Genomic DNA, 125,969 nt, shown 5'->3' on the forward strand with positions numbered 1-125,969 from the left:
CTGCCATCACTCACAGGTAAAGGAACCCACAACAGTCTGGGCAGGTCAAGGAAGCAGCACCCGAATATGCATCCTAAAACAGGATGTGGGGTGGGCCGGACTGCAACTGGAAGGGGGAGGACTGGGCAGGGCCGAGCAAACCTTAACTCACAAGAAAGAATAGAAATCAGGCTGGAGCACAGGTCATGCCGAGTAGGCCCTTGCACCTACTGATCTGCATGAGCCAGGGACGCTAAGCCGCAGCATATAAGGCAGGGGCCAGGACAGGTAAGCGGCTCTGCCAAGCTGAGAGCAACTACTGGCCTGCACGTGATCGAAGGCTGGGAATAGGCCAGGTTGGGGAGCTAAGGGGACACCCTAGCTGGATTAAGGTTCCCACCAAGGAGCACATGGGCTGCAATAGGGGCTGCATTCTGATCAGGATGTGGTTGTAGTCTCCCTTGGCACAAGTGTGGACTGAGACTGGACGCACCAAGCCAGGCCAGACTCCAACACCTTCTGGTGTTCTGGAGGACCAGGATACAAGCGTGACAGACTAGGTCTCAGCCCTTACTGAACCATGTGTGAGCTGTATGGGGGTATGGAAGAGCCGTGGCTGGGTTGAAACATCCAACAGTAAGAACCAGATTGGGTTGAAGGCCAGTCAGGAAAAGCCACTGTTCCTGCTAGGACAGGAGGTGAACTGAGTAGGGCTGGCCCATGGACCCCTGGTATGCGCAAAATCAGGCATTGGGAAAGGTTTTGATGGAGGAGCCTGGGCAACTCCTCTGGCAGGACACAGACCTGGCAGGTAAGCGCAAGAATCACGTTAGGAAACAACCCAGAACACGCTATGGAAATTATCCCACTGGCATACATTTGGCATGGGTTGGGAGCAGACCAGGCTGAACCAGTTCACATCACCCGGTGGTGAATTCGAGCCCCAGAATAGAGTGTGGGTTGACCAGTGTACATTAAGGAATGCCAAGATGAGATGAGCTGTGCCAGATGTTGCAGCGTCCAAACAGCACATGTGAAAACCGGGGGAAGGAGGCAAAGCCAGGAGGGGGAATGTGGGCTCCCCTGCTGGATAACCACTCCCATTGGAAAGCGTGAGTCGGGATGGGGGCAGACCAGACTAAGGGCTGTTACACCTGTGGGCCTCATGTGAGCTAAATAAGGGAAGGGCCAGGGTGGGCTGACTGTTCCGACTAGTGCAAGCAAAAATTAGAGTGGATGAAGGATGGTTGGGCTTAGCCGCAGCATCAGCTAGCAGAGGCTGGCACTGGGAGCTAATTCTGTCAAGTCAAATGCCAGAACCACCTGGAGAGTGCATAATCCGGGAGTGGGAGTGGTCTAGTAGGGAGATAGTGGGCACCTCCCTCGGGGTTACCACTGTCACTGGACAGCACGAAAACCAGGACAGGGGCATGGGTGGCTAGACAGAAGGGCACCTGCCAGTAGGTGTGTGGGCTGGATAGTAGGTTGGTTGGGTTGAACTAGGCTTCAATGCCCATTGACATGTACAAGAGCTAAATGGGATGTGGGACAGACTGAACAACCCTGCGGTACATACTGGCAAGCATGGGAACCAGGGTAGGGGGCAGGCCTGGTGGGGGTTATGGGGAGTCACCCAAACTAGGCTGCAGTTCCCACTGGTTTGTGTGAGGACCGAGTATGAAGTGGGTAGGATCGAGCTGGACTACAACACCCATTGGTTCACAAGGAAGACAGGGCTGGAAACAGAACTGACCCAACAATAGCAACGATCAGCATGTACATAAGCTGATTGGCACGACGGACAGTGTCAGACCATGTACTAGCAAACTCACGCAAGAATCAGGCCTGGGATCATCTCAGATGAAGTTTCTTTGGAGATCCCTCCAACTAAGCTGCTGATCTTAGAACCCCAACCATGAAGAGACTGTCAGCCAGTGGACTCTGAATAGGTTTCATTGTGATTGGAACTGCGAGACTGGCAGCAATCCAGAACTGTTGAACTATCAAAACTGCTTGAGCAGGACCCTCAGAGCACGCCTCACACTGGGGATCTGGGACGGGTAGGAGGCTGGGTGGGGCTTTTCCCTTTGTTTCTCCCCTGACCCCAGATACAGAAAAAAATAATATTAGCGTAGAAACAATGTTATTACCTACTTTCATCCTGTAGCCCCTGACCCTTTGTACCCTAATCAACTAAGTAAGATTATTAAAAAAAAATTTTAAAAAACCACAAAACCTATTTTCTTATGCAATACTTTCAAAGGAAGAGCAATTAAGGATTGTATATTTGATTTGAAAAGAATTATTTCCTTTAGAAGATGGATAAAGCACTCTATTAGAAAGAATTTGTGGGGTTCCCACCATGGTATAATTAGCTAAGCCTCTACCACAGTGTTGGTATCGCAGATGGGTGTTCGCCCGTATCCTGGCTGCTCTATTTCCCATTCAGGTCCCTGCTTGAGGCCCGAGTAAGCAGCAGTGAACCAACATGGGAAACTCCTGGCTCTTGGCTTCAGATCAGCTTAGCTCTGGCCGTTGCAGCTACTTAGGGAGTGAGCCAGCAGACAAAAGATCTTTCTCTGTGTATCTACTTCTCTAAAATATGACTTTCCAATAAAAAATAAATCTTTAGAAAGAAAAAATAATCAAAATTTCTATTACCTATTATAAAGTCTTGCAGAAATCTAAAGTTATAACCATAGTAGATATTGTTCCATTGACTATAAAAACAGAATTCAAGATAATTCCTTAAAACACACTGGTTAGGCCAAAGTGAAAACTTACCATGTACTTCAAAGTTCTGAGGTTCCCCCTCCCTAAAATAAATTTTCAAAAACATTCAGATGATTAAAAGTAGAAAAACAAAACTTTATTAGATGAAAACTTTTAAAAGTTCCAGTATGAAGTAACCAAACTGACAACCTACAAATATCTTTCAGTCATTTGCATTTCAAGCAAAATATTCTCTTCAGAAAAGTGACCATTTTATAATATATATCCCCTTCTGTAGGTTAGGTGTGTCTGAGTGAATAAATGGATATAAAATTCAAGAGAAAACAATGAAAATATTTTTAAAATAAAAATCTGAACCCTCTTCTTGAGGTGTATTGCGATATGGTTACCAACATATTCAGCACCTTGTCATCACCAAGTTACTGATCTGAGTCCTCGAACAAGACCCTGAAATAAAAGAACACACACTAGTCACTTGTGAGTCACAAGTTGACAAGAAAACCTAACAGCAGCTAGAGAGGAGTTCAAATGTATGAGAGCCACAATTTGAGACACTTAGCACTTCAAACAGCTCACTACCTATCTGTTTTGTTTAAAAAAAAAAAAAAAAAAAAAGCTCAGATTCTGGGTAAAGGACAGTGTCCCATGAGTGACCTTCTGCATTCCTAACGTATCCTCAATGCACCTGTCACATAGGACTCCATAGTGAAGGACTAGTCAAGTCGCAAAAGATCTGGCTTCACAGATTACACTGGGAATAGAGACAATAGGTATCACTTGCTCTTAATCTCTAAAACAAAAGATAATTTTAGACAAAGCTTTCAACACCCATGATTTCTGTCAATCTCAAGTCTAGAATATCTGAATCAATGAAATAAGTTATACACTTGCACAGATAGGGGAAAAAAAACATGAATTTCTTGAGTGTTTTCTCTTTTGCCCCTCCATCAAAATTCCTGAGAAAATTCATCAGGAAACAAATGAGGCAGAGAGATACTGAAAGAGGCAAAAGAACTACTAGGTTCAGTAATTTTAAATGAGCTTTAAATGTGAGCAAAAACTAGAACTCCAAAGTCCCCGTTTATTTAACAATAGATGGAGACTTAAAGCTTGATCTTAGGAATAAAATTCTCTTTAGCAAATATCTAAGGATCAAGTTATTAGAAATCACTTCAAGCTTCTCAGTATGCAGTTTTATGCTGTTAAGATCACTTTGATTTGTTTGCAGAGCAGTTATAATTTTGTTGGATTTTGTGAAAATGTCTGTCTGGATTAATCCTATATTCTTAACTTTAATAGGATAATAATCTGTGCTTCTCGGGTGATGTGTCTGAAATCGCCCATCACAGTCAAATACAAGATTATATACTGGAGATCTAACTATAAGCTTATGGTTTGTACCACAACATCTGTTTCTATGTCATGTAAACGTGATAAAGTCTTCTACTTTCACACAGTCCTGGCCAGTACGTGTACAACACCAGCTGTCAGTGTCCAGCAAACTCAGTCATTCCCATCGTAATCACTGTAGCCCTGGTAGCCACTGTTCCGTCTCTCATGGATGCTCGACATCTTTTTCCATGTCAACGAGTCCTGCTGGAAACCGGCACTGAAGGATCGACCCAGACGCCCATGGTGCTTCTTGGAGATGTTGTCTTCACTCTCAGATTTGGCAATTCCCTGGGCATGTGCTGGAGCTTGTGATTCTTGTCTTATGTTTCCAAACGGAAAGTTCCAAAGACCAAACCTTTGCCAGTTAAGTCTCTGAAATGCTATGATGCAATGCAGATTTCCCCCAACCTAAAAAAAAAGTTGCATGAAGAACAAAAGGAAAATTATACCAATTTCTAGGATTCTGTGGATTGTCTTCAGCTGCCTGAAAACAGTGCTTTTCTTTTCAGGCGTCAGTAGGAGCACATCATCTTGCATCTTTCCTCCCAGCTGACTTCTCAAATGTAACATTGCCAAAAGAAGCCAAAACATCTCCCCAAACTTCGCTCTCTACCACTCACTCTCAGTATACCCCGTAACCTTCCCAGGTGCCCAGTTCAAGCACTTACATCATCGTCTTCCTCTGTTACCTCTTCTTCATTTACACTTAACAGGATTATAGCAACAGAACATCTAAGTTTAAAGCACATGTCCACCTTCCTGTCGAGAGCAATTCCACACAGCCTTCTCTGTACACATGGCTTTGCCCGACAGCCAGTTAATTCCATTCAAGCTGGGCTGCTGCTATCACTTGATATAACTCCTTTGGGTTTTACGCATACCTTAGGGACAGGCATTTGACCCAGTAGTTAATATGCCCACATCTCAACTGGAGTGGCTGAGGTCAATTCCTGACTGAGACTTCTGACTGTAGCTTCCTGCTAATGCAGCTCTGGGAGAGAGCAATGGCGGAGCAGATATCTGGATCCGTTACCCACGTGTGAGACTCCGAGTGTCTGGTTTTTGCTTCTGCCCCAACTATGGTGGGATTTGTGAGCATGCAGATGGGGGCATTCTCTCATGTTTCTTCTTCCTTTCCTCCTACTCTCCCTATCTCTCTGTCTCTCCAATTTTTGAAAAAGGATTCCCCTGTATCCTTAAAACAATTTCATGGGACCAGTGTTAAGATACAGTGGGTTAAATCACTGCTAACAATACCAGTATCCCCAATCAGAGTGCTGGTTCTTCCAGCTGCTCTTCTTATAACCCAATTCTCTAATAATGCTCCTGAGAAAGCAGTGGAAGGAAAAATGGCCCAAGTGTCTGGACCCCTGCCACCCACATTGGAGACCTGATTTGTCCTGGCCCAACTTCAGCCAACAGTGAAGCCATTTTGAGAATTAACTTTCTGCTTCCCTCCCTTCCTGCTTCCCTCCCTCTTCGTTCTGTCACTGCTTTTTCAAATTAACAAATAAATTAATTAAACTTTTATAAAATATTCACTTCTCTAAAATAATCTGTGTTTAATTTCTGCTAAAAGTGCTGAATTAAGTACTACATTTTGGATAATAGGAAAATGTCTCAAAATCTAATGATGCTCTTCTTACCTTCTTTGTTTTTCGATACTGCAGCCCTCTCTCTAGGTGCCGGATATCTAAGTATTCTGGATTTTGAGTGTTTAGATCAGTAACAATATCAGCCCATCTATAGATTAAGAAGAAATGATAAAATGCAATTTTCTTCAAATACAAAGTGTTTCTCTATCACATGAACCAACTGCTGCCTTCTTATCATGGCAATAATTGGCAGCAATTCTCTTTATCAGCATGTTCTATCTACTAATCTTCAATAACGTCTTGATTTAGGACAGTTATGTTTATCAAAATATTACCAACTTTCTCACTTTAAAGCTGGTTACTTTCCTGTAAAACATATCAACATACTAGATGACATCTTTCAAAGAATATGCCACAACTTCTTTATAGACCACACTTTCAAAATAATTAAACACAAATACAACTTCATTAACAGAGAGCAGAACCGTGCAGAAAATGCAAGAATTTAACAATTACTGAAATTAATAAAACATATTTAGTAAAGATACAGGAGTCGGTGGCAGGTTTTTGGTCCAGCAGCTAGGCTACCCTTTGGGATGCTGACATCCAATAGTATAATGCCAGGCTTTGAACCCCAGCTCTGCTTTCAATCTAGCTCCCTGCAAACACATAGAATAGGAGTCAGCGGCTGCCACTTCAACACCCATGTGGAAGACTTGGATTCACTTCCATTATCCTGCCTTCAGCCTGCCCTAGCCCCAGATCTTGTTGGCATTTGTGGAGGGAACTAGTGAACAGAATATATTTCTCTCTGTCACTCTGCTTTCCCAATTAATTCTGTATTTTTAAAAAGATGCATGAATCAAGGTTAATATGGAAGTATCAACTATATATTTGTGTAGAACAGGCAGACAAGTGGAAAATGAAATATTTTTAAAATAGATTTGCATTAAAAAACACTTTGGAAAAGCCTTAAGAAACATGTAAGACTCAATAAAAAAGTGTTGCTGAAATACAGCTCCCAGTAGAAATACAGTACACGTACACAGACTGGAAGATCTTGTATCATTCTGATGTTAGTTCTCCCAAAAAGAAACAATCAGCTCTATCTTAACCCCACTCTCAGAAGGTGTTTTATCAGAAATGGACAATTTCTGAAATGTTTACAGAAAAGTACAATTTGTAGAAGGGCAAAAACCAACCCGAAACAGGAGGAAAACTCAAGAGGACTCATCCTCCTCCTTCTGAGAGTGCGATATTGGCGAGAGGGAAGAGAAGTGGCTCAGCAGACCAGAGACCAGACAACGCACACAAGGGTACTTCAAAAGTTCATGGAAAACAGGAATTAAAACATAAGCTTATTTGATTAAAAAATTCAAAATCCAGGCACAGTTTTTCACAATAGTCTTTCTTGCAAGAATTTTTTAATATCTCCTCATGTATAATCAATCAGTTTTCAGCAGAGACACAAGAGAAATCAAATTAGAAAAGTTTCTGTAAATAAGTGGGGATGTACAAACACAGAGGAGAATCAAATGGGCCTTTACCTCACACCTCACACAGAAATGAACTGAAATGAAGCACAAATAATCAAAACACCAAAGATACAACTTTGAGGTTGTCTTTCATTTCCTGTATGAACCTATTGGCTTTCTCTAGATTTGTCTCCAACTGCTTGATGAGCTGCTGCCTTTCATTCTGATTGTCTTCCAATTCTGATATTCTGTCCTCTGCTGTGTTCATTCTGTTGGTTAGGCTTTCAATTTTGTGCTCTATATCGAGGATTCCCTTTTTGACTTGGTTTATTTCTGCAGTGATATGGTTTTCAAATACCTTGGACTCTTCCCAACGCTTCTCACTGTCTCTGATGAATTTCATCACTAGTTTCTTAAAGTCCTTCTCTGGTATTTCCTCTATATCTTCATCTTGCATCTCAGATATTGAGATTAGTTTTTGGTTGTATTGGGAGGGAGTGCTTGATCTTTCTTCTGGGTCATTGCTTTTTCTGATACTTCTCCTCATTGTGTTTTGCCTCCTGTTGTTTTGGGATTTTAGCGTCTGACTTTTTTGTCCACAGCCGTTGCCCTCAGTCCCCTGAAGCGCCTCCCCACTCCTCAGTAGCTCCAAGAGAGTGCAGAGGGAACCGCAGCGGGGCCGTGGACTGGGGCTCAGAAGTCCCCACACCAGCTCTGAACAGTGGAGCGGCTGCTACAGCATCCACTGGCTCTTACCACTGGGCGTAGCCTGAGCTTCAGAGGCCGGACAACACTCAGCACAACCCCACGACCTGGGCAAAAGAGCAAGCCAGAAGGGGCGCGGCTCCCCACAGCCCTGCGCCCCCCAGGACTCTGCTTCCACGGTTGAGAGAGTGCAATTGAGAAAGTAGCCTCTCTCAGGCAGAATCCCCTGCTGGGCCCAGCGTGAGAGGCCAACCAGAGCCGACTCAGCTGAATCGGCGAGACTGGTTCTTCCAGCTGGAGGCCTGCCCAGAAGAGTCTGCTTGTGGTAGCTGGAGGCGCCGCCCCTCTCAGCAGAGCAGCACCTGAGAGGGAATTCCGGAGCAGCACTCCCAAGCGGGAATTCCGGACAGCAGTCTGGTGCTGAGGCCCGTGGAACTCTCCAACACACCCCGGGGCCGGGGATCCCAAGGCTCGAGCAGCAGAGGCCCACACGGAGGAGGAAGTCCTCAGTGGGGCAACGCCCCCGAGACGGTAGAGAAAGCCAAGCTGCGCAAGTCTCCTGCGCTGCACCACTCGGGGCGTAGGAGCCTTACGCCCCGGCTCCCACACAAGTTGGAGTGTTCAGTTCTCGCACAGCCTCAGACGGGGAGAATTCCGGGGGAGAGGGGGCACTGAGCAGGGTCAGTCTCAGTATGGTTCTCTCAGGGAGCGAAAAGCCCGAAAATTTTTTCTTTTTCGCCCCTGGGGTACTCCACCTCTCTGGGTTCCTGTGCGTCCCGGAGTCACAGGTGCCCACTCCACAACAAAGCTGCTAAGCCAGGTGCCTCTAGGGGCCCGTGTTGCTTAGAGCGCCAAGCAGTCTCACAGCTTTGGTTGCTGAAAGTTCCGCCAGGAGGGGAGCGGTCGCTGCTGCTGGTAGGGGCCTTCGCAAAAGGCAACCCGTCCTGCTGTCTCCAGCCGCCCTGGGTCCTCTGGGCTTCCAGCTGATGCGCCCCTTTCCCGGGATGACTCACCATGTTTTAACCGGGTCTTTGTGTTTCCTGCGTTCCTTCTCTGGATTTCTTCCGAGTTATGTGTTTCTTCCTGGATGCTTGATGTCCAGGGAGCTTCTGGCACTCCTTCCTGTGGTTCTTTGGTCCGCAGATCTCTCTCCAGCCGCACCCTGTCTCACTTTCAGCGCTTCCCTTTCTATGCCTGTCCTCTCAGGTCGGCCATTTTTTCTGTCTCCCAAAGATACAACTTTAAAGCTTCTAGAAGGAAACACCTTTGAGCTTCTGATATGGGCAAAAATTTCTTAAAGAGACACAAAATACCACTAAACACAAGAACAAAATAAATGAAAGTGACAAAATTAATAATTTCTCTTTATCAGAAGGGTAAGTCCACTTTGGAGAACTTTCTCACCATTTCTTAAAAACACATCTACCCTGTGAATTAGCAATTCCAGTCCTGTGTAGCTACCAGGAAGAAAAAGAACATTCACCCTGTAAAAGGCCCATACAACAAAATTCAAAATATCCATATGACTGAAAAGTATTTTTCCATATAAAGGAATGACATTTTGAGACAAGAAATAAGACGGATGAGCCCTGAAAACACTATTCTAACAGAAAGAAGTCAGGCATTAAATGCTACATACTACATGAATCATTTATGTGAAATGTCCAGAATAGGCAAACGCATACAGGCAGAAAACAGACGGCAGTGGCTGCAGGGCAATGGGAAGCGACTGCTGATGGGTATATGGTTTCTCTTGGGAGAATGAAAATGTTCTAGATTAATGCTGATTAGCACATAATTCTAAGACTAAGCTAACACACAATGAATTGTACATTTTGTAAAGGTTGAAGTTTATGGTTTACAAGCTACATTTCAATAAAACAGACATCCATTTTTTAAAGAACTGCATGTTAATATTCCCAAAAGCTTCATTCACAATAAATTAAAAACTCAAAGCAATGCAAATACATACCAACCAGCAAAGACAGCAAACTGTGGTATGCCCATACACAGAACACTACTCAGAAATAACCAGACACCCTCCACAAAATGAACAATACTACTTCAGTCAATAAGCAAGCACAAAATAATATTGTGTAATTTTTTATGATTTTAAGAGCAGGCACAGGAAATCTATGGTCATAGAAATAAAAAACAGAGCTTTCATAGTAATTAAAATGAGGGTAATATGGCAATAAAAAGACATTATGCCTAAAATTCATCTACTTATATAATTACAACCGATACATTTTTAAGAAGAAGTAAACATACTTTTTACAATGAATGGCAGGATGTTTTCTACTTGACTCTCCAATTAAAATCCAGTACTCCACTTCTTGTGATGAGAGAGGACCCCTGCTAAATACAACAAGTATCACAATGAGCTTCATGGGCCATTCACTCCCTTTAGTTCGCTGCTTTAATTGTACATTAATAAAAGATATTCAAAGTTTGTATCTTTAGTACATGGAGAAATCTCCACAGAGCTTCCAGTCTACAGGAATCCATCCTATTCAAATGACCAACCCAAGTTCTCCCAGTCCAACCTCCAGCTCTCCCTTGAAGAGGGGCATCCGTCTCCCACTTACTATCTCAATGGGTGAGAAGACCACAGCTGCCAATACCTTACTCAAGGGGCTCTTCAAAAATATCATGGAGAACACATGTTTGGAAAAGCTGTACAGGAACTAAAAAATTAACCTTTCAATTCCATTCTTTCATGAACTTTCTGAGGCAACTCAATGTTCATGGCTTCCATTTCACCACATCTTAACTAGAGCTCTTTCACCTTTGCTTGCAATTACTTTAGCATTAACTCAGCCCACCATGAAGAAAACTTGCTAAGGAGGGGAAAAAATAAAGATTAAAACTCAGCCACCCTCCCGTTTTCAGGGACTATTTACTCGAAACAAATAATAGTTTACTTGCATGTAAACATATCCAATTAGTAAAATAGAAACTCTGGGTTGGAAAGAAGCAAATATAACCATGAGTATAATATTGTTCCAGACATTAGAAATAAGAACTGGCTCTGAGCTTCCTTGCAATCAGGGCACAGGGAGGACCCCACTAAGTTTCACATCTCCAGCTCTAACAAAATATTCCTTGATGACATTCTTCTTAGCACTACTCCTGGGCAGCATAGGATGAAGACACTGAGACAAACATGGAAAGTCTCCTGCAAGTCTCTCCTAATAAGGGGATTGCTCTTATAACCACTGGCAGCAAAATTAACTAAATGCAGCTCTGTGAAACAATCAGCTATAATATTAGAAGAATACCCTTAAAGTAGGGAAAATACATCAGAAAGCCTCCCAACTTCTTAGAGACTTAGGCTACTCCTTAACATTTCTGCAAACACTTTCTACAACACTTCTTCCTCGTGAACAATCCAGACAGCGTATGTCAATGCTTACCTGAATGCTTTGCTAGGTTTAACAGGAGTTGCTTCGAAGCCAATTGGACAAAAATAGTGATTCTGGCAATGATAAATGTAAGCTAGAGATTCATCCTTCAACCCATGCATTAACTTTGACAAGGCCCCTGCAGCTGGAAAAACAGAACTCAGGTGGGCGTTCATGAAGCACTGTCCAAACGTCACACCAATGACTTTCTTCTTTTAAAGATTTACTTATCATTTTTTTTTAATTTTTATTGGAAAATCAGGTATATAGAGAGGAGGAGAGAGAGAGAGGAAGATCTTCCATCCACTGACTCACTCCCAAAGTGGCTGCAACGACTGGAGCTGAGCCAATCCAAAGCTAGGAGCCAGGAGCTTGTTAAGGGTCTCATGTAGGTGCAGGGTCCCAAGGCTTTGGGCCATCCTCTACTGCTTTCCCCTCCCACAAGCAGGGAGCAAATGGGAAGCGGGGCTGCTGGGATCAGAACTGGTGTCCATATGGGATCCCAACAAGTGCAAGGTGAGGACTTTAGCCGCTAGGCTACCGTGCCAGGCTCCACAAATGACTTTCTAAGGACAGAAAAGCCATTACTCAGAGCACACTGATAGTGCAAAAGAAATAAAAAGCTACTGATAGACACAAAAAATATTAAGGAGCTTATTTTCAGTTTTATACTTTGGACTGAAATTCTAAATCAATAACAAGTTAAAGAATTGAAGTATAGCTTTCTTTATGAAACCTTATACACATATTTGTCTAGGAAGTGTAATTATTCCACAAATCTAGTGCCTAATGTATGCAAAATGACTTCAACTTTTCTGGTTGTGTACACCTGTCATTAAAATTTTTTGAATAAGCACGCTCAGTTTAAGAACATGTGTTTACAAACTCTACACATTCCTCATGTACTAATATGTCCCTATAAAATACACACAAAAGTAGGAACCTTAATTAGAAACAGTCTAATAGGAATGTAATACACACATTCCAACTTAAAGAACGCTTTTTATGTGACAGTAACATGTTCCCAAAATGCATACTTTCCCACACAGACATTTTAATCTACACAGAAGTTACACACACTAGAGGGCCAGTTTTCCCAAGCCAAGCAAAGTACTAACATTGCTATACAGACAGGTGACAGCACCACCACCTGTTACGGCTGCTCCTCCTCCTCCAGTTCCTGTAACTATCATCACTTCCAATACAGAAAGCATTACTATTAGAAGCAAGTTTTTTTTTTTTTTTTTTTTTTAAGATTTATTCATTTTATTACAGCCAGATATATACAGAGGAGAGACAGAGAGGAAGATCTTCCGTCCGATGATTCACTCCCCAAGTGAGCCGCAACGGGCCGATGCGCGCCGATCCGAAGCCGGGAACCTGGAACCTCTTCCGGGTCTCCCACGCGGGTGCAGTGTCCCAAAGCATTGGGCCGTCCTCAACTGCTTTCCCAGGCCACAAGCAGGGAGCTGGATGGGAAGTGGAGCTGCCGGGATTAGAACCGGCGCCCATATGGGATCCCGGGGCTTTCAAGGTGAGGACTTTAGCCGCTAGGCCACACCGCCGGGCTAGAAGCAAGTTTTTTACCAGCACTCAATCCTGAAGTCACTAACTTCAGTTTCATTAATTTGTGTCTCCTGGAAGAAACTAAATTATTCATTAAGAAGTAGCCCACTAAGATGGGAAATCCTAAAAATAGCAGATAAAAGCTTACAAGTCAGTTTCCACAATCGATCCACTCTGGCGACTTAAGTCCTTGAAGACCACAGAGAGCAGCAGGTCAATAGCTACAGCAGAGAACAGGAACCGCGGCAAGCATCCCCATAACATCCTATTCCTTCCCCACCACGCACACACAGCTTTTCATGCCTGGGGAGCTAGTGACACATCTGGCTTAAATTCTTTCTCCAGATTTCACCCAGGCCTTCTGCACAGATCTGTATGCATATGCAATCGCCAGAGCATCCTTATTCAGCAAGAGAGCCTTTGCTACTAAAATCTCTATTCAAGCTGGTCCGAGTGCAGTGGTGCTTACAACTAAAATCTCTATCTCATACTGACACATAATATGTTAGTCCTTGGGCAGTTTTTGGTTGACTTCCTCTCACAAGCGAAAAACTGACACCTCTAACCAATGAAGACACATGGGAACCAAAACTCAGAAAAGAGTCCAAATTTCACCTCCACGGCTGAACTGCCTGTAGACAGGTAGCAGAGTAGGGAGCGATATGTCACCAGCACCACCCATAGATCAATAGGCTGTTCAGGACGGTCTCTATGAACAACAAGCGGAACCCTCACATCATGAATATGAAATGCTAGATAAGACAGGGTATACCAAATGGTTGCAAACCATAGTACAAGAGCAATTTTGAGGTATCCAGGGGTGTTGGGACTCCAGGATGCTTCAGAGAGGGAACAGGGTGTGAGTGAGATGGCTGACCAGTGGGCAGAAGGCAAGAAAACTCCAGGGAGGAAGGAGATGAGCTGCCCTAGAGATCCATGTCCTTATTTATAGAGAAAACAATCATGAGAACTGCAGACGTCCAAAGGGAAAATGAGGAAGTGAAGAAGACTGGGAAGTTGCATGTCTAAAACCATCCCCAAGGCAAAGAAAGGAAGACGGGGAGAGAGAGGGTGGACACGCTTCCCTGTCCTCCAGTTGAAAATGACTGGACGTCCTGGGTCATTTAAACAGGTAACAATGTTAGCAGGAATCAGTGCCACACTCCCGGGATTACTTATGGAGACTGTAAATAATAACATCAAATCATTCCACTTAAGCAAATCACAAAGAACATGGGAAGTCATCAGCTTATAGTACTAGGAAACAGAATAAAGTTCAGATCTTCAAAAGCATCTAGAAATAAAAACATTTAATATAATTTTGCTATTGAGAAGTTGGACCAACCATTTGATTAAAAATCTTTTAAAATTTCGGGCCCGGCAGCGTGGCCTAGCGACTAAAGTCCTTGCCTTGAAAGCCCCGGGATCCCATATGGGCGCCAGTTCTAATCCCGGCAGCTCCACTTCCCATCCAGCTCCCTGCTTGTGGCCTGGGAAAGCAGTCAAGGACGGCCCAAAGCTTTGGGACCCTGCACCCACGTGGGAGACCCGGAAGAGGTTCCAGGTCCCGGCATCAGATCGGTGAGTACCGGCCCGTTGCAGCTCACTTGGGGAGTGAAACATCAGATGGAAGATCTTCCTCTCTGTCTCTCCTCTCTGTATATCCGGCTTTCCAATAACAACAAAATCTTCAAAAAAAAAATCTTTTAAAATTTCAGAATGGTATTCTTTGAATCAACTATCCCTAGAGCCCTTTTGAAATTTTATTAGAGTCCATCAATTAAAAAAAAAACTGTCCTACTTTGTGAGTTTGATTAAGTATATAAAGCTGATATTTACTTTATATGCATTGATCTCCCCTGATCACTTCTGTACCCCAACCATGTATTAAGACCCATTCCCACAGATCAGTCAAGGAAAGACTCTGACATGAGCATTTAAAAACACTGAAAGAGATCAGGAACACATCACACCCAGAAATCTCAAAAACCACCAACTTAAAGACTTCAAGAGATAGAAAGAGGATGCCACACACTAAAGAGACGGAGGGAGGGGTTGGTACATAAGTGGGCAGGATGTGTCTGGGAAGGTGGGGATGGAGAGAACAGGTAGGGGCCTGAGAGGAAATCAGCTAAAGGAAGAGCAACAGGAGTATTTTTGTTCCTTGATAGGAGAAAGAGCAAAGCAAGAACATCAGCTTGTGGGATGGAGAAAAGCAAAACTTCTGTCTTACAAATTTCCTAATCCAAGGTCAGCATTGTAGAGTAGCCGAAGAAGCTGCTGCCTACAGTACTGGCATCTCATATGGGTGCTGGCTAGAGTACTGGCTGCTCCACTTCCAATCCAGTTCCCTGTTAACATGCCCTGAGAAAGCAGCAGAGAATGGCCTTGGGCCATGCACCCATATGGGAGACGTGGAAGAAGCTCCTGGCTCTTGGTTTCAGCCTGGCCCAGCTCTAGTCATTTCAGCCAGTTGGAAAGTGAATCAGCTCTGTGTCTCTCCTTCTCTCTGTGTGTTAAGTCTGCCCTTCAAATAAATAACTATACCTTAAAAAACACAATGGAAGAAATTTTCTAACTCTAATCTTCAGAATCCTCCTGCCTCCCTTCTTCAACTCTAGCAGCCATTAAATCAAATTCCTAGTGAGCACCTGCAGTTCAGACATTGTGAGGTCTAAGTGAGCATGAAGTCATGTCTGCTCCTCAAAGAAGGTAGCTCAATTTTCTGGAACAAGGTAAAGAACCACCCAGCAAAAGAATGAACGTTCTTCCAGAGGAACACAGAGGTGCTGTAACTATCCAAACAAGGGAGGAATTTATTCCTGCCCCCCAAGCAGGAAAACTCCCTCCTCACACTTGAGTCTGACATAGACAAGAGAACATGCATCCACCACAGTAACAAGCATCCCCATTCCATCAGCAGGCCCCAAGAAAACCTGGACTCTATAGTTCAAGGTGACCAAGCACCAAAGGAGTCACCTGGGAGAAGCACTGTGGAGCTAGCATCTGCCCCAGCGCAGACCGTAACTTAAACCTGACTTCACCTTCCTCCATATCAGCCAGTTGTCCTTACGAATGGATGTGAGTCACAACCCAGTGAACAGCTCACATCCTCTTCATGGTGAACTCCCCTTAAAAAGCAATTGCAGTGCCTGGGCCAAAGTAACGCTGTAGCAAGCTAACCCTGAACCTGTGGTACTGGCATCCCATATGAGCACTGGTTTGAGTCTTGGCTGCTCCAGTTGTAATCCAGCTCCCTGTTTTGGGCCTGGGAAAGCAGCATAGGATGGGTCAAGTCTCTGGGGCCCAACCCCCAATGGGAGACCCAGAAGAAACTTGGAATCTGATCAAGTTCCTCATTTCCCCAACCCTTGAAGCCAAAGCTTGTGCCCTGACTTTAACAGGAAGCCTGGTAGGCCCGTTTGGAAAGAATCATTGCAACCTTGATGGGTAGTAATTTAGTAATTTTTATCCCAGCAATATTCTGCCCACTGATCTCCTACCTTTGCTTTTTGGCCATGACTGCTTTAGAACTGAGTTTGATCTTTTATATCTGCTGCCCTCTTTTCAGAAGTATTGAATAAAATTCTCCCTTACCATTTCTGACAAATATTGGCATATTTTTTCTCTAGAAAAGTATTATAATATTCTGATTCATAAAGTGAAAAGGTTAAAAAATGTACATAGCAAAAATTAGTTAATTAGCATATAAATAAAATAATCCTTAGGATCAACTCCATTAATATCCCCGTTATAACCAGGGTTATTTTATAACAGAACTGTATCACAGCTTATTATGCTGTCATTATACATTGTCATGCAGATCTAACATCAAATATGCTCAAATCCTTATATTACCTTTTAGGAAGAACTGAAAATTCCATACTGTTTCATCAAAAAGGCCTTTTTGGTATACATCTCACACACATACAAATACATACATAGCATGAACCCAGACAATGCAATGTTAGTGTTTATGACTGGTGTTGAAGTTTGAAAACTTCTACATGCAAAGGTCAGAACAGGCAAAAATATTAAACTGCATATTGAAAAGTTTCCGACAGATTATCATTGTGATTTCCTCCTTGGATAAAAAAATATGAAAGGAAAAAGACTGAGTTGAGGGTTTCTTCCCATGAATCAAAATAAGCAGTCCCTGAGATGGACTGTGTGTGTGTGTGTGTGTGTGTGTGTGTGTGTGTGTGTGTAAGAATTGTCTATTAAGGGCCTGGCGTCATGGCCTAGCAGCTAAAGTCCTCGCCTTGAACGCCCCGGGATCCCATATGGGTGCCGGTTCTAATCCCGGCAGCTCCACTTCCCATCCAGCTCCCTGCTTGTGGCCTGGGAAAGCAGTCGAGGACGGCCCAAGGACTTGGGACCCTGCAACAGCGTGGGAGACCCAGAAGATGTTCCAGGTTCCCAGCTTCGGATCAGCGCAGCACCGGCCGTTGCAGCTCACTTGGGGAGTGAATCATCGGAAGGAAGATCTTCCTCTCTATCTCTCCTCTCTGTATATCTGCCTTTCCAATAAAAATAAATAAATCTTTAAAAAAAAAAAAAGAATTGTCTATTAATGATGCTTACCCGTTTCTCCAGCAGTTTTGTTCTTCCCATGAGGCTTATACAGAACGTACGAACATCCTTTTACATGGAAATGGTCATTAATTTGTCTAAACCACCTGAAAATAAAGTTAGAGGATTTGTCCACAGAAACTGCTCTTTAGCAGAGGTGGCATTATTCAGGCTAGGTCATGACACTGAGGGTTACACTGCTGCCTTTGACACCAACATCTTAGTTGCCATTCCAGTTCAATCCTGGCTGCTCCACTAGCTTCCTGCTGGAAAGTGGCAGCTCATGACACAAGTACCTGGGCTCCTGCATCTACCTGGCAGACCTGGATGACATTTCCTACCCCTGCTCTTAGAGGGAAAGCCTGGCCTCTGTAACTGTGGCCAATCTCGCTATACACACACAATCTGTCTCTCCCTCTCTGTAACTCTGCCCTTCAAATAAACAATTTTTAAATGGCATTATATTAATTCTAGAAAAAATCAAGCACATCCTGAGCCTGGCATTTCCAATAGGTGGATGGACAGTTCCGCGTCGACATGCATCTACAGCAGTATTATCACACAGAACTAGGAGCCAAATCTTCATACCTCATAAGTGTTGTGTTTCCAGTGAAAGGACCAAACCTAATATCTTCAAATGGAGGCTGAAAGCCCAAAATATGCAGAGCATCTTCTTGGGTAATAGGAGGAAGACTACAAAAAAGTTTAAAAATTGCTTTTCATTTAATAATTGAAGTCATATGTAAACATGACCTATTTCAATACTAATGTCCTATTTGCAAACAAGTTCAGTAATATTTTTAAAGTTTATTTAAAATAATAGATACATATACTTTACGCTAAAATGCTTACAATAAAATGCAGTGTTTTTCCCTTAATTTATGGAAATATCTATTCTTAAAAATCCTCTACTATAGAAAAAGCAACACCAGATTACTTATGAAGTTGGATTTAAGGGATATTGATCAATTGTCATACTTACTTTCCAGCTCCCATTGTGCTATATAAGAAATTCCAACAAGAAATTAATGAAGAGATACCACAAGAAGTTTTATATTGTGGTCGGCTTATACAATACCTGAGAAACAAAAGACGGCTTTCATTATTTGAATAAATATAAAACATGCTCTACATAAATATATAACTCATGGAAACCAGAAATATTAAATAAAAACTTTGATTGTCTCAATATATAATCATTCACTTAAAATATGCCTGATACAGTTTGTAAGTGTAGGAATTTCCTCCCTTTCCTTCCTCGCTCTCCTTTCCTAACTCCCATCCCACTTTCCCCCCATATTATTACAGCAGCCTAGTCCACTGACAACAGTTACAGGTCCAACATTCTGCTACCCACATGTACATGGCACTGTAGGCATAGATAAAGGCGGAAATCTAGCATCACACTGCTGAGGTATGTTTAACTGTTTCAGTGAGAGTCCTCCTTTACTCAGGAGCAAAAAAGCAAGGTATCTTCACTTCCAGGTATGCTAGCCCCATTATACAATTTGTCTATAGAGTGTATCTATGAATATATATTTATCCTGTATTTTGCAAGAATGTTGCCTTACATCAGAGAGAACATATGATATTTGTCCTTTTGGCTTATTTCACAAAACATAATGGTATCTATTTGGGACTATATTATAGCAAATGATAGAATTTCATTCTTTTTAATGGCTGAGTGATATTCCATGAAGTAGATATACCATGGTTTCTTTATCCATTCCTCTTTCAACAGGAATCCGGGCTGTTTCCACGTCTATGCCATTGTGGGTTGTGCTACTATAGATACAAGGTTACCGATCACTTTCTCATATGCAGATTTTACTTCCTTTGTATATATTCCCATAAGTGGGATAGCTGGGTCATATGGTAGATCAATTTTCAATCCTCTTTGCACTCTCTATACTTTCATAGTAGCTGAATTAGCTTTCACTCCCACCAACTGTGAAGGAAGGTACCTCTTTTCCCACACCCATGCCAGCAGGTGTTATTAGTAGATTTCTTTTATTTGTATTTTCCTAATAGCTAGGGAATCTGAGAATTTTTTCATGTCTATTAGCCATGTGAATCTGTTTTTTCTGAAAAATGCCTGCTCAGTTCCTTTGCCCATTTCTTCACTGTTATTCGTTCTGTCATTGGGTTTCTAAAGGTCTTTGTAAATTCTGAATACTAGTCCCCTATTTATTGCTTAGTGCACAAAGAATTTCTCCCATTCTGTTGGAAAAGAAAGATTATTCAGTTTGAAGGAAGACACAGTTTGGTTTTCAAATGATCTTGCGCCATCTACGTTCTATTAAAAATGTTAATAAGTCAACATAAATGAGGAGAAGCAAGAACTACCAACACTAAGCCCAACATTAGTGTTGTCTGAAAAAATCACACACAGGAAACCACAAAAATTATATGTAGTTCATATATAATTATATACACAATGTACATGTTTACATAATGTATGCACTGATCTATACACAAATCAATGGTAATCCAGAATCTACACACCATTAAGACTTAGAGACACAAAAAATAATAGTGACCACTAAACATAATACACTAAGTCTTCCTAAACAGTTAAGTCCTAATCTCAGGCACTTGTGAATGTGACCCTATGTGGATATAGGGTCGTTACACTCACTTAAGGTGAGGTGCTCCTGGAGCATGGTTACTGTCCTCCTAAGAAGAGAAAATGAGACATACAAGGAGAACCCAGCATGGAGACATGGACATGTGAGAGGAAACCAGAAAGCTACTAGAGTGGTAAGGCTGGAAACCCAGCGATACCAAAGGCCGCTGGCGAGGCACCAGGAGCCAGGCACGGGACAGACTCTTCCAACAAGTATCAGCAGAAGCATAACCCTGCCAACATCTTGATTTCAGATTCTGGCTTCCAGAACTGTGAAATAATAATTTCTATTGTTCCGAGCCATTTTAAGCCACACAATTCGTTGTACTCTTCTACAGCTATATTCTAAGAATCTAACACAATAAATACCCAGGAAAATCTACAAACTAGTTTTGCATGCATCAGAAAAAAACCCACAACATGAATAATGCAACTTACATTTATTTTCAAGACTTTAAATAAACTCTTCTTATAAAAACAATACTAGTCTTACACACTATTTGGTTTATATAGCCCTCATATTTCATACCCAATACCCATATTTCATACCCAATGTTTATATATTCATGACTCTAATGAAAATTCTCTTCTATAACCAAACTTCCTATAAACAGACTTCAAGGTGACCTGGTTACTTTTCTTTCCATTTCTGTACTTTTCAGTTTCTCAGTTAGATTGGTTGGTTTACATTCCTTGTGGAGAGGTTAGGGCTCAGATGCTTTAGTCCTGGAATTACTAGAAGATTGCAAAGTCTGCTGCCTCCCACATTTGAATAACAATGTGAATATAAAATCCCTGGGTGACTGCTCCTCTCCTTGGGAAATGTAATCCACTGTAGCCTGGCAGCTGTGGCTACCATTGTGAGAGCTGACACTGAGACCACAGGAAATTACCTTTGTGTAAATTGTTCATGTGCCTGGACTCCCATGACAACTTGTGCTGGAAGTTTGGTAACTCAACCAGAAAATACAACTTTTCTTGCCTGAAATAGGACTTCCCCTTTCTATGCAGACTCCAGCCTTTATTTGAGGAAAATATCTTTCAGTCACCACTTTCTCTTTAACTTGTTCTGATCTCTTCAAAAACACCACTTGGTCGTATCTGGATGCTCTGTCACCCATGTTCTTCCACCCTGTTTTCATAGCCTCATGCTTTCCCACTGGGACTCCGTGTGATTTCCTTGCACCTGCCCACCATAGAACAATTTTGTTTCTTATCTTTTGTGTTGTTACTTTGCTTTGTGTGATTGTTATCTCTGTGTTGTTTTTCATTTTTCTCCTTCATCTCCTTTTAAAGAGTCGGCCAAGTATTTTTCCTGTTGCTGTCATAAAATTTCTTTTAACTCAGTTTTGGAAATCACATAAATCATGTTTTGAAATAAAGAGCTTTACCTGGACTATAACCTTACTTCCTTGAGTTAAGTCAGCTGAGGTTAAGCGTCTGTCATGATCTTGTTGTGGCTGTTTGGTTTTTATATACAAGCCTCAAACCATTTTCTTGAATTGAGTTGAGAATTACCAACAGCAGTTCCGACAGGAGCACTGAATGCACAGGCTGCAAGGGTCTGATGTCCAACTTCAGCTTGGCTGTCGCCACATCATCAAACCTGTCCTATCCTCCCTTCGTTTTGTTCTTTCATTTTGGTTTAAAGAACACTTACATTTACCATCTTAACCATTTTTAAGTGCACAGTTCAGTATCAAAGTATTAACTACACTCGCATCACTGTTCAAGAGATCACCTGTAACATTGTACTCACCAGACAATTCCCCATATCCCCAATAACTGGCACCCTCCACGCTACTTTCTTTTTCTATGACTGGCTTTCATATAAGTGGAAATATGTTATATAAATATTGTTGTGTCTAGCTTACTGCACTTAAACAGTACCTTCATGGTTCATCCATGTGTTAGTATATGACAGGATGTCCTTCCTTTGGAAGTCTAAAAACATTTCACTGCACTGTGTCCTTCCATTCCAACCCTAATCTGGCTAGGACTGCAGTGGTGAGCTTCCCCTCGGCGCATTCCTGCCTTCTCTTTCTTTCCAGAAGCTTCCTCAGCCTCACAGGCAAGAGTCAACTCTTCGTATCTACAGGCTCCCCAACCAGGAATTCAAGCAAAAGTGGGTCCAAGATACGGTGGGGCGGGCGCGAGGTGCTTCAGCCCTGAACAAGCACAGACTTTTTTCTTGACACTATTCCCCAAGCAACAACTATTATAGAACACTTAGCTATTATGAGAAACAAAGGAAATTTTTAAATATACAAGATGATACACATACTTAGGCACAAATACGATGCCATTTTAGAAGGACGTGACCATCATGAATTTTACCACAGAAGGTTGTGGACGCAATACCTCCAACAGATATCAAAGGACAATGGTGTGTATATTTGTGGTTAAGTCTAAACTCTAAGTGTGGATTACAAGTAAAAAATGGACAATCTTTCTTCAAAGAATTTGAAACTAAAAATGTTTTTCTAGTCTTTCTTGTTTTCGTTTTTTAATTTTTATTTTGAATCTTTGAGTTTTAATCTACAATTTCATACAGTCTTGTTTTGGCAAAATAATTGGCAAACATATAGAACATTCTAAAAATTAAAAACAGACATAACATTACCATCGTCTGAGGTCTAACACTTTCCTCTCCTTAATATCTTCAAGAGGAGAATGCTGAACACACTCCCTCTGATGTCTGCCCTTCTTATCCGAAGTTTTTTTCTTAGAAATTTGTTTCTTTGCATTGCCTGGCATACAAGAATATAAAATAAGCAGAAGTTTAAAAAAAAGTAAGCTACCATAACAAAGAGTAATTATACACCAAAATTAAAAAGTAACTGGTGTTAGTTATAAATATGATATTTACAAAAAATATTACAGTGATACACATCTATTCAAGGACAGTTCCCTACTGAAAGAGAGAAAATAAATTAACTCAAGCACTACTTCAACTATTGGACTTTTGTCTTTCAATTCCAAAACAGAATAAATCTCAACATTCTTACCAACGTTTAGAAAATCAAATTACAAACAATGAAATGTTCATTTATACCCTTTGCAAAAAAATGAAACCTTTTTATGCTACAATAAAATCATGTTAACGCAACTCAATTTAAAAAGTAAAAGCAGGGTAGCTAATAAAATATTGATGTGATATTTAAAAACATCTCCAGGCCTGCAGAGATCACAAAATGGATCAGGAATGACGCACATGTGTACACCATTAACACTTCAGCCTCAGGAAGGAGAAAAGTATCTGTGCGTCTGGATGTAAACATGTATGCAACACACAAACACATCCTGACATACACACATGTGTACACATACTGAAGACAAAGAATGGTGGTTACCAGTAGAGGAAGGCAAGAACTGAAAACTACACAAAGGGATGGCGCATAAGGATTCCTTCTTAATATTAATTAATCAATTAACTTGAAAGGCAGAGAGACAAAAGAAAAAAAAAAGAAATCTTTCATTTGCTAGTGACTCCAACTGCCCACTAGAGCCACAGCTGGGCCACGCCACGCAGAAGCCAGGAGCCTGGAATTGAATCCGTGTCTCCCCCAAGGGTGGCAGGGCCCCAAGTGTTTGACCCATCATCTGTAGCCTTCTGGAGCACATACTAGAAGGAAAGAAGGAAGCTGGAATTGGGTTTGCAGCTGAGACTCAAACCCAGACATTCCAATATAGGATACAAGGAACAAAGGTGCTGTTGACCCATTGTGAACACTGCTGTGCCACTCGCTCCCCCTGAAGGAAAAACTGACACTGATTTTGTGGTTTTAGTTTCTGAACTAAAGAATACACAAAAGAATACACAAAGGCTGGTTTGTGGTGTGCGAGTCAAGGTGCTACTGGAGACTCCTGCATCCTTCAGAGAAATGCCTGTTTTTATCCACCTCATTGTAATGTGCCTGGAAAGCACTAAATGTCAGCTCCACCACTCGAATCCCTGTTATCCACATGTGAGACCAGCTTCCAGCCTTCCACCTGGCTGGGCCCTGGCTTTTGGAGCCATTTGAGGAGCGAACCAAAGGGCAGAAGATCTGTGTGTGAATTCCTCTCCTATACTGCCTTTCAGATATATGTATGTATATGTATATTTTTTAATATATTTTAAATCAAATCAGAATTTTTAATACAAATCAGAATATGAATAAATTGCTTCTTTTCTTTTTTTTTTAAAGATTTATTAATTTTATTACAGCCAGATATACAGAGAGGAGGAGAGACAGAGAGGAAGATCTTCCGTCCGATGATTCACTCCCCAAGTGAGCTGCAACGGGCCGGTACTCACCGATCCGAAGCTGGGAACCTGGAACATCTTCCAGGTCTCCCACGCGGGTGCAGGGTCCCAATGCATTGGGCCATCCTCAACTGCTTTCCCAGGCCACAAGCAGGGAGCTGGATGGGAAGTGGAGCTGCCGGGATTAGAACAGGCGCCCATATGGGATCCCGGGGTGTTCAAGGTGAGGACTTTAGCTGCTAGGCCATGACGCCAGGCCCAAATTGCTTATTTTCCACACCTCATCTCATTAAAGCACTATGACCATTTTAGACACATATACTCAAATGCTTTAATATCTTTCACATATATTTTACTTTAAATACATTTGTTGTAAAAATTAACTGGAGGGGGCTGGCATGATAGCCTAGTGGCTAAAGTCCTTGCCTTGCATGTGCTGGGACCCCAAATGGGTGCCCGTTTGTATCCCAACTGCCTCATTTCTCTTACAGCTCCCTGCTTATAGCCTGGGAAAGCAGTCAAGGACTGCCCAAAGGCTTGGGACCCTGAACCCGTGTGGGAGACTAGGAGGAAGCTCCTGGCTCTTGGCTTCAGATTGGCTCAGCACTGGCCATTGTGGCTGTTTGGAGAGTGAATCAACAGATGGAAGATCTTCCTCTCTGTCTCTCCTTCTCTCTGTAAATCTGACTTTGCAATAAAAATAAATAAATCTTGTTAAAAGAACTTAAAAAAAAAAAAACTAATTGGAGGGGCCAGTGCTGTGACACCAGGAACTAGGTTGTCTCCTCCAATCCCACAAGCTGTATGAGTGCCAGTTTGAGACCCAACTGCTCCACTCCAACCCAGCTGCCAGCCAGTGTACCTGGAAAACAGCAGAGAATGAGTCAAGGTCTTGAGCCCCTTAACCCACATGGGAGACCCAAAAGAAACTTCTGGCTCCTGGCTCTGGCCTAGCCCCACCCTAATCACTGTGGCCACCTGAGAACTGAACTAGAAACATGAGATCTCGCTCTTCCTCTCTCTCTGTAACTCTAATTACTTTTTAAAAAGATTTTTATTTAGTTTTATTGGAAAGGCAGATACACAGAGAAAAGAAGAAACAGAGAGAAAGATCTTCCATCTGCTGTTTCACTCCCCAAGAGGCGGCAATGGCCAGAGCTGAGCCAATCCAAAGCCAGGAACCAGGAACTTCTTCTGGGTCTCCCACTTGCGTGCGGGATCCCAAGGCTTTGGGCCGTCCTCGACTACTTTCCCAGGCCACAAGCAGGGAGCTGGATGGGAAGCGGAGCAGCCAGGACACAAACTGGTGCCCTTTTGGGATCCCAGCGTGTGCAAGGCAAGCCACTAGGCTATCACACCATGCCCAGTCTTTACTACTTTTAAAAAATTTTTTTAAAAAGAAATGAAGCTCATACTTCATTTTTGTTAGTTGTAACTTACAAAATCTAGATTACTTGGTTGTATGCTTAGGAAACACATTCCCTGAGATCCACTATCCACAATACTACCAAAAGTTACAGAAGATCTAAGAAAACTGTAAAATACACATGATTAGTTCAAGGAAAACAAAGTCATCTGACACTGTATCAGTTCTGAATGGTCTAAAAATAGCTATTATAATCTATTATGAGACAAACAAAATGTTCATTATAAAACGAAACCCACCAAATGTCAGATGAAAAACAGGGTCCATAGTTTAGCAAATAGGACAAGGTTTGGGATTTCCACAGCCTCCACTGGCGTGCCTGCATTGAAGTCCCACCCTGTCCCTGGTTCCAGTTCCTGCTAATTTACACTCTGGGACAGTGGGTGACGGTTCCATGGGCTAGGGCCCTGCCACCCACCGAGGAGATCTGGTTCTTTACTTGGGCCTGGCCCAGCCCAGCTATAGTGGGCTTTGGGAAGTTCATCAGTAGGTGGTAGACCTCTTTGTCTCTCTCTTCCGTGTTTGAATAAACAGAATAAATAAGCACATTCTTCAATATTTAAGTTCTAAAACTAAAGCAAATGGGTGTAAAAAGATACATTGAGCAAATGATAATAAGAGAAAGATGAAATAATCATACTAAATTCAAGAAGGCATTCAGAACAAAAAGACATTGCCAAAAGTGATGAATCATGATTAAAAAGGTCAACTTGCCACTGTTGATGAAAGACATGAGCAGACACCTGAGGAACGCAAGGAATCCAACTAATTCCAATTCAATAGTAACAATCAATGCATCAAAACGTGTGGGCTGCCATTAAAGCAAAATATTTACAGCACTACACTAGAAAAAAAGTTTTAAATCTGTGATAACTTTCCATGTAAGAGGTCAGAAAATGAAAAATAAATGCAAAGCCAATAGAAAAAAATAACAGTAGAAACCAATTAAATAGTAAACAATTGCGAAAATAAAGAAATTCAAAGGTGACTATTTGAAAAGGTGTACAGGGACAGGCACTATGGCCTAACAGGTAAAATTGTCATCTACAATGCCAGCATCCCAGATGGGTGCCAGTTTGTGTTCTGGCTGTTCTACCTTTGGCCCAGCTCCCTGCTATTGTCCTGGGAAAAGCAGCAGAAAATGGCCCCACTCGACCATGTGGGAGACCCAGAAGGAGCTCCTGACTCCTGGCTTGGACCTGCCCAATACTAGCTATCACAGCCATCCGGGAAATAAAGAACACAGAGGTCTGCATGTCCCTCCTCTCAATAACTCTGATTTTCAAATGAATAAATAAGTAACACAGAACAAGAAAAAAGTATTCAAGCAGGGCTCCAAAGCCTTGAAACCCTGTATCCAAGTGGGAAACCCTGAAGAAACTCCTGGCTCCTGGTTTCAGATTGGTTCAGCTCCGGCCGATGAAGCCACTTGGAGAGTGAACCAGCGGATGGAAGATCTTTTTCTCTGTCTCTCCTTCTCTTTGTAAATCTGCTTTCCAATAAAAATAAATAAATCTTAAAAAAAAAGAATGAAATGGTACAAAAGCCCCATAGGTGCTGGATAATACAATTTCATGTCTAGAAATTAGATGAAATGAATAAACTAAACTTTGTTGTAAATTAATAAGGATCAAGCTAATTGCATAATTTTCTTAAAAGAATCCATTACCTCTCTAAAAACATCTAATAAACAAGATAGAACACTTTCCAAAACTTGTTATTTTAAAAGACTTATAAGGCCCTACATGCAAAGCCTGAAAAAAAAATTAGAGTAATTACAGATGACTACACAACTTTGGATGGCAGACTTACCCTAAGGCTCAAAACCTTCACCTATAAAATGAAGCTACAAGTACCAACGACATCAAATTCCCATATGTATTACTGTGATTTGAAAACATCGGTTGGCTTCAGAGGTCAGAATGCTCGCCCTCACACCATGGAACCAGCTACAATGGAAAAACACTTCAAACTTCCACAGCACCCTCTCACTGCAAGTGTGGAGGCTGCACACTGCACCCTATGGGGTGCCACTCTCTTAATCTGCACAGTACACATTCAGCTCAGTGGCACATACGGGTGCTCAAAAAAAATTTAGCAATAAGAAAAGTCATAGTGTTATAAAGAAGAAAACTAGAAGTTGGAATACCTCAGTAGCTTCTAAGCTACCACATACTTGTCTGCAACACCTGTATTTTACCACATTTCAGATTTCTAAAGCTCTCAAAATGCAAAGCAGATGTTTGCTGCTTCCAGCAGTAGCGTGTTAATGAAATACATGGCATTTTATTTGGTTTGAATGACAATGACAGACAAGGTAATAGCAGGGTCCGTGTTCAGCATCATAAATGGGAAGCATGGTTAATGTCAGGAAAATGAGGAAAGTATTTGTTCTGGTTTATCACAGAGAAACTTGAAGTGATGTGCTTATTTCTTACCTGATTTGTGTTTCAAATTTGTGGTCACCCCATCAAACTCAGATTTATCAATTTCCCATGCAAGAGGTAGCTTATCCAAGCTATTGGATAAATTTTCCAGGCTATTCTCTTCATTATATTTCACTTCAGAAGCGCTCGTTGAGATGCCCACATATCTTGATGAGTTATTTCTGGCAGACAAAGAGGTACTGTCCGCGAGGCAGGACGCGCGGGTTGGATTCGGAGTTTTAAAGATGGAGGTTGCCTGGTTGAGAAAGGCATAATCGGAGCAGATGGCATAGATTTTCTCCCGTGTGTGAGTCACGGGACAGCTCCAAGGGTAATGGCCATCTCCTTTGGGACCCACAGGTGCCCCGGCGGCACTGGCACAGAAAGATCTTACAGCACCTTGGAGACTCTCTTCTGGGGATTTCCTCTCCGGCCTGGGCCCACCATCTTCAGCATCATTGGGCCTTTCTGTTTCTGCAATGTTAGGCATTGAATGCAACTGCAAGTTTCCGTGCCCGTGAAGAAGCTGCTATTCTGGCGCTTATCAAGAAACAGAAGAAGGTGTTCACATCATTCTGTCAGAACTTGAGCACTCCTAAAGTAGACTCCTAAACAAATGAAGAGAAAGCGTGATCAATATCCACCAGACACAACAAACAACTCTCAACAACGTGTCAAGTGGTACTCACTTGCTTTTACTCAACTACTGATTTTACAACTGGTTACTTCTTCAAAAACAACAAAAAATGTCAAAATGCTCATGAAAAGTCAAGCAACATTGGCCATCAGGAAAATGCAAATCAAAACCACAGTGAGATACAACCTCAGGTTCACTCGGGTGACTGACTGTAACTGAACAACAAATAACAAGTGTTGACAGCGATACAGAGAAATCATTGCCTTCCTGCCCTGCTAGTGGAACACAAAAGGCCCATTCGCTTCTGTAGACTTCTCCGCTGATCACACACAGTCACCATATGGCTCTGCCATTTCATTGCTGCGTCTATACCCAAGAAAAATGAAAACATGTCCACACGTATGTTAATACACCATTATTTATGGATGACAAAATGGAAACAGCCCAAATGGTCATCTATTGGAGAATGGATGAATAACTGTTATAATAACACAATGGAAATATTAGTTGGTAATATAAAGATGTGAAGTATTCATGCATGCTACAATTTGCATGGGCCTTAGAAACATGAGACAACATGAAAGAAGTCTGTCACAGAAGTGTTTGATCTCATTTACATAAAATGTCCGGAACGGGCAACTCTATAGAGACAAAAGGCAAGTGACTGGTTGTCTAGGGATGGAAGCTTGGAAATGACAGAGTTCACTTTTGAGTTACGATGTAATTGATTATAGTAATAAACTTACAACTTTATAAAATAAAAATTATTGAACTGTAGGTTTCAACAGGTGAATTTTTGGTACATTTATTAACCTCAAAAAAGCTATCAAAATATGCAATAGCAAGATAATTTTATTAAATGTATAGATATAAAAGATACAGGATGAATAATGGTCACAGATTTAAATCAATAATGACAACAAGAACAGGATTTTCATTGTTACAGGATTCATTACCTGAACAGAAAAACAGATTCAAGGCAGAAGTCACTAACTTGCAATCAGTCTCAGGAAAATTCAAGTCTAATTTCAACTCTAGACAGATTCTTCTGTAAAAGAAAACAGAGACAAGTTTAAACAGCAGCCAAAAGCACTCAAAGAAGATGACGATTTATTTAAGTAACACACACCAAAAATAGTTCTCTTTTTAAAAATTTCATTTATTTTTATTGAAAAAAACTATTTACAGAGATAAGCAGAGAAAAAGATCTCCGTCCACTGGTTTACTCCCCAAATAGCTGCAACAGCCTGAGCTAAGCCTATCCAAAACCAGGAGCCAGGAGCTTCTTCTGAGTCTCCCACAAGGCGCAGGGTCCCAAGGCTTTGGGCCGTCCTCAGCTGCTCTCCCAGGAACAAACAGGGAGCTGGATGGGAAGCGGAGCTGCTGGGACATAAACCAGGGCTCAGATGGAATTCCAGCATATGCAAGCCAAGGATTCAGCCACTGAGCCATCAAGCTGGGCTGTAGAAGGACACTGTGAATCTTTTGCCATGCAAAACCAGAGCTAGCAGTAATTTCTCCAGAAGGTGCCAGGAGCAGTGGATATGGAAATGAATGAGCAGGAAACCTCCAGCTTCACAGGTTTGGATAAAGGACCTGCTACAGGAACAAGTTGTGTATTGGGAGACTGTACCTTGCAGTTAAGGCGTAAATGGCTCAAGCCCCTCCTCCCTGGATGCCTACATGACAACCTTCTTTTAAAAGATTGTGTTAATAAACTTCGGTTATTGACCATCCGTTAGTAGTCCACGCGTGTTATTTTCAGGCTCCATGCACCAATTCCATTGCTGCAGGACAGCGAACACTGGGCTCCCCCTCAAAAAAATCCTTAGTAAGTCAGTCTGTCTTGGTAATGCATAAGACAGTCCCACTGGGTGGCCAGATGGAGCCTGCTGGTTTCTGAGCCCAACCTGGGTGATTTGCAGCAGTTCGTGCTTACTTTAAAAGCAAGCAATGAGAGCAGCTCGCAGTCACAGAAGATGATCGCATCAAATCTACCAACCACAGAATGACAAGTCATATAAGTCAGCCTGCAAGAGCAGAAGGTGTTCACAGGAGAGCCCTCATGTTTGGTAGTGAGACTGAAACAGCTCCCACATCAGTTTAGCTTCCACCTGGCCATGCCCTCCTTCAAGCTGAACAGAGCTTTACCTGTGGGACTGACTGTGTCCGTGAGGTGATCTCATGAAATAGGTCCATTTATAAAAGATAAGCAATATTTTGATCAAAAATATCACAAGGAATGACCAACCACATAAATTAGGGGTGAGCTCCCTGGAATCTACAGACAGTACTAGGGCACTTCACAATGTTCACTGAAAAACAGAATTAAAAGATAATGTTATCTTGATACAAAAAAATTTTCATCATATGCATCTTTATCATATGCATTGCCTGAACATACTGAATTTCTGAATATACATCAAATAGCACTTCATTCAATTAAAAAAATGTGACTGATTTTGCTTGTGTTTCTGATCTCTTTGCTTGCAAAAAAATGGTCACCCAGCAAAAATGACATCTTTGCTCACGGTTTTACCAAAACAAAGAGTAGTTCGTCAATGAGAGGACTGATTTTATCCTGATCTACACAGTTTTGCATAGTATCAAAATATTCTCTTTTAACTCCATTTATTTATATTTAGCTTTGAAAATTCATATACTATTTGTATATATTACTTGTAGATCGTATTGTATAAGTAAAACATTATGAGCAGGGATTACCAAGTATAAAAACTACCCCAGCCAAGCGATGACAGCAAATATTCGGGCGAATATCCTTCAGAAAAGCCCTTGATGAGCTGCACCGCCAGCACTCATTTCCTTTCGTATGAACTGGTTTGTGTCTGTCCTCTGTGCCTCAAACCCATTTTTCGGCAAGTGAACTGAGCAGTCTGTCACAGTCACTACAGCCAAGGATTACCACATCCCTCTGTAACGAGAGCCTCAGGAAACGCTAAGGTACAGTGTGCTTTGTCCATTCCGGAGCCTTTGGGCCCAGCTTGCATGTCCTTTTGTCTCTAGAAACCACTCCCCTGTCTATGCCCACAACCTGCCATTCCATGACTGATCTGCACATGGCGACTACAAAACATGTTTAAGAGTACAGAACTCCCCTGCCTGAATCCGTCTGCCCTCAAAATGAAAGCCATGCTCCTGATCAACACTCCATCACTTCATCCCACCTTGCCTACCTGTGTTCCCTCGAGGACTTGTCGGTTATCTGAACACAGCTATCTCACACCCACCCTCCTCTGCTCTGTGAATTCCACTTCTATCTTTCAGATATCCGCTCAAACATCACTTTCTAAGGGAAGCTTCATTTGCTCTTCAAACTCTGCACGCATGTTTGCTTCTCCCACAGGGCTCATCTACACAACAGATCTCACGTGCATCAGCACCTTTAGGATCGACGGCTCGGCCCTTGGGAGACTGCCTCGGGATCTCTGCCTGCCCAGTCCATGTAGGAGGCCACAGGCACATGGTGTTAGAGTCCGGGCCAGAGCTTCCCCCAGACATTAGGGTGCGAGCTAGTCAACCCCCAGAAAACAACAAAGAGCCTCGCTGGTAATGCAAAAAGCAAACAGAGTTTATTGTGCCAGCATGCTGGGGTCAGATCGTACTTGGGGCACACAGGCCAGCCAAGAGGATCGGACCCCGACCTAGCATAAGGCTGGAGATTATATACCCCATTTTGGCTGTAACATATATCAAAGTCAACTCAAAAGTAACAAATTTAGACTTATGTGGCTCCCAGGTGTAAGCAGTCTATTCTGTTCTCACACTCATTATTTATGGCTCATCCTACCCTGGCACCCTTACCTTTATGGCTCCTTCAGTCCCTGGGACCGGGACCAGGGAATTGTGCCCCTGCATTCCTGCACCGGGGTAAGTTGAAGGTTACAAAGAAACAAGGGAGACAGATTTATCAGTAAAGTGGGGCTTTCCCACAGTTCAGGCGCCTCCTGACCTAGCGAAGTAGTGGCTTCTCACCCGAATGTGCCTAATATCGCCTAACGCTAATATTCTTAACATTCTAACATACTAACATTATACCAACACTCTAACAATGGCACACTGTGCCCTTGACAGAGACCCCAACATGACCTGTCCACGAGGCATGCAACAAGAGCACTGGCCTGCACCCCAGTCTCTCCTCCCTGCTCTTGTTTGAATTATGCTAGGACTTCCTTTGTAAACAACTCTAAGAAGTCAATGTTACATTCATCCCGTTTTTCCACAGGTAACGAACCTGTCCTGAGACACAGTTTCCTGTGCTTGCTGACCTTTAACTTCATTGGAGGGCCCAGGGAGACAGACATATCTGTTAGCCAGTCACAATGTTGTTGCTGGTGGCAGCACTGCTGCGACTGCCTGCCTGCTTCTCTTACCCTACGTAAGTTTGTGACTTCTCTCAGATAAACGGACATTCTTCAGCACCCGTTTGTCTCCGGTATTTCTGCTGCAGAAGAGCACTGTTGCCTTACCGCTCAGGTGGTCTTGGGGCCTGTTGGACAGAAGACCCCCGACATATGCCTCTTGCACATGTAACTTCCCAATATATCCTCACTTGTCAAAGCGTCAGTCAACAAGACCTTTCTGGTTTACATGGCGCCAAGCACCAACAGCAAGCCCTGGTTTGGGCTGATGCTGCATTATCCAGGTTAAGTGAGGCACTGTTATCTGAAATTTCACTAGTAAGTACAAATGCAGGGTTAACTTGGTAGCTTATTCAAAAAATATTACAAGCCACAAAAGCATTAATTATCTGCAAAACAATTTTTTTTTTTTTAGAAAATGTGAGCTTTAAAGGCCTAGTGAAAGCACAGGTTTTGCAAAACCAATATCCACGGCCCAGCTTATTGGCACATATTGTTAAGCCTGTATTCTTCAGCATTAAGTGCTTTGGAAAACTAAACCACTTAAGTCTCTACAAAGCCTTCCACAGATAACAGGACCTAGGCTTGGTGACTTCCTAAGGGTACAATACAAGCCCAGGGGCGAGCCCAAAAGCCCAAAGAACCCAACCTTGACTCCCTCCTTCCCTTACAGCCGGCCAAACTCCCTCCTCTCCTGCACACTGGATCCCTCCCCAGAGCCCAAGTCGCGGGGCCTAGGAAAGAATACCAGGAGCCCTCCGAAGCGTGCGGTCCCAGCACTGGTCCCAGCGCCTCCTCAGAGAAGCCAGGCTGATGGTCGCTTAGGTGGAGACAACAGTTGCACAAGCCGGTGCTCACCTGCAAAGCCAATCCGTTTGGGGGCGGCGCCGGCTGCACTCCCAGGCGCCCACGGACCTCCCCAAGGCCAGGGTGCCCAGTCTCGAAGCGGGCAGAGGGTTGCCAATGCTCCTGGCTCCTCCTCCTTCGCTCGGACCGGAAGACTGGGGTCGCCACGAGGGGGAGTGCGCAGAGTGCGGGAGAAGACCCGGAGGGAGGGGCAGCAGGGGGAGCCCCCAGGGAGCGAGATCCTGTTGGGCCTCTGAATAAACCGGCTGAGATAAATAATAATAGTAATTACGAGACATAAAGTGGGAAATGACCCCTGTTGAACCCCAAGAGGGACCTAACGGTTTTGGGGGCTACTGGTGAGGTCCAAAGAGAGGAGGAAGAGGCGGCTTTGGGTCCGACTCCCGAGATCCCACCAGGGAGAGGGTGGCCCCGGTGGATACTCAGGCCTCCCCCAAACGCGGAGGCGTGGAGACAGGGGGCGCGGGTGTGCCCTAGGCACCTTCAGGTAGAGCTTTGTTCCGGAAGGGATTTGCCCCTCTCTCCTTGGCGCTTCTCTACCCTCTTATGACCCTGGAACATGGGCACCAGTGCAGTGTTGGCCTCCATCAGGGCGCAAACAGGCCTCGGAGAGCAAGTAGCTGCGTCCAGAGCTAGCAGACACTGCAGGCCCAGCCTGCGCCCCCGCAGGCAGTGCGCCCGCGCTGGATACCTCTTGCAGCCGCGGCTGCGGAGAAACCCGCCTCCGCACCTGGTTCAAAGCTTCCAGCGGGCCGCCTGCGCCTCCCGCTGTGCTTGGGCTGGGGTCTCCGGTCCCATCGGAGCACGCTGGATCCACTCTCTGGACTGCGGTGCCTGGTGACGGATGGTCGGGCAGCATGGACAACACCTGCCACCGCTCGCGTTTTATACTTGCCCTCGACACGTGCGAGAACGCGGTAACCAAAAAGATCCCAAAGCGCAGTGAAGCCTGCAGAGTTACGCGCCCCTCGGCCGGGCCTGAGCGCCACGCCTCTGTTCCCCGAAAGCTGAGAGCGAAACGTCAATTCACGGAGAAGGGGGCGGGGAGGAGGGCGGCGGGAATCTCCCTGTGGCGAACTACATATCCCAGGGAGCCGAGGCGCGGCGCCGGCGCGCGGTGCCACCCACTCGGCGCTGGCCTTACTCAGCCGGGCTGGCCAGTGGGCCAATCCCGTCGCCTTTTACCTTGTCTGCAACCCGACACGGCTTCTCCTCCTAATGTTGCTTCGAGGGGCCGGCTGCGGCCCCTACTTGTCCTTGTCCGGAGACGGAGGAGCGGCCCGGGCGTCCCTCCCCCTGGCCACGCGGGCGCAGCGGCCAAGACTCTTCTGGGAATCCGAGAAGCGCGCACCTGCCTGAGCCCGAGCCTTGCTGGTTCCAGCCGCCCCTTACGTCTCGTTTATCCGCGGGTCTTTTGGAGAGTCAGTCTTGTAAATGTTTAGCATTTTGCTGCTTTACTGCTGCTGCTCTTTGGGGACAGTGCCGGCGCTTGCCAAGACCAGCGAAGAGAGGCAACTGAGTCCAGCCGAGAGCCAAGTATGGGGGCCCGGGCTAAAGGCAGAGGTTGTCCTTCCGGCCCGCTATTTCTATATCCAGGCGGTGGACACAACGGGGAATCCGTAAGTAGAGACGCCACCCCGTAATTTGTGAATTGCTGTTGTAACTTAGTTACTGCCTTCAGGCTTTATGTGAACAGTTTACTGTTGTCCATATCTTGTGCCCTCCTCCATCCCAATCAAGTTTTCTTCCTGGCTTTACAACTAACTTTGAATTACAACGTGCTCGTATACAATATAAAATCTGCTTTCTGGCAGTTTTGATAAGGAGTCCCATTTTCAAGGCAAGACAAACACCCTCCACTCCACGTTACTGAAATTGCAATGTCCAGGTGCTAGTCTCCTAAACCGTTATTAGGAACTTAATTCCAGTAGTTAGAGACAGTGCATTCCACCCCTCTGCACGTCCGTCAGTTTCCAGATGAACAGCGGCACTGTGTAAGCCTGTTTTGAAACTCAAAAGGAAATTAAAGTGTTACTTAAAATTTGGAAGGCAAGTAGCCATCTCCTCTATGACTGTGGCCAACGTTGATTTCATCGGAATGAATTCCCTGCATTTCAGTTATACCTAACGCCTTATAATTCACGTGCTTCTGAATTGATTATCCTGATCGCTGCTGTATGATGAACTGGAATATTAGTATTTTATAGGAGGAAAACTCTTGGGAGTAAAATGTTTTCCAGGGCCCGGCGGCGTGGCCTAGCGGCTAAAGTCCTCGCCTTGAAAGCCCCGGGATCCCATATGGGCGCCGGTTCTAATCCCGGCAGCTCCACTTCCCATCCAGCTCCCTGCTTGTGGCCTGGGAAGGCAGTCGAGGACGGCCCAAAGCTTTGGGACCCTGCACCCGCGTGGGAGACCCGGAAGAGGTTCCTGGTTCCCGGCATCGGATCGGCGAGTACCGGCCCGTTGCGGCTCACTTGGGGAGTGAAACATCGGATGGAGGATCTTCCTCTCTGTCTCTCCTCCTCTCTGTATATCCGGCTTTCCAGTAATAATAAAATCTTTAAAAAAAATTACTCTTTCATAATCAAGTGTTTTAAAAAAAAAAATGTTTTCCAAAGCAAAAAAAAAAAAAAAAAAAAAAAAAAGAGGGTTATGCGTTTTGCTGGAAGTAGTAAAATTGGGAAACTAAACACCTGTTACAGCCAGAGCCGTGCACCAGGTACTTTGCGAGTGTCAGTTGCTCCTTTGTTTTGGCTCCCATCAGACCATGACTTAACCATTCTGTCATTGTTAAGAATCATTAGGGAGATTTTTCAAAAATTGTTTTTGAAAGTATGAATTGATCAGAGAATCCCAGATGTGACGGGCATGAGCTAGGTAATAGTTCGGTGCGCCTGTTTTTTTAAAGAATGCATAAGTGTGTTTTGTGCTTACAGAGATTGGTAATCTTAACAGACTCCCTTAAGCTTGTCTAGCAAAACAGTATAATTTCTGTTGCTCATACTCCTTCTGGAACTAAAAGCCTGAGAGAAGCCACAGTACATGTTTGTGGCAGAACAGGGTAGTTTATCGGCGTGTCTGTTGCTTCTGGTAATCCTTGTATCTCACTGCTCTTCCCAACACAGATTTACCTCTTCCCCAGGTGAGAAAGCATTCCAGGTGAAGATCTCTGCTCCGGATGAGCAGTTCACTAGAGTTGGAGTCCAGGTTTTAGACCGGAAGGATGGCTCCTTCATCGTGAGATACAGGATGTATGCAAGCTACAGAAGTCTGAAAGTCGAAGTTAAATTCCAAGGACAACACGTGGCCCAATCCCCCTATCTCTTAAAAGGTAATGAATCGGAAACATAACGGCATAGCAGCAGAATTTGAATATAGTAATTTTGATGATTTTAACAGGATTTTAATGAATGGAAACATAGTAGCGTAGCAACAGGATTTGAGTACAGTAGTGCATATTATTCCAGCAACACAAACAACTTGGCATAATTTTTTCACTAAAAGAAAAAGAAATGTTTTCCACTTGAAAGGTTAGTAAAAGTTGTAGTTTAAAAAAAAGAGAGAGACAGTTAAGAATTGAATAGAAGTTACAATTTACTAAAAAATAGGAAATACATCAGTGTACCCCAGAAAGTTTCTGGAAAACTAGAATTAAAAGGTAAATTTATTTTGCTGCAACAAAAAGTAATTCATGCATAAGTTTTTCCTCACCACATTTTCTGTGAACTATTGGAAGGCTTTGCATATTGATGGAGTATTCACGCCTTGAGGAGACAACATTAGCAAGAATCCGCAAGCTGCGTATTGAGTTATTTAGAACAACCTCCTACTTGATAGTAAGTGTTACTGAAACTTGGTGGCTCAGTTCAGGAAGACAAAAGGCTTGAAGCTAGGAATGTGGCAGGGACGAAAGTGGGCCAGGACTTTTCCACCATTGCTCATTTTTCTGGAGAAGTTCTCTGATGGCGCCCTCTGCAGGATGAGTCCACTCAACCTTGTTACCTGGACTTGGACCCATGTTTCTCATTGGAGACAGAAACCCAGACAGTGGGAAAGCAGCCTGTTTACAAAATAGCAGTCTTCTTTCTTCCCTCCAAACCGTAAGAACAGAAAGATAACAATTTTGAAAAATGTCTGGACTCTTTTTCTACCTTCTGCCAGACAAACATGATATAATCTCAGAATCACAGAAAAGAATGACAGTAAGCAAACAAAAAAACAATTCAGAAGCAGCTTGATGATGTTAACATTATTCCTACAAATGTTTATTCGTTATAATAATAATGAAACACACTGTTTTGAGACCTTTGTTTATTTATCATTCATTTTTAGCAGTGTGTAGTGGAGAGCTGGCAGTTAGTGTAGCGGTTTTGATGCTAGGGTGCTTGAATTTGAGTCCTTGTCTGCTCATAATATAGCTTCTTGCTGGTACGCGAGTCAGCAGGCAGTTAAGTGATGGCTTCTGGCTCCTGGCTTCCACTTGGCCCAGTCCAGGTTGTCACAGGCGTTTGGGTAGTGAACCAGCAGAATAAAGATCTTGATATCTCTCTCCTTCAAATAAAGTAAAACAAAGTAAAAGCATAAAAAGCTGTTTAGTTGGAAGGCTATCTAGCCTCCTGGCTGAAGCACCCATGTCCCATATCAGAATAGCTGGGTTCAGTACTAGCCTTGACTCCTGACTCTAAACCTTGGATGCAGCAGGTGATGGCTGATGTGACTGGGTTCCTGACACCCCCAAGGGAAACCTGGATTGTATTCCGGGATCCTGGATTCAGCCCTAGCCCAGCCCCAACAATAGCAGACATCTGAGGAGTGAACCAGCAGATGGAGGAGCTTGCCTGTGCACTCTCTCTCTCCCTTTCAAATACATAAATACATAAATATTTTACAACTTTTTAAAGCCTGGTAAGAGTTCCTTGTTTACTCTTGTTGTTTTTGATGATGACTTACCCATTGAGAACAGTACTTTAGACATTTTAAGAACATCTTTTTATAATGTACCATTGAAATAATAGTCCTGTCCCCTTTGTATTTCATTAAAATAGGTGCAGTCCTCTGAAGTTCTTCTGTCAATTTTTGACTGTTGTTAAATGAACAAAATATTAGAATGTACTGCGCTGCATTATCCACCATAGGCCATGGATTTGTACCCATTGACTTTGTTTTGGACTCATATAAAGTAGACCTGGTTGTGGAAATATCACATGAGTTCATGTAAAGAACTATCAGAATAGAAGCTGACTGACTTGCAATACTCCAATGTAATCAGAATATATGTCCTTTGAAATATGTTTTCAGAAGCTGGCATTGTGGGCATAGCAGGTAAAGCCTCTGCCTGTAATGTCAGCATCTTGTATGGGCACTGGTTTGTATCCTGCATGCTGCACTTCCAGTTTAGCTGCCTGGTAATGGCTTAGAAACGCAGCAGAAGATAGTCAAAATATTTGGGCCCCGAGACCCTCCTGGGACATAAAGGCGGAGCTCCTGAATTGGCCTGGTCCAGCCCTGGCTGTTGAGACCATTTAGGGAGTAAACCAGAGAATGGGAGATCCTTCTGTTTTCTCCTCTTGACTTATAAATACCTAAATCTTTAAAAGAAAGTTTTCAACTAAAATGTCCTTCTTATCCTGGCAAAATTCATAAAGCCATAAATTGTCAAATGAAAAATTTAAGAAAAGATTTGTGCGTTTATTTGAAAGAGAGGGAGAGACAGAGATCTTCAGTTTGCTGATTCATGCTGCCCACATAGCCACCACAGCCAAAGTTGGCCGCACCAGGCCAAAGCCAGGATCCTGGAACTCCATCTGGGTCTCCCACATGGGTGCAAGTCCCAAATATTTGGACCATCTTCCACTGCTTTCCAGGCATATTAGCAGGGAGCTGGCTCAGAAGGAACAGCCAGTTGGAGATCCAGTGCTCCTGCTGTGGGATGCCGGTATCACATGCAAGTGGCTTAAGGCAATGTTGCCCAGGAACAGCAGCCCTGGAAGTGGTATTTGGTTCCTTGTGTGTAAGCAGGGCCAGTTTACCATGAAAACTGTGACTGTCCTCTGGAAGACAATGAGACCTGGCTACGGGTGATGAACTGCCCAGCAAGCATCCCTCAGATTCAGAAAGATCTGGCACATTTCCCTGCTGTCGACCCAGAGAAGATTTCGGCAGAAATCCCCAAAAGATTTGGCCAGAGGCAGAGCCTGTGTCACTACACCATAAAGGATAACAAGGTACAAGTACAGTGTAAGGTCAAGGAGGGCTGGTTTTGGTGCTTCTATGACTTTGTTTTAAGCAGTTGGCTGCAATTAACATTTCCATTGAACGCATTCTACTGCGGATCATTTTGTCAAGCTTTTCCCCCAAGATCTGTGCTAGTACTTTCTGACTGACATAATACATGTTAAATTCTCTTTCAGGTTTATATCAAGACTCATGGCGAACATGTAGGTTTTAGAATTTTCATGGATGCTATACTGCTTTCTCTGACTAGAAAAGTAAGTCTATTTTCTCTTAGAGGTGATAGATTATTTAAGCTTGAGTTTTACAGTGTAATTTTTCCAACCAGCAGTGTCGGGGTTTTCTAGTCTTAGTTTGCTTTTATGATTCTGAAATAATACAGGTACCTGTATCAGTTTCCAAAGACAGGAGTCACAGGACAGCACAGTTGGGTGGCTTAAAACCACGGAAGTGTTTCCTCACTGTTCTGAAGCTGTAGGTTCAAAGTCAGTGTCAGCTGGGTCATGTTCTCCCTGGGACTCTGGTGGTGTCCTTCCAGCCTTGCGTAGCCTCTGGCAGTGTGCCTTGGCTTGCATCTTCATCACGCCAGCATCTGCCTCTCACATCCCACGGCCTTCTCCCTGACATCTTGTTATAAAGACACAACAGTGTGATTTCCATATGACGTCACTCTAAGATACTGGAGTTTAGGACTTTAGTATATCTTTTTCTGGGACACAGTTCAACCCATAACAACCACCATATAGAAGAAATAAAAGGCCTTATGATAAAATCATTTTGATACGAATCTATTTTGATGCCAAAGAAAACTTACCTGATACTGAATCCTGATGTTTGACAGACTGTGGTTAGACTTCTAATGGAAAGAAAAAAGTGACAGTGATATTGAAATAGCTCATAATGTAATTGGCACTATGGTATGGTAGGCTAAGCTTCCGCCTGGGATGCCAGCATCCTATATGGGAGCCAGTTTGTGTCCCAGCCATTCCACCCCAGTCCATCTCCCTGCTTATGGCCTGGGAAAGCAGCCGAGAGTGCCCCAAGTGCTTGGACACCTGCACCCATGTGGTAGACCCAGAGGAGGCTCCTGGCTCCTGGCTCCTGGCTCCTGACTTAGGCTCAGCTCAACACTGGCTGTTTGTGGCCGTTTGGGGACTGACTCATCTGATGGAAGATTTCTTCCTCTCCCTCTTTGTTTCTTCTCGCTGTAACTCTGCCTTTCAAATAGAAATTTAAAAAATAGTTAAAACTAAATGGCTGATATGAACAACTATAGCCTCACTTCTACCAACTTTGAACCTATGTATAGTCTATAAAAATATTACGAATCTACATGCAAATGTGACTGAATTGCTCATGGAAAGCCTTGTTATTTTTCTCCTCAAGATCGCAAAGCTTTCATAGTTAGTTCTGTACATGGATGATTTGAACTAGGATGTTAGAGTCCTGGTGGAGTTTTCCTCACTCATCTATGTCAAGGCCTAGAAAAATGACATTGTGCTGCAGGACTGCAATTTCCCAGTAGGTTTTTCCCGCTGACCTGCACAGCTTTTGCCTGAAAGTGTGTGCGTCTCATGTTATACAAACACTCTGAGCATGTTCTATGGTAGATCCCCCAGGTTCTTTGAGCATGCCCATGGGGCTTGTTGATACAGGCAGCATGGCGCGGAAGGGACTGCTGTGCTTGTTTTTAAAATTGCTTGTGAGTGTTTTTCTTTCCTTCCGTGATCATCTTAGAGTCTGTGGGTAGCCTGAAAACAGATCATCCTTGCCATTTCACCATCCCTTCCATGGGAAACCTGTTGGCCAGTTTGGGTACCATAGAAATGAATCCTAGAAGGCGTATACATATGGTCAAATCTGAAAAGTTACCTGCTCTTCAGAACATGGTAATTCTCTTTGGCTGAAGCTTGTAAGGTTGGCCCTTTTGTTTGACACAATTTCTAATTTAATGGATAAATGTTAGGTGTTATCCAACATTTTAAAAATGGGAATAAACTCTTTACTTTCTTCCTAGGTGAGAATGCCAGATGTGGAGTTTTTCGTTAATTTGGGAGACTGGCCTTTGGAAAAAAAGAAATCTGCTTCAAACATCCACCCCATCTTTTCATGGTGTGGCTCCACGGATTCCAAGGATATCGTGATGCCTACCTACGATCTGACTGACTCTGTGCTGGAGACCATGGGCCGGTGAGAGCTGCATCAGGGTGGGTCCCCAAGAGCCTAGGCTTCCGTCCATGGCTGAATTCTTTCCCGATGCACTCTGTATCTCTCTAGAGTGAGCCTGGATATGATGTCTGTGCAAGCAAACACGGGACCTCCCTGGGAAAGCAAAAACTCCACAGCCGTCTGGAGAGGGCGAGACAGCCGCAAAGAGAGATTGGAGCTGGTAAAACTCAGCCGGAAGCACCCAGAACTCATTGATGCCGCTTTCACCAACTTTTTCTTCTTCAAGCACGATGAAAGCCTGTATGGCCCCATTGTGAAGCACATTTCATTCTTTGACTTCTTCAAGGTGAGACGTGAAGAGTGTCCACTGTGTGCGTGAGTGTTGCTTTGGAAAAGGGAGACCTAGCCTTTTCCCAACAGCAGGTAGGTGAGGTGAGCACAAACCCTGGTGGATGTCGCCATGTGGGAATTCCAGGGACAGTTTTAACATCCTGGGTCTATACTCAGCACCTGACCCTGACCTCAAGTACAGGGGCAGGGAACTTGAAGCCTAGGAAGGACTAGGATATTCTAGGCCAACAAACCCTCAGAAAAAGCACATGTTACCTTCAAATCCTGTTTGGTTAATTACTCCATGTAAGCATTCGGCAGAGGCCTCTATGGCATCCCAGCAGACTTTCTGGCTGGGAAGGCTGATAGCTCATTTTCTGTGTGTACTCACGTTTGTTTGGGATTCATCCTTTTTCCTAACACTGCTCTTTTTCAGGCAGTGGTTCTCTGGGCTACTGCATGGTTTTTGAAGTGCCAGGTGGTAGAGCGATAGATAGCAAAAGTGGGCACTTGTGTGGGAAAAGGCAGGTAATAAAATGTCTTGCATTTGGCCTTTAGCTGGCCAGATTTTCTTTTAGTGGACTGTGTGAAGCACTGTCGTAAGTTGAATTGTCAGTGTTTTCCCAGTGTGCATGTCTCAAAGACGTTGGAAGCTGTGATTCTCACTGAAGAGAGAGGACACGTGCGTCCCTCATGGAGGGCTGTTGCATCGTGTCTGAGCTTAATTCATGCCTGCTGACTTTTCTACAGCTCCGTGCTATCAATGACCACAGATCTCTGACTGTTTTTATGAGTAGATGTTTTTGCCACATACATGTTAATATCCTTCAGAGATGTGTGACCACCTGGTATTTAGTGGAGAGTACTCACTTCGGCAGCACATATACTAACACTGGAATGATACAGAGAGGAGTAGCGTGATCCCTACACAAGGCTGACACACCAATTTGTGAAGTGTTCGATACTTTCCCATACCTACAATGTCAGGATACACTTAAATAGCGAAATGATGGACTTACACTTTTCATGAAGGACTACACATTGCAATAATAAAGGTGAGACGGGGACATGGGAAGGGAGAGGGGAAATCCCAGAGCCTGTAGAACTGTATCATAAAATAATTTAAAATAAAAAAAATGTGAATGGGTGTTGTGAAGTAGCAGTTAAGGCTGAGCTCCAAGTACCTACTTCCCATGTTAGAAAACTCGGGTTCATTTCCCCTCGTCTATCAGCCTCATACTACCACCCACAAGAGAGACCCAGATAGGTAAGTATGTTTTTATTAGTATTGTTATTATTTCTGTTAAAGGCAGAGTGGGTTACTTCTCCAGCATCCTCAACAAGAAGGGCTGAGTCAGGGCACAGCTGGGAAACAGGAGATCTGTGTGTGTCTCCCGGGTTGGTAACAGTGACCCAAATATTCAAACCATCATCCACTGCCTCCAAGGGACATTCGGTGCATTAACAGGAAGCTGGCTTGGAAATATAGACTACCAGACTTAAACCAGCCACTGCAATATAGAGTGCAGGTGTCCCAAGTGATGGGGTAACTCACTGTACCACAGAACAGCTGCCGCTAGATAAAACCTTAACAGGAAATATGGCTAACATGACACTGCATGTGCCATCATTGTTAAGTGCAAGCACACTATCAGTAACTGGTGGAATGATCACAAATTCACAAATAAATCTGTCTGGGGCCCAGCTCAATAGTCTAGTGGCTAAAGTCCTCGCCTTGAACGCCCCGGGATCCCATATGGGCGCCGGTTCTAATCCCGGCAGCTCCACTTCCCATCCAGCTCCCTGCTTGTGGCCTGGGAAAGCAGTAGAGGCCGGCCCAACGCCTTGGTACCCTGCACCTACATGGGAGATGCAGAAGAAGCTCCGGGCTCCTGGCTTCAGATCAGCTCAGCTCCAGCCATTGTGGCCACCTGGGGAGTGAATCAGCAGACCAATCTTCCTCTCTATATCTCCTCTTCTCTTTATATCTGACTGTCCAATAAAAATAGCAGGTTTTAAAAATAGACAAAACAAATCTGTCTTCCTCTATGCTAACCTTCAGACAACAATTTTATTGTTTCATTGATTACTTCAACCTTAGAATTTTGTGCCCCTTCCTTCAATCCAGGAGCCCATCTAAATGAGCATATATATAAAAGCTCGTATAAACTACTTACTAAGTAGGAAAGGCCGATGACAAAGCCTGGCCAGTTTATATCTAACAGTGTGAGGGTTTACGTATAGGAAAGACTGGAGGGAGAGAAAATGGGAAGAGGAAATTTGATGGGTACCCATATACCCTGCTGCTATTTTGCAGCATAAATATCAAATCAACATTGACGGTACGGTGGCAGCCTATCGCCTGCCGTACTTGCTGGTGGGCGACAGCGTGGTGCTGAAGCAGGACTCCATCTACTATGAACACTTTTACAATGAGCTACAGCCCTGGAAGCATTACATTCCAGTCAGAAGCAACCTGAGTGACCTGCTAGAAAAGCTTCAGTGGGCCAAGGACCACGACGAGGAGGTGAGGCTCCCTTCTGCTTGCACCCGATGGCGTAGGTCTGTTCAAAGTGCCTTGGCCTGTTGATAGACTTTGAGCAGGCAAGCGGCTGCTCATGGACAGCCCAGCTCCCAAAGGCCGAAGACAACGGCCATCACATCTTGGATGAGTAGTCTCTGCATGTGTAAAGTAAAAGCTGAACCTTGAGGCTGATCTATGATTTTGTCTTTCAAATAAGTTTGTCCCAAGCCTCTTGTAAAATGGTGAAAATTCAGATGGCCATTCTGGCAGGAACCAGCTGTGGATTAAAATGAAGGATTGCATGAATAAGGGTAAAACCAATTTTCTGCTGAAAATTGCAAATGCGTTGCTGTAATACAGCTTTATCTTGCATTAAGTTCACCAAGTCATTACTACCTTTCTTGGGACAGGGCTTTCCTGGCCAAAAGAGGCTTCATTCTAGGAAGTCCAATGTAACTTCTCCAACTTTCAAATCAAAATTCTCCCTTTGACTTGAATAAGATGTTCCTTTTACCATGGAATATTGCCTCCAAAGATTCATTGACAAAGCAAGACTCCACTCTCCTATTATTTCTCTGACTACAGACTTTGAACCCACTTTACCTTTATCTGCTTGGTGAAAGATTTTTTTCTATTAAAGGATCTTTTCCTTTGCTTCCATAGGCAAAGAAGATAGCAAAAGCAGGACAAGAATTTGCAAGAAATAATCTCATGGGTGATGACATATTCTGTTATTATTTCAAACTTTTCCAGGTCAGTGTTTTTCCATGAAAGTAGTCACATAACTTATCAGGACATTAGGACCAAACAATATGTAATCAAACGTTTTCTAAAAGTATATGAATGTATCCAAAAGAAAGCACCACTCTGGGTGAATATCAGACAATGAGCTCAGCAGTGAAGATGCCACTCGGGACACCTACATTGCCTGCCAGGGTGCCTGGCGTAGACTCTTACTGCTGCCGAATTCCAAGACCCTCAGCTAGTGGATGGGAGATCTGTCTTTCTCGCTCCCTCCATCTCTTCCCTCTCTCTCTCTCCCCTTCCTCTCTGCCTCCCTTTCCACCATCTCTCTCTCTGTCTCCCTCTCCCTCCCTCATCTCCTCTGCTAGTTTCCGCTCCTTTTTTGCCTCTTGCCCCTTCTCCCATTTCTCTCTGCCTTTCAGTTGAATAAGTAAAAATGAGAAAATCAGAGACAAATATGACGGATCTTCTAAAGTTCATGGAAAATGCATGGTATTAAAATTTGTATATTATGCATGAATTTCAAACATCTTTTAATTCAGTTTTTTCCACAAACTTCTTGATGTTTCCTTGTATTAACTAATTATACAAAGCAGTTGAAAAGCAAAGATTAGTCAGAAATGTTTCAACATTGAATGCAAATATTAACATGAGAACTTCATGGTGTGTGATTTGGAAATTATTCTCTGATTCTGCCGTGTGTGTGTCCATGGATTCCTGTTTTTTACACCCAACATGTTGGACTCTACTAACACTAACAAAGCAAATTTTTTTATTTCTGATCTCAAATGGCCCATCCTGGAAGATAGAGAAGGGAAGCAGAGATGAGCTGTAAAAAAGAATGAACAGGGGAGAGTTGTTATTTGACTTTCCAAAGGCTCACAGATTCATTCAACTAGTATTTAGCATAATTACTTGGCAGAGTACCCAACTCAGAGTAAGAATGGAGTGTAGCTTGAATATTCTTTATCTGAAATGTGTGGGACCATAATTGTTTCAGAGTTTGGAGTTTTATTACTTTGGAAATGTTTGCAATTTTTATCAGTTGAACACCAGTCATCCAAAAAACTCAGAATCCAAAACTTTTTGTATGCCATATTGACACTGCAAAAGTTTTCATTTTTCAGAGCCTTTGGGTTTTGGTTTTCAGATTACAAATTCCCCACTTGCAAATGAAAATGTTGAGTGAAGTTTGTTTACACTGTAGTGGGCAAGGCAGAATTTAGTCTGAGTCCTCACATGCAAAATTATGTTCACTGGTCCCTGCGGCGTGGCCTAGCGGCTAAAGTCCTCGCCTTGAAAGCCCCGGGATCCCATATGGGCTCCGGTTCTAATCCCGGCAGCTCCGCTTTCCATCCAGCACCCTGCTTGTGGCCTGGGAAAGCAGTCGAGGACGGCCCAAAGCTTTGGGACCCTGCACCCGCGTGGGAGACCCGGAAGAGGTTCCTGGCTCCCGGTATCGGATTGGTGCGTACCGGCCCGTTGCGGCTCACTTGGGGAGTGAAACATCAGATGGAAGATCTTCCTCTCTGTCTCTCCTCCTCTCTGTATATCCGGCTTTCCAATAATAATAAAATCTTTTAAAAAAAAAATTATGTTCACTAAACAGCAGAGCTGTTGGAAAAATTAAACACGAATTACATGAACTGAGGACAGAAAAGGAGAGTTCTATTGAGCCAGCAGTGTTGTAGACAGCCACCTCTCAGCTCTGTTGGATGTTGAAACGGGGAGTAGGAAACCTTACAGACCACACTATGTTATCTGAAAGTTACGTGGTTTGTGGGCTCATAAATTCTAGAGTGTCTGCTTTGGTGAATGCACTGTTATATAAGCAATATTTTTGTGTTATTGCTTAACAGGAGTATGCCAGCTTACTAGTGGATGAACCCCAAATCCGAGAGGGCATGAAGAGGGTGGAGCCCCAGACCGAGGACGACCTCTTTCCTTGCACATGCCATAGGAAAAAGGTAGCCAGCACTGGCCTTTTCCAGTGTCCATTTAAGGGCTGTAATCCATGTGAAACACATTCATTCTTTGGGTTATTCATCAGCAACAAACACTTGACATCCTCCTAAAGCCCAAAGGCAGTTAATTCTGTCAAAGGGGCACACGTGACGGTGCCCAAGAAAGGTTGCTACAGCACAGTTCATTGAAGAGATGTGGTGGCTCCCTGACAAATGGAGGGAAGCCTTCCATAAGGTGAGAGTTCAGATGACATGACCTTTAAATAGGTGCTTGTGGCCTTAAATGTGTTTCCCATGTATCACTGGTATTTTCATCTCCCCCTAGGCAGGCTTGGTAAAGTTCATCTCAACTGCATAACTATGAGTATTCATGTTAGATCATCCATCTAAAGGCCATCTGTTGATACCACTGCGTAATGGTTTTACTTTTGACTTGGAAGGCTGGAAGCGTAAGTCAGCCAAGAGATGCCTTCATTTCATTGTTAATAAAAATAAGCTGCAAGAACCAGTGAGTATCGTCCTCTAGTTGGATTATCTAAGGCAGAAATCACATGCTGATCATCTCACTGTGTGTATCTTTGCATAGGAAGATCTTGAATGGCCAAGTACTGTTGTTTAAATTGTAGGTGCTGAAATTGAACTGCAGCGTATATGTGTATAAAATATGCTTTTACATTATTTCATTATTTTAAGCAACACAATCATTTATTTGAATAGAAAAACACGTTTGTGGTATTACAACCAAAGATAATTAGGCATAATTAGTATTATTATGTGTACTTACTAAGAAGGGATTAATAGGACTAAGATGACCAGTTGGCCCCAGTGAGTTGACACAGCTAGCTCATGAGAGTTCACAGTAAAATATTCAGGTATTTTCGACATTAGTTCAGTTTTTGGTAGGTTGGTCTCAGCCAGTGGGCATATTTGCACAATGACCATCAGCACTTGCTACTTTTGATAGTGTTTGTTTTTTGAGAACTGATTCACCACTAACTTATTGGCCCTTACAGTAGTGGATTATCTGTGTTTCCCTGTCAGTGCTGGAAAGCCATTTATATCTAATGACAAAACAGGAATTGCCAAATCACCAGCTATTCCCCTCCCTTGCCACATTGGTTATTGAGTATGTACGTATTTCTCATGTTGACTCCAGGTGAGACTGGGCAGCTTCCTCTGCATTCCTTTTAATTTTGTTTCTTAAGACTTCTCTATTTGGAAGATAAAATGACAGGGAAAAACACAAAGATATCTGTCATCAGTTTATCCACTACACAAATATCCACAACACCCAGGGCTGGACCAGGAAGAAGATAGGAGGCAGGAACTCCATCTGGGTCCCTATTTGGGAGACAGGAACCCCAGGCCATTATCTGCTGCCTCCCAGATAGGAAGCTGGATCAGAAGCAAAAGAGCCCAGACTCCATCCCAGCCACTGCAGTATGGGATGTGAGTATAACCAGTGGTGACTTGACTTCTTGAACCAGCCCCTAACTATTTACAGTAGGTACCAAATCAGTATCTTCCACTGGTTTCTAGTCCTCTACAAACAGTACTACTCCCTAAAAGCTTTGAGCAAATACTTTTTTCCTTCACTCATCTTCAAAGAAAAATGTTTAATAGGCTAATGTAAGTTTCCTTGACTCCTGTGAGACTTCTTGTTGACGGCTCTATTTCTGCTGCTTCATTACAGACCAAAGATGAACTCTGATACACAAAATACCTTTCATTCAAATGATGGTGCTTAGAAGACTCTTCTTAACTGAAAAGAAGAATGGTTTTTTAGTAATTCCACAATGTAAAAATCTGTGTGATTGTTTGGATCACGAAGATATCTTTTCTGCTAATTATGCTGTGTTCCTATGCCTATCCTTAAAAGCACATTTTAATGTTTTGTAATAAAACCACCTTTACTTTAAGGGCTTTTGTTGTATTAGTTATTAGCTGTGATTGGAACAGTGAAGAAAGAGGGAGTCTGGGATTACAAGTCAGAGTGACAAAACTTGGTTAAATTACAAACTAGTAAACTTCGTCCTCCTTGAAGCCACTGTCATTTTGAATGCCTTGTACAAGGCCTGCTGTAATCTGGCATCTGCCTGATGGTAATCTACAGACACAAAAGTATGTTACTGGGTGTTCGGCACCAAGAGTAGAAACACAAAGCAGAGTGACTACAAAGGGGTGAATACTTATTGGAGGGTTGATGGGAATGTTATGGCATGGTTATGCTTACAAATGGTTGTAAAATGACTGAAATTTATTGATTTTACACTTCAAGTGAATTTCATGGCATGTAAATTTTAAGTATAGCTATAATATTAAACGGTTAAGTGTTCAGACTGTAACACTGAGTAAAGCTGTTGCCTGTGACACCAGCATCCCATGTGGGCACTAGTTCAAGTCCTGGCTGCTCTACTTCGATCCAGCTCCTTAATGTATCTGGCAAAGCAGAAGATACTTCAAGTCCTTGGGCTTCTGCCTACAAGTAGGAGACTCAGAAGACGTTCCTGGCACCTGGCATGATACTGGCCTGCCTCTGGTCAATACAGCCATTTGCAGGGCAAACCAGTAGATGAAAGATCTAACTCTGCTTTTAAAGTTAAAACAAAACCCTGACCAAAAAAAAAAAAGGGGGGGGGCAAATAGGACAGCACCTTGGATTGGGGGGATTAAGAAATATTTGCGGACCTGGTGAGGTGGCCTAGTGGCTAAACTTGCCTTGAATGCGCCAGTTCTAATCCTGGCAGCGCCACTTCCCATCCAGCTCCCTGCCTGAGGCCTGGGAAAGCAGTCGAGGGCGGCCCAAAGCCTTAGGACCCTGCACCCGCGTGGGAGACCTGGAGGAAGTTCCTGGCTTCTGGCTTCGGATCGCGCAGCACCAGCCGTTGCAGTCACTTGGGGAGTGAATCATTGGGCAGAAGATCTTCCTCTCTGTCTCTCCTCCTCTCTGTATATCTGACTTTGTGATAAAAATAAATCTTAAAAAAAAATATTTGCCAAAGCATTACTCCATACACAGGACTGATTTATGGTTTCAAAACAAAGCAAAAAAAAAAAAAAAAAAATCCCGTGTGTGTGAGAGAGCTCACACTCACGAGGAGAGAAAAACACCTCTATAGTTAGGTGCCCAGGGAAGGACAACAGGCAGGCTGAGGAGGTTTTCCTGGTGACCTCCAGGAAAATGTCGTGTGAGGGAAGATCCCAGGGAGGCGGTTGAGATGTGAGCCAGTGGCAAGTTTGGAGAGCAAGGGTTCATTCCTCTCGGCTGTCACGTTGATGGCTGAGAGGTGTGCACCAGGTGGTGGCCAGTGGGCATCCTAACAATCTGAGCGAAGACAATGCTGGGCTCAGCCGCATGGGTAGGAGAGTGGGAACCACTGGAATCCCTACTGAGACTTTCAGTGGAGCCCACATGGCAAGCAAGGATTCCTCCTGAGTGTGAAACCAGTGGCTGACCGCAGCAGCACCTGCTGGGACAGGGGAGGGTTCTGAGTGGGAAGGGACAGCACCTGAAGCCGGCTTCCCAGCGAGGCTCGCAGGTTCCCTCAGCCTCCCTCAGGCTCCCTCAGCCTCCCCCAGACTCCCGTAGGGGCCCTCAGGTTAACGCAGGCTCCCTCAGGCTCCCCCAGACTCCTCCAGACTCCCTCAGCCTCCCTCAGCCTCCCTCAGCCTCCCTCAGCCTCCCCCAGACTCCCGTAGGGGCCCTCAGGGGCCCTCAGGTTAACGCAGGCTTCCTCAGGCTCCCTCAGCCTCCCTCAGCCTCCCTCAGGCTCCCTCAGGCTCCCCCAGACTCCCTCAGGCTCCCCCAGACTCCCTCAGCCTCCCTCAGCCTCCCTCAGCCTCCCTCAGGCTCCCCCAGACTCCCTCAGGCTCCCCCAGACTCCCTCAGCCTCCCTCAGCCTCCCTCAGCCTCCCTCAGGCTCCCCCAGACTCCCTCAGGCTCCCCCAGCCTCCCTCAGACTCCCCCAGACTCCCTCAGACTCCCCCAGACTCCCTCAGGCACTCTCAGCCTAAGAAGCTCCACATGGCCAATGAGGCGGCCTAGCACGCCCGGGGGGAAAACTCCCGCTCCCAGCGTGCCCCGCGGCCCGGTCCGCGCGCCAGGTCCTGCGTGCGCATGTGCCGTGAGGGAGCGCGCCTGCGGGGCGGCGAGGCGGTCGCTTTGAGCTGGCGACTTGGCGCCCTGAGGGGAGCGCGGGCGGGCCGGTGCCGGAGGCTGAAGGGCCTTCCTCAGCGAGGGCGGCGGGGCACGACGGTAGGCTGGGGACGACGCTCGGGAGCGCTGCCGGCCGGGCCGCCTGAAACGCTGGGGGTGCGCGGGCGGCGCTCGTCGGGCTGTTGGTGCGGGAGGCGTCCGCCCCGGGTTCGGTCCCTGCGAGCACCGGAGCGTGGGCAGCCTGGTCCGTGTGGCCGAATCGGGGGGCAGGCCCGACGAGGAGAGGGGATGAGGCGGCAGGGACGTCGGCCCGTGCCCTGGGTCTGTGGAGTCCTCTCCCACCCCCGCTGTGGCCCACGCACCCGCGCGTTTGTTAGTCGACTGACTGCGATTTCCAAGCAGTGCGGTTGAACCCCCGAACTCGAATGAGGCCTTGCGTGGGACTTTTGCCGTGTTCAGTGTGTTCGGTTGCCCGAGGCCTGGCAGGATGAGCTCTTAACGTTTTCGTTTGCCTGTGACAGCTAACGTAGTTCTGAAGATGTAACAGATGGTGCACAAGCTTTTTTTTTTCTTTAAACCAAAAATTGGTCCTTTAGCGTTTTCACTTAGGTTCTACATGTAAGTAGTAATAAAAATCAGCCATTGAATGCTCAGTGTGTGGACGAAGGCGGCACAGTACATATAATTTTAGTTGTCACTGCATCTCTACAAAGTTGGTCTTTTAAAAATTTCTGTATTCTGATTCATTTGAGAGACAGAAGGTCTCTGGTGCTGCTGCTCCCACAGCCTGGCTGCACTAGGCGAGGCAAGGATCCCAGAAGCAAATCCTGGGTGACAGGAGCCATCGGTGTGCCTCCCCGGGTGCACATTGGCAGGAAGAAGGGAGATGTGGGTGGCCGCTGAGTGTCTGCAGTGGGAGAAGGTCACCGTGTCTGAGGTAGACTGTGACCTCGCTGTGGTTCCTGGTGACGGACCTCTGCAGTGGGAATGGAGTTCCTTAAACAAACACCAAAGCCTTGTGTTGCTGGAGAGTAGTGAACACTAGGTTGGGATAATGATAATGGCTGAACAGTTGCACCTTAATTTTACTCTCCTGAAATCTCGTTAAAGTAACAGGAAAAGGATTTTTATTATTTTTAAAACATGATATACAGGATAGGAAAGGAAGCACCAGCGGTCAGTGGGCTCTGCAACCCAGTGTATGAGGAAATCTTTAAGCTAGCAGCAGGGAATGCCGTGACGCTCATAAACCCACAGAACCTTGACCATGAGCAGGTGTTGGCAGCACTTCAGGCCTTTGGGCCTGGGGCATGGAGCTTGCATCAAGGTGAATTGGGTGACCTCTGAGGAACAGTTAGACATGTAGTTCACCTTCCCTCCCTTCCCCACGCTGGAAGACCTGGTATGGATGTGTTCTCTTGAAGTAAAATGGGATGTTTGAACTGGGGGATCCAAGGTGGAGTGAGTTACGAGACTTCATTTATGAAAACAGGAGTGTTGAAGTATGAGGTGCTTTGTCTGCCTTCTCCCACTCAGCTCCAAGAACTTGTACAATCACCTTCCAGGCTTCAGAGAATTCTACACACTCACATGATGTTGAATGATACACATTTGGTTGGGCATGGTAGTTGCTTTTGGGAAGGCAAAGGAACTTGATGGAGGAGGGGAAGAGATTCAGGCTACTTCACTAATTTTTGTCATGAAACTTTGTGCCGTGTACCTATATTACCTACTTGAAATGAAATATATTCTTTTAAAAATGAACAGGCACTTTGATCCAGAATTTCCTCTCCTGGGAATTTATCTTCTGCAACATATATGCAGTCTGGTCAGCTACACTAGGAGCAGGTAATGTTGGTTGTTTTTGGAGAGGGAACCTGGGTGGCATGTCAAAGTAGAATGAGGAGATTTTTCTCACTGTTAAATGTTGAACCTTGTTATTACCTATTTTAACTGAAATTTGAATGGAGAAAGAAAATTGAATGTGCAATAAAGAGACTGCTCTTGATGCCTTGGACAATAAAAAATCTGTTACAGTACGAAGTAATGTTGCATAATTACGGCAAAATGTCAGTTACATTTCGCCAATGATTCTTCACATTGTCTGTGGTTTAAGTGTTGTTTGGAGTACCCTGGACTGTGGACTTTAGTTTTGGATTCAGATCTTCTCCATTTGTCTTCACTCTACAACCCAGAGTGAAAAGATTTGGTTGCATGCTTTCTTCATGACTGAGAATGAAGATACAGAAGGGCTTCTGAAAACCAGCCATGGCCCTGCTGAGAAGTGGACACAGTGAAGCTTGTGTGGTCCATCAGTTACAGCAGGTCACATAACCATGCTCAGAAGTCGAATGGGTAAAGATGTATACTTACCCACTAGGAGGCCGTGCAAAGTCAGCGGACAAGATGTGAATGTGTGCTTGTGTGCCTGTGTTTTCAGGGAAAGGAAGGAAGGAACTAGATGAATGAAAAGATGCTGAGAAAAAATTAAGGACAGTTAGTTGAAAATGAAGGCATTTATAATATGCATTTATATACAGATATTTCAAAAAGTGCATGGGGGATGGAATTTTTGAAAGTTTATCTTGCGGGCCCGGTTTCATAGTGTAGTGGCTGAAGTCCTCGCCTTGAATATGCCAGGATCCCATATGGGTACCAGTTCTAATCCTGGCAGCCCCACTTCCTATCCAGTCCCCTGCCTGTGGCCTGGGAGAGCAGTTGAGGATGACCCACAGCCTTGGGACCCTGCACCTGCGTGTGAGACCCAGAAGAAGCTCCTGGCTTTGGATCCACTCAGTTCCAGCCGTTGTGGCCACTTGGCGAGTGAACCATTGGACGAACATCTTTCTCTCTGTCTCCTCCTCTCTGTATATCTGCCTTTCCGATAAAAATAAATAAATTTTCTTAAAGTTTATTTTGGTTCAAAAAATGTTGGTCATGCAGTTTCTCATAACTTGTATTTTCCATAAACTTTTTAACCCTGCTATATGTATAAAATCACATTTTTTTTTTGCAGCAAAATAAACTTAATTCCATTTTCTACCAGAATTCTGAAGTATGCTTATCCTTTTTTCAGATTATTCTTGCTAAGGCGCAACAGTTTAGATTTACTTTTTGTTTTTGTTTTGTTTTTAATTTATTTGAAAGGCAGGAACTGTAAGAGAGGAGGAAAAGCAAATGTCGGAGCTGCTGGCCCGCTCACCAGATGACTGCGGAAGCTAGAACTAGGCTTGACCAGTGCCTGGAACCTGCAAATCTGAGTCTCCTCGGAGGGCAGCAGAGGTCTGAGTACTTGGGCAGTCTTATTGCTGCTTTCCCAAACACAGCAGGCAGAACCCTAGCCAGCACTCCCCTGGCAACAGTGCTGCATCACAAGCAGCGAATGAACCCTGCAGTCTACTTTCATATGAACTATCTTTTTAAGATTTGTTTTTATTGAAAAGGCAGATTTACAGAGAGCAGGAAAAACAGATCTTCCATCTGCTGGCTAACTCTGCAAATAGCTGAAATTTCTGTAGCTGAACTAATCCAAAACCAGGAGCCTCCTCCTGGTGTCCCACATGGGTGCAGGGTCCCAAAGACTTGGGCTGTCCTCTGCTGCTTTCCTGGGCCGTAAGCAGGGAGCTGGATGGGAGTTGGGGCAGCTGGGACACAAACCGGTGCCCACTGGAATCCTGGCACTTGCTGAGGGAGGGTTAGCTAATTGAGTCATCGCGCCATTGGCCCCCCCCCCCCGCCAGAATTTCTCAGCATAGTGCTTATATTAAGCAATAAATGATGAAAAAACAAAACAAAAAAATAAGTGATAAATATGTATGTAAAGATACGGTTTTTAGATAAATTGTAATTCTAAATGTCAATTTCAACTGCCAAATGTATTGCTTCACACTTTTTGTGTCGTGTATCTGCCACCTCGCCTTTCACAGCGGAATCTTCTTTTCAGGGAGATGTCCTTTGCTCCTCAGGTGTAATGCACTTTAAGCTTGTTATTCAGTGAAGATGAGTCATACAGAGGTAATACATATTTTTGTATGTTCTGCATCTTTGGGTCTCCTCCCTTGTTTTGCTTTGGTGAATACGTGGCTTCAAAGTAATTTTCTTCCTTTTAACTTGCATTGAAAGGGGCATTCTGGAACAGACTGAGTTTAAATCCTAGCTAGGAGTACATGACCTTGGGCAAATTGCCTGCTAGGCATCATCTATAAAATGAAGATAGCAGTACTTGCCTTCTAGAATGAGTAGGAAGATTAAATACTTGAATACACATGAAGTGCATACAGTATTATACACACAGTAAAAACTTCTTAATTTTAATTCTTACTGTCATTATATTTTATTTGTAGCCTGTGACTTAAATCCTAAGTGTCCCGAAGCAGACATAGATGGTTAGTCAGTGATTTCAGCAGGCACGGAAGTGGCTTCTGATCCCTTTATTCTCTTCATTCCAGGTTAAACTAAAAATACCTTTTGGAAATAAATTACTAGATGCTGTTTGTTTTGTACCCAACAAGAACTTAACATATGGAATGATTCTTACACATGGAGCATCAGGAGACATGAATCTTCCTCACTTGATGTCACTGGCGTCCCATCTTGTATCTCATGGGTTTTTTTGCCTAAGATTTACCTGTAAAGGCCTTAATATTGTACATAGAATTAAGGCATATAAGTCAGTTTTGGTAAGAAAATTTCTTTATCTTTTCTTATGATACAGTTTGTTTAAAATTATTAAATATGTTAATAGTCCTTTGGTTTGATTTAAAAGTATTTTAGTAAATATTCTTTGAATCTGAACATTGCATTAAAACTAGCTGTTTAGTAGTCTGATTTTTTTTCTTTGCTATCCATTTCATGAAGATGAACCCTTATGTTGTAGTTTTTCTCCATTATACTGCCAAGGAAGCTACTTACCATTTTCTGAGTTATAAAACTTTAGACTTTGTTTCTGACACTTTAGAGTATTTCACCTGTCATACTATATATACATTTAGAAATATAACATTAATTTTGTATATATTCAGAAATACTCCTTAATATCACTGGATACAACTCAAATCTGAAGTTTCTTTTAATTTAAATTATTGAATTATTCTGAATTATTCTTAGCTTGTCATGTTTTCCAGAGTTTTAAATTAAATGTTAGTATTAAGTTTGGTTATTGGTTGGAAGCCTTTACTGGCCTTTTTGTTCTAACAGTTTGTTCTTTAAAAAATAGTTTAATTGGGCCTGGTGCGGTGGCCTAACAGCTAAAATCCTCGCCTTGAACATGCTGGGATTCCATATGGGTGCCGGTTCTAATCCCGGCAGCTCCACTTCCCATCCAGCTCCCTGCTTGTGGCCTGGGAAAGCAGTCGAGGATATCCCAAAACCTTGGGACCCTGCACCTGCGTGGGAGGCCTGGAGGAAGTTCCTGGCTCCTGGCTTTGGATCGGCACAGCACCGGCTGTTGTGGTCACTTGGGGAATGAATCATCAGATGGAAGATCTTCCTCTCTGTCTCTTCTCCTCTGTGTATATCTGACTTTGCAATTAAAATAAAAATAAATCTTAAAAAAATAGTTATCAAATATTTGAATAAATATTTTTTTTTTTACCTCTCATTTGCTTCAGTCACCCAAAATGTGATTAAGTGGTGAAGGATGACCAGAAGAGAAAGAATTACCCCTTAAAACAATCCCTTAAGATTTTGGGATTGTCTTTACATAGATTTCAGCATATGGGAAATGTTTTTTGGCTTTCTAATGAAATAGTTTATAAAAGAAATTGATAATATGGGGTTTTTTCTTCTAGAATTACTTAAAGACCTCAGGAGAATACAAACTTGCTGGTGTTTTCCTTGGAGGTAAGTTGCACTGCTTGTGAATACCTATTAACGGCTCATTTTGATATAAAAATGACAACAAGGAATTAATATAAGAATTTGTTTTTCTTTTAAACGGAGGGCTGATAGTTGTAAAGATTTATTTATTTTCATTATAAAAGCAGATTTACAGAGAGGAGAGCCAGAAATATCTTTCATATGCTGGTTCATTCCCCAAGTAGCTGCAACAGCCAGAGCTGAGCCAATCTGAAGCCAGGAGCCTCTTCCAAGTCTCCCACACAGGTCCAGGGTCCCAAGGTTTTGGGTCATCCTGCACTGCTTTCCCAGGCCATAAGCAGGGAGCTGGATGGGAAGTGGAAGAGCTGAGACACAAAGCAATGCCTAGATGGGAGTCCTGCACTTGCTAGGGAAGGATTAGCCGGTTAAGCCATGTGCTAGCCCCAAGGATTATTTTTTGTTTTAATAAGGAACTTCCTTGTTTGTAGAATAGTTTATATATTTAAGGCAGATATAAGTTTAATGCATTCTCATGTATCATAATCCTAGGCACTCTGCTTTTATTTATATCCTTGAATCACCATCTCAGAGATGATGGCTGTTTTATAAAGAATGTCATCTTCTAAATGTTATTCAGCAAAATAACTTTTCTGAAGATCTGATTTTAGCTGTTCCTAAGGCTAATGGTGTTCATACCTATGGGTGTGATGGGTTGGTATTACAATTGTTAATTGCAATAAAATTGTTAATTGATAAAGAAATGATGAAATTTACCACATCACTGCCACCATATGTGAATATTTCAAACCAGAATTACCTTTAACTACTTGCAGGTCGTTCAATGGGCTCCAGAGCAGCCGCTTCTGTAATGTGTCACATTGAACCAGATGACGCTGATGATTTTGTTCGAGGACTCATCTGTATTTCGTACCCACTGCACCGTCCAAAACAGCAGCATAAACTCAGAGATGAAGATCTCTTTCGTATAAAAGATCCAGTACTTTTTGTGTCAGGTTCAGCAGATGAAATGTGTGAAAGGGTGAGTTACAACTCTCGTTGAGACAAACATGAAATTGATCTTTCTTTAAAAAGATTTGTTTATTTATTTATTTATTTGACAGGCAGAGAGAGGTCTTCCATCCATTGGTTCATTGAATTAGACCAAGGCCAGGAGTCAAGAACTCCATTCTGGCTTCCCAAGTGGGTGGCAGGGACTCGGGTCCTTGGACCATCATGTGCTGCCTTCCTAGGCATGTTAGCAGGAGGCTGGAGCAGAGGCAGAACAGACATGCAGGCAGCAGTCCGATGGGAAATGTCAGAAATTGTCAGAAGTAAGTGGCACCGGGCGTCTTAATGTGCTGGCCCAAAGATAGAAATATCTTGGGATCAAAATATTACCTGCATCATTAAGCCTCTTTATAGACTGCTAAATTAACTGATGCTGGTTTTGTGCCATAGTTACTATGAAGAACCTAAAAACATGAATATATGCACAGTGGAAAATTTATCTCCCTGGAAAGTAAGTTTATGAGTGTATTAAATCTCATTTGGGAAGTGAAGGATGAATAGCTGAATCTTCTGACTTGAGTAATATCTGACTCTGCTTTAGGTTTATAATTTCAGCAGATACACAGAAATGAAAGGCAGATTATTAAATAAATTGACACTTAGAACAGGCTGGTCATGTCTTCATATTACTAAATATTAACTTGGTATTATGAAACAACTCTGCATTTCCTGGAGCATATAATTGGGAAAAAGACATCAGCTTACTAAGCTTGTTCTATCAATAATGATTGCTTACTTACTGTGACTATGGTAGTTTAGCTGTGTCCGAAAGAAGTGGTCTGCTGCTCACGTTAAGACTTTTTTGCACTTCCCATTGTAAAAGGTTTTTGTTCTAGTAGGTACTCAGTGACTACTTGGTGAGTAGATGTGTCAGGGTAGCTGTGGGAAAGTGAGTCTTTTTAAACATCAATAAAGCGTTAGTCTTGTATATCTTTTTTTTTTTTTTTTCTTTAGAACTTGTTGGAGAAAGTGGTACAGAAAATGCAAGCTCCCAGTAAAATCCACTGGATTGAGAAGGCAAATCATTCCATGGCAGTGAAAGGACGCTCAACAAATGATGTTTTCAAAGAAATAAATTCGCAGATTTTGTTCTGGATCCAAGAAATAATTGAGATGAACAAGAAATAATTGTTTTTGGTTAAAGCCTATGTTATTTGAATAGAAGTTCAGTTAATTTGGCAAACAGTATACCTCTCAGTCTAAAATATATCTCCAAAGTATGTAGATATATACTCATCCTTTAGAGAATGTTTTAGACTTACGTTCCTTGATGTTCTTCTGTTTTTAAAATGTTTTAACTGTGAAATTAATGTCCTTTACAAAAGTGTCTTTTGAATGCACTGTTAGTGTTGTATAAAGATCATGTACAAATATTGAAATTGTTCTAAATATAATTTATTTTTGTTAGTATAGTTCCCAAAGTTTTGGGAAAAAATTAAACATTTGAATTCTACGGCTGTGCTTTGGCCTTATTCATACACAGCTGAGTGAATAATCACATTTTTGTAAAGCAGTCTCTTTTTTTGCAGTGATGCATGTTTATTAGCTCAATTCTGCCATTCTATAATAAATAGATACATAGATAGAAAGATATTCACGTATTTTTAAAGCAAGTAATTACATACAATTCCTGTTAGTCAATCAGAATAAAAAAACATTTTAAAAATTGACAGCCAGCCCTATACTTCTTGCATTCCTGGTTCAATTCTTTTTTTAAAATGCCTTGTGTTGAGTAACTAAGGAAGCAGTTTCATCAGAACTTACATTATCTTAATAAATTTATTCACGTAGAGTTATCTACATGTTTTAATCTTTTAATAATCCAAATTAGGGAATAGGAATGGAGACAATACAAATGTGGATGCTCAGAACACTTTTATTTATTTATTTATTTATTTATTTATTTTTTGAATGGAAAGTCAGATGAAAAGAGAGGAGAAGAGACAGAAGACGATCTTCCATCTGCTGGTTCATTCCCCAAGTGGCTGCAGCGGCTGGAGCTGAGCTGATCCAAAGCCAGGAGCTTCTTCCCATGTGGGTGCAGGGTCCCAAGGCTTTGGGCTGTGCTAGAACGCTTTCCCAGGCCACAAGCAGGGAGCTGGATGGGAAGCTGGGCTGCCAGGATTAGAACTCGTGCCCATATGAGATCTCGACTCATGCAAGGTGAGGACTATACCCTCTAGGCTACCATGCTGGGCCCCCGAGAACACATTTTAAAATAAAGTATCAACTTCTGTTTGAGAAATACTTGCTGAAAGTATGTTATATGCAAAGACTCATTAGCTTTACTTACAGGAGTTAAGCAGCTGTAGTTTACAACATAGTGTGTAAAGTCAGTGGGTAGTCCCGTGATAAGAATTGGGGACTGGCGTTGTGGTTCGCCAGGCTAAGCTGCCACTTGTGACTTTAGTATCCTGCTTTCAGTCCTTTCTGGTTCCCTGTTAATGCCCCTGGAAGTCAGCAGAGGATGGCCCAAGTGCTTGGGCCCCTGTGCGCATACAGGGGACCTGGATGGAGTTCAAGTGCTGGCGCTGGTGGCCTGGACCAAATGGCTGTTGGCAGCCATTTGCAGAAGTGAACCAGCAGTTGGAAGACATCTCTGTCCTTTTCCGTAAGTCTGCCTTTCAAATAAAATTCTTTAAAAACAGAAGGACTTAATAATGGCTAAATAGTAGGACTGGAGTCTGTATTGTATCTAGGCACAATCATGATCACTTAATTTTGCCTTGGGAAGTCTGGTTACCTTCTGAGCTGGACTGTGAATGATACTGAGGTATGTGTATGTATATATAAAATTTTGCTATTAAATGGCACAAAACACGATGAGGCTGATAAGTTTATATTGGAGGTTGCAGAGAGTGACTAATGTTCGTTCCGACAGACAGCGGTAGGTGGCGTGGGCAGCGTGAAAAAAATCAGAGGCCCCTCATTGCTCCTCGTAGGAAAGAGTCAGTGATTTTTTTAGTCTGTTTTCTAAATGACAAACATTTGTTACTTCATGGGATGAAATGTAACAATGCAAAATATTTATATGACTGTATAATAGTTAAATTTTTTTTTACTAAGTCACTTCCGGAATAATCATAAATTGTGAAGAATGTAGCCATAGATTTTAAAACGATGCTAGTTTTCAGAAGATGATAATACCCACATGTAAAAAACAATCACTGGTCTACTAGCTATGAATCCATTGAGGAATATTAATACAGTAAACCAAAAGGGAAATAAAAAGGATAGTTTGGTGCAAAATAGACCATAATATAAAATTACGAAGACAGACAGTTAAAAGGTTACTAACTGGAGTTTGCACAGTTAAACAATAGGCTTAATATATGAATAACCGAAGATACTACTTGAAAATGCTCCTAAGTTGTTTAAAGAGTACTGTTCTTTCCTGATGTAATGACTTGGTACCTGGGTATGGTTGTGGAAAGATGTGAGTGATTACATCTGAAACTGAAATGAACATTTAGAAAATGACCGTATCTGCTGTCTTGCACGAATTTCCAGTTGTTGCAGAAAATATGCAGTTCTTTGAGGTGTGAGATTATAGTCAAAGAGCCATCCTGGTACCCTATCTGGTAGATCTTAATTAGTAATCACACACCTGCAGTAGTTCTATCCCTCAGGACATCTGACAGTACTGTCACAGCTAGAGAAGGGTTCTGCTGATACCATGAAAGGATGTTACCAAAAGTCCCACTATGCACAGGAGAGTAGGGCCCACAGAGTATCTTTTCCAACACTTGGATAATATTGAAGAATATTCTCCTTAGAAAAATCAGTTTGGGTATCATCTATAAATCCTTTCTCCCTTACCATTAAAAGCTTGGAAAGGTTTAAGCAAGTAAGTCTTTAAATAATAATAAATCCACTTCCATTCGCTAACATTAGAGAATCTGCAATCAGGTAAGGGAAAGGCTATTTTACCAGCCGCCTTTAAATTCTACAGAAAAACTTAGGATAAAATCATTCTCCACTCCCCAAACTCAAACAAAGAAACAAAAAATGTGTTATAACTATACAAAAAGCAAATTTAAGAAAAAAAAAATCTTACCACAGTTGTGTATGTGGAGAGAGGACAGAAAAGTGTACTTGACCACCACACTGGAAAAATCCAGAATTGACAGATTTTTTTCAGAGCTAATGAATGTCTTACCGTGTGTTTACAAGTGCTTTTCTTTGCAAAGACAAAACCTAAGATCAGAGTTAAACCTAAATACAGATAAATACTCCTAGGCTTTGATCCAGTAGACTAGGAGTCTCTTGTGTCATTTCTCTCCTATGCTGCAATGCTTGGGGGGAAGTAATAACTCAGCAAAATTTTGTTGCATGACAGAGGAGGTCTGAATAATTTACTATAGTGTAATAACTTGAACTCACCCTAAGTAGGTGAAGACAAACAAGTGTATCTTCAAAGGAAAAGGATTCTCACCCAAAGGAATGTTAATGTTTTTTATTACTGGTCTTGCTGTGGTGTACGAGACGCCAGACTAGTCCAGGGTTTATGAAGGAGTCTTTATTAACCAAGCTTGGTGATAACAGGGCCCACTAGAAATAGTAAATCACAAGTCCATATGGCAATGCAATCAATCGTAACCCCAAGAGGAACAAATAATGGTCATCACCCTGCAGTCCATCTGTTAAACTGAAGGCCTATGTCCCAGCTTCGCCTGCCATATAAGTTAAACCAAGAAACATGCAATGAATAACCTGGACACACCAAGTTGTAGACATTCACCTTTCCCTGGCTTTTCTATCCACATTCCATACTGCTAGGCCTCACCTCTCCTGGAACTCTCGAAAGTACACAAATTAGAAATACAAAGCATCTTAGCATTGCTGTCTTCGTTGCTCCACCCAAGCAGTGAACAGAGGGCGAGGAATACACTCAGGGGCCATGCTCAGGGGATACCTGTCAAAAGTACTGGGGAGGCCAAGAGTCGGAGTGCCAGAGCAATGGAAGCACAGGACCGAGAGAACGAGCCCCTACTTATCAGGAGCCTTTATAGGAGCTTGTGAGGGGAGTAGTTACACAACAAAGCAATACCGCCCCCCTCAGGTGATAGGTGGGAGTCACAGGTGAGCCTAAAGGGAACACCTAGGTGGTGGGGGAGTGGCTTCCAAACTGGTGACCCTGAACTAGCTGCCTACCTCACCACAATAACAGGGTCCACTAGAAATTAGCAAATGACAAATCCATATGGCAATCCAGCCTGAATCAAAACCCCGAGAGGAAGAAACGGTCATTACCCTGAAGCCCATCCGTTAAACTGAAGACCTATATGTCCCAGCTTCCGCAGCAATAGAAGTTATCCTAAGGGACACAGAGTGAACAACTTGGGCACACTTTGAAAGCTGCAGGCACTCACCTTTCCCTGGTTTCTCTGCCCACATTCCATTACTGCTAGGCCTCGCCTCTCCTGGAGCTCTTGAAAGTACACACATCAGAAATACAAAGCAGCTTAGCATTAACATCTTTCCTGTCCCACCCAAGCAGTGAACGATGGGTGAGGAATATAGACTGTGCTCAGGTGCTACCTAACCTTGCATGCCAGAGGGAGCCCCTCAGCTCCTCCCTATCATGGGCTTTTTGGGGGGCTTGCAAGGGGAGTGCTTACACAACAATGCAATACTGCAGTAGGGCAGAAGGGAGGTGGGGAGGGGGGAGTGGCTTCCAAGTTCAGGACCCTGAACTAGCTGTCTACCCCACAACGGTCTAGACTATCTTTCCTAATGTGACTAAGATTGTGTTTGTTCAATAAAGTTCCAAGTCCACTCTTGCTACACTAAAAGAGAAACTGAAATATACTTAGAGATGCCTCTGCCCCACCCTTAATTCTGATGTAAGAAAGGATTTCACAAATAGCTCCTTTAAAAATCACCATCCCATGGAGTCAAAAGGGCTTGTGCTGGAGTGTGTTCCAAAGTCCAACATCATTTCTCAGAAGATCTATACATTGTTAAAGGGAGGGTGTTGCTAACAGACTCCTTTAGCAAAAAAAAAAAAAAAAAAAAAATTAAATGAGATGCTCTATTAAGGAAAAAAATTGGGGCCATAACTAACAAATTTGCATGTGTCCTACAGGGTGGCAATGGGGCATACAATTGAAAGATTGTTTGGGACTTACCTGAGATGCAAATTAAATTGCATGTATATCATTTTTATTCATCTATCAACTCAGTGTTCATTTTAAGACTATTTTCCCTAATCACAAAGAAGCATGAAATACATGACTATTGATAGTGACAGAAATGGTTCTATCAAATGTTTTCGTACCAATTCAAAGTTCTGTTTCTTGAATTATAGTGTAGTGAAAATCCGATTATGCTAATAAGAGATTATGATAGAATTATATTTGATGACGTTAACAGAGGATACTTATTTTAACTTTTAAAGCTTACTGCTGGATGCATCTCACCAGTGTGTGTCCATTATTGCCAACGCTGACGTGAGCTCAGTTAAATACCCACTATGACATGTATGTGACCTAGGCCCCTGGCAGTCACTGTGGCCCTGAGACACTGCATGAGGCACTGAGCAACACTGGAAGCTTCGTGGCAGGGTGCTACATGTGGGAATGAGATAGACACGCCAACTTGTGCTTGGGAGTGTCCAAAGCAGAGGACTTCCGGATGAGACGCCAATCTAATTTACACAGCACATTAAAATGTCCAAGCCATATAGTTTCTTTAAAGCAGTAGTGAGGGATGTACTGGAAGATGATCCATTTTTGACATTATGGGAACTTATAGAATCCGGTTTTCAAAATTACTGGGTGACAATTATCTTTACCATTTTCTTGGGAATCGTTTTTGAGATAATATTCATAAAAATTTATGCATGCTTTCAGAAGACGAATGCACTTCCAGAAAAATGTGGTGCCTACACTCAGAAGGTAAGAAGAGGTGATTGATTCTTCCCTCCATTTTTCAAAATCATACCTAAGAACAGTTGGTAAATTTTGAACTTTGATGTTTGTGTTACTTCTCTAATTTTTCATTTTCTCTCTTGAAATAGAATGAAGACAGTAACCTGAAGCACATGGAATTTGGTAAATAATAAATAATTTCAAATGTTCATATATAACACTTATTCAGCCTTATCTTCCACTGAAACTGTGACTATTCGTTCCCATTTAGCTCTAAAGAAACATCCAGTTATTCATCCACCTTCAGAAGAAAGGTCAGTGATATATTTTGAAATTATATAGTTGGTTATATATAAATATATATGTATGTATGTATTTTTCACACCTGCACTGCTTTGGTATTTCAGAGATTCTCCCATGTAGCATGTAAGGAGTCCACAGCAGCTCACCGCTTACATAGGCGCCTCAGGAGTTCTTTCTAAAGTCTTAGAGGCCAGTCTCAATTCCATGATGGAGACGCAGGGGACATTTCACAGATAGCAACGTGCCCAGTGTTTAAAGAAGAGCTACTTGCATTGCTCTGTTTCATTTCTGCCTCCAAATACTCAGTAAGATGAACCCCATTCATGAGTGTTTTGTATTTGACTGACTTTATTTTATTTTTATATACTTGAAAAAGAGCTCCCATCTCTTGGCTCACTCTCCAAATACCATTTAAGAAAAGAAATTTTTTTTAAAGATTTAGTTATTTTTGTTGGAAAGTCAGATATACAGAGAGAAGGAGAGACAGAGAGGAAGATGCTCCCTCCACTGATTCACTCCCCAAGCGGCTGCAATGGCTGGAGCTGAGCAAATCCGAAGCCAGACGTCAGGAACCTCTTCCGGGTCTCCCTCACGGGTGCAGGGTCCCGGTATATGTAATGCAAGGTTGTTAACTGCTAGGCTACCATACCAGGCCCAAGAAAAGAAAATCTGTATAAAGAGACTAACAAACAGTCAAACAATAGAGGTTAAAAACTAATAGATTTTAAATATTCACCTAATATTTTCTGTTACAGGTAAAAATGTAATCTTAATATAGCCCAAATACTCAATTTTGATTTACATAAATCCAAATTAATGAAATTTTACCAAGAGATTAGATAGGTCATGGTGATTTCATAAACAGTATTTATTCGCTGCTGTGTCTGAGGGTTATTTAAATGTAAATTCAGTGCCCTGCGGTAGCACTGAAAGTCCTCAGCTTGAATGTGCTGGGATCCCATATGGGCACTGGTTCTAATCCCGGCAGCCCAACTTCCCATCCAGCTCCCTGGTTGTGGCCTGGGAAAGCAGACAGCCCAAAGCCTTGGGACCCTGCACCCGCCTGGGAGATCCAAAAGTGGCTCCTGGCTCCTGGCTTTGGATCAGCTCAGCTCAGAGCATTGCAATCGCTTGGGGAGTGAACCATTGGACAGACGATCTTCCTCTCTGTCTCTCCTCCTCTCTGTATATCTGCCTTTCGAATAAAAATAAATAAATCTTTTTTTTTAAAACAGTAAGTTTATACTTCAGTAAAGTATGAGATATTCTATGTTTCTTAAATAGCTATTGGACTGCCTAGTTTATAGGAGTTTTACTTGTTTATTTTTAGAAAATCCCTTACATAAAAACAGTGATTGTCAAAATTTATCATGCATCCGACTATACATGGAGGGCTTGTTAAAACTCAAATTTCTTGCAGTAGGGGTTTGGTGTAGTGCTTGCAGTGGTGCTTTGGACTCTTAGATCCCGCATGTCAGTGCTAGCTGGTCGGAGTCCTGGCTTCTTCACTGCCAGACGTGCTTTTTTGCTACACTCTCCGTTAGAGACAGCAATGGCTCAAGAACTCGAATCCCCAGCCCCACCTAGGAAACCTGAATGGAGTTCTGGCTCAGCCCTGACTATTTGAGGAGCCAGCCAGCAGCTGGAAGATCTCTGCCTCTCTGAAAAGCAGAATGACAGAGTCAGAAGCTCTGAGGAAGAGAGAGAGAGATCTGGGGCACTGTTGCAGCGTAGCACATGAAGCCTCTTCTTGTGAGGCTGGTATCCATTGTGAATGCTAGTTTGAGACCCAGCTGTTTGGCTACCAGTCCAGCTCCCTGTAATGTACCTGGAAAAAACAGCAGAAGATGTCCTAAACTGCCTGGGCCCCTGAACCCATGAGAGAGACCTGGAAGAAAGTCTGGGTTTCTACCTTCCACCAGGCCAGAGATCTCTGTGATCTCTGTCTTTTGCCTCTCTTCTCTCTGTAATTCTGCCTTTCAAACAAATAAATATATCTTTTTAAAGAGATAGGGCCCGTTGCGGTGACCTAGTGGCTAAAGTCCTCGCCTTGGACATGCCAATATCCCACATGGGCGCCGGTTCTAATCCTAGTGGCCCCACTTTCCATCCAGTTCCCTGGTTGTGGTCTGTTGAAGCAGTTAAAGATATCCCAAAGCCTTGGGACCCTGCACCCACACAGGAGACCTGGAAGAGGCTCTAGGCTCCTGGCTTCGGATCTGCTCAGCTCCGGCTCTTGTGACCGCTTGAGGAGTGAATCATCAGACAGAAGGTCTTCCTCTCTGTCTCTCCTCCTCTCTGTATATCTGACTTTGCAATAAAAATAAATAAATATTAAAAAAAAATAGAGATCATTCATCCCCTGGCTTACCCCTAAAGCACAAAATGGCCAATTCTGGATCTGGCCAAAGCCAGGAATCAGAATCTCCCTCCAGGTGCCCTGTGTGGGTGGCAGGGTTCCAAGCACTTAGGCCATCTTTGGAAGCAGAACAGCCAGGACTGACTGGTGCTCCAAGAGATGCCAGTATCAGGTGGTGACTTAACCCTGTAAGTCACAGTGCCAGGCTCCTAAACAAATAATTTTTCAAAAATCTAAAATTTCTGGGTCTTACCAATAACATTTCTAATTTAGTGAAATTAGAGTATGTCCTGAGAATGTGTATTTAATTTCCTTTTATAAAAATAAAGAAATACGGGCCCGGCGGCGTGGCTTAGCGGCTAAAGTCCTCGCCTTGAAAGCCCCGGGATCCCATATGGGCGCCGGTTCTGGTCCCGGCAGCTCCACTTCCCATTCAGCTCCCTGCTTGTGGCCTGGGAAGGCAGTCGAGGACGGCCCAAGGCTTTGGGACCCTGCACCCGCGTGGGAGACCCGGAAGAGGTTCCTGGTTCCCGCCTTCGGATTGGCATAGCACCGGCCCGTTGCGGCTCACTTGGGGAGTGAACCATCGGATGGAAGATCTTCCTCTCTGTCTCTCCTCCTCTCTGTATATCTGGCTTTCCAATAATAATAAAATCTTAAAAAAAAAAAAAAGAAATATGGGCCCGGCATGGTAGCTTAGCAGCTATTCTTACCTTGCACGCCCAGGATCCCATATGGGTGCCGATTCTAATCACGGTAGCTCTGCTTCCCATCCTACTCCCTGCTTGTGCCCTGGGAAAGCAGCAGAAGATGGCCCAAAGCCTTGGGACCCTGCACCCGTGTGTGAGACCCAGAAGAGGCTCCTTTCTCCTGGCTTCAGATTGGCTCAGCTCCAACCGTTGTGGCTGCTTGGGAGGTGAATCATCTGACGGAAGATCTTCCTCTCTGTTTCTCCTCCTCCTCTGTATATATGCCTTTTCATTAAAAATTTTGAAATATTTATTTTATTTATTTGAAAGGAAGAGCTACAGAGAGGGAGAGACAGAGAGGTCTTCTATCCACTGGTTTATCGCACCACATCAGCTAGGGTACAGCTAGGCCTAAGCCAGGAGCCTAAAGCTTTATCTTGGCCACCCACTTGGGTTCTGATTGTCCACTCTTCCAAGTGAGAGGATCAGAAAGCAGGGAGCAGGATCAGAAATGGAGCAGCTTGGACTCAAACCAGTCATTTGGGACACCGACATCGAAGTCAGAGGCTTTGCCCACTGTGGCATTACACTGAATCTGCATTTCATTTCTACCAAGTTTTAAGTTATATTAGAATTCCGAAAACAGAATTCATGGGTGAGATAAATACCGAGTGAGTAAGAGATTGAAGAGATTTTAAAGATATTCATTTTCAGTCCAAAAGCTATCTGTTGATAAAATTTCCTTACTCTGGAATGGCTAGTCTTTTGGTCTATTTGTGCCTTTAACTAATTAGGGAAAGTAGCCCACTTTAGCCAAAGTTAACTTATTTGAATATTAATTTCATCCAAAACCACTCTCACAGAAACATGCCAAATAGCATTTGCGTTTCTGGGTTCTATGTCCTATATTTTCACAAAATTATTCGTTATGGGGTTGGTATTTGGACTCGTAGTTTCAGGTGTCCCAAGGCCACATGGAGTGCTCAGGCTCACTTCTGACTCCAGCTCTGCATTCCAGCCCAGAAGGCAGCAGGTGATGGCTCAAAGGGTTGGCGCTGCCACCCACATGGGAGACCTGGACAGTGTCTGACTGGCAACTGTGTCCCGGCCAGTCCTGGCCCTTGAGGGTATCTGGGGGGAAGTAAGCCAGTAGTCAGGAGTGCTTCTCTGTCTCCCTCATTTCCTCAATATATACATGTGTACATTTTATTGACACACACGCATGTAAACACATTTACATACACCACAGCAGAGGATGCCAAGTGCTTATGCAGTTGGTCTCAGTAGCTGTTTGACGGAAACATTTGAGACAGATTGTTTCTCTTCTGTGATCATTAACTCAACATTGTGCTAAGACACTTCGCTAAAATGTAGACTTTTGTGCTTATTACAAATATCTGTTAAGATGAGCTGAGCTTATCTCTAGAAAACTGCAGTTTATACTACTGGATATTCTTTTTTATACCTTTCAAATCATAAAGACGTTCATACAGAGGACAGAAATGAAATCTACTCCTTGTAGAAGGACATGCTTTGATTCTATAACTTGACTCATTGCTGTCGAAAATAGGCTTTTAAAGAATTCAGGGTATCTCATTCTCTGAGTTGTATAAATTATTAACTTTTATTTTGCTAGTTGACTGGTACATTAAATGAAAGGAACTAGATAATGAGTTGTTTTTATGATGTAGATAATTGCTTTCCACTTTTTTCCATCTGTTTTCACGTACTAAGCTGTGTTTCCTTGAATATAGAAGAGTTCTTACAAAAAATACATCCCAGACAACTGTTCATTCCCAGTTTTCTTCTGTTTCAGAACTGACATCTCTTCAGAAAGGAGAGTTACTTCAATGCTTACACCTGAAAGAAATGAAGGTAACTTCACAGATGAAGTTTTCATGTCAGATGAATCAAAAGCATCAGGCACCAGTGAGAGTAGATTTTATGTTAGTCACTTTTGTGAAAGTCATGTGACATCTTCAAGTACAACCAGCTCCTCTTTGTCATTGTTTCATTCAGAAGTAAAGAAAATTTTCCTAAACAACAGAGAGCATCTAGAAAACAAACATGAAAGAGTAAAACTTTCTTCAAAAAAATTGTTTTCGATAATGAAAACTAACAAAAATAAAAATTTAGAGTTTTCTACTGATATTAGTCTTTCAAAAACATCTAAATTCTATACAGAAAATGAAAATCTAGTTGTGACACCATGCCCTCCTGCCCATTTATTTCTTTCTAAAGACCAAGTTAGACTTCTAGAAGAAAATGTGAAAAATCAATTTCCTTTAAAGCACAGTGCTACACTGCAGAGTGAAACTATTTATCTGTGCTCAAAATCCCAAGAGTCCTTGGTTCAGAATCAATGTTCGGTACGCAGGGTTATTTCTGCCCAAGCACAAGATTCCTTTCCAGAACAAAATGCTATTCAAAATGGAAGTTTTTATGAAACTCAATTCCCTGGTCAAGGCCAACACTTCACTCACAGTCAAGAACCTATCAACAGCCAGCTTGATGATATGGCCAGTAGTGATGTAACTCATTCTCAGGACTTAATGAATAAGCCATTTTGCACCAACACAGAAGACTGTCTTCTGGCCCACCAAGTGGATAGGAGCCCAAATCTTATCCCAGTCCAATATACTGTTAAAATACAAGAAGGTTTGCTCAATGGCAAACAGCCTGATGAACATTTAGGTGAAACCCAGTATTTGGTTTGTTTTGAAGAATCAAGCAAGATTAAATATTCTATCAAGGGGGAAGATATTGCTTCTAAAAATGCTGAAAATCTAGATTTAACTGTGAGTCCAAATTCACTTATTGAAAATATGCTGCAAGTGGAGAGTATAAAGTCAGAAGACCAGCAGCAAATTGCTTCATCAAAATTAAGGCAATTTTCTCTATATAGCAGAAAAGCACTTGGCAATAAACACAAGCTCAGTCTTAAAATTTCATCTCTAAAAGCAAAGAAAACAACTTCACTGGTATTTCAAACCACAAAAAACAAAAATGATTTAGGATGCAAGAATAATGCTGTGAAGAAAGAATTACATCAAAGGAAAGTTCTATTAGATATAGCTTCACAGCTTATTTCTGTACCCAAGTTTATTCCTCCTTACATTAAAAAGTGTTCCATGAAGAAAATAATGGAAGTCATGCGAGGCTTAATAGAATGTAGGCATTTTCTGCAAAAGCAGAATAATTTACCAGGTACACAGGGCATTGGTTATGAAGGATCTGTTGAGGAGCAGTGTCTCTCAGGCATTACTGGAAGTGTACAGCAAGATGAAAGGAAAAGTAAAGAACTAGAAGACATTTCCCCACAAATATTACTTCAGCTGGAACAGTCATTCATGGTTAACAGTGAACAACTAAAAGCATCTTTTTCATTAACACAAACAAATGGGAAGTGTAACGAGTCTCCTGAAGACCCAGTTAAAGAAACAAGAGAAATTGATACTACAGAATTTCATGTCCCAAATGATAAACAATCAGCTAAGCTTCCCATTCTAAGGAATGAGACACCTTTGAAAGAAGCTATGTCAAAACCTATGACTAAATGTGTGTCTTATCCCAAAGTAGAACTGAACAGAAGAATGAAAACACAGGAAGACTTACAAAATACAGACATTTCCCATCTTCAACTTTCAGATGGAGAGGAATTACCAACTAGATTGCCAAAAATGCAGAGAGACTTTTCAAAGGAAAACACACAGAACCAGAACAACTCTCTGGAAATTGTTCTGGAGTTATCAAATCCCAATCCACCCATTTCCTTAAAAAACAATGAAAAGTATAAAGGCATAGAAATTCAAGTATGTCTAAAGGAAGAGAAACAGTTAATATGTAACATTGCAGAATATGGCAATGTAAGGAAAACTGAGGAACTGGAATGCAACACTAGAAGCAACATAAAAAATGTTCAAGATAAAAGTACGTGTGATGTGTGTTGCACTGACACACCTGATATGCAAATACAAAGCAGATTAAACGCCAAGAGACATGCATCAGTAATAATAAGACTTAATCAGTCAGCATTAAAGCATGAGAAATTACCAGATGAAAAGAAAACACAGAATTTAAAACACATTGATAACAACTTTGTACTTAACCCAAAACAAGATGGCAGAGAGCAAGAAGGACAAGAGGAAGGAGAAGGCATTTCACCGCTGACACAACAAGTCGTCAGCTTCAGCATATATCCAAATCAAAACCCCACACAGATCAAACTCAAAGTGGAACAATCCAGTTCAGCAAGTGGAAAACCTCAAGATCCAAATGTACAACCACAAGCTCTCTCTGTTTTGGGAACAAGTTCACCCACTGTGAGCCATCCATTTCAAGTCAAGAAGGTAATGCAAAACACAGAAAATTCTCCAAGAAGAGAAAGTGCTATAGAACCAATGAATCCACCTGCAATACCAGAGAATTCCCCAGTTGGCAAACTTTTAAATGAAACAGAGTGTGGCATCCTATTTGGTGGAAAGCCCAGTAATGTGCAAGATGGTTACATTGCAGAAGAAAAGGAAAACTCAAACAGAAGGTTACCTGCAGCTGCCCTGGAGTCTTTCAATGTAAGAAAAAAAATATCAGGGACAAAAAAGGTACTCAGAGTAAAGCATACAGCTATGAAAGTAAAGAAAACAGCAGTTTCACAAATGCCTTGTAACTATAGACAAGGTATTCTAAGCCAGATTAAAAAAATGGAAGGCAATTTTCAAGCCTTAATTAAACAGGTGCCACAGGATAACATTGTAGCAAATATGCCTCTGAACGTTACTTACCCTCATGCATCTCTTTTGCCTAAAACTGGAATACACAGCAGATTAAATTTAGAGAGTTGCAGATGTATTAGACCAATTTCAGAGAAATCCCAAACTAAAGGGGAAGAAAACTGTTCAGATTCTACTAATAAGGAAAATGAAACTGCAGATACACCGGAAGCTAAACAGCAAGATGAAGTGAAAGGGGACAAAGAAATGCAGAACCTCAGATTTGATGTACATGCAGAGAAGAAGATTAAAACAGAGGGAGGAATGAGTCAACCAATCTCATCCAAAGAAACCCTTGTGGAGACTGTTGACTTCTCCATTGTGGATCTACCTTGTGTCCGCAGTACAGAGAAAAGTGGAACAACACAAAAAGTCGTCAGAAGCACCGCAAATTCAGAGATGCCTCCTCCACTATCAGGAGAACCACTGAGTGCAGACCCTTCAAGTCAAACAAAAAGTGGTGTTGCAGGCAATGGAAGTGATACACATGAAATGGGTTACTGTTTTGCTGGAGAAAAGGCAGAATTACCAATAGATGTGCCACCAGCTCACTTCAAGACCTGTAATTGTTCTACACCTATTTTGTCTGATTCTAAACCAAAGAAAAACAGAGTAAGATTTGCAAGTATGGCAAGTTTATTGACGCCAAGAAATATAAATATGAAGGCATTGAAGCCGTCAACATCACAAATATTCAGTAGCATAGGCCGTAGACAGAAATCAGAATTGAACTTTAAGACGGTGGCTAGAAGGATCAGCCAAACTGAAGGATTGGTCCCTGAGTGTCTAAATACCCTTTACTCTCCTGTTTACAGCCAATTGCAAAGCATTTTCTGTCATGCTCAGTTAAAGCCAGGCAAACCAGCAAAGAAAAATTATGTTGATGTCTATACTAAGAGTAGTGTATTCTGTGAGAGGGACAAAAAATTCCAAGACAAAGAAGAAAATGAGCAAAAGCCTTCAGGAGAAGCAGCTCTAGAGCATGGCCAGCACTTGCAGCCTGATACGTGTCAAATAAAGATGGCCGGCCTTACAGAGTCAGAGGCCTCACTGACCTGTTCAGCACAGGAGCAACCTATACATAAGCAGAGATTGCAGAACCAGGCAGGGTTTACAGAAGCTGCTTCAGAGGCTAGCCTCAAAATGGACCCTGCAGAAGCTGAAGCATTGCAAAGAACAAACAAAGCAGAATGCGAGACAGGTGCTGAGGGTGCTAAAACTCCACTTCCAAAATCAGGGGACTCATTGCTTGGATTCAGTGCCTATCAAGAGACGCAGAAAGATGATGAACTGGTCAAATCAGGTGAGGCACTGGATGAACCAGGAGATGTAAATATTCAGGTACACTCACGAGCATATTTTATACAGACTATTTTGGGTTCTAGTCCATGCCCTAAACTGGGTCAATTTCAGCTTGGAAAGCCAGAGACATACATTTCACTTTCACCTCTTAAGTCTGAGAAAGCAAAGGCTTACACGTTTTCTGGAAGAGAAAATGTTATCTTATCTGGGGCAAGCCATCACAAGCAACAGGCTGATGGCAGTGAAAAGAAAAAGCCAGTGATGTTTGAACTGGACATGTCTGCTCCATCTACATCTCCAAAGAAGAGAAATTTGAAGCAATTTTCAGACATGAAGATACTAATGAGTCATAGATGTGGAGTTATAAAGGCAAAGAAACCACTGATGTCATCCATATTCCATATCAAGGGTGGTGCTAGTCCAAATCAAAGAAAAGAATTGGGATACTTGACAACCAAAATAAAAGAAGTTCATCAAAAGAAAGAGGTAGTAGATCAAATGGACTCTGTCATGACTGCTACACCTGATATTAATGTGAATAACAAGATAAAAACCAAAAAAGATACATTAAGAGAAAACAAACTCCTTTCTACACAAGTAAAGCAAGAAATATTACTTCATGAAGTTAGTACTACTACAGATGACATCAAAGAAACCAATGTTAAAAATGAAGACAAAGAAGAACTTGAACAGCAGGCATTGTTAGAAATACTCCCACAGCACAGCCAACATTTTGTATTCTGTTCGAGTCATAGGAAGGATGTTGATTTGCATAAAAACCAGGGAAGAAGAAAAATTCTGTTTGTTACAGAACAGAGTATCCAACAGCAAATTCAGGATACAAACCCAATGCAAGAGGAGAAGCTGAAAAAAGACCTCCGGCCACAAGATGGCGTGACGTGTATACCAAGTTCAAAGCTTCCTCTTTTACAAACAGAGAGCTCAGGAATTGGTTACATTTCAGTTAGCACAGGAAAACACAGTGTCCCAACAGATAGGAACCACATGAGGGAACTGTGTAGTTGGGGCAGAGAGGAAAAGGCAGAGCTTACAAAAGGTCTACAAACACCTGCTGTGGGATCTTTGGCTGCCTCCACTCCTGACATATCCAAATCCAGAAGACGGAGAAAGGCGTTTTTATGTAGACTCTTAAGAAATGAAGTGAATCTCAAATGTGTTATTATGAAGACAAGGAAAGCACCAATTTCACAGATTTTTAATGTTCCACGATGTGGTTATCTAAGAAATATACCTCCCAAACCCCTGAAATCCCAGGTTGTTGAGTTATTAACATACTCTGGAGTCCTTTCTGATAGGTTTCATGTGGTGACACTCAACAATCTTATTGCAGTCAAGAAAAGATTAGCACAGAAATTACCAACTATAATTCGGGAATCTTTGAATTTCCCTGTGCATGTTTTATCTGCATCTAAAAGAAGGAAAAACAATTTAAAATTTATGGACAAGAAGCATAAAATAAGTATCAAACATGTAACTTTAAAGGCAAAGAAAGCACTAATTTCGGAGACATTTACTATCACAGGACATGGAATCCCAAACCATGGAAGAAAATTAGAATGCCACTCAAAAACCATGAAGAAACAAAGCAAACCTGCGACAGACACCATTTCTAGAATCCCCGAGTCTCTTGACATGAACATGTCCAACAGAATACAGGAGACAGACATCTCATGGAAAATGGGATTTAATCTAAAATTGCAACAGCAAGAGCAATTGATACTTGAAGAAAAAACCCGACATGCAGATCACAATGAAAGGGTTAGAACTTCAAAAGTCAAAGGACAACGTACAGAAACAGTCCCCCTGCTTTATGAACACTTCAATTTCAATGCTCATATAGTGAAGGGGCCTAACTGTGTGAAATCGGATCTAGAATTGAAGAATTCAGCAAGTGAAAAAATGTCAGAAGCGCTTACTCAGGAGCTGCAGCAACAAACACTTGCCGTACAGAGCATATTAGATTCCGTTTGGAAATCATTTCCATTTGAGAAACTACCAAAAGGAACAAAAACACAAAATGACGGAAATGATGATGGGATTCCAAAGATTTCATCTCCAGTTAGTGGGTGTTTAGCAGTTACAACACAAAATGGCAGCCCATCTGAAAGAAGCCTTCAAAAAGAACTTAGTAGTTTTGTTTCAGCAAGAAAAATAAGATTACAAAAGGATTTGTATGCAAGAATCCTGACATCTCTTGATTTCTCCATGCCTGCTTCCTGTGAATTTAAAGCACAAAGAAATGCGGTGCAACTCCCTAAATCTGTAACTGAAAAAAAACATATGTCATCAATTTTTAAGACAATTAACATCTCTAAGTATGGTATGCATCATCATAGAAAGAAACAAAAATTCATCTTGGAAACCATGTGCAAAGAAACATCTCAAGATATGTCAAATGTATTGATCAATACTTTCTCACTTATACCTGTCTCATCTAGCATTAAAATGCACGATAAAGCAAAAACAGTGAAAATTTCATTAAGAAAAACAAGCAATATTATGCAGCAAAAGAATGACAGAAGGAAAAGATTGTTTATATATCCTTCTAATAAATGTAGTATCTTAAGCAACACATTTGAAAGAATATTGCAAGATGAAGAAGAAAATAAACGTGTCACACACCCATTTTTGTCTCCCATGCCTGTTTCAACCATTGTCATAAAAGATCAAGACATATATGGCAGGTCAAAAGCAGAGTTGGACAAGCTTAGAATACATAGTTGTACTCATCCAGAGACAGAGAAATCATCATTTGATGGGGAAATGCAGAAGGCCAATTTGACTGATATGCGAAGTAGATACAGCAATGCAACAGAAATACACATACAACATGAAAAGGAGGAAAAAAGTACCCAAAGGATATCAGAATCAACCCCATTCTGTAGCCAACACTTCAGTTCTGCTGTACATCAAATGAAAGATCCTGGCGCTCACAAATCAGAGTCTGAGCTGAAGAATTCAGAAATCATACACAATCAAAATTTATCTGATACACTGCAAGAAACACAACCAGGAGAAACTGTTTTGGAGGCTTCTCACAGACACTTGAATTTTCTTCAAGTTAAATCTTCCAATAAAAGTCCTTGTATACACAAAGGAATAAAAAGTATGTTAGAACCCAAGGCACCATTTCAAATAGAGAAATCAGAAATTGGCTCAATAAAACAAGATACTATCTGGAAGGAAAATCTCAGAGTGAAGCAGGACAACTCTATTTCTGAGAGAAAAGCATGGAAGCAAAAATACTTCAGAACAATTTTCAAACCTTTAGATTTTTTCAGACTTGTGTCCTTTGATTTCGAAAGCCTAAGCTGCCCATTAGGCAAGAAAAGTATGATGATTCCCGAACACAGAATTCTGAAAACAAAGCAACCACCAATTTCACTGTTTTTTAATATCAGAGGGTATCCTGCAGGAGGTCATAGGAAGAGAAAGCAACACAATATTAAGTGCAAGATGAGAGAGAGTGTGTGTGATGGGGGAAAAGAGGCCTTACTCAGTGCCGCTGAGGATGTTCAGAGTCCATTTCCCAAATTAATGATGGATGAATTCTTATTTGATAAAGTAGCAAAGAGTGCTGTATCTAATAGAGCAATTCAAAAAAATCTGTATTGTCATATTACAGAGAAAGAGGCAGAGTTGCTAGGAAACTCCAACACAACTCTCTTGGGGTCTTTGGATATTGTCATGCCTGACTCTAATAGCCAAATAAATACAGTGCGGTTATCAGAAAAGGAAATCATATTGAATTATAAATGTTTAACTAAGAAGAAGAAATCATCAAGCTTACAAATACTTAGAGTCAGTAGATACTGTAGCACAAAACATAGAAAAGAATTTGAATCCAATTTAAGAACCAAAATGAAATCCATATGGCAAGGTAAAAATGCAACTGATACATTTTCAGATACCATTTACTTCATGCCACATACTTCTGAAATGAAAAAGCAAAACAGATTCGAAACAGAGACAGACATGAGAATATTAAAGTTTAATAACACACAAGTGGAATCAGCAGTTGAAGGGGTGGCGGAACACTCCAGTTCCATTGACATGAGTGGTGTTTTCAACTTTTTAAAGGAAATAAAGACACCAGATAGAAAGAGGGAGGAAGAAAAGCCAGAACGTCCAATGGAAATTGTCCCACTGTGTACAAAGCACTTCATATTAAATGCATATCTCATGAATGAATCTGACATTGGCAAATTAGAAGACATGTGTTTCAGAGAATCTTACTCCCCAGAAAGTCAACTTTATGAATTTACACCAGAAAATAATAGAAAAATAGAAAACAACACACAAGCAAGCCTAAAAGTTGAGCTGCCAGAAACGGAGAAGTCAAATATTTATGCAGAACTATACGAGCCAACAGGTGTTACTATATTGACTATATATAATAAGAAAATAGGCCATTCTATTTTGCAAGACCAAGCTCCATTTCACTTCACGAAAATTTCCCTGGACTCTGTTGACAGGCATGCGCCTATTTCAGAAGAAATTAGACAACAGCATGATAACCTAAAAATGACTGACAGGTTAAATCACAGAGATATACCTTTGAAGCTATCACTTAATGCTTTAGATCATGCTTCTATAAGTACTGATAAGGGAGACACACAGAACTTTAAAGCTCAGAAGATAGGAGAGGAGAGAGATAAAGCTATATTAAATGCACAGCTAAAATCTCCACATACTTCTATGTCTATTGTACACATAAAAGTGAAGGAATCACCTAGAACGTGGAATACAATTGAACAATCTTGTGAAAAGTTAAATATGCCTAATAAATCTAACAATGAGATGATAGAATATGACCAACAATCTTTGCTGAGCACAGCTTCACAGTGTATTCAGCCATTTGAGTTTGCAGTAGATCAAATGAGAGAACTTGTTCCTTTCAAATCAGAAGCAACTTTGATCAATATAGTATGTCCCAAGAACACCTTTCTTCAGAAAACAGAAAATGACTTAGTGAATCAAAAACCAAAGGTGAAAGCTAGTCTAGAGTCTGCTTTTATCTCTAATCCCCTTCAACTTGAAAAGCAAGGGAATGAATTTAAAAGTGCAAACTGGAAAATAATAGCAAATCCTAAAATTCTTGCCCTGCAAAAGAAACAGCAAGAGCCGTGTATCTCAAGAACGCTATGGAATTCATATGCCTACAAACCTAAGTGTCTTGAAATTATAAGCCATAAAAGTAAAGCAAAAATGGCATCTGTAAAAAGCATTCTGCATATTAAACAGATAAAATTTAAGGGAAAGAAAACACCAGTTTCCCAGCTGCTTGTATATGGTACTAGAAGCAATAAAGAACTGAGAGGTAGCATTCAGCAGCAGAGGAGATTACAGTTGAGTAAACATGCCGGAAGTATAGTTCTGAAAACTACTTTTGACACCGAATGCCTTAAAATTCACATTAGAAAGCTTACAGACATAAAACACAAGACTGACAAGCTACAGGAGCGGGTACACATTCTTCAACAGCTGAAGCTGGAGGCATCAAGGAAAAGTCAAGTGCCGTTTCCGGGATACACTGGTATCCCTGACATCATGCAAGATGATGCAAGAAAAGAGGAGCAAATTCACCAACATATTTTAGCAGAAATACCACAACAATCTATCCAACCATTACAGATTAAATCCCAGAACATGAAGGACCATCATGTCAAATTAGATTTTCAAACAAAGGTATACTCTGAACAAACTTCACAGAGAGGAGGAGCTGATGACCCTCGGCTTGGTATCTCAGGAAGTGTAAGAGGACCAGAAGTCTATATTGAAGAGCAAGAGGTGCAGCAGCAGAAATATTTCCCAATGCCAAAGATGTGCAAACTGAAATTGACTGGTGACACCAAACTCAAACTAAGGAAGGAGCCTCTTCATTTGAAAAAGACAGAGGAAATCCAGACAAAACAAGATCTGAAACTATCAAATCTGCAGAGGAAAAGAGGATTGAAGGTAACTAAGAGTCTACCAGGTGCAATCGAACAATTCTGTATCCCAGGGCCATTGGCAAAGCAGCAGAAGCCTTTCACAGCAGTTCTGCTGGAATCCATCTCCTCTTGCATACTGGATCGGTTTCATGCTGAGAAGCCAAAGGCAAAAGTTAACACAAAAGGCACATTTTTAAAGAGTTTGTCTCCACAGGTAACAAAAATCTCAAAGAAAGATTATACAAGTGTTTCAGATGTGGATCACAGGGCAAGAAATATTGAAAGAATACTCTTGCTTATTAAAGAACAAGAGAATAGGAGGAAAAAAAAGAGAAAAGATAAAGAATTTGAAACAGAAATAGACATGAATGCAACAGTGAATCCCAATTTGATTCCAAGATATTCTTCTGCTGGATTACAACTTATTAATGCACGAAAGAATGTTAGCACATTCAAGCAAAGAAAGAGAAAAGAAATAGATGGGCCTGTGGCTATACAATGGAGACAGCATAAGTTTCATGGTCTGGCTACTATCTCAGATTCTGTTCATACAAATGAGTTTATTTCTACTGAAGTTGTGAAGAACAAGGGAAGAAAAACTTTCTTGAAAAATGCTCTATATCCCCAAAGGATAAAAATGAAGGCAAAGAAAACACCCATTTTCCAGCTGCTGAATGTTACAGAATATGGAATCCGAAGCAACAAGAAGGTACTGAAATGTAACATTAGGAAACAGAAGGGATACCAGCAGGGCAAAACCATAGCAGTTTTAGTTCAGAATGCTAACTACAATCCTGGCTGTGTAACATCTCATGCCAAAGAGGATATAAAAGTAAAAAGAGTAACGGACAAAACAGCAAAGCAGAAATGCATTCCTTTACAACTACGACTAAAGAAATCACTAGGTAAAGCCAAAAGACCATATATGCAGCCCATTGATAAGAGTGCCATGCTAAGCACTTTTAAAACATCACACCAGCGAATTAGAAAGCAAAAAGAAAAACAAGTTGTGTTACTAGACATTCTCCCACAATATGGAGGTCAGTTAGTGATTGGCCAACACGTGCCTGAGCCTGACTATGGCAACTTTGACACAGATTTGGAAAGAAAACCATGTGCTCTTCTACTTTCACAGAAGAGAGAAATAAATTATAATAGGTTTGACACCTCAAGAATTAGATCAGATCCAGAACTTGAATTCATCAATGCACAAAGTGTAAAGGAGAGAGATGTAGACATTGCTGCCAAAGGTTCAGTTTCTATTCCACAGAGAAAAAAACGATCAAAAAAACTGAATATTTTAAGTTCAAAAAGGCGGAACATAATTTTTGCAAAGTTGGTTATTTCTCAACAAAAGATTTGCAAGGAGCAAAAAATGCAACATCAATGTACTTCCAAGACAGATCAGGAGCCAGTTGCCTACTGTGTTACAAAACCCCTTCATTTGAAAAACACAGGGACGGTAGTGAAGGAAGAAGATGAGTGTATTAACCAAAAAACTGTATCCCATTCATTGGGAAGACAATCAAAGGAAAGCAAAATTCCCTTGGGTTTCAAAGGACAAGAATTTATTTGTTCACTTGTAGAGGCTCAGAACAAAATGCGGGCAGTACAGAAAGGGCAAGTGAAACAAGGTAATGTTGCAGAAAGTACCATGGCTTCTGGATCTCGCACCAGTAGTGACCTTCCTGTGAAACAAACAGTGGGCACACCAAGGAAAGAAAGTGAGAGCAATGAAAAGCCACAGGAAAAAGATCAAGCAAAGTTAAGTGATAGTTCATTAAAATTAAACAAACTGAAAATGGATTTTTCAAAAAGCTTGTTACTGAAGCAGCAAAACATTTGTAATCAGAATAAAGAAAGAATTCTGGAATCCATTTCCTCTTGTATATTTCATAAAATTTATACTGAAAGTTCAAAGAAGGAGGTCTCAGCAAAACAAATGAGGTCAAAAGGATTGAGCCTAAAGGTAGAGAAAAAAGCAAATGATGTAGATCAACCTTCAAGTTCAGAAGGAATTAACTTACATAATATAAACAGAAAAGAATATCAACAAGAAAGTACATGTGATGCTTTTTCAACATCTAATTCTCCACTGGATGTGTATCAGATTAAGTTGCCATGGGTAAAGAAAGCAGTCAAGGAGGAAGATAGTTCAGGGTACCATATTGCAAAAACAAAAGAAGTTGGCTTGTTTACTATAAGAGATGGAAAACAGCAAAAACCCGCTATTATAGAATCTGCATCTCACTCCAGAACAAATCTAGTTGAAATTAGTACCTCAGTACACCGAGTGACATTAGATGCTATTCATTGTGACAACACAACTTCACAAAATAAAGAAGCATTCGAACAAATGGATTTCCAAGCTGAAGATATTAAAAAAAATAAAGAACAAGTCCTGCTCAGCTCAGGGAAAAAACAGAAGCACAAATCAATTTCCTCTGAGAACTTTGTGAAGCATAAATCCTATCCACAGGATTATCCCTGTCTTCTGCAACATTTGATGCCTCAGACAGAGAAAGCATTATCAAAATTAAATAACCTACCAGGCAGAAAAGAGGAATCTATTGTGCCCTCAAGTACTCCAAGGGAAATGAAAAAACAAAATACAGTACTGTCTTTAGAATTGTGCAACAGGGCTATAAACCATATGAATCTTTTATTTTCAAAAGGAATGAAATCATCAGATGTGGCAAAGATGTTTGGTTCAATATCAAATGGAATCACACCCAAGCTAAGAATTAGTGGTAGGAAAGAAGAATCACATAAGGCAAATCAAAAGATGTACAAAGAAATAGGTCTACCTGGAATTTTTTTGCATTCTCTTTCTATATGTATGCCCATTTTGAATGCATATAAAGCACAGAAGGATAACATAGAACAAGTATTTACAAAAGACATAATGTATGCCCATAGAAGAGCTCTGAGGTTGAGGAGATCAATAGTTTCACATGTACTCAATACCACTGACTCTGGTACCTCAAGCAAGAGACTAAACCTACAGTGGAACATACAAGAGAACATTGTAACTGTGGAACACAGAAAAAAAACAGATTTGGCTGTGACAAAAATAGGTGAGCCCATTCCTTCTTTGCCTGTTCTTAAATTGAATAAAGAGACAATTGATGGGGCTATGCTAAATAATGTAAAAAGAACACCAAGTACATCATGGGAAGATAAGGTTAGAGTAAAAGCAGTGGAAGACTCCAACATTATTCTGAAGGCAGAAGAATCATCACTACCATATGTACTTGCTGGAAAGAGAATGCCTTTGGTTCTGAACATGACAAAACCAGAGAGTAAGGTACAAGAAGATAAAGGCACATCAGGTGAGCACCTAAAAAATTCATATACTTCCTTAGCATGCCTTTCCCATCCTAATTTAAATTCAAGAACAAAATTAGGAAGAGATATATTGGGAATACAAGGCAAGTTCCTTCCACCACCAACATTTCAATCATTATCAGATGTCAGAAAAACACTATTTAGAGATTCAACTAGTAGAAATAGTTCAAGTGGTGCTATCGATTCAACATGCTTGCCACAGGAAAAGAAGGCAGGTAGAGAAAATATAATAGATGCAAAAGACATAATTGACCTTATATGTATCACTTTGCAAGGAAAGAAGTCACCTTTTAAACAACCACTGCGTGGAACAGAGCCACAATGTGCCAACAGATGGCAAGAAAAAATAATAAAAAAGAGACAGGAACATAAACATAGTTTAAAGATAGTTCAGTGTAAACCCCAGGCTTTTGTTCCTTCTTCAGCTCGCTTGATATGGGACCACAGAATAAGAGATTTATACACACAAGGGATTACAAGATTTTGTCTTCCACCATTAACACTCCAGGAATTATCAGAGACAACGGAAAAATATGAGAAAACAAGTGATAATGTTTTAAGCAGTATTAAAAAAGCAAAATGTGTATCACAGAATGACGGGATGGAAAAATCATTGGCAGAAATAACACATTTGCAAAGAATAACTTTTACAACAGGGCAACCTATAGTGTCACAGGAATTACAATTGAACCTTGATGAAGGAAAGAAAAAAATGCAGGAAGATGAAACTAAACAAGTTGAAATTCACAGCAAATCTGCCATCTCTTTTCTATCTCACTCTGAAGTGGGCACAAGAATAAAAGGAGAGGAAGCCACGCCAACAAAAACACCATTCTCTGTTCTACAACGGAAGCTCCAGGAGTCATCATATGTAGAAAAAATTGTACCACAAAAGTTTATACCTGTTCACATCTCAAATAGTGTAAAAAACACCATAGGACATATAATACAGGAAGAAGAGGAGAGAAGAAAAGTAGAAAATGTCAGGCCTTGGAAGAAAAGTTCATCATCAGTTACACAGGAAATTAAGTTGGATGTCAAAGACAAAAAGATACAAAAAGTTAAAGATGAAACTCCCATTCCTTCTTCTCATCTAAAATGGAGTACACAAATCGAAAAAGCAGACTGTGTAACTGACATAATAATTCACACTTCCCCAGAATTACCACAGCAGAAGTCAAACATAGGAACAAAAGAAAATAAAGAGTCTTTTGAAGGTGATGTTACAAATAAAGTGCAAAATGTGATGGAACTAGTCCCAAATAAAGAAGATAATGTAAAGATAATAACCAAGAAATACGCAAAAGGAAACAAAGCACTTTCATGGAGCCTTTCATTGAATCCTGAGAAGCAACAGAAGGTGGATCGAGAAGGTGAAGATAAAAAAAAGATTGATCGAGAAGGCAATGAGCCATTGAAAGCAAATGAAGGTAAAGAACCAGAGAAGGCAGTTCCAGGAGACAAAGAACAACGGAAAGCAGGTCAAGAAAGCAGGGAGCAAGGAAAAACAGATTCAAGAGGCAGAGAGACAGGGAATGTGGATATCCAAAGCAACGAAGAAAGGGTGGATCCAAAAAGCAAGCAGCAAAGGAACCCAAAAGAAAATGAAGAGAAGGAAAAAGGGGACCCAGAAGGCAAAGAAGTGGGTAATACAGCAGCAGAAGGCAGAAAGATAAGAAATGTAGATCATGAAGGCAGAAAACAAGGGAACATAGATCCAGAAGTTAGAAAGGAAAGAAATGTAGCTCCCGAAGTTAAAGTCCAAGGGAATGTAGATCCAGAAAACAGAGACCAAAAGAATTTAAATACAAAAAGAAGAGAAGTAAGGATTGTGGATCCAGAAGGCAGAGAACAAGGGAATGTAGATCCAGAAGGTGGAAAGAAAGGGAATATAGATCCAGAAAGCAGAGAACAAGGGATTGTAGATCCAGAAGGTAGAGAAGCAGAAATTATAGATCCAGAAGGCCGGGAAGTAGGAAGTGTGGATCCAGGAAGCAGAGAAGTAGGGATTGTAGATCCAGAAGGCAGAGAGGGAGACAATGTATATCCAGAAAGCAGAGAAGCAACAATTGTAGGTCCAGAAGGCAGAGAGCAAGGGAATATAGATTCAGAAAGCAGAGACCAAGGGAATTTAAATATAAAAAGCAGAGAAGTAGGTAATGCAGCAACAGAAAGCAGAAAGATAAGAAATATAGATCCAGAAGGCAGAGACCAAGGGAATATAGATCCAGAAAACAGAGAAGCAGGGATTATAGGTCCAGAAAGCAGAGAAGCAGGGATTGTACATCCAGAAGGCAGGGACCTAGGGAATGTGGATCTGGAAGGCAGGGACCAAAGAAATGTAGATATGGAAGACAGAGACCAAAGGAATTTAAATACAAAAAGCAGAGAAGTAGGAATTGTAGATCCAGAAGTCAGAGAACAAGGGAGTGTAGACCCAGAAAACAAAGAAGTAGGGAACGTAGATCCAGAGGATAAAGATGTAGAGAGTGTGGATCCAGAAGAAAGAGTCCAAGGGAATGTAGATCCAAGAAGCAGAGAGGGAGGGGTTGTAGACACAGAAGGCAGAGTCCAACGGAATGTAGATCCAGAAGGCAGAGTCCAAGGGAATGTAGATCCAGAAGGCAGAAGCCAAGGGAATGTAGATCCAGAAGGCCGAGTCCAAGGGAATGTAGATCCAGAAGGCCAAGTCCAAGGGAATGTCGATCCAGAAGGCAGAGTCCAAGGGAATGTAGATTCAGAAGGCAGAGGCCAAGAGAATGTAGATCCAGAAGGCCGAGTCCAAGGGAATGTAGATCCAGAAGACAGAAGCCAAGGGAATGTAGATCCAGAAGACCGAGACCAAGGGAATGTAGATCCAGAAAGCAGAGAGGGAGAGAGTGTAGATCCAGAAGGCCAAGTCCAAGGGAATGTAGATTCAGAAGGCCAAGTCCAAGGGAATGTAGATCCAGAAGGCCGAGTCCAAGGGAATGTGGATCCAGAAGGCAGAGACCAAGGGAATGTAGATCCAGAAGACAGAAGCCAAGGGAATGTAGATCCAAAAGGCAGAGTCCAAGGGAATGTAGATTCAGAAGGCCAAGTCCAAGGGAATGTAGATCCAGAAGGCAGAGACCAAGGGAATGTAGATCCAGAAGACAGAAGCCAAGGGAATATAAAACCAGAAAGCAGAGAGGGAGGGGTTGTAGATCCAGAAGACCGAGTCCAAGGGAATGTAGATCCAGAAAGCAAAGAGGGAACGGTTGTAGATCCAGAAGGCAGAGACCAAGGGAATGTAGATCCAGAAAACAGAAGCCAAGGGATTATAGATCCAGAAGGCCGAGTCCAAGGGAATGTAGATTCAGAAGGCCAAGTCCAAGGGAATGTAGATTCAGAAGGCAGAGTCCAAGGGAATGTAGATCCAGAAGGCCGAGTCCAAGGGAATGTGGATCCAGAAGGCAGAGACCAAGGGAATGTAGATCCAGAAGACAGAAGCCAAGGGAATGTAGATCCAAAAGGCAGAGTCCAAGGAAATGTAGATTCAGAAGGCCAAGTCCAAGTGAATGTAGATCCAGAAGACAGAAGCCAAGGGAATGTAGATCCAGAAGACCGAGACCAAGGGAATGTAGATCCAGAAAGCAGAGAGGGAGAGAGTGTAGATCCAGAAGGCCAAGTCCAAGGGAATGTAGATTCAGAAGGCCGAGTCCAAGGGAATATAGATCCAGAAGGCAGAGGCCAAGGGAATATAGATCCAGAAAGCAGAGAGGGAGGTGTTGTAGACCTAGAAGGCCGAGTCCAAGGGAATGTAGATTCAGAAGGCCGAGTCCAAGGGAATGTAGATCCAGAAGATAGAGACCAAGGGAATATAGTTCCAGAAGGCAGAGGCCAAGGGAATATAGATCCAGAAAGCAGAGAGGGAGGTGTTGTAGACCTAGAAGGCCGAGTCCAAGGGAAAGTAGATTCAGAAGGCCAAGTCCAAGGGAATGTGGATCCAGAAGGCAGAGGCCAAGGGAATATAGATCCAGAAAACAAAGAAATAGGGAATGTGGATTCAGAAGGCAGAGAGGAAGGGAGCCTGGTCCCTGGAGACAGAGAAGTGGAGAATGCAGATCCAGAAACAAGAAAGCAAGGAAGCATTAATCTGTCAACCACGGATGTGGGAAATGTGGATCCAGAAACCAGAGAGCAAGAGAACATGAATTTAATAACCACAGAAGATGTAAATGTGGATCCTGAAGGCAGGGGACAAGCCAACCTGAATCAAGGCAAGTATCAGCAGAACATGAACTCAGAAAGCAGAGATGTAAGGTATATGGATCCAAAAAAAAGAGAACAATTGAACAAAGTTGCAGAGAGCAGAGAGGTAAGGAATGCAGACCCAGAAACTGGGGAGCAAGGGAGTGAAGATCCAGAAACTGAAGAAAGGAATGCAGATCTAGAAGGCAAGGATCAAGACAGTATGGACCCAGAGAGCACAGACATAGGGAATGCAGATCTAGAAACCAGAGAACAGGGTAATATGGACCAAGAAGGCGAAAAGTTAGGTAACACAGATCCAGAAATGAGAGAACAATGGGGCTTGGATTCAAAAGACAGTGAACCGGGGAACATGGGCCTGGGAACAAGGGGGCTGGAGAAGATGGATTCAGAAGCCAGAAAGCAATGGAAAGCAGATCAGAAAAGCAAGCAGCTGGGAAATCCAGCTCAGGATAGCTCCCAGGAAGGAGGAACACGTCAAGAAGATAAAGATGAAGAAGTCGTGCTGTTCATACATTTACCTTCTGTTTCATCACTATCTGAATATGAGCCAAGCACAAGAGAAGAAAAAGAGGAGAATCAAGAAACAAGAGCTTCTATTCCACAGAAAGCATTAGCTGCTGGGAATATGGCAATCAGGGATGAAATCTCAAATAACATAGAAAGAAAGCATGAGCCACATAAACAACTGGATGGAGAAGAAACTACAGTAAGCGTGAACTATGGTGTGCATGCCGAAGGCATGGATCCCAAGGCAGAGCAATCGCCACCACTTCCACAGTTCCTCAATCTCAGTGGGGATAGTGGTTCTAGATCTTCAGTGGTGCTGATAAATGGAAGAGAAAACTCGGGGCCTACGCAGGAAAGACAAAGCGGACTAGATGAAGTTCTGACATTATCTTCTGTATCTCTCTCTCACTTAGACAGAGGATTCAAAAGTGAGGATGAGGAACAGGAAGTAACAACTTCCTTGCCACCATCCTCACAGAGTGTGGAATCGCCCAGCACAGAGGAATTAAAATACCCATTATCACCTTTGAGTGATATCACAAGCAATTCTGAAAGAACGAAGTACATAACACAGCTAGAAAAAGATAAAGCAAAAATTTCTGAAGAATGCACGCTGCATCCCACATACATGGAGATTGAGCCAAAAAAATCACCCTCTTTACACGTATTTGGAATAAATAATCTGCAAAAAGACCTCATAGACCAAGAGAAACAGAGACAGGAAACAACCAAGCCCCTGAGTAAAGTGCGTTCTTTCACTTATTCTTCAACTCACTTGAAATTAGAAACAATAAAAGAAGAGAATGAAGAACCAGACTTAATACAAAGTTATGTGCCATGTCCTGTGTTCCAAGAATCACTACCTTCAGGACAAGTAGCAGCTGCAGAGGCCACTGCTAGCCAAGTAAAGAGCAAAGATCAACACCTACCACAGGAAGAAAGCAGAGTACAGACATTAGCCATGAATGGTTTCACTCACCACCACGGCATGATTTTTGAAGCACAGACATCAAAACCTCCATGTGGGCATAGATTTGTAGAGCACAGTCCTCCATGTGAGAGAAAGGAAAAAGCATGGGACATTAAAGAAAAATTAGGACAGAAGCAGAACGCAACATTATGCCCTGATGTGGTTCTGACAAAGATATATCCTTCCATGCCTTCTCCAGCTCACCATAGATCCTTTCCTGCACAGTCAAAGCCTCTTACATCATCATACACATGCCAAATTCCCTGTGCAGATCGAAATGAAGGTATTGGATCACAAAATCAACGTGTCATTGACTACAAAGAGGTCAGTGACAAAGGAAACGCAGAGGATGCAACAGGGAGAATAATGCTCCAAACAGTAATTTTTAAAGGAGAGAGAAAAACACCTGCACATCTATGTCCCAGAAAGAAAGCACCTTTGAGTTTTAGAGAGCAAGGGAAAGAGGTGCAGGGAAGGAAAAGTGGACCACAAATGATCCGGAGCAAAAGTTTTGCTTCATTGCCTTTTCTGTCTTACCTGAGATGGGATGGAGATGTGGAGGAAAAGGAAAGCACACAACAAAGAACACAGTCTGGTTTTCCTCCCCCAAAGACTCGCAATCAACCCGTCTCAGACAAGAAAACATGTGCTGAGTCATTGCATAGCTGTATGTTAAGCTACAGAAATGACACAATAAAACCTAGTCCACATCATGGAGAAAAAGATAGAGTAGATATAAAAGACAAATTGCTTCCTGAATGTATGGATCAGAAGGTGAGATTACCACTTCCACATGTACTGAGTATCAAAGAGTTGCAGTGGAAAATTAAACAACAGAAGAGCAAGATGGAGCAAGAGGCAAATAAACTAATTACAAGTGTGACAAGCAGAGCTACCAAATTGCCTCTCCCACAATTACAGTTCCAGGAATTTTCAGATTCAGGAAGAATAGCATGCCAAGAAACAACCACAGGAGAACTTCCAAATGAAGTAAGAGAATTTAAAAAACATATGCTTCAGAAAGAAGTGGCTAGAAAACAAGTTATGGATATGAATAGTAAAATGAAGACCAATGTTACATACTTGAAGACAAAAAAATCACCTCTGTTACCTACATACAGTTTAGGAGACCTTCAGCGCCAAACTAGAAGCCCAGAGCAAGAAGTCAAGGATGTTAAAAACAAGACACAAGTAGCATTGTCTGAGACTTCTGCGTCTAGACCTTGCATGCTTTACCTTGACATGAATACAGGAATCAAGGAAGAAAGCACACCAATGTTAACAAAGTCCTCTCTTCCCATTGAGAATGTCCACAAATTCTCGGATACCGAAGGAGGCATATATGTAAAGTCAACTACTGGTGATATTTTAATCAACCCACAAAAAGGAAACCAATATATGCTGCAAAAGAAAGAAGACAGAATACAAATAGTAAACATCATAATGTTCCCCAGACATCCAGAAATGAAGGCACTGGAAGGTAAAGGTGAATCAGATTTGCTCATGATCAAATCTCCTACTTCATTATCATCTCAACTTCATCTCAAAATGGATAAAGAAATGCATGATGAAATGCTAAAACTGACAAGATCTGTTTTGCAGAGAATATCAAATATGGGTAAAGCAGTGACTGAAGACTCACTTGGTGGTGATATCATGAAAGATGTTGAAGACAGAAAACAGGAGGAGTGGGACAGAAGGAACATGGTTGATAGGAGAGGCACTGATGTAACTTTGAAGTCAAAGAAATCAGCTTCTTCTTCTAAACTCCACAGAACAGAACTACATGTGAATATCCAAGGAAAAAAACAAAAGGAATGTGAAGGTCTAGGTGGACCACAAAGCGTCACTCTAAGAAAAATGTATGCTTCCAAAGCATCACCACCTAACCCTGAACTTGATAAATGCGTACAAGTAGAGCAAAGACTGGAAAATAAAGCATTGGCTCTCGTCCCAGTGATGCTTTCAGCATTATCGGATGCAGACCAGACAGCAGGTGCAGACACAGTGAATAGTGCTGTAAGAAATGGCAAGCAAAAATATGCATTGCAGGAAGAAACAAGGTATCAAGTGAAAACGGTAGATCTGAGCATAAGAATGCATGACAAAGTGACAAAAATGTCCCAAATTTCACCTTTCCTTAATGCAGAGGCATTTGTGTTGAATATCAAAACGCCAGAGAAGAAAGAGCATGGAGGAAAAGGTGAATCATGTGTGGTTCTGACCAGGACTTTGGTTTCTATGCCATCAGCACCTCACCCGTATCTTGAATCAGGGAACCAAATAGACAAAGACACACCAAGAATTACAGAATCCTCTTGTCCACAGGGAAATCTCCAGAAGTCACTGGATGCCAAGAAACTAGCAAATAGAGAATCAGTTGAAAGTGATTGTAAAAATACTGTTAGGCAAACAGAACACTGTGTATCCTTCAAAGAGGCAGAGCAATCCGGGCCTTCAAACTTCATCATCACTGTCCGGCCAAGGGATGAACCTGCACATGTAAAATCAGACCAACGCATCTGTTTTCCAGGATTTGGTACTAGTGGAAAAGGACTGGAATGGTTCTTTACCAGACAAAAGACTAAGCCCAAACAATATGAAAAAGAAACTCTTACCACGTTTCCTTCCTGCTCCACAGGAAATCTTAAGAAAGAAATGGAAAAAATGGATCATTTAAGCCGGAAACCAAGTCCCAGAATTTTAGTTTCACTGCCAATGGAAATATCCAGGGAAATACTTGTTGCAATTGGCACTCCTATACCTGCAAAAGGATTTTCTGGTCCAGAAGTAGATACTCACCAACTAGGAACTTCATCAAAAGCATCTGTAGGGTCTGTGGATTCGTGTAAATTTGGTAAGTCACAGAAGGACATAGGGAGGAAAAGTGATGTTAGAACATTGTCTTCCAAGGTGTTAGTAACACATAAAAAGGGATTGCTTAAAAAAATGAATGTCACCAAGTCAAATACCACTCAAGATGTGGAAGAACAAGATACTGTCGTTAAAAAGCAAGGTATGCTGTGGTCTGAAAGTGGACACGAGACCAGGCCAAACTCTATCTGTTCTCTTACACTTCTACTTCAAAATGGAAAGCAAAGTACATTCTTGGGAACAGTTGAAGACAAAACCACCGTATGTCCCAGCGTACAAACATTACCAGGAACACACATGGGTGTTACAAAACCTGAAGCCAGAGGAAGACAAAAAGAACACACACGGCCTAGTTCCCACCAAGAGGAGCACATTGTAGAGTCGTTCCCAAGGTCCTTTCCACTGCCCTGGACTTCTCGGCTCCAGGGTGAAGATCTGGAGGAAAAGGATGACACTGACTCAAGCATCACTGCAAAGCTAGAACCGAAAGAAATAGAAATGGGCAAAAACAACATTGTGAATCAGAAAGAAGACAAATTTAAAATGGGCATATGTAAGTTTGTACATCAAGAAGCCATAATACAAGTGTCTAAGAGTGCTGTTGGTCTGAAGAAGCAGCAAGTCAGAGTGGGCCAAAGCAGCACCATGAACCTTCCTGAATCTCAAATTAGTCAGAAAATCTCTCATTTAGAGAACAACTGTGTAGTCAAGCAAAAACATAAAAAGAAACAAAAAATGTCAGATTCAGAACAAATCGTTCAACTACAAAAATTATTTCAAAGAAAAGTTCTGGATTCACTTTATGCCTGCATTCCTTTTGTGTCCAAATCTGAAGGCCAGAAAGGTAGAGTAATAATTACAGGCCCAAAGAAAGAATTGAGACCTAAATATTTAACTGTGAAAACCCCAAATCTCCCTGTTCCACAGATCCTTAGCGTTAGAGGACATGGTACTCCAGGAAATAGAACAAGATTCGAGTATGGCATGAACAAATCAAAGAATTTTGTTTCATGGAGTGAAGACACTTTGGGGATAGTAATCAAAAGTCTTTCCATTTCCACAATGGGTGCACTTGACACTGAAGAAACAGTAGGATCTAAGATAAACCAAACAAGAGAAAAGAGAAACTTTGTTTCTAAATCCCAGGAGGAATGGCTAAATGCTAGTCAGATTGTTAGGAAAGACACCTTCACAATTGTAAAAGAGGAAGAAAATTTCAAAAACACAGCTCCACAGGATTACCAGCCTTCTGTGGTGGATGAACAACGTAGGCAGAGACTGCCTATCATCAAATCAGAAGCAGAGCTTAGAGGTGAAATAAAGAAGAAAAGGAAAGAAAGCATTGTTCCATGTCATGATGACTCAAAGATCATTCAGAAATCTGACTTGTCTGTGCTTGATGAAGGAGAAAAGATACCAAACTCCATTCTGACATCCACAAAATGTCCGTCTGTGTTCCAAGAGCCAGACCAAAATATGGAAAATCATAGAGAAAGGACTGTAAATGTGAATCCTGCACCTCTAGGGGTGGGAGAACCGCAGTGTGGCCCTCAGCAATTGGATGCCATGGAGTGTCCCCTACTACAGACGCAACGAGACCAGCGTGAGCCAGCAGGTGGCGTAAGCACACAAGAAGCTGTTCCAGCAACTGTGCCCGTGCCACCTCAAGTTAGAAGCAGTGCATTTGAAACAGTTGCAGATAGCAGGAGCACAGAATGTTTACTCCCTATTTTTGAAGTAGTTAAGAATATACTTGAAGCTCAGATAAAAAATATGTTCCAAGAGAAAGTTTCTTCTGATAAGGGGGAAAAAGTTCAAACCCTTAAATGTGATGACTTGAAATCACTGTCTGTTCCGCAGGGTCCAGGTACAGCATCACTAATGTATACCAAACTGCAGCACAAGCCTCTTTTGAAGCACTTTACTCTTGAAGAAAAAAATAAATTCACCAGCCATTTGGAGTTAAAAGCACTCGAAATAAGACAGAATCTGATACCAGGCATAGCAAAACATTCCTTACAGAAGTTCCACTTGTATCCAGTTGAGGCTATTTCACATGCTAATAACTTAGATAGATTAATGAACTTTATGCCCCCAGAAGGAGTTGGTAAGGAAGAACTTAATTTGGACTATGAATATCAAAACGGCTCATCTCCTAAGAAGAAACCGACTGCTAATGTTTCAAGTGACAGCAAGAAGGCCATTGCAAAGCTGAAGGGAACTAGTAAGCTACAAAGAGGCCCGACTCCCGCATCTCCTCTCGGCGGAATGACTGTGCTGCATGTTCTCCAGACCTACTCCGTCCAACAAAAAGACAAGCTTCTCATGCACTTTTCTATGAAAACATTGGAGATACGAATGGAAACGCTTCCCCAAACTGTGAGAGAATCTTATGCAATGGCCAGTGCTCATAATAGAACTAAAACTTTATGTAACTGTCTTCATTCTACCGTGAAAGTGCCAAAACAGCAGAATAGAATCTTCTTATTTTCTGAGGAAAAATCTCTTCATCAAATAGACCTTGATTTACAATACAAATATCTTCGTTTTCTCTTGGGGCTTTCTGTGGAAAGTATGTTCCCTAAGTCAAATGTACTTCCCAAACATATTCTTAAATTAAACCCAAATGCGATATGTAAGAAAGTCAATGAGAGCAGGGAAAGTCGTCGTCTTTCCACCAAAACAGAGTTGTTAGAACAGCATATCTCTCTCAAAAAGCAAAGTCCTGTTGAAAATTCTATGCTCATCAGAAAATTCCAGGAGCCAGTGCATACACAGAGTTCTGACCCTGGCCTCCACAGCACAGTGCAGGAAACTACTGGAGTTCTTACACAGTTAAAATCCCATGTGACTCCAGAAAAACAGAAGCAATATCATGTCTGCTTTCGAGAAACAAGTATATCTAAATCTTTTGATTTACAGACTCAGGAAAAGGCTCCTAGTTTAATTGGTTCAACTTCAACTCAGATTTCTAAAGCTCCTACTGACATTCAGACCAATCCTGAGAAGTCAGCTGACTTGCAAGAATGTCTGGTTTCTGAATTGCATGCAAATGAGAAATGCATGTTTTTAGAAACCAACTCTTTGTTAAGACAAGACTCACAAAACATTCTAGATGAAGTACAAAAAGGCATTCCTATGGGAAATCTCTACAAGAAGAAAGAGACCGCTGTTTACTTGAAACCATCTCAGCCCGAGGGTTCAGGTTCTTATTGCGTTAGTGCCTGTAGAAAACACACGTTAATTGTGACGTCAACTTCCTATGAATCCCAGAAAAGTGAGAAACTGAGTGCATCAGGCAAAAGGCACTCTCCTGCCACCTTGTGCCACACTTCGTTAAACGTGATGGAACTTCCGGCAGAGTCCTCCTCGCTATCCCTCAGTGAGGAGCACAGCTCACCTACCACCACAGAGAGCAGAACAAGTTACTCCTTAGCTTCCCTAACTGAAACAAACATTCAGTTATATCTTGGGCAAAGCCCAGAATGCAAAAACAAAAAGAAAGGCAAAGTTAATTTATTCAGAAGGAACAATGTTCACTGGGACTTGGATCACAGTTACGCACGCAGTAAGGATAAGCACACAAGAAAGAAGAAAGTGAGGGGTCATGAGTCACAGAGACTGGATCATTTGCAGAGCAAAGCTAGGTCAATACCAAAATGTCCTCATGAAGATATCAGCTTCCACTCTGAAAGAAAACAGAGCGAGCCATTTTTTTACGTCTGTACACCTGCAGATGCATTGGACGTTGTGCCCAAAACCATTCGCTGGGTCATCCCCTCCAAAACCTTGAAGAAGAGAACCTTCAGAGTCCCTGTGGTGGCAAAAATTTCAAACCCTTGGAATATATGGAGTGCACCCAAAAAACTATGGAAGTCACTCACAGGTCCCTTTATTTAGTACAAAGCTGACCTTACCATATCTCTAGTTCTCTGAAATGGAAAGCTGATTGCTATGGTGGTATTCTGTGAAAAAAAAAATAAAACAATGGAATGCCAAGAGGTTTCTTCATGAAGTGGTTTCTTACTTGATACATTTTGCTTCTACAGTAGATTGGTGTCATAGTCTCAGGAGACTAAGATGAAAGAGTAGTTGACTAGCTTTGATCCTGCCATGCCTGAGTTCTCCTTCAGTTTTTGCTGCCTCATCTTAATCCTGAGAGGGGAAGTCCACAGACTCAAGAGTCCTCTTTCCACACTGCACCGCTACCCAGAGGAGAGCGGGAAGGCCTGTAGCTGTGGCTGAGAGAGTTGGGAGCACAGGGTCGTAGAAACTGGAGAGTGAGTTTCAGAAGGTAGTGAAGATTCTGTTCATATCAAATGATGCAAAATACGGGGATTAGTGTGATTAGTACTGAGTTTTATCCACTTGATTTGACAACTAGACTGAATATTTGAAGAATTTTTATTATAGAGGAGATGGCGTGCGCACACGCGCGTGCACACACACACACAAGTATGATGGACTTAGTATAAATGAAACTTAAATTTAAAAATCTCTTGGGGCTGGCACTGTGGCATAATAGTGAAAGCCCCTGCTTAAGATGCTGACATCCCATGGGGGTATGCTTCTGTCCTGGTTTCTCTTCCAATCAGCTCCCTGAAAATGGCTGGAAATAGCAGGCCCCTGGCATCCATGTGGGAGACCCAGAAGGTCCTGCTTCCTGGCTTCAGCCTGGCCCAGCGTTGTTCATTGTGGCCATCTGGGGAGTGAGCCAGTGGATGGAAGAATCCATGTTTTCTCCTCTCTCTCTCTCTCTTGAACTCTGCTTTTCAAAATAAGCAAATATGTACTTTTAAAACTGACAAGTCTTGGGCCGATGCAATGCCTCAACCAACTAATACTCCACCTTCAAGCATTGACATCCAGTAGGGGCACTACATTTATGTCCCAGTTGCTCTACTTCCCAGTTAGGTCCTTACTTGTGGCCCAGGAAAGCAGTGCAGGATGTCCCAAGTCCTTGGGAGCCTGTGCCCATGTGGGAGACCTGGATGCCTCCCCTGGCTTCTGGCTTTGGCCTGGCCTAGTCCTCACAACCACAGCCATCTATGGAGTAAACCACTGGATGGAAGATCCCTCTTTCCTCCTTCTCCTCTGTAACTCTTTTAAAAAAATAATTCTTTGAAAGAAAAAAAGACATTCCATATACTGGATTACACCCAAACTTACATCATCATCCTAAACAAGTCCCCTAAATTATAGATTTATGTAATTGCTTACTTAGTATTACCAGCTGTTTGGTTAATAGAGTGAAGTGCTATTCTTCACTCACAAGCTCGTTCTGGCTATAGTCTCCTCCACCCCAGATAAGGTGAGCTCCATCCTTCCCAGTGTTTGGCTAAAACAGAACTTATGACTTCTGGTTCCACACAACATGGAGTTAACACATTTTGTCATATTTCTTTTAACTGTATCTAAAATACCCAGACAAAGGATGTTGAACAAATGTAGATGTAGAATTTAAAAGGTGAACAAAAGCAAGGCAAGTTACCTAGGGGCTTTAGGATTCAAAAAAAGAAATGTGGGGCCAGTGTTGTGATGTCGTGGTTAGAGCTGCCATTTGCAATGCCAGCAGCTCATATGAGAAGTGGTTCAAGTACCAGCTGCTGCACCTCTGATGCAGCTTCCTGCTGATGGCCAAATAGAAGCAGCAGAAGATAGCCTCATGTTGAGCATCTGCTACCCACCTGAAAGACCCAGAAGAACCTTCTGGCTCTTGATTTGGTTTGGCACTGTCTTGTTAGAAGTGCCACTTACGGAGTGAATCAAAAGAGGGAAGATTCCTCTCTCTCTCTTCCTGAATCTTATTCTCTCTGTAACTCATTTAAATAAATGAATATTCAATTAAAAAGGAAATTTTATTTTCCGCCTTTGCTCTTGCCTTGGGATTGGAGAGTTCTAGAACTCTAGAATTTGGAAACAAACAACGAAAAAAGTGATAGCCAAAACAAAGCCCCAGTGAGAAATTGCAGTTTCTACACAAGGGTCTGATTTGTCAATGCCATCTGAAAGTGAGTACAGTCTCAGGAGCAAGCCCCAGAACTGTGTGAGTGGTGGGTGGTGCCTCCTCAGACTGAACAGTGCAATACCTGGAGGATTCCTCCTAAGATCCCGGAGCTGATGTTCTTACTTGAACCAAAGCAAGTCACTGTTTGTCTTCAAAGCACAGCAGTTTTGAAGTGAAAGGAATGTTGAGCTTCTCACTCCACCAGCTCTATACAGTTTGGTACCAACTTGTTAATAGAATTGCCGGTTCCCTGCAAAAAGAATAGACTTAATCTTAATTGGAAGATTTGCACTAATTTTGAGTCTAATATGTTTGCTGGTTTTACTAAAAAACTTCTATCAATGATCTGTTTCTGTCCCTCTCAATGCATTATATAAGCATGCTATGGCTTTTCCAACAACTGAAACGTGCTCCTAAACTCTATGGAAAAAAAGTAACACTACTACATCTCAACCAACTCATTAGGAGATTGGGATCATGGATTTCATCATGGGATTACAAGAATTATTACAAAATAAGCCATATCACCTCTCCTTGCTGACAAAAATAGCCTGGGAGTCTGGAAAGGAGAGCTTGCACTACGTCCAAGAATCTTAATTGAGCGGGAGCTGCTCCACAGTGAAGTCAACAGGCCTCTGCATTACTCTGAGTTCATTCTAAGTCACCAAGCCACCAATTCATTTCTTTTTTCGTTTTTAAAAAAATTATTTATTTTTAAATTTTATTTTTTAATAATGATTACATGGTTGATCAGGGTGGGAAGGATCAAGATTTAGGGAAAATTGGGTGAGCCCATGGTCTCCAATTTTGCTATTTCTTCATGTTGTTTTTGGGGGAAGGGGAGAGACAAAGGTGGAAACCACTCATGATTTTCCACACGTCTCAGGACCCAGGGATGAGGAACTGCCACCTTGTATCAACCCAGTCTCAATGCGTACAGATTCGGAGGATTCTTTCCAAGTGATTTAGATAGTTCTGACATGCTGCCAATTTCACCGATCCAAAGATGATGTCACCCTCCAGTGTCCGTTGGCTGCATTCACCTAGATTTTTTTGCTGTCAACGTTTGTTTGGGATAGTTGTCCTGTTTGTTGTGTTCTTCTTCCGCCACAGACCAGATGTGCTGCCTAGTCTCCTTTTACAAATGGGCCTGTGTGCACTGCTCCACCTTTTTTATTCAGTAGGACATGTTCTTGCAGGCGAGTCCAAGTACCCGAGCCAGGCATCCTAAGCACTTCCAGATCCCTCTTCCTTGGGGCTCCCAAACCCAGCGCCCACCTAGTAGGCAGGCCCCGAGACCTGGGCCAGGCGACCCAAGCCCCACCAGATCCCCCACCCCTGAGGCTCATGAACCCAATATTCACCTAGTACATGGGCCCTAGTAACTGGGACAGGAGATCCAAGCCCCACCGATTCCCCACCCCTGGGGCTCATAAACCCAGCACCCACCTCGCTGGTAGGCCCCATGGCCCAGGCCAAGTGACCTAAGCCTTGCCAAATCCCCCACCCCTGGGGCTCACGAACCCAGCACCCACCTAGAAGTTGGGTCCCAAAACCCAGGTCAGGTGACCCAAAAACCGTTGTGCCATAGGGGCTTGAATCCACACACTCCAGTATGGAATATGGGCATTCCAAGCAGTGCTTGAGTGTTGTGTCAGACAACTCATTAACTCCTTAAATAGGGATTGTGTTCTGCTTTTATCAATTCTGATCAATAGATATTGCTGTTCACATAGTAGCCTGTAAACTTATCAAATACAATGATTAATTCTAATAGTTTGTAGGTTCCTTTGATTTCTCACATGCCCAACCATGCCATTTGGAAATAATGATAGTTTTTTTTCTTCATTTCTTATTTCAAATATATTTTTTTTTCCTCGAAAGATCAGATTTATGTTAGGAGAGACAGAGACAAAGGTTTTCCATCTGCTGGTTCACTCCCCAAATGGCCACAATGGTCAGAGCTAAGCTACCCAAAGGCAGAAGCCAGGAGCTTCTTCTGGGTCTCCCATATGGGTGAAGGCTTTGGACTATCTTCTGCTGCTTTTCCAGTAAGCAGGATGAGAAGTGGAGTAGCTGGGACATGAACCAGCACCCATATGGGATCCCTATGCTTGCAAGATAAGGATTTAGTTATTGTGCCAGGTCCTATCTCTTCCTTTCAATATCATAGGCTTTGTATTTATTTTTCTCCTTTAGACAGACAGACAGTACCATGGTGAACAGGTGATGATAGGTGGCATTCTCACCTCACTTTCAATTGTACTAGGAAAGCTTCCAATATTTCATCATGAAATATAATGCACAGTGTGAGTTTTGCAAGTTGAGATTAAGAAACATTTCATTCTTTCACTATTTCTTGATAGTTTATTGTTCATGAGCAGATGTCACATTTTATCAGACACTTCCTGCATGCAGGAGCTAATGCTTCCACTTTTATTTTTATGTCTTGTTAGTGTAGGAATTGCATGGACTGAGTTTTGAGTGTTAAATCACTTTCCTCCCGGAGTAAATCCCATACGGGCATGGTATCCTCTCATGCAATCTTTACGTGTAACTTGAAATGATATTATTTTATTTCTTTCAATTTATTATTAAATTCTACAATTTGGAAATATTTTTGTTTTTGTGGCTTAGTCTCATAAGTTCTTGTGGAGTATATTTGTGTCAGGAGTTCAGGGCGCCAACTTCTGTTCCACCCAGAATTTGCAGTTCCAGTCACATTGCAGTCTGTCCCCATAGATGCTCTCTTTCACCAGGAATTGCATGTTTTTCTGATGGCCGTGTCAATGCTGTCTTCTTGGGTTTTTGTACACCTGTTCAATCCCGGAAGTGCAGCTGCTGACGTGCCCTCAGGAGGAGATTAGCTTCTTCCGCCAGACCAATGTGGCAGTCACTGCTGGGATATGCAAGCTAATTGTTTCCTGTCATCCGTAGCTGCAAAGCCTCTTCCAGCCCCAGGATTAGGGAAGAGTCAGTTTACTGCCCTCCTTCTCCACAGGTCCTCAGCAACCAGACACAAGAGTGGATAAGCTTGAGAAAAGGCTCCCGAATCTGTCCATCTCCCCACGCCAAGCTCTTCCCAGGAGCTGGCTCCAGCTACAACGCCATTCAGCACTGAGTGCAAAGTGGGAAAAAGCCAGCAAGATGCCTCTCCCCACGGGCCTCAGCACAACCAAGGTTTCTGCCTCACGTACAGCAAACAGCCACGCCAGCAGCCAGTGACCATGTTGCCTACAAGTAGCTGGGAGCAAGGAGGTAGCACGGTGATGCATTTAGGCTGCCATCTTCCCAGACCACCCCCAATTTCCAGACTTTTTTTTTTAAGATTCATTTATTTTTATTGGAAAGGCAGATCAGATTTACAGATGGCCACCAGGGCCAGAGTTGCGCCAATCTGAATCCAGGAGCCAGGAGCCTCTTCTGGGTCTCCCATGAAGGTGCAGGAGCACCTTTGGGGTAATGTGCTGCTTTCCCGGCCACAAGCAGGGAGAAGCGGAGTGGGGGAATGGAGCAACTGGGACATGAACTGGTGACCATATGGGATCCTGGTGTCTGCAATGTGAGGATTTAGCCGTTGCACCATCATGTCGGGCCCCAGACTTCTTTTCTAAAAGGTGTTATTTACTTACTTGAAAGCGAAAATGACAGAAACAAAGTCTGCTATGCACCTTCACTTCCGAATAGCTGCGATATACCCAGTGGAAGCTAGGTGCTCAGAATTCCTTCCCGGTCTCCCAGATGGCTGGCAGGGGCCCAAGTACTTGGGCCGAAAGACCTGAACTGGTGCACTCATATGGGACTATTAAGGGAGTGGGCACTGCAGGCAATAGCTTAACCTGCCGCTGCACTGACCCCATTTCCAGTGTCTTAACTGTGCCCGCTAAACCCCATCATAAGGGAGGACAGGTTTAACTCCAAATGCCATTCCTACATTTTTGGTTTTTTACTTTGTTTTGTGAAGGTATTTTTTAAGGAACACCCAAACAGGGTATTCTTTCTCTCCCATACCCCTTAAACACCACACACCTATTAAAATTGATTAATTCTTCAGAACCACCTTATCATCAGACCACAATCGAGAGCTCCCAGTTGTCTCAACATTTTCCTGGATTACTTATTCAAATGAGCATCAAAGCCTACTCAGTGCCTTTGGTTGTTATGATTTCAGGGTCTGTTTGAACCAAGCCAGCTGCTCCTCTGCCTGTTCTGCTCTTGGTTTGCTTCACAGCCACAGCACCCATCCTATACCATGTCCCACATTCTAATTTGTTTGCTTCCATGCAGTTTATTGAATTTCTATTTTTACCCCTTAGTGTTTCCCCAGAGGCTTGGTGAGATTCAGGTTTGTTTATTTCTTTAGGCAAGAACACATTACACTTGGTGCGGTGTGTTCCATATTGTATTACATCAGAAGGCACCTAATGTCTGCGTTCTATTTTTAGGGATGCTGAGATTGATCATAGGGTACAGGTGGTGGCAGCCTGATCTCTCCATGATAATTTCCCACCACCCGATCATCGAGTGCTGCTATCTTTTGACGACTCAATTATTTCACCTGGGGTGGTAAAGTTTTGATTCTCTCCTGTTCTTTAGCCCTTTATTAACTAGAATCATCTCACAGTAAGTTTCACCCTTTAATTGCGTTAGGTTATTTGAATATCCTGAAAGGCAATCTAGTGCTCCCCTTATACTCGACCTTTTAGTCACCACCTGCGGTTGAAATCCTAGCAAATGAGTTGGGACACAGTCACTCTCTCCTCAGAGCCAACTGAATGGACCTGTTTTCTTGTTGGTGCTCAAATTATTCACCATTTGCCTTTAATCCTAATACTTCTCGGTTTTCACACCAGAAGTGTTGTCTACTAATATCAACCTAATTGTTCATTTCTATTGTATTACCACTGGTACCAATGGCCACCAGCCCTCCCACCTTCAGCACTACAATGGGTCCAGGTGCCATTGGGGTGGTCTTGTCACAGACGGCAGTCTCACAGCTTCACCCCCAATTTTTCCCTCAGTGGTCCTGAGTGTTTCCAAACTTTCACCCCTGTTGGCCAGCGGTGAATCTGGAGTCTGCCTTCCAAGTGGCAAAGCTGTTGCTACCAGCTTTGGGCTCTGTGGTGAGCAGGGCCCCTGTCTGCCTTTGGTTCTCAATTACTGCCCTCAGGGGTCTTCCCTGGGTCATCCCGGGCTACATCCCAGGGGTCCCCCGTGGACCCAAGGCTCCAAGAATGTGCAACTTGGCTTCAGCAGTGTGATGGGGGTTGGGGTGCAGGGCAGGTGGCTGCCCAAGATCCTGCTGGACCCGACCGCTGTTCTCCAGCTAAGACCTCTTGGTCCTTCCCAGCATTTTAGTCACTGAGTCTGAGATGACCTGGCCCAGGATGGCAGCATCTGGATGTTGTGTCCCAAGGTCCCCGGGAGTCAGGTGTGTGGTTGTGAGCAGAGTCCAGGTGAAAGCTGTTTGTGCCAGGAAAACACCAAATCCAGAAATTCCAGCCTGGAATCTTTCTTCTGCTGTTAGAGGCCCCAAGTGCAGCATCATTAGTCACAGTCTCGAAGCGGTGTGGGGAAAAGGTTAAACTTCATACTCTGGATGTTGCCAACATGACATTCACTGATGTCTGTATCAGAAAAATAGTAGAAGGAAGTATAAAATTTTGTTAAAATACTCCAAAAAAATGGGCATTCTTTGAGTTTTGTAACATTGTATGTATTTTAAATTCAGCAAGAAAAAGTCTTAATGGAAATTGGTACATTTATGCAGAGTCTAGGAGATTCATGGAAAATGTGTAATATGATTAAAACTATGTGTGGATTAAAAAAACAATTAAACAACATCCCATTTTATTTTCTATGCACTTTTATGAGTATTTTTGTATTACTCAAGCTTGAGAATTCTTCTTGATCATTCAGCTTCTGCTTACAAAAAAGTTGACCCAGGACAGCTGTCATGACTGGCAGGGTCTAAAGCCAATTGATAACACAGAAGAAGCTTCCATTATTCATTTGTGAATTAATTTATTCTTCAAACATTTTTAAAGCATTACTCATTTTTTATTCAAAAGGCAGATTTACAGGTAGAAGTAGATGCAGAGAGGAAGTTCTTCTATCCTCTGGTTCACTCCCCACGTGGCTGCAATGGCCAGAGCTGAGCTGATCTGAAGCCAGGAGCCAGAAGCTTCTTCCAGGTCTCCCACATGGGTGCAGGGCCTCCAGGCTTTGGGCCATCCTCAACTGCTTTCCCAGACCACAAGCAGGGAGCTGGATGGGAAGTGGAGCCGCTAGGACATGAACCGATGCCCATATGGGATCCTGGTCTGTGCAAGGCAAAGATTTAGCCACTGAGCCATTGCACCTAATTTTTTGTTGGGCACTACTCTTTCAACAACTAAGGAGTTGCCAACAAGAAGACCAGGTGAAAGGTTTCAAACCTCACTCCGCATCACTATCCAATGGGCAAGAAATCCTACAGTGCCACCAATGAAGAGACAACAAAATGGGGCTTCACCCAAAGAGAGATCTGGTGTCTTTCTGGCACAGTTAGGGTGAGCTGCACAGAAAGGAATGAAAATGTTGGGGTGGAGCCTGTGTTGTGGCACAGTGAGTTAAGCCGTGTGCAACAGTGGCACACCACGTCCTGCCTGCTCCCCATGTCCTGGCTGCTCCCCACGTCCTGACTGCTCCCCACGTCCTGGCTGCACCTCACGTCCTGCCTGCTCCCCAAGTCCTGGCTGCTCCCCACGTCCTGGCTGCTCCCCACGTCCTGGCTGCTCCCCATGTCCTGGCTGCTCCCCATGTCCTGGCTGCTCCACTTCTGCCTCAGCTCCCTGCTGGTGTGTCTGGGAAAGCAGTGGAAGATGGCCCATGTCCCTGTGTGGGAAACCCTGATGAAGTTTCCAGCTTTCATCTGGGTTGGCCCCAGCCGTGTGGCTATTTGGGGAGTGAATGAACTGGTAGAAGATCTTTCTACCTCTCTTTAACTCGGTTTTTAAGATAAAAGAATAAGTTTTTCTTAAGGCAAAAATTTAAAAAAAGTAACTGAGGCAAGAATGAGAGCTTAGCTTTTCATTATTTTAACTTTAAATGGTTAAACCAAACACACATGAAAAGTGACACTCTAAATGAGGAATGTTTATAAGAATGAGCAGTATTTTAAGCAAAATGATTAGAGTTCGGTGGGATTAAAGCATTCAGATTGAGGCTGTATGATCCCGCAGCTCTCCTCATGCCAGGAGGCTAAAAAAAGGCAGGCTATCTTTGGGACTCAGTTGATTTCCCAGCTCTCTGCTAAGGCTGAAGGCCTGACGTGACATGGATAACTCGCTGTGCATTTCTGGCCAGAATCATTGCATTCTGGTACCCGCGGCACCCATATCTGTCATGAGATATGCCATTAGCCACCTTCATCTCTGGAGAGGAAGGAGTCGGACACTGGGGTGTACTCCTGCCTGTTCCTCCCAGACTGTTCAAATAGCTGCGCCAAGATTCCTGCTTGTCCTGTATGCGGAACTGAGTATTTCCAATCTCGACGTGTATGTTAGAGCATGCGGCTGTCGCTGCCTTTGGGAGAAGTCGCTGCGTTGTCCTGATACCTCCAGTGATCCCTGTGTCTGGAAGGCCGAGATGAGCCCACACTCAAGCTGCTGATAATACCATCATTACTGATGTGCCGGGCAGTACCCCAAAGCTGTGAGGGCGTCAGCTGATCTTGGACTCACGTGTAAAGCACTTAATCCACCGGCTATTCAGGGTTTCAACTTGCATGGGCCTGACGATTGAATTCTGATTTCCATTCGGGGTTTTCTACTAATGTGTTGAAAAAAAAAGTTCATAAACTACCGGTTTGTTGCATTTTGTGTTCAGGGAACTAAGATGGAAACTCCCTTATTAGTACAACTGAAGACATCCTGAATATGAGGACTTTCATTACCATTCACTCTTACTATGCACAGAATTTAAACAATAATAGTGATTCATTTTCAGAGCACTTTTAGGGCCAAAACAAAATTGAACGGGAAGCACCGAGAATTTCTATACACCTCCCCAAACCAGCCACACCTCCCAGCCTCCTGCAGCTTCCACAGCCCACCCCAACACTGACTACTTGTTGCAACTGAGCAGCCTCCTATGATGCAGCGTCAATCAAAGTCTGTTGTTCCTATCAGAGTCCATGATAATCTCCATTCTGTGGCATTTGGTACAAGTGTTCATCATCACAGCATCGAACACCGTATTTTGCCATGGTAACCCCCTGGGCTTCTTCTGTTCACTCGTCCCCCACCACAGTCACTGCTCCTTTGATGGTCAACATAGCACATCACATGGTTGGATTCATGCACTCTGTAGCCTTTCTAGAAGGCTTCTTTTACTCAGTAATGTACAGTGAGCGATCCTCTGTGTCTTTTCATGGCTGGATGACTTATTCCGCTTTCTGTATTTGTCAGTCAATTTATCCCTTCACCTCCTGAGGGCTATTTAGATTGCTTCCAAATGTTGGTTATTACAGATAAAACTGCTATAAACACCCAGGGACTAGCATGGACGTAAGCCTTCAGCTCCTTGGAGTAAACACGTGGGAATGTGAGGGTTGGGTCTTATGTTGAGAGTGTGACTAGTTGTGTAAGAAAGCACCAAGCTGCCTTTCAAAGCAACTGAGCCATTTTGCATTCTCATCAATGGTGATGGACATTTCCCATGGTTTCACACCTTCGTTAATACTTGGCATAGCCAGTATTTTGGATTTTGGCCATTCTGATAAATGTAGTAGAATTTTATTTTTATTTGCAGTTGCCTAATGACATGATGTTGGGCATCTTTCTTGCTTTTAAAAATCATTTATTTGAAATGCAAGATGTCAGAGAAAGAGAGAGGAAAGGGGACAGGATGGGAAGGGAGGTGAGGAAAAGGAAGGGAACAGAGGGAAGGGAAGGGAAGGGGAGGGGAAGGAAGGGAAGGGAAGGGGAGGGGAAGGAAGGGAAGGGAAGGGAAGGGAAGGGAAGGGAAGGGGAAGGAAGGGAAGGGAAGGGAAGGGAAGGGAAGGGAAGGGAAGGGAAGGGAAGGGGAGGGGAGGGGAGGGAAGGGGAAGGAAGGGAAGGGAAGGGGAGGGGAGGGAAGGGGAAGGAAGGGAAGGGGAAGGAAGGGAAGGGAAGGGGAGGGGAGGGAAGGGAAGGGGAGGGAAAGGAAGGGAAGGGAAGGGGAAGGGGAGGGGAAGGAAGGGAAGGGAAGGGAAGGGGAAGGAAGGGGAGGGAAGGGGAAGGAAGAGGAGGGGAGAGGAAGGAAGGGAAGGGGAAGGAAGGGAAGGGAAGGGGAGGGGAGGGAAGGGAAGAGGAGGGAAAGGAAGGGGAGGGAAGGGAAGGGGAGGGGAGGGGAGGGAAGGGGAAGGAAGGGAAGGGAAGGGGAGAAGAGATTGATTTTTCCATTCACTGGTTAACTCCCCAAATGATAGCCATGGCTATGGCTGAGCCAAGTTGAAATTAGGAACCAGAATGCTATCTGGGTCTCCCACATGGGTGGCAGGGCCTAAGCACTAGGTCTATTGCAAATGTGTTGTTCCAAATTGTGACTTGTCTCCTGATGTGTTTGGGTGGATTTACAGAACAGTTGCCTGCTTCCTCTCCCACTGCCTCTGCTGGGCCTGGCCAGGGCTTTGCCTTGTGGAACCTTGTGGAGCAGGTACATTAGCTTGAGGTTGTTGTCTCTGACTGATGGAGGAACCAGGCTCATAGCTCTGGACACGTGTCTGAAGCCACATGTTGGAAAGCAGGCGAGGCTGGCTCTGAAGGACCAGTCAGCTGCCCCTGCATTGGCATTTAACAATTCAGCACATTCCCCCCAAATCAGGATGACATAGCCCTGTAAGATAGCATGTTTCTCACATTGAGTATGCCTTAAACTGGAAGAAAGAATAAAAAGAATTCCTCACTGTGACAGACCCCAGAACAATTCTACCAGGGAAACACATTCTTTCCTAATAGAAATCTGTTGGGAAAAACTGATTGTTCTGAACTGTGGTCAACTGCTGTTGCTAAAAGTAGAGCATGAGGAGTTGCAACTAAGTCCCCCCTGAAAGGCATCACCTCCAAGCAGCTGGTGGCAATGTGGAAAGAATGGCTGGTGGTGCGGATATGTGCCCCTGGCTGGCTCCCTGAATGTGCCAGCCCAGGTCGATTCTGCTCTTAGCAAGAATTCTTCCTTTAACTTGTTTGCTTGCAACAGTGCTAATAGCATGCTAACTTTGTGGACTCTTCCAGTCTTGCCATAGCAACATTTATTAGACATTCCTTCATGAACAGTACCCATACTCTTGATGTCTGCAATTCCACTTTTCTTGTAGAAGTGTGTGTATGTGGCCACAAGAATTATGTCATGATTTCTTACAGCCCTGGAGAACACGACTCAGGTGGCCCTCACCTTTGCCTTTGTATTTGTCATCTTGGAGGGTTACTGGAAGATTGTGGTATCAGCTGAAAGTTTCCTGGATGTATTTGATATCACAAAAGTATCTCTAAGTCCCCAAACATTCATAGTTCCTGTGGTGACATGAAAGCTAGTGATCACCAATTGTGATACGCACACAGTTGTGATTGGAGAGTTTTCCAAATTTACAATGAGATTTCATTGACAAGAGATCTGTCTTAAGATCTTGATTAGGATAAGAAAAAAAAAAAAAGAAAAGAAAAAACCAACATTTAACCCCAGACACAGATATAAAAAAAAAATCACAGGATGTGGATGTGCTATCTGACCTTGGAGTGCATGTGTCAGGACTGGGTCTCTTCAGTTGCTTATGCCTGTGCAGTGGACAGCATGCCCAGAAACCACGGACAACATGAAAGCCAGCTCATCTAGGCCACCAGGGGACATCAAGTGCTTCATCAGAGGATGGGAAGCAGAACAGGTTGGATAATTCTCCTGGCTAAGCTTTGCAGCATGTTTGTGGGTCTGTGGATGCACTAAAGTGGACTTTGTCAACCAATAGACCTTGAAAGATTTTCTCAACCTTGGAGCAATGAAACCAACTTTTCAGAACTACCAAACCCACTCAAGTAACCCTCAAACATTTCTCCCTACATCGGGATCTCCCAGGCACCATCAAATGGATCATCGCCAACTCTTGGGTGCTAACGTAGTGTGACAGCAGGGAGTGTCTCTCTCAGCCTGCTCCCTGTGGACACAGCAGAAAAAAATTGAAACATTAATTTCACCCACCTTCCTCCATACCTAACCCTCCTCAGCCTAATTTGAGGACCATGCAAATATCCTTCTCAATTATGTAAATAATTGTAAAAAGAAATCAAAAACTTAAAAAGGAATCCACACATAAGGACATCTATTCTCCACAGAACAGAAAACTCCTGAACAGCTCTGCCGTCTTGTGGAGCAGATGTAAATTTTCCATGCTCACATGCTGGACAGATTTTAGTTTTAAAATCTGCTTTATCTGCACAGGGGTTTTTGACCTTTGCATGTTCTTTCTTTGACGACCTTGAAATGTGTTTGTGCATGTGCGCACGCAGGTGCTGCATTTAAATGCTGCCTGCGTGGCTTTTGAACAGCAATGTTAAGGTGATGATGGAGTGGACATGTGGCCTAGCAGTGGGGATGTTCACATGTCATCCCTGGCCCCAGCTCCTGGCTTCTGCTTCCTGTAAGTGCAGCTCCTAAGAGAGCACAGTGGTGGCTTGGGGATTTGGTTCCTGACATCCACAGGGGAAGTCTAAACTCAATTTCCTGTTCCTGACTATAGCATGTACAAACCACAGCCCTGGCTGTTAGACGCCCGTGGGAGGAGTGAATCGATAGGATGGGACTCTCTCTCTGCCTTTCCAAAATTAAAAAAAAAAGTTCTAATAAAATCCCTGTTGGTGTTCTCTCTTTAATATGACCATGGACTCATGGCTTTTCATCCCATGGCCAAAACCAAGGCAAGAAAGTGTCCCTAGTCCAGATCCTGCTACACAGGCTGGCATGTCTGCCCACGTCTTCTGCACCCTTTGTAGCCTTCCTTTGGCTCTCTGAGGGCTTCCCCTAAAAATCTTGCAAAAAGGGGGCATGGTGGAAGCCCCAAATCACTAGACAGACAGGGCTGTGCCTCTCAGACTATGAAATTATCAAATGGTGAAAGGACTAGGAGTTATGAAATTGCTTAATTTCACATGACCTGTGTAACACACTCAAAGTTGCATATGCAGTTAAATGCTAGTGGTTGTAAGTTCTCAGAGCAACTATTACTCCAATGAAACCCTTTATTCATTGCGAATGGTTTCTGCATGCAGTCTCCTCAAGTAAGTGTGATGAAACTCGCTGACAGTCATCTGATCAGATGTCCAATATTTGGTGCAAAGATCATATGAAAAGCATTGAGCCGTCCCTCTAGATGCCATACTGGGAAGGAGCCCGGCAGCCCAGGGCGAGAGGCAGAAAACAGCCCAGTAGCATCTTGTTGTGGTGGCCTCAGGTCATTCAACAAGTAAGGAAGAAGTAATGGCACTTGAGGAGGCCTGACGCATCCTCCAGGGCTGTGGACAGGGCAGTGGGAAAGGGGAACAGCACCTCTATTCTTTCTACTTGCTATAGCCATAGAAGACTTCAAGTCACCTGCTGCTGCAGAGGGGGTGTGTCTCCCTTTTGAAATTATGTTCACCAACATAATGAAATACATGCAGGGGGTGTCCAACAGACTCAAAGGGGGATAACCTTGCTGTTGCTGGGCCCAGCATCCCTGCCTTGAGTGGCTACCTGCTCCCCATGACTTGTGGCAATGCTTCTCACTTGGCCTAGCCCTGACTACAAGTGCCACTGGGCTGCTGGGAAACATAGCTGTCCTGGGTCCTTTGTTTCTGCAATGTTTAGCTTTCATTTGTCTTTGTGAGTGAGCCTCTTCCAGGGAACCTTGCTGATTCATCTCTCTGTTGAATGTGACACAGTGCCACACGTCAGGTGTTCATCAGTGACCTCCCAGGCCCCACACACTGCGCTTAACTCACTCGGTTAGGATTCTGCCCAGGAGTGACATTGGGTACTGTAGCCAGTGTGGGTGTGGGCCTGCTCACATCTGAGTGCTCCAACTGCTGGGAGATGTCCCTGTAGCTTTCTGACATTGCAATAGAACCATTCTGAAGAGTGCATTTTCCAGCTTCCCCACCGGTTTGGACTTGGATGGCCCAGTGTGATGGAGAGGTTCACAGCTCTCTCTGCTGGCTGCTGCCCGAAGTTTCCTCCTCCTCTCCTTCTTCCACCACCGCCACCTTCTCCTCCTTACTGTGTTATTCATCCTTTCTGAATGCTTTCGTTCAAGAGCTTGTCTTTATGCTTGCTGCTTGGAGACATGAGACTAAGCATGACAGGGCCGTTGCAATGCTTGGACGTCACACATTCATCATTCCACAAATGCTAATCCACCTCCACTTCCCGATGGGAGTGCTGGGAGGTAGAGGAGATCAAGAACGCACCAGAGGTCTCCAGCCAGCAGACAGCTGATTAAGCATGGCAATTAGCATTTAACTGGCACAGCACCTCTGTCCCACTGCCTGGCCTGGGCTCCCTCCATCTCTGCACTGTGGGTATTTGTGGTCAGATTATCGTTTGCTGGGAGGCTGTGGTGTCAGTCTCAGAGGATGTTGACTGGCACTCCTGGCCTCTAAAGACCCCACTCTGTTGTGACAAGCAACAAACCTGCACAATTTGCTGCACTGGGCCAGGAAGAATCCCCCAGGATAACTGTGGTTTAGACAGCCGACTTAGTCACACAAAGTTCAGAGAAAGGTCGGTGTTTATACGGACAGAGAGAGGCAGGTGGTCACACCCTTCCAGCCCTTATGCCACTCCTGGGTTGGCCTTGGTCCACCGTGTCTCCTGACTGCTGCCCTGGCCCACTTTCCATTAGGCTGTTCTTCCCCGGATCACTTGTTCCGTTGCTCTACTTGTTAGAAAGTTCTTTCCTATGAGGCCAAGCCTGCCTCCCGGTGACTGACTTCATCAGCATGCCCTCCAGAGCCTTTCATGGGCCTAATCCCCCTTCCCTGGGCTGGCACTTAAACTATTTGAAAACAACCCCTGTGCCCAGCCCTGTCTGCACCCCACAATGCCTCCCAGGGCCTCCCAGAGGCCTTGCTTGTTCAGGCACTCACAGGTTCCAGCTCCACAGGTTCAGAGATGGTGACACCTGCCAGGGCACGGTCAGCAGGACATGGCTACAGCCGAGAAGAGAACAGGCTTGGATGGGGAAGGCAAACCTTGAACCTCTTCTCAAATCTTTGAACAAAGCTTCTGGGCAATACTAACGTAACCTCTGATCCAGTTCCTAGGGAATTCTTATCCAGTTCATTCCAGCTCCAGACAACAGAGTTCTGATGTTGTTCTTAAGGCTGCAATCTACAAGAGGGTCTTTGAAGACTATGACAAAAAGACACTTGTAATAATAGGATACCAAGTGAAAGATCCAAGTTTGTATCCAGCCTTGTTTGCAGGAACATTCCTTTTTACAAATCTAAAAAAAAAAAATGGCATGTTACTCCAGTTTATTTCTGCAGATAGTAGCATTAAAGGAGATTTAAATTTGCTTTTTCTCCTTGTCCTTGTGTTCATTGTAAAGCTTGTAGAGTGAATATGCGTATGCAGAATACACATGTATGCTGTCCATTGCTATTAGTTTTTTCAAGATTTCAAAAATCAGATTATAATTAGGTTTTCACTATTTCTTATTGATGATGACACATTCGGGAGATAAATGATGAAACGCAGGATACAAGCTTAGAACCAGACTCATTTGAGAAGGCGACGGGATTAGGACAAAGGGGTTGGAAAAATGCCAGGGCCTCTCTCACTGCTTAAGGAGTGGAAAAGTGGGGATCATAGCAGGCGCAGTGACAGACCCTATGCTTACAAAACGCAGTGCCAGCAGAGACGTGAGCTTGAGGGTTGGGTAAAGAAACAAAAAGGGGCTCTGGTATCACTCAGCCTAAATCACCATGTGTTCTGCTAGCTTTCATGGCCCCTACTCTCCCTTACAGTTCCCATGCTTTGTAAGAGAGTGTGTGAGTTTCCGCTTCCCCCTTGGACTGTCCCTTATTGCAGGTACTAAACGGTAAGGGTTTGTTTTTCTCTTGCCAGTCTGTGTGATGTTATTTCTGCTGCCCCTCTCAGCCACACTGCGTGTGACTGTGGTCTCGACTCCACGCTCACAGACACACGGTCCCCACTCCCTCCCCAGTGCTCTCCCTTCACCTCTGCAGAGAAAGACACTGTTTCTGGCTGCTGGTTGGGGGCTGGGCAGTTCATAGCTGGGACAAGGTCTGAGCAGAATCCATAGCAGGCATGCTCCTTCCTTGGGCCACAGCAGCATGGCTAAGAAACATGGCATTTGTAGGAGTGTGTCAATCCCCATGCCCAGTTTCCACTTCCTCTTGAAGGGAAGGCAAGGTCTACATGTCAGACCCCACACAGCACCTGCCAAACACAAGGGCAGCACCTCTGGAACTTGTGAGGCGAATGCCACTGCACGTGGCAAGGGCTCTGTGTGTGCTGTGTATAGGAGACAGGGAGGGAGAGAGAATTCCAGCAAAGCAGCATGTCTATGATACGGATGGGTAATGCTACTCTAAATAACTTGGTCTTCCACTGGCTGGCTTTTGTTCATAAAATCTAATCCTTTCAGGTGCAGACCTATATAAAACCCATGAAGTCAAAGCGTGTTCAGAAACTTTGAATCTCTTCTGTTGCGTGAGGTAAAGATATGCTTCAACTAACAGCTCCAAGCTAACTTTGAGGGTACTAACAAGGAGTGATTTATGAAACCTTTATTAGGGGGTCACTACATGCTATAGACCATGGGATGGTTTGAGCTAGGAACAGACTGCATGGCTCAGATCCAGTCCTTGCATTTCTGCAGGCAAAGTGTCTCTTGACCTTTTTACAGGAAGTGGTTTGTCTCGCATGCAATCTACAGAACTGTGTTCCCGGATGCACAATGTCCCTTGCTACGAGTAGGAATTCTGCCAACAGTGTCACATCGCGGGTCTCCCGGGCAGCTCTGGATAAGCACAGTGGCTGCTGCACGTGCGAGAGGCTGTGCATAGGCCGCCTGTCTTCATCCTCACAGCCGCCACAGGAGGAAGGCATCACCGCTGCGCATGTTTTCAACCTGGGTTGTCCAGAAGGGTGCTAAGATGCGTCCACAAGCTTTTCAGTCTGCACTGAAGGCCACCACTATTGCCTCCCCTAACTCTCCCACTGATCTTTTTCTCTGGGCAAGGGGGCAGTTCATTTCCTAAAGCTGTGGGAGGGCTGAAAAGAAAGTTCAAGCACGTGTCTTCAAGAGAAAAGATTCTGGAGCAGCTGAGATCGGCAGTGCACCCTGGCAGGGCGGTGAGTGGCAGGAACTTGGGTGGATCTGACTATCGGGTTCCCCAGGCCATGACAGTACTCATGACTTCTACAGGGGTCTCCTCCTTGGCCCAGCGACCTAGGGGCTCCTATGCTGCCCAGGCAGGCCAGGGAGTGGCAGATACTGCAGGCTTGCTGGAGTCCCTGCTGCTTGGACTCCAAGTCTTCACTGACTGCAATTCGGATCCCGTGTGGCTGACTTGGCGGTTGATTTGGGGTGGCTTGTTAGCAGTGGTTTTGCTGGTGTCTCCTGTTACCCTCTCAGCTGGCTGAAGCAGCAGCACAACCGGGCAGATTCCAGTGCAGAGATTAAATGCAGGATGGTAAACAGAGGTGAGGAAAAGCATCTCCATTTGTAACAATGGCCAGAAAGCGCCCCTCCTGCAACAGCATGCTCTTCCGGTATGCTAAGCACTGCGAGTGACTTCAAGGAAAACCAGGCAAGGACTAGCAAGGCCAGAGTGAGAGGGAGCAGGCTCTCTTGTGGCGCGAAGGTGGCTCCCGCAGCTGGACACCCCGCCCTGCCTGCTGGCCTTGGCCGTGGCCAGCTGCATCTGCACTTGGACTGGTTTTTTATCTCTCTGTGCCTGAATTTCTGTCTTCTGAGACACAGGGTAAGAATAGCAGCTACTTCACAGGGCTGTTGGAGGATTAAAGGAACACGCGACAAGTGCTCGCACGTTGCTGGGCACCCCCACCTGGTCCTAGGGGAACAGCGTTAGACACTGTTTACACCCCGGGCTCCATCTCAGTGGTCAGGTCTCCCACTCAGAGTCAAGGTTGGGGTTCCTGGGTGTCATTCACCCCTCTTCTCACTGCAGCTCTAGAAGCTGGCGGCTAACACCATCCCAGTTCTTGCTGAGGAAACTTGTGCTAAGGGGATTAAGCTGGTTGCCAAACGCGAGTAGGGAGCCCAGGAGGACTGCTGGCTCCCAGCCTGACGCTTTCCACTGTCTTGCAGCAGCGTTAGCTGAACGGGGTGCCAACTTGTGGGGCTTCTCACTCATGATGTTGCTAACTCCCAAATCCGTAAGTACCCCTAAGGGCATGCAACATGAGCCAGATTTAATTAAAAATAGAATTCCAAGAGTTCTGAGAGATATACTGTGAGGTTGCCCACCCTTAGTGATGTGTGACTATACACGTTGGAGGTGACAAAGTAGAAATTCACAAAACCCTGGAAACCTGCTACAGTCCCCTGACCACACAGGGCCGGTTCCCAGGCTGCAGGGCTGCTGTTGCATTCGTCCAGACACACACAGGCTGGGTTGCGTCTAACGGTCTCCCCGGCCCTTGCTCTGCACAGGCTGCCCCGCAGGTCCTGGGGTGGCTGCTTGGCTTGCCAAGGGAACGAAACTGAAAAGCAGCCGCTCTTTTCCACTCGGCAGATGCTAAGGCACTAAGCGTCCCGTCCAGCCCACGGGAAGAAACAGTCTTGCCTTGGGCTGAGGCACTCGGGGCTTGTCCCCAGCTCTGTCTCAGCAGGTTCTGGGCATGGACGTGTGTCAGAACTCTGCGCAGCAGCCTGTATGTCCCCAGGAGGCGCCGGCTGAGGAGAGAACGCTACAGGACAATGACACCGTGGGACCCCCTGGAGGTAAAGCAAGACACCTTCCTCACCTGTTGTCCTCACTTGCTTTTCCGGTGATAGATGTTTAAGTCAACTTCAGTGACAAGAACTCCCAGTTCCTTTTAACTCTGGATTTTGACGGTAATGAAGCTGAAGAGAGAAATGCTTTGAGCCAAGTAGAAACAGCATGAAAAGCAATTCCAGCTTCTTTCAGTAAGTTCTCTCAAAGTCCACACACTTGCTTTTTTTCTTGTATTGCTGTGTTTTTTGTACAAAAAACTTTTCAAAAATACACAAAAGCTAGACTTGCTTGTACTTTTTGCCAAAATGCGTTCCTGGCAGCTTTGCTGTCCTTGTAAATCACAACGGATTTCCCTGGTAGGGATGAGGGGACAGTGTAGGTCGTGTTTCAGGAAACAGATTCAGAATTGAATAAATAGTAAGTGATGATGTCACAAAACCTGAGAGAATGAAAAACATCTATAATCCTTTAGAGTATAAAAATGTGTTCCAACTCAACTCACCAGAGATCTTTTTAACTGAATTGTCTACCTACAAATGCAACTCTAACTTGAATCTAAAATTTGCTGTCCAGTTATCAGGCTTGCTTAGATGCAGTAGATGAGCATGTTTTAGTGCAATACTCATTTATTTTTTTACTTCGGGTGCTAGGTTTATGTCTACATTTCTTTGCAGTGCTGTTCGGGCCAGTGCGCCTTGTCAAGCATAGTATCTGTCAGTGTGTTCACCTGTAAGTCAGTCCACTGAATTTTAATTTCAGAGAAGAGGACATCCTTAAGATGTAACCCGGGGGAGGAAGGGAAACACTCAGTGTGGGGAGGCCAAGTCAGTGGGGATCGGTGTCCTAACAGTGAGCTAACCCTGGCTCATCCTGGAGCCTGCCTTGTAGGGAATCTGCAGGCTGGCTGTTTAACATGATCACTGTAGATTTTTACTCTGTTAAAGCATACACGTTCATAGACTGCTCAAGGCAAAGGCTTATCAAAAATGCTCAAAACTCATCACGTTATCTTACCTATTTAGTTATTCTTGATGCTCTTGAGATTCTTCATGGCCATTGTGTCTGCATACAGAAAAACGGCACAATGATGCCTCTGTGTGTGGATGTTTGGCTGTATCTCTTCCTTGTGGTGTCAGGTCGCGCATTTCAAGTTGGCTAAGGCAGGAACGTTCACACCAGCACCTTTGTCAAACAATCAGCATCCTTCGTCCTCTCTGCACGCGCTGGGAGATGTTTCTTGACACCACTGTTTAATCTTATTCTGTATTGCGCTACCCCCGAATTCAGAGCCAGCCTCAGACCAGTGAAAGAGGTGCACATTAGCAGGTACCAACTTAACTGCTAGGCTAAATGCCTGGCCCAATTCTTATACTTTGGCAAGATACACCGGAGATGGATTAATTTCTAGAAAAATGAAGTCTGGGCAGTTCAATGTAATTCCAAGGTGTTTTCTTTCTATGTAATTAGCTTCAGTTGTTGAAAGCATTCCCGAACGCTTACTGCACTTGCTGCGCTGTGAGCCTGGAACAGGGTGTGGGCCAGCAGCGCAGCACTGACCTGCTGGAAAAATTGGTGACACCTGAAGTAACTCACAGAGCCTGCTGTTGTGTTCCTTCCAAGATCCACTCCCTGTCCCCTCCTCGACTCCCCTCGTTCTGCCTTGGCCTCCTCCCTCACCTCCAACCCATTGAAATAACAGGCTGCTCTTTCCTACCCTGGGGTAAACATTTACCAGACATATCCCAGGCAACAAAGGTAGGTTTCATGCAAGTAAAATGGATCTTCTTGAGTCCACGAACTCCTCACCGTGAGTGCCATTTCCTGCTGGTCCCAGCTCCTTTCCTTGAGTACTGGTGGCCGCTGGGCAAGCATGGATGCAGCATCCTCCCTCCTGACATTTGCACCCACTGCTCCTTCTATTCTTAACCACCCTGGAACACCTGCAACAAGGATGTCAGCCACAATCAGGTGCCCTTTTCGGCCCATTTTACATAATATTTGAGAGTGTAATAGCAGGTCATGGGTTAAAGAAGTATTTAAAGCAATAGTAACCTAATAGTGAGGGCTCATCTAACAACCTCCCCGAGGCCTGCAGTGCTTGGCTCAGTCTTGTTGGCCTGTACCTTTTGAGGGGCAGTTGCAGGAAGGACTTAAGGAGCACATTCCAGCCAGCTTGTGGGAATGCTCCTGAACCTCAAGCCTAAAAATAGGTCCATGCCTACCCAGCTCCTCCTCACCCAGACAGCTTATGCTTGCCAACTTGCTGGTAAGCTGGCTTCCTCGCCCAGTAAGGCATGGCTGGGGATGGACTTGTACCTGTCCTGTCTTCCCCTAGACAAAAGAGAGATCCGAGGCATCTGTAGTCATTCTGTCACACAGTAGCAGCCAAACATGAGGGATATGTTGGAGGAAATCTTTCATGGATGCTTGAAACTCGGGCGCTGCAGGAGTCCATCTGTACTGCTTTCCCTACGCATCAAGTTTAAATCAAATTAGGCACAGTAAGAGGTTGATGACAATCACCAACAATCAACCGGAGTCATTATGACAATATATTATAGTCAAGATTATCTAAAACATACAGTTCCAGAATTTTTCCATTTACTATTTGGACCACAGTTGACTGTGATTGAAGCTGCACAGTGGGAAACACAGATAGGCACCTGTCATACCAGCATCACATCAGAATGTCAGGCTGCGAATCCCTGAGGTTTTGTGACAGCTTGCAGCCACTGGCACTGAGGGTGGCACCTTTCCGCCGCAGAGTTGGATGTATCTGTTCCTGTGTCTGTGCGTGTGCGCACACATGCTGACTGAATTAACAATCCTGAATCCCACTTCTGCTTCCCAGATCCTCAGGAATTAGAACCGTCCCTCCGCAGCCTCCAGAAATTCGTCCCTACAGACTATGCCAGCTACACTCAGGAGTCTTACCGCTTCGCAGGCAAGAATATCATCATTCAAGAATCCATAGAGAGTTACGGAGCAGTGGTGTGGCCAGGGGTGAGGACTGGTACACTCGTCAAGTTGGGGTATCCAGAGACAATCCATTCCCTACATCTGTGCTGCCTGGAGCCACTGCCAAATATTCTAACATTCTGTGAGATTCTGGAGACTTCTTCCAGATGCACTGGTTTTGCTTGATGCTGTGTCGACACATTATTTGAAAGTTGGAGTTATAGAAATGAGAGAGCAAGATACTTCTATTCACAGGGTCGCTTCCCAGCCAGCCACATGGTTAGGCAGGGCCCAGGACAAAGCCAGCAGTCACGAACTTCTTCCAGGTCTCCCCTGTGCATGGCTGCGGACCAGATATTTAGGTTATCTTCTACTGCTTCTCCCAGGTGCATCAGCAGGGAGCTCGATGGGTAGTGGTACAGCTGGGACATGAACTGGCACACATGTGGAATACCTGATTTTCCACAATGCTGGCCCCTACCTCAAACTTGAGAAACAGGAGGCACAGTCTGCAGGAGTTGTCAAGTTTTGCTTCTTCTCTTTGCAATTTAGCTGCTGTTTCTACTGCATGAATGTGGACACCTCATGAATCAATGCTAATTAAGCATTTTTTTAAATTTGTAGAACAGTGCAAAAAACACAGCTTTATTCATGAACCTTGTTCATGCTCAGAGTGTGGTCCACAGGTTGGCAGACTGGCATCCTCTGAGCGGGCTGTTTTAGTTGTGCAGAAATGTTGAGCTCCATCCAGGCCCACTAGCAGACCTGGTCTGTGATAGGTTATTCCAGGCATTTGCTGGTACATGGAGGCTTCAGAAGCCTATTCTGAGTCTGAGTATTTCTTAATTGAATCTCTTCAACAAAATAAAAGAACTGTGGCTGGGCATGGTAGTTCAACTGGAAAAGCTCCTCCACCTCCAAGTGCCAGCATTCCTTATGGATGCCGGTTCAAGTCCCACCTATTCCACTTCCCATCCAACTCCCTGCTTATGCCCTGGGAAAGCAGTGGAAGATGACCCCAAACCTTGGCACCTGGCACCCACATGGGAGATCTGGAAGAAGCTCCTGGTTTCAGATCGGATCAGCTCCAGCAGTTGTGACCATCTGGGGAGTTAATCAGCATATGGAAGATCTTTCTGTCTTTCTCTCTGTAAATCTGATATTCCATTAACAAATAAACTAAAAAAACAACTGCTCATTTGTCTAATATGGCAAAGTCCTAAACCAACTTGAGATTTGTAAGAGTTGGGAGAGAGGTTTTTGTTGAACATTCAATGTGTTAAGAGCAGAGACCAGCTTGACTAAACCAGTGTTAAGGAATTGCTGGATTTCATGCAACCTTTCCCTGTTTTGGAAGAGTCAAGCTGGTCTGATTTTCCTATTCTTTGGAGATTAAATTTGATACAGACAACTGCTTCTCTAGGGTCTTAGGTGCAATTTACTAATAACTTTCATATCCCAGGGGTGATATGACATTGAAATATTGAGCCCTCTGACAAACTTTTTGTTTTAGTGTTTATCATAGAGTAGCAGCATGTCAATTAGAGTGATGAATGTCTTTTAGGCCACGGCTTTGTGTCAGTACTTGGAGGAACATGCAGAGGAACTCAGTCTCCAAGACGCTAACATCCTAGAAATTGGCGCTGGACCGGGCCTTGTTTCCATCGTGGCCAGTATTTTAGGTTTGTTACTCCTGATCTTGTTTCATGAGACCTTTACTGTGACCAGGACACTGAGTGTGCTACATGACAAGCTAAGGCTTAAGGGCTTGCTCATGCTCAAAATGTCACACAGCGGCACTTGGTCTGATTATCCAGTGACAAGATAGTTGAGTCTTAGGTTAAGAGACTCCTCCAGTGCACCCAGCTTCCCTGTGAAGGAGTGGAACATCCCGTTGATAATAATGACTGGGGTGAGGGTGGACAGGGTGCTACTGACACTTGTTTCAAGGACAAGGAGGTGCACCACCTTATGATGCCCCAGGTCTACCTCCACCCCTAAGCTTGAAGTATGTTAGATGCATAAAGCTTGCCTGCCTGTGGGGTCAATCCTGGATCTCCAGTATGTTTCCAGCGACTACTGTAATTTATTTTTCTCTTAGGAGCTCAAGTCACAGCAACGGATTTGCCTGATGTCCTAGGCAACCTGCAATATAACCTCTTAAAAAACACACTAAAACGTACAGCACATCTGCCTGAAGTGAAAGAACTGGTGTGGGGGGAAGACTTGGAGCACAACTTCCCAAAGTGTGCATTTTACTACGACTACGTGCTGGCTTCCGATGTGGTCTACCACCACTACTTCCTGGACAAGCTGCTTGCCACCATGGTGCACCTTGCCCAGCCAGGGACAGTGCTGCTGTGGGCAAACAAGTTCAGGTTCAGCACCGATTATGAATTCCTAGACAAATTCAAGCAAGTCTTTGAGACAACTCTCCTGGCTGAATATCCAGAGTCATCCGTCAAAATTTTTAAGGGGATTCTCAAATGGGACTAAATCAAAACAAAATGCCTTTGAAAAGATGAAGGTCTCTTTTGAGTTGTTAGATTTATTTTTTTACAAGATGGAGAAGGCTCTGTATAGTGAAATTGGGGCTGGGATAAGGGAAATACCAGGAGCCTATGGAACTGTATCATAAAATGGTAATAAAACGTAAAAAAAAAAAAGACAAAAAAAAAAGAATCTTATACAAATTTAACTAGGAAAAGGGAGGAGATACCGAGTAATAGCAAACAGCGACACATTTAAACCTGATAGAAAGAGGAGCAAATCAAGACACAGATGTTTTAGGAACTTCTTGAATTTTATTTTACAAATACTTTCCCTGTGTCAATTATTACTAAGTTTCATGTTAGATTTCTGAATTGCCTGCTTCTTTCACAACTTTCATTTCTGACTACAATTCTTAGAAAACTAGGAAAGAATGTAATTTTTGTTGATACAAGTTATAGGAACTTCAAAGCAATCATCACAATTACAAAATACCAAATAAATAAAAAAAACCCAACTTTTATTTGAAAGGCAGAGTTACAGAGGGTGAGTCAGAAAGGCAAACAAAGAGAAGGACTGGGCCAGCTGAAGTTAGGGGCTAGAAGACTTACCCAGGTTTCCCTTGTATTTGGGCCATCATCCACTGCTCTCTGATTGTAAGTGGAGCAGCCAGGACTCGAAAGTGAAATCACAGTGAGATGACACACCGACAAAGTGGCCTGCGTTGGGAAGGAGACAATATTCTCTCTGCCTGAGCATATGTAAAATTATGAAAAATTCTCTTACTGCTAGCAAGGATGGAAAACGGTACAGCCACTTTAGAAAACTCACTGTGGCCTGTGCGTTTTTTAGTGTCAAAAGGAAATATCATATGACTCAATATGTTTCCACATATTTAGTCTAGAAAAATCGAGATATGCCCTCACAGAAGACTTCCAAATGACTGTTCATGGCAGCAATACTACTCATCATCAGATTCAAGTTGAAACTATCTAGGTATCCATTAACTAGTGTTTGCACAAGCCAAAAGTGGCACATCAGACAACGGAGTGCTTATTACTAAGTTATCAAAAGGAATGGACTGAGGCACCCAACAACATGGGCGAAACGTGTGTTGCCTGATTATCATCACATGAAATTCCAAGAGAGGTTCAAACTGCAGCGATCAGCGGGCAATTTAGGTTTAGCTGTGGGAATGGAGACTGACAAGCAACAGGCATGGACTCACTCTATTGGGTGTGAAATGTTCTAAACTGTACTACTTGTACAGTACTTGTTGGCCTGTACAGCTACAATGATCAAATTACAAGGCATTTAAACTACAAAACTCGTCCAAATTGCTCCTATTGTGCAAATTCTCCTTCAAATCTCCTACTTGTGGAAAAGCTCACTATGAAAACTTTAGCAACAGGACTCCATCCCTCAGATCTTAAGACAGTCAAATGTTACCTTTCACTTTGCCAGGGGTATGACCACATACTTCGAAAACAGAAGTCCATTCTTTTAGATGGAAGTGACAATCTTTAAACTTTTTAGTACAGAAAAACTTGAGTGTGAAAAGTAAACAAGATGTTAAGTTCAAATATGTGCAGTTTATTGTATGGCGATGATAGCTGCTAAATGCTGCGAATTATAGTAGTACTGGGAGTCCTCTTCCGCATATACATTTTGAAATCATGGAAAACCTTGTTTCATCTAAACTTCCACCTAACTTCTTGGTTCCTCTAGAGATGAGCAAATCACAAAGCTTTTTCCTGTAAGTACTACCCACATAGGTAATTCCAACATTACCACACCAAAATGCAATTTTGTACTGTTTATCTTACTAAAATAGCCACTGCTCAATTTCCCCATGCCTTGCTGAGATGAGAATGCAAATAAGGTGTATAAGCCTGATGGCCACAAGGTCCCTGTGCTGTCAGTTCCTCTCTCCCTTGCTTGCTCACTGCAGCATTTGAACTGCATTGCCAACATGTGGTTTGTTTCCCCATCCTGTGGTTCTTCCCGTTAACTGTACACTTTAAAGGCTTGGGTTGGATCCACTAGGCCAACCTCACTGTTGATTAAGCAACACTTGTGACACTAAATTGCTGGAAGCCCCTTTGACATAGCTTGTGCGGTTAGTGAGGCATGTGCTAACACACTAATGCAAGGGAAGGGAATTGTAGAAGGCACTTCCATTGCTTTGTGTAAGAGCAGTGGCACAGTCAGCTTCTGCACTGAACTGGTGCCCATGGCTCGGAAAGCAGTCAGTTCTACCTGCGTAGTGGAAACCAAGACAACATGCAACGATACTGGAACTGTGGCTGCGTGACTTTGGAGGACAGGGCATGAAAAAATCCTACACGTGCTTGTTGTGTGGAACATCCTCACAGAAGCAGGGGTTGTCAATGAAACCAGCAGCACGGTCTGCAGAGCCGGCGGCAGTTGGAGCTGGGCAAAGCAGGCAGACAGGCTGCCCATGCCCAGGCTCTCCCAGGCTGACGGGACGTCTGGGTGAAGGGTTCTGCTGGGGAGACACCCCAGAGCCTCTCCACAGAGCAGGAGGCACATCTTTTTTTGTTTGTTTTCTACTTCCAGGAATTTGCTTCAGCCCTCCTGGCCTTCCAATCTGGCCCTCTAGGGGGAGATGCTTAAGACACAGGTCTGCACGCTGGCTCCCTGGGAAGTGCAGTGACCAAAACACTTCGCTATTTCAAATTCAGTCCTTTCTGAGTTGAAACAAAAACACTGACTCTTCCACTGCCATGGGGATTTTAAATGGAAGTCAAGTGGTTTGGTTTCTCAAGGCCTGAACCAAGATCATCAGAGATCCTGGTTACGGTGTCCAGGTAGCCAGGCGCTGGGTAGATCGCTGGACTGCAGCAGGGAGAAGAGAAGGTGGGAGGTGCAGGTTCCTGGAAGGAAGCAAGGAACACTCAGGAGTGGGAAGCCACCTGCTGGTAGCTTTCTCACAGGACTTGGCTAGGTTCCAGGGACGGACAGCAGTCCAGTTTTGCCCAAGGGGCCTAGTTTACTAACAGGAAAGAACAAAATCCATGATTTTGTTATTCATAATCAGCCAATGAGCAGAATGCCTGAACATACAGGATCTGTGTGTGTGAACTTCGTGTATTTATGAGAAAGCACATGCGTGTGGCTCTTTGCGGATGGACTTCAGTCTGGTCGTTCCAAACTGTACAAAATGTTTCCATGCTGCTTCTCATAGATGGGCTTTCTAATAAAGGCTCTAATGCTTTCACCATGCAGAACAAAAATAGTCATAGGTGACTACAAAGAGTGTTGAAGTACTGATACTTCCTGTGCAGTGATAAAT

At 43.1% G+C, this 125,969-nt stretch overlaps 5 protein-coding genes and 1 non-coding gene across 12 annotated transcripts; 5 read left to right on the forward strand and 1 right to left on the reverse strand.

Annotated features, from left to right (window-relative positions):
• Window positions 1-3,345: 3,345 nt before the first annotated feature.
• BIVM (basic, immunoglobulin-like variable motif containing) lies at window positions 3,346-35,355 on the reverse strand. Of its 5 annotated transcripts, none has more exons than XM_058670505.1 (11): window positions 35,217-35,355; window positions 29,742-29,833; window positions 28,161-28,756; window positions 22,671-22,797; window positions 18,404-18,499; window positions 18,010-18,114; window positions 17,434-17,528; window positions 11,296-11,428; window positions 10,151-10,237; window positions 5,751-5,847; window positions 3,346-4,512 (listed from the first exon to the last, which is right to left on the reverse strand). In XM_058670505.1, exons 3-11 carry the CDS (start codon window positions 28,636-28,638, stop codon window positions 4,216-4,218), a joined length of 1,515 nt encoding a protein of 504 aa, XP_058526488.1. In that variant the 5' UTR covers window positions 28,639-28,756; window positions 29,742-29,833; window positions 35,217-35,355; the 3' UTR covers window positions 3,346-4,215. The 5 variants fall into 5 exon arrangements, with proteins under 5 accessions (XP_058526488.1, XP_058526490.1, XP_004577419.2 ...); XM_058670507.1 differs by lacking the exon at window positions 35,217-35,355 and adding an exon at window positions 34,723-35,088 and having other exon boundaries at window positions 10,151-10,234; XM_004577362.4 differs by lacking the exon at window positions 35,217-35,355 and adding an exon at window positions 34,723-35,088.
• A 75-nt stretch (window positions 35,356-35,430) lies between these two features.
• POGLUT2 (protein O-glucosyltransferase 2) lies at window positions 35,431-49,910 on the forward strand. 3 transcript variants are annotated; one of them, XM_058670502.1, is made up of 10 exons: window positions 35,431-35,650; window positions 37,157-37,362; window positions 40,047-40,255; window positions 40,442-40,519; window positions 42,280-42,452; window positions 42,540-42,777; window positions 45,079-45,288; window positions 45,949-46,038; window positions 47,889-47,996; window positions 49,687-49,910. In XM_058670502.1, exons 1-10 carry the CDS (start codon window positions 35,466-35,468, stop codon window positions 49,702-49,704), a joined length of 1,515 nt encoding a protein of 504 aa, XP_058526485.1. In that variant the 5' UTR covers window positions 35,431-35,465; the 3' UTR covers window positions 49,705-49,910. The 3 variants fall into 3 exon arrangements, with proteins under 3 accessions (XP_058526485.1, XP_004577420.2, XP_058526486.1); XM_004577363.2 differs by having other exon boundaries at window positions 40,050-40,255; XM_058670503.1 differs by having other exon boundaries at window positions 35,518-35,650; window positions 37,174-37,362.
• LOC118758024 (U6 spliceosomal RNA) lies at window positions 43,624-43,730 on the forward strand. Its single transcript, XR_004995489.2, has one exon. It is a non-coding gene; the product is annotated as a U6 spliceosomal RNA (small nuclear RNA).
• A 6,101-nt stretch (window positions 49,911-56,011) lies between the features above and the next one.
• On the forward strand, window positions 56,012-60,574 carry TEX30 (testis expressed 30). Its single transcript, XM_004577364.2, has 5 exons — window positions 56,012-56,163; window positions 56,598-56,828; window positions 57,939-57,990; window positions 58,800-59,005; window positions 59,989-60,574. The coding sequence occupies exons 1-5, from the start codon at window positions 56,149-56,151 to the stop codon at window positions 60,160-60,162; spliced, it is 678 nt and encodes a 225-aa protein (XP_004577421.1). The 5' UTR covers window positions 56,012-56,148; the 3' UTR covers window positions 60,163-60,574.
• A 4,996-nt stretch (window positions 60,575-65,570) lies between these two features.
• Window positions 65,571-97,350, forward strand: CCDC168 (coiled-coil domain containing 168). The gene is made up of 5 exons (XM_058670925.1): window positions 65,571-65,933; window positions 66,056-66,089; window positions 66,178-66,220; window positions 71,074-86,504; window positions 86,565-97,350. Exons 1-5 carry the CDS (start codon window positions 65,706-65,708, stop codon window positions 97,115-97,117), a joined length of 26,289 nt encoding a protein of 8,762 aa, XP_058526908.1. The 5' UTR covers window positions 65,571-65,705; the 3' UTR covers window positions 97,118-97,350.
• Window positions 97,351-117,107: 19,757 nt separating this feature from the next.
• On the forward strand, window positions 117,108-122,677 carry METTL21C (methyltransferase 21C, AARS1 lysine). The gene is made up of 4 exons (XM_004577623.2): window positions 117,108-117,210; window positions 120,057-120,208; window positions 121,728-121,845; window positions 122,265-122,677. Exons 1-4 carry the CDS (start codon window positions 117,108-117,110, stop codon window positions 122,657-122,659), a joined length of 768 nt encoding a protein of 255 aa, XP_004577680.1. The 3' UTR covers window positions 122,660-122,677.
• The last annotated feature ends 3,292 nt before the right edge of the window (window positions 122,678-125,969 follow it).

This window comes from Ochotona princeps, chromosome 12 (assembly GCF_030435755.1).
Source record: "Ochotona princeps isolate mOchPri1 chromosome 12, mOchPri1.hap1, whole genome shotgun sequence".
Lineage (NCBI taxonomy): Eukaryota > Metazoa > Chordata > Mammalia > Lagomorpha > Ochotonidae > Ochotona > Ochotona princeps.

Excerpts from the sequence above, each read along its gene's own strand:
- BIVM (XM_058670505.1), bottom strand. The coding sequence starts at position 28,638 with ATGCCTAACATTGCAGAAACAGAAAGGCCCAATGATGCTGAAGATGGT. Across the intron at positions 11,429-17,433 it reads CAAAACTGCTGGAGAAACGG|CTGCAGGGGCCTTGTCAAAG; the intron begins GTAAGCATCATT and ends CTGTTTTTCCAG. Across the intron at positions 10,238-11,295 it reads AAACCTAGCAAAGCATTCAG|CAGGGGTCCTCTCTCATCAC; the intron begins GTAAGCATTGAC and ends TGTTGTATTTAG.
- METTL21C (XM_004577623.2), top strand. The coding sequence starts at position 117,108 with ATGGACGTGTGTCAGAACTCTGCGCAGCAGCCTGTATGTCCCCAGGAG. Across the intron at positions 117,211-120,056 it reads CACCGTGGGACCCCCTGGAG|ATCCTCAGGAATTAGAACCG; the intron begins GTAAAGCAAGAC and ends TCTGCTTCCCAG. Across the intron at positions 121,846-122,264 it reads CATCGTGGCCAGTATTTTAG|GAGCTCAAGTCACAGCAACG; the intron begins GTTTGTTACTCC and ends TTTTTCTCTTAG.
- TEX30 (XM_004577364.2), top strand. Across the intron at positions 56,829-57,938 it reads AGGCATATAAGTCAGTTTTG|AATTACTTAAAGACCTCAGG; the intron begins GTAAGAAAATTT and ends TTTTTCTTCTAG. Across the intron at positions 57,991-58,799 it reads TGCTGGTGTTTTCCTTGGAG|GTCGTTCAATGGGCTCCAGA; the intron begins GTAAGTTGCACT and ends AACTACTTGCAG.
- POGLUT2 (XM_058670502.1), top strand. The coding sequence starts at position 35,466 with ATGTTTAGCATTTTGCTGCTTTACTGCTGCTGCTCTTTGGGGACAGTG. Across the intron at positions 42,778-45,078 it reads CATTCTTTGACTTCTTCAAG|CATAAATATCAAATCAACAT; the intron begins GTGAGACGTGAA and ends GCTATTTTGCAG. Across the intron at positions 46,039-47,888 it reads ATTATTTCAAACTTTTCCAG|GAGTATGCCAGCTTACTAGT; the intron begins GTCAGTGTTTTT and ends ATTGCTTAACAG.
- CCDC168 (XM_058670925.1), top strand. The coding sequence starts at position 65,706 with ATGTCCAAGCCATATAGTTTCTTTAAAGCAGTAGTGAGGGATGTACTG. Across the intron at positions 65,934-66,055 it reads GTGGTGCCTACACTCAGAAG|AATGAAGACAGTAACCTGAA; the intron begins GTAAGAAGAGGT and ends CTCTTGAAATAG. Across the intron at positions 66,090-66,177 it reads CCTGAAGCACATGGAATTTG|CTCTAAAGAAACATCCAGTT; the intron begins GTAAATAATAAA and ends GTTCCCATTTAG.